Source organism: Cryptomeria japonica, chromosome 2 (genome assembly GCF_030272615.1).
Source record: "Cryptomeria japonica chromosome 2, Sugi_1.0, whole genome shotgun sequence".
NCBI lineage: Eukaryota > Viridiplantae > Streptophyta > Pinopsida > Cupressales > Cupressaceae > Cryptomeria > Cryptomeria japonica.
Window position 1 is genome coordinate 190,155,488 of NC_081406.1, and position 144,179 is coordinate 190,299,666.

At 36.3% G+C, this 144,179-nt stretch overlaps 1 protein-coding gene across 1 annotated transcript; it reads right to left on the bottom strand.

Moving 5' to 3' along the window:
• Window positions 1-51,815: 51,815 nt before the first annotated feature.
• Window positions 51,816-119,828, bottom strand: LOC131049154 (uncharacterized). The gene is made up of 10 exons (XM_057983190.2): window positions 118,356-119,828; window positions 95,574-95,735; window positions 94,993-95,358; window positions 90,624-90,687; window positions 53,551-53,768; window positions 53,293-53,406; window positions 53,076-53,181; window positions 52,785-52,996; window positions 52,348-52,451; window positions 51,816-52,259 (listed from the first exon to the last, which is right to left on the bottom strand). The coding sequence occupies exons 1-10, from the start codon at window positions 119,670-119,672 to the stop codon at window positions 52,106-52,108; spliced, it is 2,817 nt and encodes a 938-aa protein (XP_057839173.2). The 5' UTR covers window positions 119,673-119,828; the 3' UTR covers window positions 51,816-52,105.
• Between the last annotated feature and the right edge of the window lie 24,351 nt (window positions 119,829-144,179).

Consider the following 144,179-nt stretch of genomic DNA (forward strand, 5'->3'; position numbering starts at 1 on the left):
TTAATTCAATTAAACCTTTCAAATTCCAAAATCCAACAAAATACAATTACGTCTATTGCGACTAAATACCAAACTTTCTTTTAACAGCATATACAAAATGCATTTAATATTCCAAATCAGTGAATTAATCGAACTTACTCCCAATTAAAACGAGCAATCCAATATCAACGAAAATCGCATAACGGAAACCAGATTAATTTAGTCCATAAATCCTTAATGCACAAACACATAATTAATCAAGATAATTACTAAGGACTAATTAATCAATTTAACCAAACACACCAAGCACGCAAATCGAGAAGGTCAACCAAACAGACGACTCGCAAACCCAAACAGGAAGGGATTACCGACGACGACTGACGATGCTCACTTGAGCACGACTAAGGTCGACCAGGGTCTTACGACCACCTAATCCAACTCTAAGGGTTAAAAAGGTACACTCAAACCTGCACATCCAGGTGGAGACGAACCTCGCACTCATGCGGCGTTGTACCTGAAATCTCCTGCAACCAAGGATCATACATGCATACATATATAAAATTTAATGAAAACGTTAGCTCAATATTGATACCACGAAATAGGTACACTAACAACTTGCATACAACTAGTGTGAAACCACATCAATAGCTATGTGTTAAATCAAACATCTGCCTATAACATAATATTACGATAAACTAATCAAGATTAAGCCAAGGTTAGAAATAGATTAGGGCAGGGGTACTACACATACTGCTAATATGTGCCAAATTAGAAAAGGTAAGCAACCGAATGTCACTAGGTCTAATGGTTATTGTCACAATTGCAATAAATATGGTCACACATCTAACCAATATAGGACAAAGTCTGCTAGCAATTATCAGAAGGCAAAATTCAAAGGATTTTGTAAAAACTGTAATAGATATGGACATAGGACCAAGAAGTGTTGCTTTAAGCAAAAGAACTATATGTGGTCTACACACCGAGCAAATACTAGAGGCTACCGAACTCACACAGATTCTAACCGACGGTATTATGCAGTACCATGGGACTACAATACAAGGATATGGTGTGAATGTTGTGGAAGATATGGACACATAAGTGCCAACTTCTTTATAAGGTTTGGAATGAACAACTGAAGATCATGGAGAAATCTTGGTATGGCATGTTTTCATTGTCACAAAGTTGGACACTTGGCTAGAGACTACAGAGATCAACCTAGAGGAGACACTGAGGAAATAAAAGGCAAATTACAGATGATTTGGAAAAAGAAGGAAATTGTGTCAAATGAAGAAAGCACCTTACCTACCGAGTTAGGTGCACCTATTCCAAATTAATCGGTGAAGGTATGAAGGGACTGCATTCTTACAAAGGTTAAATCTTAACAGTTCCTATTTTATTATGTACTTAATTCAAAATATGCATAGCTAAGATGCATTAGCAAGTTTGAAATAAAGGAAGCATGTCAAGTCAATAAATACAGGAAGCCTGTCTAGTCGGTAAATACAAGAAGTCTGGCTATTCGGTAAAAGCATAAAAAGGAAGTGGTACCGAGTGCATTTAATGTTTTTGACCTAATTGCATGGAGCCCGATAAGGTATATTGTGTACTTAAATCTTTTGCACGGTCATTTTACACTTCCCAAGTTTTCAAGAGAGCAGAGCAAAGCGATTCAAAGGCGATCAAACCTCCTACGAAGCGTAATTCAAGGTATTTACACATCGATCTCAAGCAGTTTAAGCTAGCTATCGGGAAATACCAGTGTGATTATCTATTTTAGATTTGTTAAGAGAAAGCATTTGTTGTTTAAAAGTCTTCAAACCCTAAGAATCTTTTGTTAAGTGATTATCCAAAATTTGCAATGGCACCTAAGATCCTGAAGCCCGTTGTTGTTGAGAACATTAAAAAGCCCTCACTAAAATACTCTCTAACTCCCAAAGTAGCATCTGAACTAGATGATAAAATTGCTTTTTCACTCATTCCAGATAGAGTTTTATTAGTTGAGGATGTCAGATTCTTCACTAAGTGTCGTGTTGAGGAACTAGGTCATGTTGAGATCAAGGACACATATGATGAATTGTGTACCGATGGGAAATTGGATAGCAAGTATGAACACATCAAAATCAAGGGATTGACCGAAGCCCTAACCTATCCCTGTGTCTTCAAACCCCAATGGGTCAAGTTTGTTCTGAGCAGAGTTCACGATGATTTCATGTGGTTAGCGGAACAACCATTCAAAATCACCAAGGAAATCATTCATTTGATCACCAGTTACCCTATTTTTTATCATGCCCGAGCTCAGAAAATGATATCACAGAACGAATTGATCACTCTAACCGGAGTTGAATCTAACTGCAAAGGACTAAAATTGAACATTGTGACAGATGCAGAGCTGAAGTTTGCCATTAGAGTCATAGGTTATTGTTTCTTCCAATCGGTAAGGGAAAACAGTGTACCCTGTGCAACAGTCGATTTAGCATATAAAATTGTGAAGAAGGGAATGAAAATTGATCTTTGTGAAGTATTGTTGAAAAACCTATTTGAGAATCTAAACACCATAAGCAAGCCGAAGAAGAACAACTCGGCTAATACACTGAAGTTTGGATCACTTTTGGTATGCATGTTTTTCTATCTTGAGAAATTCTTTCCATCAGTTGGTAATGTAGTTTGGGAGCTACATCGACCAATCACCCATCAAATCAATGACTTCATCAAATAGCTAGGTGATAAATTTAATGATATTATGGATGATTACTTTAGCAAGTTTCAGGAAAAGATGCATAACAGGTATAGAATTCCACCCCAGTTAGTAGAGAAATACAAGGATGACATATGCTTTGAAGTAGACACCGACTACTACTATGTTAATGTTGTGGAACCAAGAACTCAATCTTTGCCACCTATGGGTTATGAGATTGATTTCAACATAACACAATAGTAGATAGATGCTTTTCTTACATTACCAAGGCATGTTACCGAGATGAGGTATGGAACATATGAAGAATTTAAAGAGAAAGTAAAGATGAGTATTGTAGTACCCAAGGCTACAAGGAAAGCAACAAAAATGATCAAGGCATTAACGGAGAAATTTGGAGAAGGTTCTTCCTCCACACCTATCAAAGGCACTCCAGTAATCACCGAGGAGGAATCTGAAGCCCAAGAGGCAGCTATTACTTTGAGCACCGAGTTGCCTAAAGGGAAAGTTTTGAAAAGGAAGAAACAGGATACATCAAAGGTATCACCGACTCCTTCAGTAAAGCGCCCAAACACAAGATCATCTGCAGTGTCACCGAGTAAGAAACCAAAGAATGTTGTTGTTCCAAAGGTAACAAAAACTTACAAGAAATCTACTCAGAGACTCATTTGACTAAAGAGTCTAGTGACACCGAATCCGAAGACAAAAACAAATTTCGAATTGTCAAGAGTAAAAAGGTAGATGTACATAGTGTTGATAATTTTTGTGCTAATCTGAAGCAATATGGTGGATTTGGAGCATTCAGATATGTTAAGTATGAATCCAGATCTGATGATGAAAAGAGACAAATTGATGAAGCTGTAATCTGCACACTTCTAAAATTCTAATTGGTCCCATTGGAAGTATCTAAATCTCTTCCAAATGAATTATATTTGCATATTGATAACAGGTGGAAGTATGCCATGGACTTAGAGAAATAGATGAGAGAAAGAAGTTTGGTACATCTCTTTCCAGACATGTCGGTAGATGAGATCAAAGAACATCTGAAAAACTGCCACACAAACTTCCTAGTCAAGCAAAGAGCCTTGAAATTGATGAATGTCCTTTACTTGGATGTAGAGAATGAGACAAAGGAAAAATGGCAGGAAATATTACGAATCAAGAATGCTGGTGAACAAGTTGAAGTTGAAATAGTTGATGTCACTGAGCAAGATCCTGATATCACCAAGCAAAACCCTGCTGGCACTATACAAATTGATGAGGATATCATGGACACTGAGGCACAAGAACAGGAAATGATAGAAGGGAATGCATATGCCAAACTGGTATCCAGTGAGTCCATGTTGGAACAAGTTCAGCCCTATCCTCCGGTCACTCAGCCCACTTCAACTGAGGCCCCTCAAGATACTGAACAAGGAACAGAGGATCACAAGTCTACAAAAGGAGACACTACTTCTCAGGCCACCGGGGAACAGACCTCTCAAGCTCCTTCTAGCACTGAAAATGTTACAACTGAGACCCCAAGCATAGAAGCACCGAAGGACACAACAAAGGCTACATCAGAGGTTCAAGAAATTGAAAAAAGTGTTGCCTCTACCGAGAAACCTACCGAGGGTCAACAAGCCTCCCAAGCCATTGTGTTAGTTCAACCGATGAAGGTAAAGAAAAGAAAATGAAAAAGCATAGTTTCAAATTAGATTTGTCAAAACCAATAGTGTTGCCAAATGTTGACATTTCTAAACTAAAAGGGCAAGCACTCATTGAATTCGGTGAACTATGCAAAGCCAGAGCAGAACAGGAAAAACAAATGGCTATTCAAAAGAAAAACAAAGTACTTCAAAAGGTGAAAGCACTATTAATAGATATCCTACCCGAATCTACAGTGACAAAAGATACAGCCATCCATATTCAACTGGATGAACTCCTAACTAAAATAGAGACATCTGGAGTAGACGCATCTGAATATTTGAGCAAATTGAAGGACAAAGAGCTCACTGCTAAAATGATTGAAGAGGTATAGAAAGCTATTGCCCTTGGCAAAGTAAAACTTGTCAAATTTATTGTTGAGTTGTCCCCTCAACTCAAGCAAATTCTTTATTTATTTCAAAAACTTTGTACATTCTCTTTATTCATTAAAGATATCAAATATAAAATAGAAGTGATTGAGAAAGAGATCACCAATCTCTCAAATAAGTTGACCACTGAACCAAATTCTATTCAGAATTTCTATACAAAGTTACAAAAGCTCATGGCTCAACAATTGGAACTTAGGAATGAGGAGCACAAGATCAGGATGGATATAATGACTCTTCAGACATTATTCATTCCTCATCTTTCCTCCATCCAAGAACAGATCAACAAACCTACCTCCCTATCCACTCAACAAGAGGGAAGCACCTTAGATGGACTAATTTCACTGTTAGCTGACATAACAGCTCAGAATTCACTCAAGGATAGTGTCAAGGATGCCCTCTCTGCTGCACTCACCGATGCAAGGACAAAGTACAAATCCATTTTTGACTAGTTGCCACCACTGAATGGTAACTAAGTTTTGATGTTTGTCAAAAAGGGGGAGTGAGTATAGTATCAAAGTATCAAAGTATCAAAGGGGGAGTGTAGTATACAGGGGGAGTATATTGAACAGAGTATCAAATGCACAGTTAATTTTGACAGTGAACCAGCAGTGAACAGAGCAGTGACAACCAAGCAGTTAATACAGGAGATTGATCACCGAGCATGCAAAATAAGAGTTATGTATAGTATATTGATAAGGGGAGTATATCTTAATATACTATTTTATTGACAATTGTATATACTGTCAATTTAGTCAAATTTTGTAAGTATATAGATTTTTGAGTTATGACTTTGAAAGTAGTTTTGTCAAACATCTCGACTAATGTCAAAAGGGGAGATTGTTACTACTTACTAAGTTGCCATTAGTTTTATATCCAAAGTCATTCTATATACTCTAGTCGGTTACTACTACCGAAATATTCAGTCGGTAAGCAGAGAGCAGTCGATTATAGAAGAAAGTAGTCACAGAGGCTAGTATACACTGAGTTGTCTACTGAGTTACACTCTATGTCTACTGAGCAACAAAAATGATATACCAAGTGAAATGTTTTACCAGATTCATTGAACCTAGACACATGTGTGGAAACGTGTTACAAGATCGAGGAACAAAGAAGCGTTATCTCATTGGAAATTGCACTTAAAGATTTTGTATGATTTTGAGGTCATCTATCCAATGAAATATTTTGTATGGATATTCATTCGATAAATTATGTTTGCTATGAACCAGATCACCGACATAAGAGATCTATTTATATAGCATGGATTAAGGATAAAAATAAAAAAGAAATAAGGTGTATGAAGCAAGACATGTGCAATAGATAAGCAACCATTGAGTATTGTGACTGTCAAAGACACAGAGGTCACCGAGAAGGATTTCAAAGAACAGTCAAGGAACAGAGTAAATAGAAAGGTTTACCGAGTTACTTTATGGGTTACTGAGGTATGCTATAAGCAAGGTAATCTCATTTTGAGCACATATAATCTGCTATAACATTCCAAATGTAAAGTTGCAGATATTTGTAAAGATTTTATTGTAATATTTTGAGTTGTAAGAAAAACCTTTAACAGGGTAAAAGACTCTAACAAAGTCTATAAATTGTAAAGCCTTTAACCAGGTGCAGCATTTAGAATAAGTGTTGTAAAATCTTTTAGCAAGGTAGATCTAACAATCTTGATACTCCTAATAGGGTAAGCTATCAGAAATAGCTAAACATGTAGCTCTAACCAAGCAACCTTTATTATTGCAGTAGTGAAGTTGTGGGTGCCATCCCCACCATAGTTTTTCTCTCTAACCAAGAGTTTCTGCATAACCAAAATATATGTGTTATGGAGTGAATCATGTATGATTGTTATTTATTTGTTTTAGTTGTATGTTATGTTACAGCATTTTTCAGTTTATGCATAACAGTAAAGTTATTGTTAAAGAAAGGATTTGAAGTACTGATTCACCCCTCCCCTCTCAGTACATTAGCTTTCCATATTGGGCCTAATAGTACCCACTCACACTAATAGTCACTTAATTAATCCTAAGCACACTTAATTTAAAATATAGGGAAAAAATTGAAATAGGATGAAAATAAATAACCATTTAGGAAATAAAAACCTACACTAACACCCCCAAGCATAGCTTAGGTAGGTGAAAATATGATGTATCCTAGAAAGTGAGCCCATATTAGGCACTCATGTACAAATAATTACCCCAACCCCCATAAATAGAGAGATAACACCCTCCTAAAGAGATAGATAAAGAGAGATAGAGAGGACTAAGAATCCCCCCCCCATAGAGGACACTTGTTGTACACGTAGCAAATCTCACAAACAAAAGAACTTGCTCTCAATGAAGGGCTTGGTGAAGATGTCTCCAATTTTATCTAATATCGAACAATACCTGGCATAAATGATCTGCTCATGAATTATCTCCCAAATGTAGTACATGTGGATTTCAATGTGCTTGGTCCTCTAACAATGGATTACATTGTGAGACATTTGTTTGGCACACTTACTGTCACAAAAGATGATTGTAGGCTTATAAAAGAAAATGTCAAACTCAATGAGAATATTCTAAATCCAAATAGCCTCAGTAGTAGCATAAACTGTTCCTCAATACTCAACCTCTATAGATGAAAGAGCAATTGTAGACAGCTTCTTGCTTTACCAACAAACTAGACCAAAACCAAGAGAAAAGAAATATGCTAAATTAGACTTGTGATCCTAAGACTTGCCTATCCAATTTGAATCTATGTACTCCACCAGGTTAAAATCCACATCTGCTACATAGTGAATCCCATAATTGTAAGTCCTTGAATATAGTGAAGAATCCTCTTAGCTACTTTCAAGTGTAGCTCATGGTCCTACATGAATCGATATACTATGCCTACAACATATGAAATGCCAGGTGTCGTGTGAGTCAATTATAGGAGACAACCAACAAGTTGTCAATACAAAGTTTCATCCATCAAACATGAATAATACTTAACCTCAAGTTTGATCCCAAACATAAATGGAGTCGGTCCATGCTCTTAATGAGCTATGCAAAATATAGAAATCATATCAAGAGTGTACTTAGGTTGTGAAAAGAATATTCCTAAAGAAGATTGGGTTATCTCAATCCCCAAGAAGTAGTGCAAACGACCTAAGTTTTACATCAAAAAATGATAATGAAAGAAAATTCTCACTACCTGAATGGTAGATGAGTGACTCCTTGTGATCAATATATTATCAACATAGAGAACCAAAAAAGTGAGAGTATAGTCATGATATAGAATATATACATTTGAATCAAAATATAAATGAGTGAACCCAACTATCAAAAGGAAGGAATTCATCTTGGAATACCAAGCCTAAGGGGCATGGCTAAGGCCATAGAGAAACTTTTAAAGATGACAAACACGTGAATGATCCTAAAATACCCCTATGGCTACTCCATGTATGTTTCCTCCTGATAAAACAAATTACTCTTCACATCCATATGATGAACTTTTCATTTATGAGCTATAGCAATAGCAAGGATAAGTCGGATGGAATTCATTTTGGTGACTGGTGCTAAAGTCTTAGAGTAGTCAATCCCAAGAACCTAGCAAAATCCTTTTGCAACCAATAAATTCTTATGTTTATCAACAAACCCATCTAAATTAAAGGAAATTCAATGTATTGACTTGCATCAAACAAGTTTTCTTTCCTAAGGAAGAGGGACAAGATCCCAATTGTGATTCCTCTCTAAGGAACTAAACTCTTCTTGCATAACTACATCTCACCCAAGAGGCTTGCATCTTCTCAAAAGGACTGTGGGTCAAAAGTTGAAGCAATGAAGAGATGTGGAGCCTCCTAAAACTGTGACCTTATTATTCTAGCATCTAAAGGATCACCATCTAATCGCCCATTAACTAATATTTTACAAGTCCAAAGAGGTCTTGAGACTAGAGAAACTAGAGGAGAATCAATATCCTCTTAATGATTATTGTGGGAGGAATGTGAATCCTCATTACTATTGTAGCCATCTAATGTGGAGAAGGAAGACTCCTCTTCAAAATTAGGAGGATTAAGATCCTATGAATAATTATCATCATGATCCAATTCCTCCAAACTAATTTTTCTATTCTACAACTCCAATCTACTGAGGACTATACAGAACTATATATTGCAATTCAATACCGTTCAAGACACAAAACTGCTCAAACTTGTTGTTGACATACTCCACCCATTATATGTACACACATTTTTGATATTTTCCATTTTTTTTCTCTAGAAATGCTTTGAAGTTCAAGAAATAATCAAAGACTTCAAAATTTTGTTTGAGAAAAATATACAAAGATGTATCTAGAAAAATCATGACCAAAAGTCAAAACATATTAAGATCTACTAAAAGATGGATGTGGAAATGGTCCAACCAAATCACTATGTACCAACCCTAAAATTTGTGAAGCCCTCCAATATTTTTCTTTGTCAAATTTCTCCTATAGATGATTTCCGAGAATACATACTTGACAAATAACATGACAAAAGATAACTAAAGGCAATCTTTTAACCATGTCATGTTGACTAAATTGCTACAAGTAGTAGTAATTTAAGTGGCCAAACTGTTGATGCCACAAGTTACTCACTTCATCAGAATGAGTGAGCAAAAAAATAGAGGATCGAGAACAAAATGAGAAAATAGATAAAGTCATGTGATTGATTATCTTCTCTCCCAATTGTAGCTATAGAATCATTAAGCAACTCACGAATTGCTAGTGAACCAAGAGAGAACTCAACCCACTTGCTTGAACCTATGTGAGTGATCTAATATACTGATAAAAGATTAGTTGATAGTGATAGAAGACCAATAACATCATAGAATGTGACATCCACCACACCAACATAACCTCTCCCACGCACCTTAATAGAAGTGTCATCGCCCATCAAAAGAGAAGGCATAGAACATGGCTCTAAAGTTGCAACTTTATCCCTTCATGAATTCATGTTTTGCAAGGCACCCAAACCAATAACCCAAGTTCATGGTGGTGAGTTAAATGCTACAAGGGATTTTCCCTTTCATTTCCCCTTATTGTTTTCTTTAGCCTCGTTACACCCCTCACTGAACCACTATGTTTTACTAATCTAGGAACAATAATATTATTCTTTTCAAGAATATGTGCAAAGGGATCAATTTGTTTCTTCAAATGTTTATGCTCATAATGATAAGGTATTTTACAATACGAAAATTTGACCTTTTCTTTCTTAGTTTTTTCACCATTAAAAGATTAGGTCTCGTTAGCTACTTTTGGAGAAGTTTGTTTCTGATCCTTCCTCTCATTGATATTTTTTATTGTTACTACCTTTTCCTTTATATTATTTTGTGTCTTGGTTGACAACTAGGGCATGTGACTTAAAGGATTTTAGAGTGTCCATTGGATTATCTTATCTTTCTCCTGTGTGAGAGAAACAGAAAAATCACCATGTGATGTTGGGAAACAAGGTTCACTAGCTTGTATGTGCAAACTAGGAAGCTTAAGCCTATTTCCGTTTTAATCATTTTGAGAGGGAGAATGGTCCACTTGGCCCAAGATGTTCTCAATCACAACATGAATTTAGTGGTCCCTCATTGGTGTACTTGAAAGATGACTCTATAATTTAGGAAGAAGGATGCAAAATAGGGTGACAAGATGACTTTTTTGTGTGCACAGGGAGACATTGAATTGGCAAACCGATTTTGGAAGAAGATCCAGCAGAGTAGACTGTACCCAATTTGCAGGACAAATCTTAGGCAAAATTGGAGGGAGAAAGGTGCCTAGCTCAATTTGTTCCCAAGACTAAGGTGCCCTACTCAGCGTACTCTCATCAATTTTAGCTTTGATGAACTGCAAATTGTAGATCTCTACTTGCTCACTCTGTACCTTTTTTGTGGGTCTGTCACCTATTCCTGCACACAAAAAAGAGGAAAATTATTGGTACAAATGGATTTTCCTTATTCAAACCTCAATTTTGGAATTAACCATGAAATTTAATTGAAATTTACTTGAAAGGAAAGTACATTGATATATACCAAAGGCTAGATCTGAGAATGAGAATGTCTTATACCTTGATGATGCAAATGCTTCTTTGAAGGTGGTCACAAATTTTGATGCAATGGCATAACTCCACAAAAGACCTAAGAGGACATCATAAAAGACATGTTTACATGAAGGAACTATTGAAGGTTGGGCCACAATGAAGAATATGGTGGGATGAAATGTCTTGAATTCTCGAATTGAGTTGCCTATAGTTCTCCTCATGTGTTCTATATTCATGAGATCCAACCAACCAGACCTAAAATGAGGGAGGATACCTTGCTTATATACCTCTTCCAAGAATTTTGAGGTGAAAAACTCAAAGCGAGACAACACAGGAAAATATGTCTTGCTTAACTGTAAAGCGGAAAAATCGAACCCTAGTTGTTCTCCCCTCCCCAACTCCAAGGAGAGAGAAGGGAGATTCACTAGGGTTAATGGTTTTCACTTAGGGGAGACTTTACATTCAAAAGAGGGGTTGAAACCCACAAGATCCAATCCCACGCAATGCAAGATTGGATTCTATATGAGTTTCAAGGGTTAAGACAACAAGGCTACCCTCTTTTGTAAAGAATGTAGATAGAATGATTAAGCTAGGAATACATAGAAAGTGAGAAAGATTCGCTTATAAACTGAGATAGGGATATAGGATGAAGCTGCGGACCTGGAATTAGCAGTAAAATGTCGAGACGGCGCTGTCCTGCAAATTTGAGCAAAAGTTGACGGGACGATGGCGCCCGGCGTGCACACGGTCCTCCGAAAAATCCGCGAAACGAAGGGGGATCTGTTCGTCTCTGCACAAGGATTCCAGATCTTCAATTTCAACTGCGTACCTGCAACCTACACACAGAAAAGCGAAGATGATTGGGGGGTTAGGGATTAGGGGTTTTCCCTTAGGTCAAACCTTGGTTTTGGAATTAACCAAGAAATGAGAAATGTTGTAAATGTAAATGACTGTAATGTAAAACAAGTACTAGTACCTTGTTGTAAGGATGTTTGTATCCTTATATGCGAAGGTATAGATGTTGTTGTTTGTTGTATGTTGTATGTTGTAGCATGTGATCTCCTCTTCAATGGTTGAATCCTTGTCTTGAATGCAACACTTAGCCTTGAATGGAGACTTAGAATGATCAATTGCTTGAAGGAATGTTTGAATGCTTGAATGCTTGAATGCTTGAATGTTTGAGTATCGTTTCCACCTTTTTCGCCTCCATCCGAATGAGAGAGGAAAATGTAGTTTATATACTTGCCAATTAGGGTTGATAGACTGATTTTCCCGACCTTAGGCCGACCAGGAAATGTTATTTTCCAATTTGCAAACAAAAAGACCCGAAGTCCCATAGGAGACCGGGCCCAAAATAGGGCCAGGGACCAGGGCGCTGGGCACCATGGTCCTGGGGGACCAGGGCACTGGGCGCCCTAGTCCTGAAGGACTAGGGCATTGGGCACTCTAGTCCCACCTCACGGGACAGCAGGGTGCAAGGAGGGATCAGGCAGGGTGCTGGAAAAATGCAGTTTTTGATGTCATAAACAGGTTTCGGGGTCTCCATTCAGGTTCCGTGTTGCATCGCCATCGTGAAGACCCAAATGCAGTCAAAATTGCAAGTGTCGCAATTTTAGGACACTACATTTAGCCCCCACTTTAGTGGGAGTATAAGCGTACGCTCATACTTCCGGTAAAGTACAAGGAAACAACATTGAAAAACTTTCACCACGTCAAGGAGGCAAGATACACCAAGCCCCCAGTGGACTAAGGATCTTACGACTTCGATTGACAAAGTAAAAGGGAAGATCATGAGGGAGAACCATGACTGTCAGTAGTAAGGTTCCCTCACTATGAGTCATGCAAGAAAGATATCAAAAATTTTCAAGGCAAAGCTAAATTTGTCGAGAAATTTTTAAGTATCTTGAAAAGATATGAACGGGATGTATGCCCCCCTACGTTAAAGCGATCGCACACGCCTCACCGGGGGTGATTTCTTTAAGGTAGTGATACATATAAGAAATGAGAAAGGAGCACGTTATCACAAGGATTTAGCCCCCAAGTGTGAGATAAGCCCAAGGATAATAGACACAAAACACAAAGCACAAGGTGACTTCGCTTTCCTCAGGGTCAGTATGCTGTATGATAATTCATGTATATCATATGTATGTATGCATAATTGTTCTTCATTCCCCAATCAAGGAAGGTCACCTAGAAGAAGGGAACACATGTGTCTTTTGAGTCAACATGAGAGAGACCAAAGAGATCTCAATGCTTTGCATCATCCTCAAGTAGACAACACTAAGGACAACAAATAGAAGAATGAGAATAACATATAGAAGAAGTAACAAAAGAAAGAGAGGAGGAGAGAATCTGCTATGCTAATGAACTAGTCTAGCACGTCATCTACCCCCCGATCTTGCTGATCAACGTTTCGGGAAGGCAGGGAATACGCTAGAGGAGGAACATTCAACACAGCAGATGGAGCTATCACAAGATCCAAACAAGGGCTATGTTCATGTTCCAAGCCACGTTGTTCTTGTCTAGGAGCTAGGATAAGTGCTTTAGAAAATTCATTAGATAAATGGTTATCAATATCAACAAGTTCATATTCACTATCAGAAGCAAGATAAGTAACATTTTCATCATGAATAACATTTTCATCCATATCATCATCAAGATTTATAAAAATAGGGTCTTTAACTCGCACAGGATCAAGACCATCATGCATCTTATGTTTAGGAGATTTTGGCTCAATTTCCGGCTGAGGAGAAAATGGAATAATATTAGTTGAAGGTGTTTTTGGGGATTGCAAAGTTTGAGCTCTAATACGACGCTTTCATCGGCGTTCTCGTGCAGAACGATTTCGTCTAGTCTTAGTAGGAAGTTGAGAAGGTTGAGGAGGAGGAATCTTCTCATCCTTATCACTTGGGTGTTTAGGTTGTGGTCTCTTAGGCTGAAAAATAGGAGAAGAGGAAGGAGGAGGAACTGCTCCATATAAGGGAGGAATATTTGGTTTAGGAAGGAGACCAAGTCCATCATGACGAGAAGTTTATTAGATATAGGCATAGTCACATCCATAGGGATGGGTTGGGAATCTTCTTGAGGAAAGACATTAGTTTTATCTTTCAAAGGAAGAACTTCCTTCTCAAGAATGATAGGAATGTCAAGTTTGGGTGTTCTAGGTTCACTTAGAGATAGGATCATATCTTTTTTCCACCTTTGATAATATTTGAAAAGATGATCACTTCACGGAGGAAGGGATTGGAATTGTTTAGGCCAAAAGTAATCAAGAGGAACGCTAGAAGTTCTTTCGACTGGTTTAAAGAGACTATGATTGACAGTAACAACTTCACCATTATGGGGAAATTTCAAACACTTGTGAATAGGAGAAGCAATAGCTTTCATGGAAGATAGCCAAGGATAGCCTAGCTTCACACGAAATTGTTCGGACGATGGAATAATAGCAAAGTCCACATCAAGGGATTTGTTATGGACCTCAATAGGTAATGTAATAGAACCAATTGCAGGAGAAGAAAATGCATCAAATAGTTTCACAACCACATTTGTTTCGTCATAGATCACTTGATTCAATTGCAAAGTAAAAAGAAATTCTTTAGTAATGATATTAACCATACAAGAAGGATCAATAAGCACTCCATGGCAAGGTGTATTCTTGACTTTTGCAACTATATATAAAGGACCATCAGGTGCCCTGATAGTTTCACTAGAATCAAAGGTGATGGAAGGTTCTTTAGGTATTTTCTGTTGCTCTACAAAGTTAATCACATTCGGAGTCATGGACACAAGATCATCAAGTGAGACAGAGGAATCAGTAGTATCAATCGCATTAGAGGTATGAGAAGGCAATGGATCAGTAAAAATCTAAAGATTTTGGTTAGGAGGAGCTACAGATGTATTGTCTTTATCATTCACTCCAGAAACAGAGATAGTATTATTATCAATCAAATCTTGAATTTTACCCTTTAAAGAAAAACATTTTTCAGTATCATGCCCAGGTTGACGATGAAATTGACAAAAAGATTTGTTATCAAAATAGGGTGAATTAATCTTTGCAGGATCTATTTGCCTTATAGGAGGAAGAGTAAGCACATTTTGTTCCAATAACTTATTCATAATACTATGCAATGATTCATTCAAAGGAGTAAACTTTCTTTCTTTCTTGAAAAACTTAGAAATAGGAGGCACACCTGATGCTGCATTCACATTGTTGTTGATGATGTTTTCATTGAATTTAATGGACTCTCTGTTTGGTTTAAACTTCCCAAATGGTTGTTGACTACTATCACCCTTATCACTCGGAGCCATAGGATGTGATTGTTCCATTTGACTCACAGTCAGTTGATAATTGTGAAGAGTTGCGCACAACTGTTGGAAAGAAGTAAACTCAGAAAACAGGAGTTTTTCTCTAATGTCTTTTTGTAAATTAGAAATAAAGATTCTTTGAATATCATTGTCAGGCACTGGAAAAGAAATTTGAGCATACAAATGCTTATATCTACCAATGAAATCAGTCACTTTTTCTTTAACACCTTGTTTACAATGCATTAAATCAATCAAAGTAACTTTAGGACTTATATTGTTTTGAAATTGTTGAATGAAAGAATTTGCAAGTTGTTCAAAAGAAGTAATAGAATAGGAAGGCAACGAGCAATACCATTGTAGGGCTTTGTCTCTTAATGTTCTAGTAAACAGTTTTGCAAGCAACCTTTGGTCATAAGCAAAATCAGTACATATTGTTTGAAAGGTCTTAACATGTGTTAGAGGATCACCCTTACCATTATAAAGCTCCAAATGTGGAATTTCAACATGTTTAGGGGGGATAGCTCAAACAATGTCAAGAGAAAGTGGGCTCGCAACATCAAATGTGGGCACACTAAACTTAGATTGATTCATAGAGGCAATTTGTTGTTGTAAAGAAGAGACAGTTTGTGCAAGATTGTTAATGGTCGCTTCAGTCGAAGAGTTCATATTAGACGTGTTAGATTGCGATGGAGGTGTCATGTTATTGAAAGAAGGTAGAGAGTAAGGTGTTGGGACACTATGATAGTTAGTCATAGGAGATGATTGAACAGGAGGAACACTACAAGGAGGAATGGAAAACGAATTGCCCCCTTGTGTCATGTTCATTTGTGGTGATATAATAGGAACACTTATTGAAGGAATGAATGAAGAAGTTGGATTGAATGAAGGAAGAGGGTTGATTGAAGAAGAGGGATTGCCCCCATGACTAGTGATCATAGGAGGAAATTCTTGTATTGAAGTAGTCATTATGTTTGATGTAAAAGTAGGTATACTAGCAATAGAAGTCATCAAAGGAATAGAATGATTGTCTTGAGTAGGAGGTTGTGTATAACCTAAGGTTTCGGCACAACTTTTCATAGGCATCACATTTGAATCCACAATGTGTGCAATACCACGCAAAATATCAATTCCATTCTTATCACTTTGAAGCATACGTTTTAGACTCTCAATTAAAGGAAGAGCTTGACTATCAGGGTATTCTTGAGACATCCATTGTCGAAAATCGTCAAATTGTTATCCAATTTTGAAAGTTGTTCTACAGAAACGTCATGGAGAGCTTCTTCATCATTAAGAGGATTAGAGAAATTACCCATGTCCTCGTTAAAAAGGCCATTCAAATTAGGTTCCATCTCCTCAGTAATTAAACCTTGGAAGGACTTAATTCTAAGGCTTCGTCTAACGGGAATAGTGTAAGTAGGACTTATTGTTGTAAAACTCATGCACTAAAGAAAGAGAGAAGATTTTGAATTTTAGAGGTAGCAAATTTCAGTAAAATCAGCCAATCTTCTAGATTTAAGCTGTTAAATACAATCAGGACAATCTCCCGAAATTTCGGAAAAAATGTCCAGGACCGTGGCGCTCGGGGTGCACACGGTCCTCGCAACTTTTTTCGAAATTTGCAGGGATGAAAGTTATGATGATTTTACAGCTAACCTGAAAAAATTGATTGATTTTACGATCTGTAGATAGGCCAAATTAAAGTTTGCAATCTCAAAATTGAACCCTACCCAGATTGTCGAAAAATGCAAAATTTGAATTTTGAAAAAGAGAGGGAAACTGAAATTTTGAATTTTATGATTTTAGAGGGAATGTTAAGAGCAATGCAAGTTTTGAAATTTGAAAATTGACTCAATTTCACGCAAAATTCAATTTTGAAAGCGGAAATCAAAGTTGTTGTAATTAAGCACTTAATTTCAAAAGTCACAAATTGCAAAAATTTGAATAAAACACTGAAATTTCGAATGAATGCTAACACACTTTTCAGATTTAGGACTGTAAGAAACACAATTTTGATAGGAATTTCAATCTCAACAATTTTTGAATGATTAGAAGCCTTTATCCAAGCAATCGCTAGACCAACTTTGACTATAATTTTGAAGGTGTTAAAATTGATAAAATCAGCCAAAATTCTGGATTTTAGCAGAAAAATACAGTAAGATCTAGCTCCCAAAATTTCGGAAAAAATGTCGGGGACGATGGCGCTCGGAGTGCACACGGTCCTCGCAACTTTTTTCCAAATTTTCAGGGATGAAAGATATTATGATTTTATTGCGGAATCCAAAGTTACAACTGATTTGGAGATGTTTTGATCAGTGAAATTGTCGGACAAAGGTTGAATCAAGAGGGTTTCAAAAATTAGGGTTTTGACACTTAACCACTTAATTTTCAAAATTAAAGCACAAATATGAATTGATAATTTGTAATAGAAGGGCAGATCTGAAACAAGCATTAACAATTAAACATTTCACAAGCTCAATTACTAAAAAGAAAATTTAGGGTTTTTATGCAATTAACCTCTAAAATTTTGCAAAAGATCAAACATGGAAATATAATTAGGAAAGCAAAATTTTCAGATCTAACCATGAATAATCAGAAAGGATGTTCACGTCGGGTTCACCAAAATGTAAAGCGGAAAAATCGAACCCTAGTTGTTCTCCCCTCCCCAACTCCAAGGAGAGAGAAGGGAGATTCACTAGGGTTGATGGTTTTCACTTAGGGGAGACTTTACATTCAAAAGAGGGGTTGAAACCCACAAGATCCAATCCCACGCAATGCAAGATTGGATTCTATATGAGTTTCAAGGGTTAAGACAGCAAGGCTACCCTCTTTTGTAAAGAATGTAGATAGAATGATTAAGCTAGGAATACATAGAAAGTGAGAAAGATTCGCTTATAAACTGAGATAGGGATATAGGATGAAGCTGCGGACCTGGAATTAGCAGTAAAATGTCGAGACGGCGTTGTCCTGCAAATTTGAGCAAAAGTTGACGGGACGATGGCGCCCGGCGTGCACACGGTCCTCCGAAAAATCCGCGAAACGAAGGGGGATCTGTTCGTCTCTGCACAAGGATTCCAAATCTTCAATTCCAGCTGCGTACCTGCAACCTACACACAGAAAAGCGAAGACGATTGGGGGGTTAGGGATTAGGGGTTTGCCCTTAGGTCAAACCCCAGTTTTGGAATTAACCAAGAAATGAGAAATGTTGTAAATGTAAATGACTGTAATGTAAAACAAGTACTAGTACCTTGTTGTAAGGATGTTTGTATCCTTATATGCGAAGGTATAGATGTTGTTGTTTGTTGTATGTTGTATGTTGTAGCATGTGATCTCCTCTTCAATGGTTGAATCCTTGTCTTGAATGCAACACTTAGCCTTGAATGGAGACTTAGAATGATCAATTGCTTGAAGGAATGTTTGAATGCTTGAATGCTTGAATGCTTGAATGCTTGAATGTTTGAGTATCGTTTCCACCTTTTTTGCCTCCATCCGAATGAGAGAGGAAAATGTAGTTTATATACTTGCCAATTAGGGTTGATAGACTGATTTTCCCGACCTTAGGCCGACCAGGAAATGTTATTTTCCAATTTGCAAACAAAAAGACCCGAAGTCCCATAGGAGACCGGGCCCAAAATAGGGCCAGGGACCAGGGCGCTGGGCGCCATGGTCCTGGGGGACCAGGGCGCTGGGCGCTCTGGTCCCACCTCAGGGGACAGTAGGGTGCAAGGAGGGATCAGGCAGGGTGCTGGAAAAATGCAGTTTTTGATGTCATAATCAGGTTTCGGGGTCTCCATTCAGGTTCCGTGTTGCATCACCATCGTGAAGACCCAAATGTAGTCAAAATTGCAAGTGTCGCAATTTTAGGACGCTACATTAACCATGATGTTTGTTATGTGGTTTGAATTTAGGCTCAAACATTGGGGAGTAGGGTGCAATGATTAGCCCACTCCCAGAAGTGGGCCACCCTGGGCGCCTTTCTCCCTCCAATGTGGCCCCAAATTCGGACCCGAGGTCCAAAATGGGAGAGAGAAGTTGGAACAAATATGGAATTGAGCTGGGATGAACAAGACCAGATGCAGGAGGCCACACATGCTAAAATAGGGCCTAGTTGAGCAAGAAATTGCACATGGATGCAATTTACGATGCTACACATCCAAGGGGGGTGTGGTAAATTGACTCCCAAGCACACCCTTAGTAGCATAGAAGGTAGAATAAAATACTAAATATTAATAACTTATCTTATAGAAAATATTAAGAATCGGTTGTTTATCTTTCTTTTCAATTTCACATTGCTTTAACTGCAGACTTACTAATTTCAATTTTAACTATTATTTTGTGTCAAAATTGCCTGGACTTAAGCTTATGAGTTCATTTTCCTACATATGACCCCTCATTGAATCTTAAGTTCCAAATAAATTTTCTTACTTTATCCAAATTTCATTAGGAGTACTAAAAGATCAAATATAAAAGAGTAGATCAAGAGAAACAAAAATAAATAAATAAAATTCCATGCACTTCATCACATCTCTTAAACCACTTAGGCTTTTCTACATCTATAGCAGGTTTAGTTTCCACTCCCAATTTTATCCTATGCAAACCAAATTTTCTTAAGTGAATTTTCATGTGCGATTTTCACTCAAAGTAATTGTGAGTTAGAATGGGAATGGTTGTTTGATCCATAATGCAAAAATGCTAAAAGAAGTGGTGAAAGAAACAGAACAGAAGAACGCCAATACACTTGTACCCTTTTTACTAGTCTCAGAATTCACCCCCCTAAAATATTACAATATTAGCACTTTATAGTTTAGTGTGATTACAAATATTTTTCCAAATTGCAACAGTGTCAAGGTCTACAATGGCCAAAAGTACAACACAAAATCTAGAAAAAGTAGCTATGTAGTTGTGCTCAGCACCAAATTCAACATGAAATATTTGAAAAGAATGACATTTTTTTTGATAAATCCTAGCATGGATGGAAATTTCTCATCTTTAGCTTTCTAACAATATCTTGTTCGCTGAAATCAGACACCTAAGGCAAAAGATGTGAATTTTTGAAAAATGGATTTGTCCTCCAAGAATGGCTTTTTTGCAAAAAAAAAGTTTTACTTCTAATTTGATTTTTGTAAATTCGATTAACTGAATCTAAAAGATAATAGAAATCCAAAAATATTTTTGAGCTACTAATAGAACCAAGAAAAAAAAATTAATTTAGTAAGTAGGAGATGGGAAAATAAACTAAATTTAACTTTCAACCAATTGAAAAATTGTTGTGGGATGCTTTTTGGACAACAATTATTTCCTAATAAAATTAATATCTACAAAATATAATAGATACCCAATTGATTTTTGGGAGCTAAGAATAAAACCTAGAACAATTTTTTGATTTGACTTGTAGAAGATAGATATTTGATGCAAAAAATGAAAATGCCTCCAATCTTTCTCTGACTTTTTGTGCTCTAATTTTGGTGAAATGAAAGCTAAATATGACTTTATTGTGCCTTTTGAACACTATAGAACTACTAAAAATCCACAAGAATCACCAAAATGCTAGAAACGGGTATATTTTACAAAATATTTGAACAAAAAATCAACATCTAGATTTTACAAAATATTTGAACAAAAAATCCTAGAGATTAAAATTTTTGCTCAAACTTTTTTGATTCTCAAGTTCATATGAAAATGCAAGAGAAGAGCATACTGAGTTTTATCGAAACTTGCAAAAAAATTATTAGCCCCACTAAATCTCTCAAATAAGGAAATCAAAATCTATTCTTGCTCTAGAATCGCTCTGATACCACATTAGAATCTAAGAAGATAAATAACCCAAAATACCTAATGCAAATGAATGGAAATAGAATTGTTAATGTAAATGATATAAGATCATAATAACAACACAAAGTTAGTATCCAATAGAGAACTACAAATGTTGCAAATGTTAAAAAAAAAATATAGCATTAGGAGAATGCAAGAGCAAAAACTTGTAGAATGCAATTACAATGCAATAGAATGTAATACCAAGACTAACTAGGAGCAAGTTTATATTGGAAATGAGAGAGGGGAGAGGTGGCAAATAGAACCAATAGGAAGAGACCACTATAATAGCCTAAAAAAGGTAAGTGTAACTCCCATGGTAGATGCAGACACCATACACCCACTCACACAAATAGCCACTTAATTAATCCTAAGAAATCTTAATTAAAAGTGTGGGAAAAAACTAGGAATAGGAAAATAAATAACCAACTAGGAAATAAAAACCTACACTAACAAGGATTAGTTTAGAATATGTATACTTAAGGATCTATTTCTCCCTATTGAGATGTATCTTTCATAAATATTTTCTTCCTTGCATAGAATTATATGACCTTCATGAGGATTTCCTTCTTACTCAGAAGTGTGCATCCTTTACTCTGACTTCCTCTTTGCTTGAAAGTGTATATCTTTTATAAATTATCTCTCCTTGGTGTTGAAAGTGTACATCCTTCATCAAGAATCCCTTCTCCCATTTCTTTGGAAAGTGAGTATTCTTGGTAAGGATCGCCTTCCCCCTTTACTCCTGAAAACCCATACTTGTTTGAATATCTCCTTTCTTTATGGATGTAGGTATCGACAAGGATATCTCTCCCTCTTTGTCTTTTAGGTAGTTATGTATCCTTGGTAATAATCCTTTTACCCTTGTTGCAAGATGTTCCACTTACAATAATCTCTTACTTTCTTGAAGATTTTTATACTTTATAAGGATCTTATTCCTAGATTGGATGCATGCATTCTTAAAAAGGATATCTCCTTCATGTTGAAGGTGTTTATCCTTGATATGGATCTCTAGCTTCCTTAATATATCAAAATGAAAATTTGTTGACATCTTAAGAAAGGCATAGATGTCTCCATGTTGTTTATTGTGTTTATTGATGTACCACCTAAGTGGTGGTTTTGTGTTGAATAATTTACATTAAAGCATGGTTATCAAAGTATCTGTAGAAAAATTTATGGCATATAACCTTTATTGGGATCATCTAGTACATTATTGTTGTTTATACTTTTACTCGGTGTTGATTACCTAGTATAGCAAGGCTTGCTAGTGTAGTCATTTTATTGCAACACAAAAATCACACAACATAACACAACTTCTTGTCAAGTAAAAATTTTGCCTTACATGAATCATCCAACATAACACAACTTGTTGGTTGTGCAATTAACGGCTTTTTCATGGACCACTAGCATAACACAATTTTCTAGTTGTTGAACCATGGATTGTCTTTATCAATTGGTGTATGCTCTTATCTCTTTATATAAGTCCACATATAGTTTTGTAATAACATTCTAAGAATGATATTAGTGGTTCAGACAACCTTTATATTAAGGTCTTTTCACCTAATTGACTTGGAGCCTTTTGTTTTCTTTATTTGTTTTCTTTGTACATGTGTATCCTACTTTGAATCTTTTTTTCTGGATTGATAGGATCTTAATCTTAGGGGCTTGACCATCTATTTCTAACAATTTTTAGCTATATTTTTGGTATGCAAGCCTATATGACCTCCTAACTACATTCCTGATCCATTATGTTAGTTTGGACACCCCCAAGACTAGGGCACCTAGCACACAAATCTATCACTTCCAACTCCAAATTTCAGTTCTATAGGTTCCTTTGTATGTCATATTTCCAAATTTGGCCTACTGTGTTGGTTTCCTATTTCGTAACTTCTTATTGTTGAAAGTCATATTTTTTCAATTATATTAACCTAGTTGATTCGCACACATTTCACAATCTCAATTCCATGGTAACAAAGGAAGATAAATCAAAGTGTTCAAATCTCCTATTAAGATTGTAGTTAAACCTATGCATGTTTCCATTGATATGTTATAGATATTTGAGATCTTCTTTTGCATACATAGGCCTAGTATCTCATTTCCATACATATCAAGATCTTTTATCATGTATCATTGAGGTAACACATACCATCTCACTCTCACATGCCTTAAAGTATTTTTATGGTATCAATGAGTATATGAAAGGACTGGTATCTTATATTTATCAATGAGTATATTATAAGGGAAAGTTTATCAAGAAGCTTAGTATATCATTTAATAAAGAATATATAAAGAGAAACTTATTTAGTAAAATAATGAACTCTTGTATTCAAAAAATAGCTTCAATAATTTCAAAAAAAAAATTAGACACTCAATTATTTTCCATAGACACACAAATACACCACACGATAATGGATTCATGACCAATAGGGGAATCTATTATACAGTATTTTACCATAGGCACGCAAATACACCACGCATCAAACAAGACACGGTATAATAGCAAACACATTCCTTCTGATACACTAACATGTATATATTTCTCCTAAAAAATGTAAATCATGGTGTCTACCACTTGTAGGAAGTTAGCAAAAAATTATCTAAACATTATAAATATGTGTAACTCCTAGTGTCATTCACATGCATGCTACTTTTGAAAGTTAGCTAATCCTATGAAAGTGAGCAGATTTTAGCATCTATCACCTACATGCAGTACTAGTGCAAATCAACTAACCCTATGGATGGTTAGTTACCTATGTTGTAAAATTGCACATCCTAGCTTGTAGAGAAGTAAAGTAAGATGCAAAAATAGAAGAATGAAACATTTACATTGCACATAGAATTAAAAAGAAATTTCATTATAATCAATTGCTCATCTATTACATCCAACTGTTCATTCAACTTACTAGAATGAACTTCCTAACCAACTAACTAACCTAGTTTAATTTATTAAATGTAAACTTTATTTCCTAACAACCCCCCTTAAGGTTGACATTATGAAAAAAACTAGGAAAACAATTGTATCGACATTAACCTAAACTTCTTGATTTAGTCAAATGCCCTAATTATACAACTTTGCATCTCATTTACCCAAACTTCTCTTGTCTGGGAAATTATTCTAACTTTGCATCAGTATCAATTTTCTATTTAGGAAAATATCTTAATAAATCAACAATACCTATGAATTGAGACATGCTCCATTATCCACAAACTTACCACTCCTCTGAATTGAAACAAACACTATCATCCACAGTTACACATATGCAAAACTATGAATCGAGACAAATTCAATGATTCATAGGTGTCACTCACCATGTCTGTTGATTGAGACAAACTCAATCATCTACAAACTAAAACAACTGCTATGCAAATCAAGATAAACTCAATTATCTGCAAACTAAAAGAATTACTTTGTAGACCAATACAAACTCAATTATTTGTAAACCAAAACAATTACTATCGTCCCTTTCTCCATGAAGGGATCCAAAAAATTAAACTATTGTTTCTTCTCATGTAATGAATCATTTCTAAGCAAGAAGCTAGCTTGAGATGCTAGATATCTTCCTACCTCATTTCCTCCAACCTCCAATTAGATCCTCCTCTCTATCCATCAAAACTAGCTTGGGTATCTTCAGAATCTTTATAGATGACCTTGATAGTACAATCATTATATGTATCCATGTTCAATATAGAATAATGAGTATCGATTACAATCGATAGTGCACCCAAACTTCCAACACTTACATTATCAAATAAAATATGACAAGATTGATTTTTTTTTAAACAAATAAATTAATTATTTATAAGAAATTTCTTGTGTATCTTAAATCTTATAAAATCCCTCACTTAAGATCTAAATATTGATTTTTCTCTATAATCAGGAAAACCACAGCGTATACTCATGCACAACAACAATAATCAATTTCAACACCATATACTAATGTTGAAATCCCCCTTTTGAATCCCACAACAATGGGGATACTTATTTCAGTCACAACCATAAAAAACAAAACCTTTATTTCTTCCTTTTATCTTAACCACAGCTTTTTATTCTTACACCAAGCAAGAGGATTAAACGCACAAATTTTAAACACATTTGAATAAAATATTTACATTGTACATAAAATATAAAAAGAATTCATTATAATCACATTACGGCATTTAATGTATTGGCAATCTATAAAGTCGTTATTTTCTTGTGCAAAACTATTTTTTTCAAATGAATTTCATAACCAACTAACCTAATTTAATCTATTAAATGTAAATCTTATTTCCCAAGGCTAGCTATTATCATTCTCAAAAGCAAACATTAAGCTTATTTCATATACATATCAATGTATCTCAATCATTTTATACAATTAGCGAAATGTAGGATGAACAATGTTTTAAGAGAACAATTTTCAAATGCATATGCCTTTGTAGTATCCATCTCTCAACCTTGATTGTGATATCATATAAGTCAAATGATATATTTATTTCAATTTTTACATTATAAGATGTTTAAAATGTATACATGATAAATGATCTAACATTTATTGTCCTAAGGTTTCACACACCTAAAACTATGTGCTTTTTATATAATACCACATGGAGTGATCCATTAACATATGCACATGATATTAGAGCTTTTGGAAGTCATTTTACCAACATCCAAATAATGAAGTAATTCCACATGAGATGACTTCTAACTAACCACATATAGGTAATCCAATAAAAACTTGTAAAGAAAATAGTCTCACCAGATATTCACTTCATTCATATACCTACAATTCTACAAGGAAAATAATTCATATAATCATTCCAAGTATCATAGATTATACATTCACATAAAATTTCAAGTTAGCATCCCAAAAAATCATTTATCATTTCCATGGTGGAAAACTAAATTCCCTAACCAAAAAAGTTCAAACAAGGAAAGGTATAAATACCTCATCCATCCATTAATAATTATTGGAAAATGGAAAGTTCAGTTATACAAACCTAAAATTTGTACCCAATAGTTCATAACTCAATATTAACCCCTTTCTATTCAATTAAAAAGTCTGCATGGTCCAATATGATAGGATATGATAAGATAGTAAGTTCACCTTATATTTGACTAACAAAGCTATTGAAAAAGATTTGCAATATGATATGCATATATTATTCTTACTTTTTCTTTTTTTTTCACTATTAATGATTGAAACAATTATATTATATCCCTTGAACACAAATAATAGTTTTTGCATTTTCCACTTGATGTCCCATCTCTCACCCTCAACTATATTGCATTCACTACGCAATGACCTTTGTGTGTCTTGTGTGTTTGAATTTAATTCCCAATCCCACATATTATTATTTAAAACTTTGTTTATATCTACAATCACTCATATATTGTAAGCAATGTTTATTATACCTCTATTATTTTTGTATCTTAATTACCCATAATAATTTGTTATACTTATTTGATGACATGTGCTCAAATCCACAACAATGTTACCTTAATTCTTCCATTCGTGATATTCTAATAACTTTATATCATAGTATGTTATATCATTTCACTATTTCACCTACATATATTAATATGCCCTTATGAAACCCTTCACTTTTTTCATATTATCTCCTACATTTTGATTTTGTACATGATTTATTTATTAGTAAATCCTTTACACAAGTTCAAATGTATTTCTTAAAATATTTAAATTTTATAAAAATTGGGTAGAACAAAGGAATGACACAATTTCATCTATTTTATTTATATACCAATGTAGATGTTTATTATTCAGTTATTTCAAAATAGTTAATCATCTCTAGGTGCCAGAACGTTGATGATAATGACCATATAGTGATAAAGAGTAGGCTTCAGAAAATTGGCATGCCAACAAAGGTGGAACGTTCACTCAATCTATGGTAATTATGAAGGTAACTTATAATTTCTAATATTTATAACATAGTGTTCTTATTGTTCTAAAGATTTACAATCATGGAAACATTGTAATATTTAGCTAATTTTCAATGGTTGATTCCAAGTTAAAACACTACTTCTCATTATGACACACATTGTTGGCTACCTATTTGTGTGTATTGACTATTTTGATGTGGTATGGATAAAATTATTTGTAGGCATAACCCAATCTTCTTGCATTTAATTCATAGCCACATGATAATATTCAAAATAATTACTTTTCAACAAAACATATTCAACCCAACTTTAAATTTATCATTACAATGAACTTTGAAAGGATGAGATGTGAAAGAACTAAGAGAGAAAACTATTGATATAGATCAACATGTTGGCATACTTAACTCAATTTTTATTTTATCTTATGTGTTTAGCATTTAGCCAAATGATTTTATCAATGAGTTCAACCTGAAATTAATTAAATCCCAATTTAATAAGGGAAACATAACAATTACTTTACTATTTACAATTACATCATTTAAAAACGGATTTGATACCAGAGCTATTACAATCTTGATTCATTAGAATATGAAATCATTAAAACAAGTAACTAATATCAATCTCTATAAATAGATGTAAAATAATTACTACACTTTAAAGAAGGATATTAAGCCACTAAGAAAGGGTAGTCACATTATTTTAGGTTAAATACTAACAAGGCTACAACCCAAATTAGTTCACCTTTCCCAATGTACTTGTAGCCTATGCCAAAATAACAATGTTAGAATAAGGTTAGAGTGAATAATCAAGTAAACCCATTATGGACCATGAAGATGTGTTTATAGACACAACTACTAGGTGTAGAAGTAAATAGTAAGGAGTAAAATAACTGAAATTTCCTCATGGAAAATGTTCAATAGGATTGTTCTAGGTTGCATTGAATAATTAAGCAAATTCTTCATGGACCATGAAGATGTGTTTTAGATAGGAAAATAGTAGGCATAAAACTATATTAATAAATGGGTCCAAGAACTTTAGAAAATGTGGTTTTCTTAACACACGAATTAGGGATGTTACTCAAGCATTCAACATGGAAGCTCTTCTACAATTCCACAACATAATCATTATGATAAGAATATTATGCCTTACTAGATGTAACAAAAACTAACCCTCAAGATGGTGTCACCATAGAGATAATGCAAAACAACCATAGTGACTAGTATAATCCTCCAAAAAGATCATGCAAAAGTTTTTTAAAAATACATTGAATTTTAAGTCAATTGTTGTTGTTGAACAATAATTTGAACTTTAACAATGTGTCATTGGTGCAAGATCACACAGCTTGGCAAGATTTTTATGGTATCATTGGACTTCTCCTAATAGTTTATATACAAAAAAATGGTACTCAAGTTTCAGTTCATATGACAATTATAACCTATAGAACTCTAAATTTTTACAAGTCATCATCATTATAAGACCATAAAAGACACTCAAAATGTTTCCACCTTGGAGACAACAAAAACCATATATTTAGTGGATCCATTGTAGTCCTCAAAAAATCATACAAAAATGAAAACTAACAATTCTTAGCATCGGATGACATTATGAGCTTTGTCATTGGTGAAAGACCATAACTAGAGGATTTTGATCATATTGTTGGATTCCTTTTCAATATTTATAAATTTTAAAAAGAATCGCACTTGATTTTGACTCTTTATAAAAAATCCATGGCGTCTACAAGCCTATATTTTTACAAGTACGTAACAACCCAAAGCTAGTTTTTTTTTTTGCAATATAGAAATGCATATGTAATGCATCTACACCTTTTAATAATCTAAATCACCAAATGGGCAAGGTGAGAGCACATAGTACTTCAACCATACACTATCTATGATGTATGTAAGAAGATGAATGGCAACAAGATGACTAGAATATGCAAGCAGCAAAATCATCCTAATCAACACTTTTCAGTGTACTGCAGGCAATGCAAACCACTAGCAAAATTTCTAAGCTTGGCTCGCACCAAAATAGTTTATAATGTCAACTTGTTCAATGTCAAAATGATTGGTATCATAATGTTATAATAATTGGTGATAAATCAACCAATCCTACATATGAAATGTATGCAAATGACAACCCTTCAGTGGTATTACCATCTAAAATTTACGAAGTAGATAGGAAATGCATTACAATATAACAAGGATAAGAAATTATTGTAATCAACTACAATATAAGGTTAGAGCATGAATAAATAATGCTTCAACATATTGAATTACTTCATTAAAATTATATGATAAGGGAATATAAACTCGCGGTGGTCAATGGAACTATGTAGTATTGAACAAAGATGAATATACACTAGTCAAAACACTATTGCCACAAAAATAAAACTAATGCAATACTGATAACACACTAGAAACACCACTCACACAGCTATACCTATTGCTTGGATGCACACCAATACAACCAAATTGGATTACTACTACAAACATTTTTATTTCTCCTTAAAATCAACGTAGATCATACTAATAAGACATAATATTGTACTATAGGATTGAAATAGAGGTTAATGTTACTAGTACAATAGGTACAACCACAAAAACCTCAAACGCCCTCCCAGAACATGGTATAATCTTCAACAAAATTACATCAATAATATTTAGCAATCAAAACTTCCTAAAAATACATCAAATATTTCTATTTTACCTAACATATAGAGAGAACTCATCTTGCAACACCAATATGACATCGAGGTGAAATCACCATAACTAATGAGAAGGGTTTTTGTCCCTCAAACTAGCATTCCAAAATGATTTTTGTCCTCAAGAACTATGAATTCAAAGTATATCTCACAAAACATGAAAATGAAAAATAACTCAACAACCCTTCTTCTCAAGACTGGACCTCTTTTCTAACCTTTTTAAAGCTATTTTAGAAATAAGTATTTTTTATTTATTTGGTAGTTGTTTTATATTCAAAAAAAAAAAAAATTATTTTTATTACTTTTTTCCAAAAAAGCATTTTTTTTTCTTTTTCCGTGTTTTTTTTAAATGTATTTTTTTCTTACTTTTTCAAAAAGATGTTTCCCTTAATAAAATAATATAGTGTCCTTATGATTAATTTTCATCATCTTGAGCCTAGTCAAACTTAATTACACCCTTTTTTAAATAATTAAACGAAGTTGTCAAATAAAATATTGAAAAGTAATTTGGAAAATAAACTAGCTAAATAATTGATCACATGCGAGGAGACATTGCAGTCCTCCCTCCCAAAAAATTGCTTCTACCCAACTAATTGAAAATCAAGATGCTTGAGAATCTACTCTCCTTCCCGTATATCATCCTCAATCGGAAGATTTCCCCATTTCACCAAATACTCTTTGATGCTTATCTTCCTCAATTTGTGTTATATATATTCAATCATTGCTTCAACAATCAAGATGAGCTTCCCTTCTTCATCCAAGAGAGACAACACAGCAAAAGAAACCACATTATGACCAAAAGCCTTCTTAAGGTCAGAAACATGAAATACATTATAAACCTTTCTTCCTTCTAGTAGCTCCAGCTCATAATCCATTTATTCAATTCTCCTTATGGTCTTTGAATGGACTATAAAATTGTGGCCTAATTTTTCCGGCTCCACTCTTTTTAAGACTATACTATCTATAGGGCTACAAATTACAATATCAAATAAATAATATTGTTAACCTCAAAAGTGTGTTCCACTCTATGTTGATCAACATACAACTTCTATTGATTTTCTAGATGTTTGAAGTTATTTTGTAGAGTTTTTAACACATATTGGCTTTGCTACAATAATTATTTGGCTCTCGATACTCTATTGTCGCAAAATAAGATATAAATGAAGCTAGGAGCTTCGTATCTATACAATGTCATGAAAGGTGGCATACGACAAGAAGTATTATAACAATATTATCCAATATGAAATTATTTTATCCAAGCCTTTGACTACCCTAAATCATAATTTTTTAAGCAACCTTCCACCCACTCATTTGCAATTTCAAGTTGCCCATCAATTTGTGAGTGATAACTAGTGCTAGCAATGAACTCAACCCCAACCAACCTAAACTAACATTTTTTAAAAACAAGTTTAGGAACTTCCTGTCCCTATCATTCACAATATTCTTTTGCAAGTCATGCAACCTAAATACTTCTTTGAAAAAAAAAATAGCAACCTGGGAAGCTCTGTAATGTGAAGAAACAACAAAAAAGTGTGCAAATTTGGTGAATATGTCAACAACATATATACAATTTGTGCCTTCTACCTTAGACAATCCGATGATGAAGTCCATAGAAATAATTTCCAATTTTTATTGGCAATAGGCAGAGGTCGCAACAAACCAATACGGAAAGTAGGATCATTTTTATTTTGTTGACATATTTCACATTCTCTAATATGCTTAAGGACATCATCCTAAAGCCTTTTCCATGAAAGTATCTCTTGAATTTACATATATGTCTTGAAATATCCTAAGTGGCTAGCCAAGGGAGTATCATGAAAAGTTGTCAAAACCTTCTCAGTTACCTAGATTCGAGCACCCAAAATATTTCTCCTTATATAAGATCATCTCATTCACCAACATACTTATCATTCTACAAGGTACTCTCCAAATTACTAGTAGTAAATTGATTCTTAGCATCTTCCACAAGAATTTATTCATTCCAATCTATTGTAATTTTCATCAGAGATATCAAGTGTGACCTTCTTGACAATGCAGCAACCACAACATTCTTATAACCCTTAACATACTCTATGTCAAAAGATTTATCCACTTATGTTGTCTCTCATTAAGATCTTTTTGGCTAAGAAAATATTTTATGACGTATTTTACAAACAAATTTACCTACAACCAGGTACTATCTAGTCTCAGTCAAAGAGTGTTTGACGGTTAACATTTCCTTATCATAGATGAAGTAGCTTCTCTCTCTCCTCTTCCCCGCTAGTTCTTTCTCACAAAGGCAATCAGATGCTTATTTTGTATCAATTTAGCACCAATTCCTTCAAGACCCTAGAAGCATCACACACCATCTTAAAAGGCTTTGTGATGTTTCATATTGCCAACACGGGACAAGACCTCATGACTTTTTTGAGTTTCTCAAAAGTTTGTTGCAATTATGGAGACCATGTAAATGCCTCATTTTTGTCAAATCAATGAGGGGGACAGCCAACTATGAATACCCTTCACAAACCTTCTCTAGAATTTGTACAAACCAAAGAAGCCTCTAAAATGAGTGTCTTTGGTGGTGGCCAAGCTTGAATTTACTCTTGATCAAGTCTCGCACCCCTAGAACCAACCACATATCCCAATAGAATTTTGTAGTCATAGAAAATTCGCACTTAGATTCTTTTGTATACAAGGACTAGGCCTCAAGAATTTCCAATACTTCATCGGAGTGCCTTGGGTGGTCTTCCCAAGCCTTACCATATATTAAGATGTCATATAAGATACAAAAAAAAAAAATTGAGCTATCAATTAAAGACTTCATCCATGCATCGTTGGAATGTCAAATGTTTGTTAATCAATCCGAAAGATATGACTAAGAACTTGTATTGCCCAAAGCGACATAGGAATGCAATTTTTGGATGTCTTCTTCTTTGACTTTGATTTGGTGATTTGCAAATCTTAAGTCTATTTTTTAAAAATAGACCACGCCATGCAATTCATCAATGAGTTTATCAAACCTCTATTTTCTATGGTTTTCTTGTTGAGAGCACAATAAATCTATGTGCATGCACATAGTTTCATCCTTTTTAACTAGAACCAAAAAAGATGCCAAGGGACTTTTGCTAAGATGAATGTGTCTAATCTAAAGAAGCCCCTTAATAGTTTTTTCTATCTCTTCCTTATGCCTTTTATGTTGGTGATAACTGTTGGTATTTTGGATATGTTGATATGGTTTTGTCATTGATGTCAACACCTATTAACACTTATCAACTCTGGCACTTTGGAGAACTGGCAATGTTCACCGGCAAGCAAGTGACTTTATGCGCACTCACCGGTATTCGGTTCACCGGCACGATATAATGTTCACCGGCACTTGGAATGACATGGAAAACACTTGGTTATGTTGAAGACATCGTTTGGACACTTTGTCTTGGAGATTTGTTCATTGGTATATTCATGTTTGCATATTTGTTGTTACCAGCAAATAGGTCCAGAATAAGCATCGGCAGGCTTATCTATTCCAGATCAACACGGCACGCTTTGGAGATGATTTATTATTGTTGTAAATGCATTAAGCTGACTTGTTGTATTGGTTATTGCATCGGTTATTGATTTATTTGTAAATTGTTTTTATTATAATATCTTTTAGAGCCGACCTACTAAAATTGGTCTTAGGTTATGGTATATATGTAAAATCTTATTTGTAAGATCGATATGCGATCGAAGGAAGGAATTGTAAGAAGGTATATGAGAAAATAAGCAGAACTATACACGCAGACATCATTTGAAGGTTGAAGGAAGGTTTTTGTGAAGGCATATCAGAACTACACCGATACTGAATCCAGCATATGAAGATGTTATTTTGAGCAGTACATCATTATTGGATTTAACCATCCAATTGTAGTCAGGGTGAGCTCTAGGCGCTTGGCCTTTCTGCATGTGCAGACCCCATTTGTATACACATACTATCTGCAGTAGTATCATCTAATTGTGGGTAAGGTTTCCCACCGAGGTTTTTCCCCTTACAAGGTTTCCACGTACAAATATTCGTGTTATGTGTTGTGGATGTTATTGTCTTTTTGTTTCATGCATTAATCTTTATCGGTACTGCAATTAACTGATAAATTGTCTACTAGCATAAAGTTTGGTTTACTGGTATTAAGCATTAATTTTGGATAAGTTGTTTTTGGTTTGAATTTATTAGACAATTGATTAACCCCCCCCCCCCCCCCCCCCCGCCTCTCAGTTGTCTCCGGGACCTAACAATTGGTATTAGAGCTTAGTCCTCTTTTTGCAGAAGTTTAACAGCTTGAGGAATTCCAATGTCTACTAACTATTTTAGGAAGGACAATCCTAAACTTGATGGAACCAACTATGGCATATGGAAGATTAGGATGGAGACACATCTAAATTGCATTGGGAAGGACATCTGAGAAGTTAAAAAGAATGGCTATATTGCTCCTACTCAGAATCAACCTAATCCACCTACCTTAGGAAAAGATGAGGAAAATGATTGTAAAGCAAGAGAAGCACTTTTGAGCGCATTATCAGATCAGCAAATCATGGGATTATCAGATAGATCTACTGCTAAAGCTATTTGGGACCATTTGGAAACACTAAATGAAGGAGATTCCATAGTCAAAATTGCAAAACTTGAAAGCTTCCGAGTCAAGTATGAAAATCTGAAAATGGAAGAAGATGAAAGGATTTCTGCTTTTATGGAAAGAGTAAATAAAATTGGTTTGGGTATTAAATGTTGTGGAGGAACCTAAAGTGAAGATGAAATTATTTCAAAAGTTTTTAAGAGGATTGCCACCGGCATACAAAATGAAAGTTACTGCTTTAAATGAGTTAAGAACAATGCCTAATACATCAGTCAGTAGGGATACATTGATTGGAAAACTTTCAACTTTTGAAGTTGAGGAATTCGGTCTTGTTGCTACTATAAAGACAGATTTAGCTTTTAAGGCATCAACATCATCTGCACCATCATTTGACAAATCTGATTGGAAAGCCTTTTATGTAAAAGAACTTGAAAAACTTGAAGCACTATTTGCAAGAAAAATGCCTAAAGGTCCAGTTGGAAGTAAGTATGAAGGTAAAGCACCCTTTAAATGTTTTAATTGTAATAAGATTGGTCATATGGCTTCAAGATGCTCTGATAGACATGCTAGATTAAGAGAAGAAGCAAGAAGAACATACAAGCCTAACCCTAAATATCAAAGATACAGGTTTAAGAAGAATAAAGATAAATCTTGTTATCCTGCTGATGAAGGAGTCATTGATGATTCTGATGAGGATCTGGCAGACAATGGATGGGTTTTTGTTTCTATAACAGAAGATCAACCGGCACCTACTATTCAACCGGTAGTGCAGGCCCTGGCAGCTGAAGTTGAAGTTAAGGATGAATGGATCATTGATTCAGGATGTTCACATCATATGACTGGTGATAAAGGTAAATTCTTGAACTTTCAAGAATATAATGGAGGTCTAGTAAGATTTGGAGATGATAAAGCTTGTTTGATAAAAGGAAAAGGTACTATATCTCTTGATGGTAAGCATAATACCGACAATGTTTACTATGTAGAAGGTTTAAAGTATAATCTTTTAAGTGTTGGTCAATTAGTTGAAAAAGGATTTCAGTTACAATTCAAGAATGGAAAATGCAAAATTATGAACAAAACTGGTTTGGAAATTGCGACCTAATCAGACTAGAGGTAACATCTTTCATTTCAATAACAGTGAAAATACATGCTTGATTGCACATATTGATGAAAGTTGGCTATGGCATAAGAGACTCTGCCATGTAAATTTTGATTGCATTGTGAAAATCAGTACAACTAAGGTAGTTAGAGATTCACCTAAGATTGTTAAACCTCACAATCCGGTCTGTAAGGAATGTCAACTTGGAAAATAAGTTAGAGCATCTTTTAAAAGTATTCCAGAAAAATCCAATAATGCTCTTGACTTAATTCACACTAATTTATGTGGTCCAGCTAGAACTAAAAGCTTACAAGGTGATAGATATTTCATGCTAATCATTGATGACTATTCTAGAATATGTTGGGTTACTTTTCTCGGAGAAAAATCAGAAGCACTTGGGAAATTCAAACTATTCAAAGCAATGGTAGAGAATGAAACCGATAAGAAAATCAAATGTCTGAGATCATATCAAGGAGGTGAATTTACATCTAAGGAATTTAATACATTATGTGAAGTAAATGGAATCGAAAGACAGTTATCAACACCCCTGACACCACAACAGAATGGAATTGTAGAAAGGAAAAATAGAACTATCTTGGATGCAGCTAGAAGTATGTTATCTGAAGCAAATCTACCACATGTAAATTGAGAGAGGTAGGAAGTACAGCGGTCTATACATTCAACAAAGTTCACATCAAAGATGAAACCAGCAAGACCCCTCATGAACTATGGTTTGGTATTACTCCTACTCTTAAATATTTCAGAATATTTGGAAGTAAATGCTATATTAGAAGAGATGAGTATACTGGCAAATTTGATCCTAGAAGTGATGAAGGAATATTTCTTGGTTATTCATCTAAGAGAAAAGCATATAGATGTTTTAACAAAAGATTGCAGAAAATTGTTGAGAGTACAAATGTGAAAATTGATGAACAGTTTAGAGGAACTTCAAGGTATATAGACTCTGAACTGACAACAGAGATACTGACAAATGAACCTACATTGAACCCACCAGTACAAAATGAAGATCCAGTTACACCGGTATCATCTGAAAATTCCACTGTAACTGAGGAATTGCAGCAAATGAAGACACCCCGGTATGTAAGATTGAACCACTCTGAAAATCAGATAATTGGGAACAAGTATCGAGGAGTTATGACAAGAGGAAGACTGGCAAATGAAGAGGTACATCTTATTTCTCAAATTGAACCATCGTCAATTAATGAGGCATTTGAAGATAAACACTGGATTAAATCTATGAAAGAAGAATTAGAACAAATTGAAAAGAATAACACATGGACATTAGTTCCCCGTCCTAAAGACAAAAATGTAATTGGAATAAAATGGGTATTCAGAAACAAACTTAATGAAGATGGTAAGGTAATCAGAAATAAAGCAAGACTAGTGTGTAAGGGATATTCTCAGAAAAAATGAATTGATTATAATGAAACCTTTGCACCGATAGCTAGAATTGAGGCAGTTAGATTATTCTTGGCTTTTGCAGCACACAAGAACTACAAAGTATATCAAATGGATATTAAATGTGCATTTCTGAATGGAGATCTTGAATCTAAGAAGTTTACATTGAGCAACCTGATGGATTTTCTTTTACATATAATAAAGATATGGTTTGCAGGTTAAGGAAAGCTTTGTATGGACTGAAGCAAGCTCTAAGAGCTTGGTATGCTAGATTGGATAAATATCTTTTGAAGATTGATTTTTCTAAAGGTAATGCTGACAGTAACTTATACTATAAAGTAACTAATGATGACATCTTGTTTATAGAAGTTTTTGTTGATGATATAATCTTTGGAGGAGAAGATGGTTTATGTAAAGACTTTTCTATTGAAATGCGGCAAGAATTTGAAATGTCTATGATTGGAGAGATAAAATTCTTTTTAGGATTACAGATTTCACAGACTGATAAAGGTATATTCTTGAGTCAATCTAAGTACTTGAAGGAGTTACTAAAGAAATTTGGGATGGAAAACTCTAAACCGGTAAGCACACCTATGACTACAAATGACAAATTTTCAGTAAGGGATGAATCTACACCTGTTAATCCGACGGTACAAATCTATGATAGGAGGTTTACTGTATTTGACACAAACAAGACCTGATATTATGAATGCAGTATGTATTGTTTCAATATTTCAGAGTACTCCTAGATAAAATCATGAATCAGATGTAAAAAGGATTTTCCAGTACTTACAAGGCACTACAAATCTTGGCTTATGGTGTCCTCGAGATGAAAAATTTGAATTATGTGCATACACAAATGCAAATTGGGCAGGAGATGTGGATGACAGAAAAAGCACCACCGGAGGAGCATTTTTTCTTCGAAGCAGACTAATTTCTTGGTTGAGTAAGAAACAAAGTTGCACATCTTTATCAACAGCAGAATCAAAATATGTTGCAGCAGCAACTAACTGTACACAGGTATTATGGCTTAAGCAAATGTTGAAGGACAGTAAGGGAAAATGCAAGGAACCTATAACTATCTATTGTGATAACACTGCAGCAATTGATATATCTAAGAATCCGGTACTACATTCTAAAACCAAACATGTTTCTATCAAACTGAATTTTCTAAAGGAGAATGTTGAAGCAAAAGAAGTAAAACTGGTTTATGTGAATACTAAAGAGCAGATTGTAAATATTTTCACTAAGCCTTTGCCTAAAGAAACTTTTGAATATCTCAGAGTTCAACTTGGGGTCATACCCCCGCCAGTAGAGACTTAGACAATTGATGTTTGTCATCAACCGGCAAAATTAACAGAGAAATCTTTTACTCCGGCTTTGATGAGGAGAGCTACTTCTCAGGGGGAGTAGTTGGTATACTGAATTGGTTGGTATTTTGTATTTGAACCTGGTTTTTGTATTAGCTTTGGCATTTGATGTCAAAGGGAGAGAGATTGATATGGAAAAACACAAGGATAACACATGGAGGAGAGACTTGGGGAGTGATTGTTACTTTGGGGAGAGAGATTGATTACTCTTTGTATCTAAATTTTGATTTCTGGTTATGATCTCTTTTGGGAGATTGTTGGTTTTGGGTATTTGGCATTTTTGTTTTGGCACTTTGATGGTTTTTCCATCTTGTGTTGTCATCAATATCAAAGGGGGAGATTGTTAGTATTTTGGATATGTTGATATGGTTTTTTCATTGATGTCAACACCTATTAACACTTATCAACTCTGGCACTTTGGAGAACTGGCAATGTTCACCGACAAGCAAGTGACTTTATGCACAGTCACCGGTATCTGGTTCACTGGCAAGATATAATGTTTACCGGCACTTGGAATGACATGGAAAACACTTGGTTATGTTGAAGACATAATTTGGACACTTTGTCTTGGAGATTTGTTCATTGGTATATTCATGTTTGCATATTTGTTGTTACCGGCAAATAGGTCCAGAATAAGCACCGGCAGGCTTATCTATTCCAGATCAGCACAGCACGCTTTGGAGATGATTTATTATTGTTGTAAATGCATTAAGCCGACTTGTTGTATCGGTTATTGCATCGGTTATTGATTTATTTGTAAATTGTTTTTATTGTAATATCTTTTAGAGTCGACCTACTAAAATTGGTCTTAGGTTATGGTATATATGTAAGATCTTATTTGTAAGATCGATATGCGATTGAAGGAAGGAATTGTAAGAAGGTATATGCGAAAATAAGTAGAACTATACACACAGACATCATTTGAAGGTTGAAGGAAAGTTTTTGTGAAGGCATATCAGAACTACACCGGTATTAAATCCAGCATATGAAGATGCTATTTTGAGCAGTACATCATTATTGGATTTAACCATCCAATGTAGTTAGTGTGACTCTTATTTGTGTTTAAGCAGTGAGCTCTAGGCGCTTGGCCTTTCTGCATGTGCAGACCTCATTTGTATACACATACTATCTGCAGTAGTATCATCTAATAGTGGGTAAGGTTTCCCACCATGGTTTTTCCCCTTACAGGGTTTCCGTGTACAAATATTGGTGTTATGTGTTGTGGATGTTATTGTCTTTCTATTTCATGCAGTAATCTTTACCGGTACTGCAATTAACTGATAAACTGTCTACCGGCATAAAGTTTGGTTTACCAATATTAAGCATTTGGTTTGGATAAGTTTTTTTGGTTTAAATTTATTTGACAACTGATTCACCCCTCCACCCCCCCCCCCTCTCAGTTGTCTCCAGGACCTAACAATAACAAGTGGTAATTATGGTATTTTATCCTTCTAACACAATTGCATGCCATATACCTCTATGTAGTGCTCTTCTTGGAAGTATTTTACTGAAAATTTTGTTGTTATTGTCAAACAAAGAATGAACACCTGTGTGATACTCTTACTTTTGGGACAATGTTTAGGCATAATCAATCATTGGATTGCCCACTCTACTTGGTCAAGTTGAATTAATCTATCCATTCTTTCGGCTATAAGAATACGAGTACCACTAGACATTCCCCTCAACACCACCTTTTTACCATAAACATGGAACTTAATTTGAGTAATCTCACCTAATGAATGGAGCCATTGGACACCCAAAATAGTATCAGTGACTCCTATGCTCACCACATAAAAATCATCTTTCACTTCATAATTTCCAAATAAGCTACTCACATAGGTATCCTTCTAGCCCATTGAAGAGTAAAGACATCAACAACCTTGATGTTAAATCCTTCAATTTCATCTATTTTTCTCTCCCTTATAGCAACAATTCCTTCATTAATAAAATTATGTTGATCTATAGTCAATTAGCACAATGATTCTTTGGCCATACAAAACCCCACAAATTCTTTTAAAAAATAATACTTTTGTGTACTCAAACGTTGAGCAAATATACCTTCAATAGTGTTCTCTTCATCAAGCCTTTTTTGTACATTTTCCTCGTGATTCTCTTCAAAAACAGTTTGTTTTGAATTTTCTAGTTTTAATACATCATCAAAAACTCCTTCTTTGTAGCAAACTTTGCCTCTCTCGAGGAACCTATGACCAATAAACCAAGTCTCCTTACATGTGAAACATAATTTCATCCTCAATTCGTTTTTGGCTCCCTCATCTAACTCAGGGGGTGTACTCTTTGGTTGGTTGTAAATTTTTTGGAATGGTTTAGGATGAAAAGCTCTTTTCTAGAACTCTCTCTAGTAGTATTTGTTTTGTCTCACTAGGATGCATGATATGACACTCTGCATGACGAGTTTGACACTAAAGTCATGAGTTGGCAGGACAACCAACTCTAATATCACTATAACAACCCACCTTACTTTTTTTTTAGAATATAGAAATGCATATGTAATTCCTCCATACATTTTAATCACCCAAACATCAAAGTTGGTATTAGAGCATACAACGTTTCAACCACACACTATTTATGATATATACAAGAAGATGAATCGCAGCAAGCCAGCCAAAATATGCAAGCAACTAAACCAACCTAATCAAAGAATCTTTTAGAAACAGTGTAAATGCAATGCAAGCCACTCACAAAATGTCTAAGCTTCTCTCAGATAAAAATGATTGATAATATCAACTTGTTTAATGTCAAAACAATTTGTATGATAATGGTATAATAATTGGTTGTAAACGAGACAATCCTACAAATATGAAATACATGCAAATGATAACTCTTAAACAATATTACCACATGAAGTTTACAAAGTAGTTAGGAAATGCCATTGACTAGATTTCTACTTTATTGTGATGTGAAACAGTTGATAAAAATTACTCAAGGATTACCTTTGTCAAAGTCTCCTCTTTATTATTTTTTTTGTGTTGAAGATTGATGAGGTCAAAGGCCAAATCTAATACAAATATAGCAGGCCTAGCATTTCACCTCCTACAACCTCGATCATGCCAACGCCAAAGTAGGACAGTACATCGGGAGTCTATATCGACTATGGTGCATTGAAGAAGATTGTTGTAAAGATTTAGAATTCAATTTCTTCAAAACCCACAATGCATCTATTATAGATCACCAACAATTTCTCCAAGCTAAATTTCAAAGCATGGTATCACCACATACTTACCAACCCATCTAATGTTTGAAAATTATTTTCATGGCAAAAGGCAATTTATTTAATGGTTAGTTGTAATGTCCCCTCTTTCCTAGTTTATCACTCAGATACAAAGATTCACCTGGTATCCATCTCTGGAAGTGAATTTAGTGATTAGGAGATGGCAGTGTTGGCATGTGGGGTCCTATACTTGACACTTGGGCACTAGGAAGTGTTATTGTTTGACAATATAATGTTATTTTATTATAGTCACTTTTTTCTAAAAATAGAAAAAAGTTAATTATAGTGACTTTATTGGGTCAAGTTATAAAGTAATAATAAAACATAAAAGCACCCCATGGCACGACCCCCCTAGGCATAAGTTGTTTTTAAAAAGTGGCCAATCTCAATGAATAATAAGACCCTCTAGTTGGGTGTGTTACCCCTATATTTTTGCTCATGCCTAAAGTCTCATAATCAACTAAAAATCAGATATTGTTAATATTTTAATGCTGAAGTTTTTGTGGCCAAACTCCGTGTCAACTGAGAGATTTTAATTGTTTTATTTTTAGCTTACCCATATACCCAAACGATTAAATCTCAAGTCTTTTGTCTCTTATGCAAAAATGATTTCTGGGTTATGCTCTACTCAGCTTATTTATTCTATAGTTAAAACTTCATAAGAAACAGAGCTCCCAATAAAAAGTTATACAGGTTTTTCTATGGCAGCCCAAAAGAACAATTGTCATTGAACTTGAACCTTGAACCTTTTCAAAAAGTTCAAAGTTCGAGTTCAAGTTCAAAGTTCGAATTCAGCTAGAGTGCGCTTTGTAATTTTTGTTCATTGAACTTGAACTATTTTGGTTCAAGCCCGCAGGTTCAAAAACTTCATAGTTCAAATTTTGGGCTTTGTGATTTTCGGTTATTGAACTTGAACTATTGAACTTCGCAGGTTCAAGGTTCAAGGTTCACAGTTCACCAGGTTTGGTGAGGTTCACCAGGTTCAAATAGTTCAATCAGGTACGAAGATGCAGGTTCAGCAGTCCAGTTCAAAAGTGTGGCAGTGCATTTTAGATTTTGCATCAAAAATTTCAACCAGATTCAAAAAAGGTTCAGGTTGGTTCAATGGTTCAAGAAGGTTCAACTATTTTTAGAACTTTAATAAATTTTAATGATCAATGTTTTGAAGGCACGGGTTCAATTTTAGAGTTTCAAAGTTGTAAACTCAGCCTCTCAGTTCACAGGCTTTCAAAGGGATCAAAAGATTGGGCCTAACTTGAAATTCTCAAACTCCAAACATTAGTGACTCCCTGCATTTGCAAGATACATTGAGAATGAAATCGTTTGTAGTTTCCAAGTAACTTGTTCTCTGATTAGATTTGGTTGGTGACTTAATGTTTACCACCATTGGTTGTGTGCTGCCTGTGAGAGAAGTTACTGTCGAGCTCATGAAGGATAAGATTGTTGAGTTTTCCAAATCTGCATGGAAATAATTGCTTCCCTGTATGTCAACCATATGAATGGATTCAACAATATCCATTAGATGTTCATATCCACATGATCTAATATGAGGCCATTGTTAAAGAAAGCTATGGTGCAGAGTGTTTGAGAGCAAAAGATGTGAAAGTCACTGAGAACATTATTTTGGCAAGTCTGATTTTATGACAGACATATAGACCCTCACACAGTAGCAAATATCTTTCGTCTGGGACATTACTTTTGAAATCGCTCCGGTCAGAATGTAGAAAACTAGGTTTCGGTCAACATATCCAAAATTGAGAAAGATCCAACGGTGGAAAACAACGTTATGGCCCCTGCACCGAGACATACTTTGACTGTCATAAAAAAAAATTTAGTTCGCCCAACATAAAGAGTTTTTCATTTTGGGTTGATATAGAGTGTTATGACAAAGTGCCACGTGTCTAGATATTGTTACACATGTTATTTATTTTCTAATCTACATCATTGTAAACTTTTAAACCAAAGTTTATAAAGATTGGGAATGCAAAAAAAAAAAAACCATTGGAAATGAATGAAGAATTACAAATATTTTCAAGAATCAGTTATCTTCAAAACTGAAAAAGTTATGCTAACCAAAAGCAGCGGGGCACAAAACATTATTTATGGGAAGATTTTCAAAGGAAAAGGGTTCCAATATTTGTTGGGAAGTCTGTGTGTTGTTGACAGAGAAGAGGTTATTTCTGAGTTTTTAATTGTAGCAGGGAGCATCTTTTCTTTTCCTACAGTTGTAATGTACAGAACTTGAGTCTTTGAACTCATTTTGATATTGAAGGAATGGAGAAGGCATTCAAGAGTCTTTGAATTCTTTATTGCTGTCTTCAGATTTTATTGAGCTTTGTCTCATTAATATTATTTTTCAGTACCATTCTTGTCATGACAAGCTGTAGATGTGATTAATTCTGAAATTTTGTTTTCAGATTGAGTTACCTCTTGGGAAGGATATGTGCTCCTACCTCTTTAGTTATTTTCTAAGGGTGTTGGGATTATGAACTATGTTTTCTTTTTCTTGCATTCACTTTATTTAGTATTCAGTCATCTTCACATTTACTTCATGGTTATGAGTAGGTGTTCGTGCCTTTAGTTGCTTTCCGGTTAAAAGCAAATGTGTGGTTTAAAACCAATTAATTTATTGAATATCTGACCAGGGAGCTGTACCCTGTAAAATTCAGAGCAAGATTATCAATCTCATGATAATCGATCCAACTGTTAGTGCTTTTTGTTTTTCATTCTGGGCATTGGGAGTTAATTTGCATATTCATTGTTGAAGGACAAATCTATTTACTAACAGGGTGAACTTGCTAGGGGAATAATTATTAAATAAATTGCATTTTAAATAAGGCACGAGAACCCTAAAAGGTACGTTTAAGGCTAAGAGGCTCTAAAGAAACAAGAGGAGCATTCATTTGGGCATCTGTGAATTCATTTTTAAATCACAAGTTGAGATTTTCAGCAGCATTTAAGTCTTCTGGGAACAAAAACTCTTTGAAGGCAAGTGTATTGGACAAAACCCCATTTCATGGGAGAGAGGAATTCACTTAGAATTCATATTGGTGCTTCAAAGAACACTTAATGCAGTGAATTGCAGATCTTATTGTAGACTTCGGAGGGTTTGTGATCTCCATAAGGCACCCATTGCACTTCCTAAGCCATTCGTACAACCATCATAGGCAATTGTACCACTTGCAGGACCCTTAGAATGTCAATCTTGTTCGATTCAACCAATTGAGGGCATAAATACCATGCCAATCTTATTAGCAGCACTTCACAACAGTATTTTGATATTTTCATCAGGCTACAGGAATAAACTTCTCAGTCGGACTATTATTTTTCCAATAAATTGAATAATCTAGCTTGGGAGCCAAGCATCGGAGTCAGTAGTTTTCCTGTATTTGTTTTTGGTAATTGTTGTAGTAGTGAATAAACCATTTGGAGCTATATTTGCTAGTTGGGAGTCCATAGTTCATGTTATACTGATATTCTTCAATAAAAACACCCTTCTTGGCTAGACGTTGCACTCCTGGTACGCTAATTATTGTTTTGGTGAAATAAATTTCTTCAATCTAAAAAGTATTCTATTGTTGTTCCTAAATCATAATTCTGAAATTAATTATCAATCACTTTCTTTCTACATTTTGAATTCCACAATTGTGATTCATTGGTTCTATTTATGATTAAACTCAATACAATACATTGGCATCAAAACCCCAAGCACAAAACTCAAAAAACACCATTAAAACCTTCAATTCAACAGCCTACAAATCAGAAAAATTTCATTACACATTGGATGGGGATCTTTTACTGGTATCAAAGCAATGATCCTGCCAACCTGAGGGTCCTCTAATTAATTCTATGTATCTGGGAAGAACTGGACCTTACAGATACTATACACAGAGAAGGGCACGGGGATACTTAGATTTTGACATGGGTGATTAACTTGAGGGTAATAGGAGTCCTCGACGGGAGGAAAGACAAAACAGTCATAATCCTAATGAGTTGTTGATAACTTTGGCTAATTAGCATCCTAGGATTGTGCAGGCTCTAGACAAACTTGAAAATACACTAGACAGATTGGACATGAATCATCACAGGAAAAAGCATGGCAAACATGACAGGTGTGTTTTAGTAGAAGGGAGTCATAGCAGCTGCAGGGTTCCTTCATCATTACGCAGTGCATCTATTTCTCCTAGACGTGACGGGGCTCATACATGGATAGTTGACAGGCCCATGTAGCCTCATTTTCCTTCAAGAGATGAGCCACCACCAGCAAACCCACAGGAGGGCATTGAGTTTCAGGATATGGTTATGGTATCCAGTGATGAGTGGGCTCGTCTCCCATAGCATGTTAGAGATGCCTTCCCTTTACACCAATATTGTATGTAGCGCGAGGACAATATGAGGAATTGTAATGACAGATGGCCTAGAGAGCAACAGAATGGTGATCTCAAGCGGGCTACCAGTAAGATTACTTTATCTTCCTTTGACGACAATGGGAAGATCAGTGCACGAGCCTGGGTGCACAAACTAGATATTTGCGTAAGTCGATGCCTAAAGACAATACCATACAGTTTGCAATGTTACATTTGGAGGGTATGGCATACGACTGGTGGCATCATGGTTTGGTCACCCAAAACCATGGACTTATACATTCTTACACTAAGTTTACTGAGTGGTTGATTGCTAGATTCGATTGTAAGGATGTTGAGTTGTATTACAGAGATCTTGCACTATTGCAACAGAATGGACATGTTGAAACTTACATTAATGAGTTTCAACGTAAAGTTGTTATGGTTCTCAATATTTATTGAGGTTTTACATGACAGGTTACGAGGATTGGTCAAGGCTCTTAATCCTAGGACCCTACATGAAGCTATTCAGACTACCCTGGACATTGAGACTACACCACCACCCACTTCTTATCAATCGGATTAGAAGTTTTCCAGAGGCTCTAAACCTTTTCAGAGGTCTTCTACACAGCACAAGAGTGCACCACCTCCTCCTAAGATGGATCAGGAGACTCGTAATGAGTTGAGCAGGAAGAAGCTCTCCTTCTCATGTAAGGAACCTTGGGAGCCTGGTCACATATGCCTTGGAAAAGGAAAAGCACGTCTCATTGAGGTCTTTTCAAATGTGGATGATGAGCACATACACGATACAGTTTCTGAGGGCAATCGTGGTGATGATGAGCAGGAGACTCTACAAGTGGAGCTTGGTGAGACTGAGACTTTGGGTACACCCAAGGTCACCATTGCTACGCTCTCAGGAGTCCCTAAGATCCATCCCTTTCTGTTGAAGCGAGTGATTAAGGGACGCAGTGTGACTTGCCTGGTGGACAGTGGTGCTATGCACAATTTTATTGATGAGGGACTAGTTGCTAGGTGTGGATTGTAGGCTAAGGACTTTGTTGGTTTCAGTGTAAGAGTGGCAGACGGTTTTTCTATGAGGTGCACTAGGAGGGTCCCACAACTCAGTATATAGATGGGTGAATACACTCTGACCGATGACTTCTATGTTGTTGGTCTGGGTGAGATTGACGTAGTGCTTGGCATACAATGGCTACAGTCACTTGGTAGATATGTTCAGGACTACAAGAGGATGGAGTTGGATTTTATGGCAGATGGCAAGAAGGTGGTTCTGAAGGCTCTTTCTGATGGTGGGCATGTGGTAGTTTTAGCACGTAGGATGGAGTCTCTTTTTAGACATGGTGATGTTGCTTGGGCAGCACAATGTTTCATCTTGTCCAAGACTCCTTCTTCTCCTGATGAGCAACCATTTCATATTGATGTCCAAACTGTTATGGACAAGCATGGCAATGTTTTTGGCGATATTCCTCCTGGAAGACCTCCTAACACTGGCTTTCAGCATGTGATAGAGCTAGATGAGGTGATAAGCCCGTCATCATTGTTTTGTATCATCATCCTAAGGCATTTAAGGATGAAATAGAGAAGACCATCCAGGAGCTAATGGGCATGGGATTTATCACCTAGTTCTAGCCCCTTTGCTTCTTTTGTGGTGTTCATGAAGAAGGATGGCATTGTGTGCATGTGCATTGACTATCGTGCACTGAATAAGAAAACAATCGAGAACGGGTATTTGATTCCGCTCATAGATGAGTTAATAAATGAGCTTCATGGTGCAGTGTATTTTTCAAAGATGGATCTCCAATCAAGATACCATCAGATTCTTGTTCGTGAGGAGGACATCCATAAGACAACATTCAGATGTCACTACGGGCATTATGTTTTTGGTGATGTCATTTGGTCTTTCTAGCACACCTGCTACAATCCAGTCATGTATGAATCATATATTTAATAAGCATTTGCGTAAGTATGTGTTGGTGTTCTTCGATGAGATTTCGATATACAACAAGACTTGGGAGGAGCACTTGAGGCATTTGGATGAGGTTCTTGGTATTATGGAGGCTCAGTCTATGTTTCCCAAGATGTCCAAATGTGAGTTTGGACTTACAAAGATATTATACTTTGGGCATGTGATTTGTGCTAATGGAGTGAAGGTTCACCAAGAGAAGATACAGGCAATACTTGATTGGTCACCACCTAGGAATGTTTCAGAGTTATAGGGTTTCCTAGGCTTATGTGCATATTACAGAAGGTTTGTGAATGGTTACTCACAACTTGCAACTCCATTGACGGATCTCACACGGAAGGGTGCTTTTAGATGGACAGATGAGGCGCAGGTTGTATTTGATAGGCTCAAGGAGGTCATAAGCATGTGTCCAGTTTTAGCTCTTCCAAATTTCTCTCAACCCTTTGTTTTGGAGTGTGATGCATCGGGAGAGGGCATAGGAGCGGTCCTTATGCAAAACCATCATCTCATTGCCTATGAGAGCGGGAAATTGAGGGATAATGAGAGATTGTACTCCACCTATGATAAGGAGATACTCGCCATTATGCATGCTTTGGCGAAGTTAAGACAGTATCTAGTTGGTGGGAAGTTTGATGTGAGGACTGACCACAATAGTCTGAAATACTTCTTGGAGTAGAAAGAACTTAGTGAGTGCCAACAAAAATGGGTCAACAAAATACAAGCATATGATTTTGACATTGAGTATGTCAAAGGGAAGAAAAACATTGTTGCTAATGCACTTTCCAGGAGGCCTTCAGTTGCTACCGTACGCTCCTTGAGTGAGACTTCAGCTGATTGGAAGTATCAACTTTTAGTTGAGTATTCCAAAAATCAATTTGCATAAGTTTATGGATGGACAGATTTAGGATGACAGGTACACTATGATTGATGATGTGATCTATTATAAGAACAAGATTTATTTAGTTCCTGGATTGAAATTGAAGGAAAAGATTGTACATGCTATCCATGACACACCACTAACAAGACATCCTGGTTACTTCAAGACATACGGGTAGGTACGAGAGAGATTCTCATGGAAGGGTCTGAACAATGATGGCTTGCATTATGTTCATGAGTGTGTGACTTATCAGCAAAACAAGTCAGAGCATACTTTCCCAGCTAGTCTTCCGTAGCCATTGCCTATTCCAGAGCATAAGTAGGAGGGTATTTCGATGGACTTTATCACTGGTCTACCGAGAGTCCAAGGGAAGGTTTGCATCTATGTGGTTGTGGATAGATTGAAAAAATTTGCACACTTCTTTCCTATTGCAGTCGACTACACAGCTTCACAAGTAGCAATGTTATTCTTTTGTGAGGTGTTCCGACTCCATGAACTTCCCAGGACCATTATTAGTGACAAGGATAGCAAATTCATGAGTATATTTTGGTAGGAGCTATTCTGACTTGCAGGGTGAGAGTTGACTCCTAGCACCAATTACCACCCTCAAACGGATGGCCAAACCAAGATAGTCAAGTGGGCAAAGGGATATTTGTGTAACTACGTTTTGGGTTAGCAGAGAGCATGGGTGTGTTGGTTGTACATGGGAGAGTATTGCTATAATACTACGCACCACATGTTTATTGGTATGACTCCCTTCCGAGCATTGTATGGTTACAAGGCCTTATCATTTGTTGATTTTGCATTGAGTGATAGCAAAGCACCTAGAGATCGAGATTGGCATAAGGACAGTCGGGAATCCTTAAGGCACTTTAACATACACCATGGACGGAATCAACAGAAGGTGTATACATATTGGCATTATATTGAGAGGACTTTTGAGGTTGGTGATATGGTATTCTTGTGTCTACAATCCTATAGGCAGAGTACACTCAAGAGTGGGGTAGAGAAACTCAAGCCTCAATTTTGTGGCCCATACAGAGTTTTGAAGAGGATTGAAGAGGTAGCATACGAGCTTGAGTTACCTTCATAGAGTAAGATGCATAATATTTTTCACGTGTCTTGCCTGAAGAAGGCTTTGGGACAGCATGTGACTCCATCACCTGATTTGCCTCCATTAGATGAGGAGGGTCAATTGATTCTGATTCCTGCAAAGATTCTTGATATGAGGGAAAGGAGGTTGAGGAGCAGAGTGATTAGGGAATATCTGGTACATTGGAAGACTTGCTTATAGAGGATGCCACGTGGGAAGAAGAGATGATACTTCAGCATCCAACTTTGCAGTTGCTTGAGGGCAAGCAATCCCGAGAAGGGAGGACTGTAATGTCCCCTCTTTCCTAGTTGATCACTCAGATATAGAGATTCGTCGGTTATCCATCTCCGCAAGTGAATTCAATGATTAGGAGATGACAATACTGGCATGTGGGGTCCTATACTTGACACTTGGGCCCTAGGAAATGTTATTGTTTGAGATTATAATGTTATTTTATTATAAAGCCACTTTTTTCTAAAAATAGAAAAAAGTTAATTAAAATGACTTTATGGGGTCAAGTTATAAAGTAATAATAAAACATAAAAGCACCCCATGGCACACCCCCTAAGCATAAGAGGTTTTCAAAAAGTGGCCAATCTCAATGAATAATAAAAGCATCAAGTTGGGCAAACGTGCTAGGGGAATAATTATTAAATAAATTGTATTTTAAATAAGACATGAAAACCCTAAAAGGTACGTTTAAGGCTAAGAGGCTATAAAGCAACAAGAGAAGCATTCATTTGGGCATCTATGAATTCAATTTTACATCTTAGATTGAATTGAGCTCTGAAGAAGATTTTCAGCAACATTGAGTCTTTTGGGAATGAAAACTCCTTGAAGGCAAGTGTATTGAACGAAACCCCAATCCATAGGAGAGAGGGATTCGCTTAGAATTCCTATTGATGCTTCAAAGAACACTTAATTCAATGAATTGCAGATCTGAATGCAGACTTGGGAGGGTTTGTGATCTTCATAAGGCAGCCATTGCACTTCCTAAGCCAACCTTACAACCATCATAGGCAGCTGTACCACTTGCAAGACCCTGGATTGCCAATCTTGTTTGATTCAGCCTATTGAGGGCATAAATCTCATGCCAATCTTATCAGCAGCACTTCACAACAATATTTTGATATTTTCAGCAGGCTATAGGAATAAACTTCTCAGTCAGACGGTTATTTTTCCAATAAATTGAATAATCGAGTCTGGGAGCTAGGCGTTAGAGTGAATAGTTTTCCTGTATTTGTTTTTGGTAATTGTTGTAGTAGTGAATAAAACCATTTGGAGCAATCTTTGCGAGTTGGGAGTCCATAGTTCGTGCTCTACTGATATTCTTCAATAAAAACACCCTTCCTAGCTAAACGTTGGACACCTGCTATGCTAATTGTGGTTTTGGTAAAATAAATTTCTTGAATCTGAAAATTATTCTACTGCTGTTCTTAAATCAGAATTCTGAAATTAATTATCAGTCACTTTATTTCTACATTTTGAATTCCAAAATTGTGATTCATTGATTCTATTTATAATACAATAAAATACATTGGCATCAAAACCCCGAGCACAAAACTCAGAAAACAACATTAAAACCTTCAATTCAGCAACATACAAATCAGAAAAACTTCATTACACATTGGCTGGGGATCTTTCATTAGCCGTGTCCAATGATTTGCTCGATGAAACTCCAACCATTATGAGATTGATGAATGATATTCCATATGGCTTTGCATAATCTTTCATTAATGTATCCTTAGATTATATAGTAATTTTCAGCAAGACGTACCAAGAACACCTAAACATGTCAAACCAGTTCTATAACCATTACACCAGCATAAACTTTTTATGCCAACTTAGAGAAGCATTGCTTAGCCATGATATAGATTAAGTATCTGGGCTACATTGTCTATTAATATCGTATTCATGTCAACCTACCAAAGATTTGAGTGGTTCAATGCCTAGGACCCTCACAGAGCTTTGTCAGACTGTCCAGTTGTATTGTTGTCAGTTCTTTGTCAAAGATAACAAAGAGAACAAGTAGAGTGTTCCAATCAACAGGTCAAATCAATTTCCTAACAGTCTGATTTGACTGCTCTCCAAAAACCTTCTGATAGAGTCACTAGAGCTTTCCTAATTTGTGAACTTATTGGGGAAAAAAATCCTATGAACGTGCTTATGAGATACAAGAATTACACTCAACGTTTTTTCTCTTCTACCGTTATTTATTCACCTCCTAAACTAATATGTTAAATGAAATGAAATCACTTTCATGGACAAACCGGTTCTTTGAGAAATTTAAATTGTTTAATTAGTATGAAACTCAAATTGCATTCCATTTCTAAAATCAAGGAATAAGCTTGATAGACTGAACCTGCTCTGCTTATAAGCTCAAGCTTGCATTTATCATTATAACCATTGCAAATATTTACAAGTATAATAAATTTGCATTCCAAATTTCTGGAAATGAGGATCCCAATAAGTGTGGGAGCCCAAGCTTATATTATGTTACATCGATTTGCTTGACCAACTTCCATCTTTTGCTGTAAGTATTTAAGGACAAAGGATCCACATAAGATGGAATCACAACCAATGCAGAGAAGCTGCAGTGTGACTGGTCTCATGCATCCTTAAGCTGAATAGAATGAAAACATTCAGGAATCATCATTGAGGAGAGTCGCCACCATTTTATCAGCAGCCTGAGGACTATTATTATTGACACTGGGTATGATGTTATCTGGTGCAACAAACTTGACAAACTCTCTCAACTCTGTGAAGCTGCAGTGTTCGCTGTAGGGGACCTCATAACTATACAACAAAAAAAACAGATGATAAGCAATCTCTAATTAGCACTTTTATGCCAAAAATATGTTTTTCTAAGACTATTTTATTGTACCGGATGATAGTTCCCTGCTGCCATCTTTTTCCTGGAGACTTCTTCTTTCCTTTCCCAAAACTCCATCCTGTTGGAGAGAATGAAACTACAGAATTGTAACGCCCCTGCAATAAAATGAGTTGGAATTAAACCTATTTTCAGCTAGATGATAGAGGGTGCAAAAGTACAGCAGTATGAATTACTCTGTTTCTGGGATTTTAAACTACAATCCTTGGCTGGTGAATTGATTCTCACTGAACAGTCCAGAAATCTACTTGGTCCATTTTAGGGCACAAAATGGAGAAAAACTTTGAATAATGTGAAAGAAAAAAGTAGTATATTATCGTGGTAAATCATTATAGATTTTTTAAATAAGAAATATTATAATTATTTATTAATGTTCGAAAATAATGGCCCAACTTTTCCCTGATTGTCCATTGAAAAACAAAAAATATTACTTGATAATGCTTTGAGATGAAATTCATCCTCTTGAAGTTGGCTATGGACCACAGGGGCACAACATGAATATGGCTTTCTTGTTCATTTGATGTTAACCACTGCATATCTTCTGCAGGTAGTCCCAAGCAGCCAAGCAACCGAAGCTTGGCTGCCCCAACATAAACTTTCTTCCGAAGGACCCTTGCAACTTCCAAGAATATTCTCTCCTTTCCTGCCATTCAAACAATTATAAGTGGGCAAGAAATTAAAATAGCAAAGAAATGTTCAAAAGTGAAAGAATTAAATAATACCAATGGTATAAGTGCCAATCAAAAAGAGAGTTTTTGTGTTGAAGGCTTCTGCTTGGATAGCATCTAGCACAAACTGAATAATTGTCTCTTGCTTTGGAAAGTCATACTGCATGAAAGCACAAAAACTGTTAAGAGGCCTCATCTTTGCAAAGTCTTGATTCAATTAGTAAGAGATATTTCTCCTACAAAACAAGAATCTTTCCAATCAATTATATACCTGAGGATCACAATATGTTGTATCAAGAATAAGTGTATGAACATTACAGGATTGAAGAATTGGATTCATAACCATTTCTTGACAAAACCGAAAGTCCCCTGTGTGAAGAACAGGCTGCAAGATTTTGATACTGTCAAAAACAGAAATCTGACATGACTTTGTTTGGCTTGTAAGAAAAATGATTACTATGCCAAAGATAATACGAAAATAATTCCAATCACATCACTGAATATAATAAGAAATATAGACAGCCCTCACCTTACCATTGGGTGGTTCAAAGAGAATGATAACTGAGCCAGGGCAGTGATTGGCATCAACAAAAGTCACATACACTCCATCAATGTTGATTCTCTCATTTAAAGGTATCACATGCAATTTATCCCATGGAACTCCAACTCTCAAGTTGACAAGACGTGCTGTTATTAATGAGCAGTACACTTTGCCATAACGGAAGGACCTGGTAAGCCCTTGATAGTCTGCAAATGCATGCCAAGCATTTAGAACATATGGGACCTTGAAACATAGTTTTATTGTATCAATGCAAGCAGAGAATATTTATGCCCATGTTTTTGAGCATACCTTGACAATTTGGACCAAACTAACTTGATCAAATTAAAATTAAAGATGGAACTTACCTAATGCTAGAGAAAGAAAATTAAATTTTACTGCTACATATAATGGCAAAACACTCTGTCCTTTCTAATGTAATTTTACTGATACGACATTATCCATTCCCTTAACATAGTCAAAGTCAAAATCATAGGCTTGTTGTTAACTTACCCATTTTTGTTGTCTATCATTCAAATCTTTTTGATTGAGGAGGAATTTCAAGCTATTATGATCCATTTTCACCACAGACCAAGTCTTTCCTAAATTTGGTCAATGCGTGCATGATAACTAACATCTCCTTATCATAAATAGAGAATCTCTTCTCTTTCTCTTTGAGCTTCCTACTCTTCAATGCTATTGGATGGTTATTTTGCATCAAAAATACTCCAATTCCCTCTCTTGAAGCATCATACTCCAGAACAAAAGGAAGTGAAAAATTAAGAATAGCCAAAACAAGACATGAACACATTACCTCCTTGAGCTTGTCAAAAGCTCACTGAGTTGTAGTGCCCCAAGTGAAAGCCCCTTTCTTCATCAAATCTGCCAATGGGGCTCCAAGCTGTGAAAACTCCTCCAAAAACCTCTTATTATAGCTGCAAAGTCCCACAAATCCCCACAAATGTGGCAACTTCCTTGGTCTAGGCCAATCCTATATTGCCTTAATCTTTTCCTCATCCATGCTAACCCCTTGGGCACTAATCTTATGTCCCAAATATAATATATTAGTCATACAAAACTCGCATTTGGATGCATTGGTGTAGAATGATGTTGCTCAAGTATGCCAACTACTTCATCTGTGTGTGTCAAATGATCCTCCCATGCCTTATTGAAAATTCCATCAAAGAAAATTTCCTCAACTACAAGATAAATACCCGATTAATGCATGACTAAAAGGTGGCACGTGCATTGGTCAACCCAAATGGCATGACCAAGAACTAATAGTGCCCATAGTGACATCCGAATGTTATTTTGTGCACATCCTCGAACCCTTATTTGGTGATATCACGATTGTAAGTCAATCTTGGAGAAGTCCAATACACCATGAAACTCATCTATCAACTCATCAATCCTAAGTATGGGGTAGCGATTCTTGATTGTCTTTTTGTTGAGGGCTCTATAGTCAATGCACATCCTCATTGTCCCATCCTTTTTCTTCACCATCAATACGAACGAAGTAAATGGGTTGGAAGTAGGTCGTAAGTGCCCCATGTTCAATAGCTCCTTAATTGCCTTCTTAATCTTTGTTGTAGCTCCTTAGATGTCAATAAGGAGTAGTGATGACGAGTTTTGCCCCTTCCTCAAGCTCAATCACATTTTGAAAGATATCACTTCTTTCTTTCGTATTAGGGGAGTCCTACAAGGACAAAGGGTAACAATTTTGATCGATAGTGGAGCCACCCTTAATTTCATTGATGAGGAACTAGTGGCTAACCTTCTCCCTAACCTTCTCTTCGTGCTCAACCTCATCTACAATAGCCTTGAGCTTGACTTTTCCCACCGTTGAATCCTCATCATAAACTACCTCTATATAGTGGATTTTTCCTTTTCCCAAACACTTGTAACCTAGTATCTAAGGCTCTCTACAAGTGAAACTTTTTTTTTTCATTTGTAGCCCATTTCTAGATTAGTCCACCCTATTAGGCTTTGGAGGCAAGATCTGAGGTTGGGGAACATTCATATGAAATGGCTTCCTCTACTACCCTGCTAGTTCACTCTTGGAAAAAAACTTTTTCTTCATCGCGGAGTCCTCTAAACATAAGGACCTTTGGATGGCATTATCCAACATCATTGGCTCAAATGCTCTCACCAACCCATGAAATGCCTTTGATAATCTCTCAATGAATATGAACATGAGTCTCTTATCTGCAGAGTTTATTTGCTGCAATAAATCTATATATTTCTATACCCTTATGCACTTTTGTCTGATGGTATAATGAAAGAATAAGTATCCGGTCAGTAAATAGAAAAACTGATACAAACTTTCCCAATCTCAATTTCAATCACACAAAGTAAACTTGTCAATGAAATACCACTGTCAAGATAAAACTCATAAGATAAACCGGTTGACTGTTACAGCAACTTAACAGTAAACAACATCAAACTTATAAACATCCAAATGCTTTATCATATGTCAACAGACATCATTTCTCAATACTTCCGGTTATCATGACTTATCAGAATAGTTAGGTAGTTAATCAAATCAACCATAAGATCATAACCACAAAAACATTCACCACATGACACAAGTATTTTTGACGTGGAAACCCAAATAGGTAAAAACCACGGTGAGATGAGACTCACAAGATAACTCTCTGAACTCTTCTGAAGTTCGCCCTGTTAGGAGTCAAGCCTGTTAAAGCTTTACAAAAATCTTGTTAAGAACTGATCCTGTTAGGAATCACTTGGTTAAGGGATTGACTACAAATGCCTTGTTTGAAGCAATTACCCTGTTAGGAGTAACCTCAGTAGAGGATTTGAAAATCCAAGCTAATGGATCACCTTGTTAGAGAATTTGAAAAGTAACAAAGCTTGTTAGAGCTTACCCAGTTAGGGGATTTCAATTCTGCTGTAATTGTTAGAAAACAACAGGGGTTTGCTTGATCTGTCTGAATAGCACTACACTTGCTTGATCAGATCCTTTTTAAGCTCCTATCTGCCTTTACTCAAACTGCAGGCACATCATCCGGTTCGGCAACCACACACTCAACTGATCTTTGCCAACAACTTCAACAAGACGACTTCATCGACCTTATAAACAAATCAATTAGGTAGGTAACACAACAAAAAAGTTCATAGAGATTACAAACAAGTCAGTTCAAGTATGACCGTTGGATTACATAGCAATCTCTGCACATTAATCAAGAAAGCCTTGACCGCTCTTTGATCACCTCTTTGATCTTTGTAACTCATCACACGTTTTGCATTAGATGCAATACACTTTGCTCATTCCCTAGAAAGGATCAAGAGCCGGATTTGAATTGATAAGTCCCTCTGGGGAAACTTATTTGGCCTCCCATAGATTGCAGTTTCCATGTACGAACAATGTTGCTAAGTATGAATCCTTAGTTCATGGATTGCTGTTAGCCATTCAAAAGAAAGTGAAGATTTTACATGTGTTTGGAGATTCAGAGATTGTAGTAAGACAAGTGCGGAAGCAGTATGTCTGCCACGACAAAAGATTGACAAAGTACCGCAACAGGATATGGGATCTCATCGAGAACTTTGATGCTTTCAATATCAAGTCAATATACAAATCACAGAATCAAGTGGCAAATGCGCTTGCACAGGCTGCTAGTTCCTTGGCACCCATCGCCATGGAAGGATTGAAGAAGTTTACAGTGGAACTCGCATCAGTTCCATCCGTACCAGATAATGTCACCAATTTCCAAGTTTTTGAAGATGATAAGCATATATTGGATTTTCTGACAAATACAGATATTTTCCTGAGTCAGGTTATTAATGAAGAGGAAGCCGAAGAAACAGAATATGATTCAAATGGTATCCTAGATTTGAAGACAAACTTCATTCCTAAGGGAATGATAGAGCTAGAAAGAATATTTGATAGAGATAAAATGAAGATTGAAAGATTGCATGACTCAAGTGGAAGTGCTTGTGAAACGATGAATTTGGGAAATGACCATGAAGTAAGAATGTATTCATAGGGAAAACATGCACACCCAGTAAAAGGGAAGGCATATTAAAGAATATGAGAGATTTTCCCGATGTGATTGCATGGGGATATGATGATTTGAAGACATGATACATCAATCATTACACATACTATTCCCTTGAAACCAGACACTAAGCCATTTAGGCAGAGACAGAGGTCAGTGAACCCTTTGCTAGAGCCTCTTATATATCAAGAAGTGAAGAAATTGTTATCAGCAAGGATTATCTTTCCTGTGCAACACTCGACGTGGGTCGCCAATCTGGTCCCAATTAGAAAGAAGAGTGGAGAGATAAGGCTTTGTGTTGATTTCAGAAATTTGAATAAAGCATCAGAAAAGGATAACTACCCACTTCCATCATTGGATGAGGTTTTACAGATTGTGAATGGATCGCAGATGATGTCCTTTTTGGACGGATATTCAGCATACAATCAAGTGATGGTAGAATATGAAGATAGATTAAAGACAGCCTTCACTACAAAGTGGGGTACGTTTGCATACAAAAGGATGCCATTTGGCTTAATCAATGCTGGAGCCACATTCCAGAGAGCTATGGACATTGCATTTCAAGATTTAATTGGAAAATGCATCATTATTTACATGGATGACATTACAATTTTCTCAAGGAAAAGAGAAGATCATATTGAAGATTTGAGGAAAGTATTTCAAAGATGCAAAAAATACGGGATATCTCTTAATCCCAAGAAATGCATATTCGGGGTTACAAAAGGTAAATTGTTAGGACATATTATCTCGGAGAAAGGAATCTCCATTGATCCAGAAAGAGTTGAGGCTATATCTAAGATAAACCTCCCGAACAGTAAGAAAGAATTGAAGTCCTTCTTTGGTAAAATTAATTTTGTGAGGAAACTTATCTCTGGATTTGCTGAGATAATACGACCACTGAATGAAATGTTGAAGAAAGATGCCAAGATGGATTGGACAACAGAAGCGAAGAAAGCATTTGAAGAAATCAAGTCCACCATCGTTGAGGCTCCTATTTTGGTCAGTCCTGATTATGCAAGACCTTTTTATGTGTATTCATTCTCCTCAGAACATACTTGTGCTGCAGTCCTTACACAAAAGAACGAAGATAAAGATGAACATCCCATAGCATTTATGAGCGCACCGTTGAAAGATGCGGAGCTGAGATATCCAAACGTAGAGAAACAAGCTTATGCTTTGGTGAAAGCGATAAAGAAATTTAGACATTACATTTTGAGGACAAAAGTTCATGCCATTGTCCTAGATGCAGCAGTTAAGATGCTAGATTATGCAGAATGAATTAGGAGAAAGAAGAGGAAAGTGGGTCGCCACTATCCAGGAGTACGACATTGAGATACAACCAATGAGACTTGTTCGAGGTCAAGCCTTAGCACAGACTCTAGCAGTTGATGGACCCGGATTAGTCCAACAAGTCTATGCAATTGAAGATGTCACTCCAGATGAATGGTATAAAGACATTGTTTGCTATTTATTGAACCATAGATGCCCCGCGCATATGAGTCCTTCTCAGAAGAGAGCATTAAGATTGAAGTGTCAACATTTTATGTTACAAGGCTCGGTTTTATACCGAAGAAATCATGAAGGAATGTATTTGAGATGTGTTGGAAACAATGAAGCTAAACAGATTGTGGAACATTTTCACAACAGATTTGGGACAGGTCATGGTGCAAGCTTGGCTACTGCGCACCAAATTTTAAGAGCAAGCTATTACTGACCTACCTTGTTCCGAGATACTCATGAACATGTGAAGACGTGTCACACATGCCAAGTTGCTGCCATTCGAGAGAAGAATCCAGCCATGCCGCTACAACCCATGATCGAGTCCAGACCTTTCGCTATGTGGGGTATTGACTTCATTGGTATGATCAATCCACCTTCCTCTGCGCAACACAGTACTGTACTCGGTGGTCAGAAGCTCAAGCTTTAAAGTTATGTACAACTGATGTCGTGATTAAATTTTTAGAGGAGAACATCATTGCTAGGTTTGGTTGTCCACATGCTATTGTTTGTGATAATGGTTCTTCCTTTACATCATTAAAATTTTCAAATTGGGCTTTTGAATATGGTATAACCCTTAAGTTTTCATCGAATTATTATCCTCAGGGTAATGGGTTAGCCGAATCTACGAATAAGAATTTGCTGAGTGTGATTAAGAAATTGTTAGAGAAAAATCCAAAGGATTGGCACACACAATTGAGATTCGCCCTTTGGGCAGATAGAACGAGAGTTAAGAATTCATTGGGGACATCCCCATATTTTCTGGTATATGGCCAAGAGCATGTCTTCCCTGTACAACTAAGAATTCCTACATTGAGATTCATACAAGATTATATGGAGGGCGAAGACAGAGTGCAAACAAGACTGACACAATTGATGAATTTAGAAGAAAAAAGAGATAAAGCATTAGAGAATTTCACCAAACATCAGGGCGTAGTTAAGAGATGGTTTGACAGACAAGCACGAGTAAAAGCCTTTAGGATTTCTGACCTAGTGCTATATTGGGATAAAGCCCATGAAAGAAGGGAAGATCACGACAAATTTGACAAACTATGGAAAGGCCCCTATCAGATTGTTGAGATATTGGGAGAGAATGCATTCAAGCTGAGAACCTTAACTGGTGAGGATGTTCCGTTGCCCGTCAATGGACAATTCCTCAAGCATTACTTCCAACCTTAGGTTTTTTTTGAAGCCTACCCCTTGTATCATAGTTAGAATAGGTGTACTTTGGTTTGCCTTAGTTTAGTTTCACTTCCGGTTCTGCTTTAGGTTTTAGTTCGGCTTTGCTTAGGTGCTGGTTCCGAGGGATATTCGCCTGTGATGTGGGAGTTGTTGTCAAGACACACTCTGCGTTTCACGTGGTTTTGTTTAGTCCATTTCTTGAGCGATACCTCATGAAGTTCTTTGAATTAGAGATTGTTTTTGTATAGTGTATCATAGGTAGGATCCGTATTTGACAGGATTGGAATACTTTTATTGTATTTTGACGCTAACATCATCTGATTATTATATTCTACACATTAATTTTATCCGAGTTATTATAAATTCTCAGGTGAAGCTGCTACTAGTGAAAAATCTATATATCCTACTTCAGTGCCATTGTAATTCTCGAACCCAAGTAAGTTTATTACTTACAAGCCAAATGAATTGACGGAATTTGAAAGTACGCAAAAAGAGAAATATCAAAAGAAAAGAAAGAAATGCAAAGAAATGAAATATCTAAATTGGCTAGTGGGAATATGCAAGTAACTCCACCAAGGCTATAGACGCCTGGCCGACAGTGGAGCAATGTTCGTGAGGTTATAATTGGCCGCTGGCGAAGTATGGACATCTTACGTAGCTAGTCTCACTGGATCCTTTGACTTTACAATATTCTCGTGAAGGTAATGAACGCAATTGCACACACCTGGATAATCAATGACTAAGTAACTTGATACAATTCTTGGATTCCATCTTTTCAAATGAGTTTTCTAACCTTTTGCTATGTTATGCAAGGATTAATTGAAGATTCTAAGTGTCGGATTGAGCTTTGTTCTTGAAATGTTCTGGAACATTTCCTCAGTGGAGTCGCCAGATGTTGTGACCTTTTCACACATCGCCCCATTGCTAACGAGGACCCCCTCTTTGCTAGCTTCTTGCGTTGTTAGGTTAGGGTTTTGGCTGCTTAGTGAGCAATTTTGTGTTTCACGTGCTCGAGTCTCAGAGTTTTGATCATGCCTAGTGTCGTCTAGGGTTTTTGAAGTGTTAGGATCAAGTTGCAAAAGATGATATTTTTAATGATCCTAAGTTTTGCTAAGTGTTTGACCATTTGAACGTTAACGTGTTTTTAAACACGCGCATCAGTGATTCTAAAGTGCCAAGATATTCACAGACCTTTTGGAGTTGTTTTCTCGCTCCTAAGGTATTATTTAAGTTGGTTTCACACTTTATTCCAATATTTTCCTAGCGCTTCGCTCATATTTTTGGAAAATTAGTCTAAGTCCAGTCAAATTTAAAGTCGCTGAGTGATTTTGAGTGGTTAAAATGATAAAATCCTAAGGGAAATCCTTATTCCAAGGGTTAAAGGGTCAAAATCCATGCTAGAGGTGCTTTTCCCCTCACATTCCAAACTACCCAACCCATTCCCCCACTCAAAATCCATACTACACATGGGTTTCCTCTGGAATCCATACTGGCTACTAATTTCCCCCACTGATTATCCACACCTGGGTTGAATTTCCCCTGGAAGTGCTAAAATTTGGCTAAGTGTCAAGATTTATCCAAACTGCCATCGATTTTCCACCAAGAGTGCGGACTGGAGGAAGGACTGGAGTGCAAGGATAATTTCATGCCTAGGTCGATTTTCCACCAAGATTTTTGTGACAACTAAGTGAGGATTTTTGTCCGGATTTTTATCCAGACAGAAGTCAATTTTCCCCCCCTAAGCATTTTTGTAAGGACTTTTATCCAGATTTTTATCCAAACAGGGATCGATTTTCCACTAGGAACATTATGAAGAGTTTTGAGTCCGGATTTTCATCCAAACTGAGGTCAAATTTCCACCTGGAAGGGTTTTTTCCATGTTAAGTAAGTTTTGAGTGTGGATTTTTGTCCAAACACATCGAATTTCCCCTGGGGGGTGATTTTTTCGCAAATTGAGTGCATTTTTGTCTGGATTTTTGTCCAAACTCATCGATTTTCCCCTGGGAGGGTTTTTATGTGCATTTTGATGAAATTGAGCATGGATTTTTGTCCAAGCGTGGGTCGAATTTCCCTTATGGGGCAAATTTTGACACTTAAGTGATTTTTAAAAGGGATTTTTCAATCCCAACTGATAGAGATTTTCCCCTGGAGGCTTTATTTTGGATTTAAATTGTAATATTTTAATAAATAAGCCCCATTTTAATTGCTTTTAAATAATTATTAAATGATTATTTAAAATTTAAAAGCAAATTTAATAACTTGCAATAATTATTAAATGTTTGAACCTTCTAGAAGCAAGTTAGGGTTTCACCAAGCAAGTATTTATACAAGTGTTTTATCCCACATTGCTTGTGTGATGAAAGTGAAAGATGAAAGCAAGTATATGAAAGGAACTTCGGCATTATTTTATTATTATTTATGCCAGGTGTCTCCATGAAAGCGATTTTTCTCCAAGTTGGGCAAATTTTTAGCAAGGCGTTTTTGTGAAATGTGGGATTGAGGATTTGTTTTCCTCCATTTTCTCCAGCTTGCTGATTTATTCCTCTTGGTTGCCATTAAAGACCAGTTTCAGATTTTCGAATTTGCTAAGTTTGGCGATTTTTTTCAAATTTAGCATTTTTTGGTGAAAGTTGGCAATTTCATGATTGGAGACTTCGGCGATTTTTTCCTCCACCATTTGTGCTTGCTGTTCAGACCTTCATTGCTGCAAATTGCTGCCATTAACAACATTTTTCAGAATTCTGAAAATTTCGATTTTTTGCTAAGGCAAATTTTTGTGTTTGGGGTATCCAACCCCAACTTGGGCGATTTTTTCCAGATTGCTGCCATCCTTCATTGCTGCAGATCTAAGCTACCATTGACATCAATTTTCATAATTCCATTTTGGCGCTAGACTTGGGAAATTTTCGATTTTGCTTGGGAGGTGATTTGGTGCCACATTTTGATGATTTTCATGCATGTTTTGTGGCTGCCATCATTTCCAGCCTGCTGATTTGCTTCAGATCTGAGGTTTGCTTCAAATTTTGACCTCCATTAATGGCTGCCATTAATTTTCAGACTTAATTTTTTATTGCCCAGCCAATTCCAACTTAAACATTTAGCATTTGGAGGTGTTTTATGGAGTTTTCTGTGCATTTTTTAGACCATTTTATCGCTGTTGCAGGTCTGAAACTCCATTGTTAGGCAGTTGTCCTCAGAAATTTTCATTTCCAGCCACCTAACCAATTTTGGCGACTTTGCTTGGGGTTGTTTCTTTAGCAATTTTTCATCATTTTCAGGGATTTAAACCACTTTGCAAAGTGCTGGTAAGTCTGAAGTATCCGATTTTCAGACTTGTCCTTAGAAAACTAATTTTTACCAGCCATACTTACATTCCAAAAAATGATTGTTTTAATCATTAAAACTGATTTTTATCAATTTTATGCACATTTCTGAAGATTACAACATGTTTCAAAAGTCTGATTTTCAAGTTGTCTTCAAATTTTGACCTCCATTGTTGACTGCGGAAGGTGTCCTCAGACATTCATTGTGTGAAAACACAATCTTTCACACCTTTTCCTTAGTCATCATCAATCCGGTGCGATGTCAAAGTCAGGATACAAGGAAAGAAAAGAACTGCTGAAGACGCTGGAGACTGGATTTTATCCAGAGTTTAAGATTTCATCCAGATGGAAGGAGATCGCTGATACAAACATGCATTTCCTAGACTTCGACCAGATGCAGCGTCGGATGTTCGGATCCAGAGATCAAGTTCCTTCCCCAGCATATGCGAATATTATGAAGTGGCATTTTCCATGCCGTTGGGTTTCCACAATCCATACAGTGCAATGAGCTGATCCTGGAATGTGCACGATGTTACGATCCGCTCACGAGAATGATTAAGAGTCCTAAAGGCGTAGTCATCGCCTACCTTGCTGAGGATGCCATTGCTAAGGTGTTCGGAATTCCACGTGGAACAGACATGAAGGATGTGACCAAGGAGGATTATGCAGACAGATACACGAAGAAGATGGGTGTATGTAAGAATTTAATTAACAAAGAGTGGATGATTGAGCCTAGGTCTCATCATTCCAAGGCTCCCAAGACACTTATGTGCATAGATTTTAAGGAGGAATATAGTGATTTGATATTCCTACTCAACAGAGTGCTGGGGATGCCGCAGGGAGCAATATTTCATGGATGGATGTTCTACCTCATCCAGGATTGTCTTAGAGGAACACTAGTGAATTGGTCCAAAATTATAAGTGACAATCTGGATTTCCAGCTGAGAAATGTAGAGCGGTCCAAGTCATTCGCCATGACTTCCTACCTGGTGTACCTGCTTGCACGATTTGTTTCATACAGAGGATTAATATGCAAAGGTGAAGTCAGGAATGGGCAAGGACAATTTAAGAGTTATGAATGCTACCCCCAGCTGAGCATGCATAGAATTGAAGACTATAAGAGAGTGAATGATGAGTTCACTATGTACATCACACGGATGCTGCAGGGCAGAATCCACAGAAGATTGTCCAAGGAGGCAACAGAGTTAATAGAAAAATATGGATCGTGGTATATACAGTTTCCCACTTTCACAGACCTCATGATTCATGGGTTTCAATCTGAACCCTACAGACTTCCTAGGTATCCAACTGACAGAATGATATTGTTGGAAGTGGTGAGACAACTTCTAGAGTTCGATGTTATCCAGAGAGAGAAGCACAAGACAAGAATGAAGTTCCCTATTTCAGTTGGGAAGACGTCAGAGGTTTGCCAATCCGCCATAGCCGCCAGCACTGCAGGTGAGGAGATTGCATTCTACAGATTTGCAACATATAAGAAGAGAGAAAGATTCGATTCAGACAAGAAGGTCGGAAGGATCAGGGGAGAGAAGTTCACTCATAAGGTTGACATAGAGGATTATTGGGCTAACTTGATGCACAAACAAGCAGTGAAGAGAAGAATGTGGTCCAGAATGTCAGTGGATTTCATGAAGAAGTGTGGACTTTTCCTCATCCCTGATCAAGTATTAGATGATAGAGATCATACACACCCACATTATGAGAATGAAATGAAGAAGGCAATCCTATTGCCAAATTGGTCAGAGTCAGAAGAGATTAACCTGAATGTATTGATGAGAGAGGTCTTGAATTTCTCCCGCACATGGGTGTTCCCTTCACTTATGAAAGGATGAAGCCAAAAGAGTCTACTTCTGAGGACTGTCGGTGATGTCAGGATTCATGCATACGAAGAGAGTCAAGCTCCCAAGAGAAGGAAGAACATGCCTGGAGAAGTCAAGGCCAGAGGGAAGAAGATTGAGGAGGTGAAGAAGAAACAGAAGACTATCACTCCACTTATCATTCCTTCACTCCACAAAATAAGGAGACTCAACAGTGTTCCAACACAGTGATACTACCAGAGAATATTCAGGAATTCCATGCCACAACGACATCTGCACCTCCTGATGAGAATAATAATCAACTGGAATCCCCTACTATCCTTTTGGAAGTTAGCTTGGGAAATGAAGTATATGATTGGACCAGGAGTAATCCTGATGATAATGATGATGTTATTTCGGCATTGAAAGGACTTGATCGAGAAGTATGTCTTGATGATGGTATGGAAATGGCCGCTATTCCTGAATGGCTGAGGAGAAGTATGGAGAAAAGTAAACAAATGATAAAGGTACAGCCTATTGATGATATTGATGACTACCTAGCTAGGAATGCTAAGAAGGAGCCCAAGAGAGCGGAGATTTTGTTGCACATAGCTAGAGATGAGACAGGAATGCGGATTGCACAGAATGTTGTTCCTATGGCAGGCGTGACAACGAACATTGCTACTCCTATGGATTTCCAGATCACTTCAGTCGCCCTTGGTCGTACATCTCTAGACCAAGAATTTCAGGAGATTGGTGACAACCTCCAGGCAATCAATGCAAGGTTAGGCAAAGCGATTGCGGAAAATGATAGGTACAGAGAAGAAAATATTAGACTCAGAGTATATTGCAGGGACAAGGCGTGGAGATCCCACCCTTATTTCCCCTATTGCAGTTGACCATGGAATACATTCACACTGCGAGGTAGCGAGAGGTACACACTCAGAGGTGGAAAAGTGGATTGAAAGCACAAGAAAGCAGGCAGATGATTTCCTTACTCAGTTTGTCCATGCATATGATAAGACAACAACGCTCGTATTCAGAATCCAGTATTTGGAGGGAGTTTGGGAAGAATTCCGACCTATTCAGGACAAGACTATTCCACGCCTCCTAGCATTGAAGAAGGTTCCTAATTCCACCTTGGTCAGCAAGAACATTGTGCACAATGGAGACATATATGATTTCCATGGCTGGTATTGTGCATTAGCCTTGAAGAAATCAGCTTATGAGAACACCCAATTGAGTTGTATGGAGATGGAAGGATTAATTCAGGACATTCAGATGAAGATCCTTGCCTCGATTGAGGAATTATTGGGTGTTGATGTTAGTGATGCTAGTGGTTTACACTTAAATGAATTAAGAGACAAGATAAAATTTATGTATTTTTGCCAGTTGGACTCTTTGAAGAAGAGTCAGATAGATGACTTGGTCTCTTTGTTGATTCATGTTCATAATTCTCAAAAGCTCATGCCAGAATGGGAGAACACTTTGAATGCTTGCTCGGATTCATTGGATGTGATTGATTTACAGCAGGATACCTTGCCTAGCATTTCCATGGAGGAGTTAGATTCAGTATTGGCTAGATTCTTGGAGTATGCTAGGAGAGAGAGAGAGAGAGAGATGCAGGGAGGAATCTTCTAGAAGATTCTCTATATAATGACTAGGTATCTTTTCATTGGGCCATATGTTGGTGGTGCCATTTTTTATGTAGCCCTAATTAGGGCAATTCTAGGGTTTTGTTTGCATGATCTCGACCGTTGATCTTAGATCAATCTAAGCCATCCATTCTGTAAGAGACTCTATATATGCCTCCTTGTCTCTCATTTGTAGGAGAGTTTTTGTAGAATTGTTGGTATATGCTGCAGCTATTTGAATCCTAATCATTGTTCAATTGTTGGTGATTTTGCTCTTCAAGTGTTGTATTTGCATTCATGGTTCTCAATTCCTCCAAGTTAGATTAGAATTTAGATTAGAATTTATTTTCATGTATTGAGTGAAAGATTTGTTGAATTCATTTGTGTGGAATCCTTAATCCATACCACTAGCCTCTTGCCGCTGGTAAGTGCGCCTTGTGTGGTCAACTGGAATTTAAGTAAGCATAACTTCAACTATTACTCGTCCGTTGACAAGCATCAACTTGGATGGTGTCAACGTTTGATGGTGATAGCCTGAAAATCTTTAAGCATACCTTAGACGATTGCACTAAGCTTGTGTCAATACCTAATTGTGAGACCTTGCCTAGTTTGATTCCACTAAATCTATTCATCATTTCCTACATTCCTAGTTTTAGAATAGATCTCCTGAACCCTACTCTTTTTCCCTCTTTTTTAGTAAGAAGTAAATCCAGAGCCATATTGATAAATCTTAAGTTGTCAGCACACCTATTCCGCATCATTCATGATAATCCAAACATTTGCGTAAGCCCCCAAGTGAAACACAGCAATTCACATCAACCACTAAACTTACCCACTCATCAAGACCTGACATGTAGAAACCTTGGAATCACATTAGTTGATCTCATTCTTAGCATCTGAGGTGATTTTGTTCAAAAGAGGGTAAATTACCTTGGTACTTTATTCTGAAATGTTTTGTGCATAAAAAACACATCAACACTACCCAAGTCTAGCCTCACAAGATAATAAGAAACTTACAATATTTTGTAGGCACCAACCCACAATAACTACAACCCAAGATGGAGACACCAATTATCAATTAGATTTGTAGGAAACAACCTACAGTAAACACCAATTTCCTAATCCAATAACTGAGCACCAACTTAGATGATGTGGCACCACCCTCAATTACAACAAAGTATATGAAAGATATGTCATGAAGAGCTTCAAGACTGAACCTATTAATCTGATCAACTTCAGAACACTCCTAGAATGTGCATAAGATCTGCAACTTGATTTGCACACTTCAAATCATCTCTATATTATAACGAGTAAACAACTTGCACAACTTTTAACACTTCCATCAACCACACTCACTAGGAATTAATCCAATTACAATTATATATGCATCCCTACATTAATTACAATCATAAGTCAGCCTAGAACTTATTTTCAACATCCACAAGTCTAGCACATGCATACTTAAATCCAAGCATGCAATAGGCCCAGTCCAAAAGCCAACACTTTACTCCAAGATAATGATACAAGACTCTATTGATATATTGATCGACTTCTTCAATCTATGACAGTAGCTCTCGATCAGCAATGATAGAAGTTTTGCTAATATTTAAAAAGACAAGAAACAAGTAATCCGAAGGAAGTGCTTCTTATATATTAATTAACATTAAGTAAAAGAGTAATCCTTGACTAAGAAAGTAGACGCATCTTGCTATAGAAGTGTGATTTTATTCTTAACTCAAGTGGGTGCTATTTGTTAACTTAATTGATTTGTTATGGGCAGCGGATAAGTAAGAGAAGGGTGGCGTTTTGATTTCATAATTATGTGTTTAAAAACTTTTGTGGCTAAAGGATAAAGGGAGTACTTTGTCTATTCTCAAAAAGATACGATTATGATTTAAGGGTAGCGACTCATTATAAACAAAGCATAATTTGTTAATATCCAATAGGTGCGATTTAGAGAAAAGAAAAGTGAGAAATTGCAATAAGTTGTGTCTTCTTAATATTCAAAGGGTATGACCTGTTGATGTAAAGGTATATGTATGAAGAGTGCAAATAGAGTTTGGAAGATAGAGTGTGTGAGAATAATTCTGAGATTATAACTTAGAAAATAAAGAGTTCTCATAAGTGTGAGTGAAATAAAAGAATATGAGTGGCGAGTAATAAAGAAATATATAATTCAGATATATTACTGCAGAAGAAAAAGGAAGATTGTTGATGTATATGCTGATATAAAAGAGGAATATACACACATGTCAAAGAGGAATTTATACAAGTATAAAGGAGGATATTATACAGATATAGTGAAGGATATGATGCAGATTTAAAGATAAATTTCTAGACTTTTGGTAGTCTTATGGAAAATGAAGAAACGTTCTCAAAATGTTTCTTGGAAAATGATCCCGCAAAAAAGAATTCATGCAACTAGTTCCTCAGGAAGTTCACAATTACTCCACCATCATTCAGTTTTCTCGCAAATAATGCCTCAATCGCGCTGATAATTTCTTCACGTACCCTTCTGATTGAGTCTTTCAAAGTCAAAGACTCCATGTTGAACCTTTCAAAGATATCCTTTCCGGAGCAAACGGCGCAAAACCACTGTGGGAAGTCATAAATTTCATTCTCCTGAATCACCTTCCCATCAATCAACTTCTGCTTTGGAACTTTCATTAGGGCTTTGAGTCGCAGAATGGTCAGGTCTTGATAAATGTGAACATCCTCCCATAGAACATCCACCACATCTAGCCTGTTCAAAATGGCAACAACTCTGGAGTGAAGATGAGCCAAGTCTTCAATGAATTTCCCAACTGCAGCGAAAACATCTTCCACCCATTTTTTGGAATCTTGGGCTATTTTCCTGATTGTTTCAACGTCATCAATGACCTCTTTAGGAAGAGAGGGAGGAGGAACAAAGAACAGATTTGCCTCCCTAAGCGGATGCTTGAAGCTTTTAACATATTCGCACAAGGCCTTGATTTCATTTTTTAGCCTTCTACACGTTTCTTTCATCTTCTGCATCTTCTCTTTCATGGCCAAGGAAGAATCCTCAAAGTCTTCCACTACTTAAACCGTGGAAGCACGCCCCAGATCAATTTCTCTGATCACATAATCACTTGGTGTGATATCATTTCTACCTTTGTCTATCACGGGCTCAACTAAATGTAGAGTCCTGGATCCAGACTCATCTCTCGTGATTTTGGAAAATTTCCAAGCAGCTTTCTTTTTTGTTGGCTGATCCATTCTCTTCAAAAGTTCTTCCAATTCCCATGTTGTATCAATTTCATTTTTTGGTTCCTTCCTCAATCTATCTTTCAACCAATCAAGAGCGGGAATTGATCGATCCTGAATCTCCATACGCTCCTGTGACACTTCCTTTATTTCTTCAAGGACCGTCTCTACGAAACTATCCTGGCGTAGCTCTTCTAAATGAGAGGAAAGTTCTTGCCTTTACACCCTTGGCTGATTGGGCCTATGTGAAGCGTTGATGCTAAGAATATCTTGTGCTGGAACACTGTCGAGAAGATTGCCCTGTGGCAAATTTGTTGGATTTTCTTGTGCAAACATTTCCACCTCCCACACACTCGAAGAGCTAGCCGGCGATTGAACTTCTTCCACTCTTGCTCTCTTCTATTGTGATTCTTCCGAGTTGACCTCCTACTGAGCAGTTGACTGAATTTCTGGTTGGACATTTGGCTAGGCTTCCTTCCTTTTCCTTGTCCTAGGCTTCATTGGAGCACTTTTTCCTTCACTAGGTCCAGCCTTTCCTTGCTGAATTTCCCCTTCTTCAGCTTGGGCCTATGAAGATCCTTTTGTGGCCTCATTGTGGGAATCCAGACTTCCCATTAACTAGTAGCTCAGGTGGACATTTTTCTCCTTCAACGCCTTCATATGTCGGTCAACCCACTGCCTAGTGAACTTCAAAACCGACCTGGCTAAAATGTCTAAGTCATCTACCTCAAGTTCTGACCAATTTGGCAACTGGATGGGCTAGTCCTTGACCTTTCCAAACTCTGGTTGCACTACGTTTGTATCCTCTTTCACCTGATTCGGGACTTGTACTATTTCACCAATCCTGATCATGTTGAGGGGCAATCTACAAAACATTTTCTTTCTGACCTCAAGTTCGTCCTTGGAACCTGCCCAATAATCTTCCAGGTAAAACTTGTGGACAAATTTTAATCCAGCAACCTTCCTGATTTTACAATATGGATCATAGTGAGATCTGGATGTGTAGAATGCCAAGCGATAGAATGCCAATTCCTCTATTACTTTTTCAGCTGCTAACAGGTTTTGGCACACTTCCACATAATCACCAAGGACAACATGGAATTCAATAGACAGCTTTCTTTTCTTCTTCTGAATTTGGTCGTAGGTCGTCAATTGCCTCATAAGCTCCAGCAGCACCAGTTTATTGGATGGATACCTCAGTAATTTATATGGCTAGTACAAGAATCCTTGCATCCTGATATAAGTGAACTTTGGAAATTGTAGGAACATGGCCCCAAATTTTTGTACCAAAGCCCTTGGCTTTTAGCGACACTCTTGTGAAGCTCATTCTGCATAAATCCGGTTAGGTACATAGTAAAAGTGTCATTTACCAGTTTGAAAGAACTGGTGTTGTGTAGGTTTAGCTGAGGAAAGCATTCACATACTTTCAACTATGTTAGCCCACATCCCGTGGGCCCCTTTCCTGGCAAGCCATCAAAGCCACCCATCCTTGCAAGTGAATTAATCACATAAGAACTCATATAGAAGGATTGGGTCTTCTTCTCCTTCAAATCTTTTAGCTGCTCATGCACATAATGGCTGATTAGTCTAGCCCAATCCACTATTCCATTGGCATTCATGACTTCGCCAATGTAGAAAAACATCCATGTTTCAAAATTTATGGCATGTGGACACCCCATAATTCTGCTCAACATCATCATCAAGTCCACATACTCTTGCTTGAATTAGAAAATGGTGAGCGTCTTAGGCACTTTAGAAATGTGTGGTCTAGGCTTTTGCATCCAATTCTTGTTGATAACTTCAATGCATCTGTCAAGACCTGCATCATATACTATCGTAGCTCCATTCCTAGTCCTATGGGCCATGGAATGATGTGATGGAATCCCAAAGGTTTCACCAATAACCTCTAGAGTCAAGTTGGCCAAAAGCTTACCACTTGTTAAAATAGCTCCATCTCCGGATTGTAGTGTTTTGCGCATTCCAAGATCTACTCTAGACACTGGATAGAAGGGGGGAAACCAGCTGCTGAAACAATTCCGCTTTTAACAATTCTGGCAGCGATAGGTGATGGAGTGTGTCATGTTGTCCCAAACATCCTGATTCGGAAAGCAACCAAATTGAATGTCCCCCAATTTGTGTCGTTGATTTCCTTCCATGTGGACACCATCTTGGACTCCGGAAGGAATCCCTTCATCTCAACTTTTATCTGTGAATGCCTGGTAATAGTTGCCACTTTACTTGATTCAGCCATTTTCTCCTGCGAACAAAGCTTCTTGAAAGGACAAAATATTCTCCAAGTCTAACTTTTTGCACTTTCTCTCCAACTTTTCTTTCTCCAAATTCGCAAGTGAGAAATGAATTGTACTTGCACGTTTATATAGGATTTCTCCAACATGTTGCTAAGTTGGCAAGGATCAAACTTGGCAGTTGTTTTACTGATGCGTCATACTATACCCTCTCCAAGATGCCATGCAAACAGGTCATGCCTTCATAGTTGAGTTCCAAAATGGAATTTTCCTTTAATGCCTTAAGTTGTGCATCATAATTTGGAATATTCTTTCTTCTTGTGTCACTATTGTCATTTTATGACACCCTTGGTCAATCAATGAGAACCGATCAGAGATACGATCCATGGACCGGCACTCCCCCAATTGATCAAAGAGAAAAGCAATGGAATTATGAAGTGTGAAGGGTTGTCTTGTCTGGAGGAAGTTCCTTTTGTAAGCATTTGTCTCTTCCCTTTTCCTCTGCAAGCTGTTAGGATAGGCTTAGAAGTAAAATTTGAAGTGTTGAGTTGGTTCAACACCTACACCTGGTTGAGAAGGAAGTCGGCCTTCTCCGGAGACTCAACCCCCTTGCACAAGGTCCCACACTTCGGAGTTGTTTCCATGTTTCACAAGGTTGCTGAGTTGATAGCTCAGCAAGGGTGCAAGCTTTTGTGATAACAGTTGCCAACTTGCCAACTTTCCATTTTTTTTAATTTTGGAGGTATTTTTTGAAAGATTGACCTAAGATTCTTATTATCCAGCCACTTGGGGGAAAACCCTAGGGGAGAGAAAACTTCCGAAGAGAAACTTTTGATTTATGAAGAATTTTCTTGAAATTTTGACTTTTCCATGCTGCAAAGGAAATTTTTTATCAATTTCGCACATGTCCTATTTTTTAGGAACTTTCCAAAATTAGGGTTCCAAGGTCTAGGAGAGAGAAAATTCTCTCAAGATTCCAAATCTAGAAAAAATTTGAAATTTGAATGAATTTTGATGCCCAAAAATGGATTTTTCAAAATTATTCCCTAGGGGATTTTCTTTATTGACTTCATCCAATCAACCCTTGACTTCCATTTTCTTGCCTTGGAATTGTTTTTCTTTTCAATCTTGGGTGTGGATTCCACTAAGTGAAGGAATTTTCATTTTTCTTTGTTTTTCCTTAACACCCCTTGTTTAGCGCCCTTTCTTCTCCTCGCTAAATCAACTTGAGTGAGGAATTTTGCAATTTTCAAGTTTTCCCTAGCATCTTCATTTTGGCGCCCTGCCCAAGACTTGTGTGCTAGATCACCCTAATGAGGGAATTCAACCTTGGCACACTTTTCCATGCCCCCCTTCATTTGGCACCATGACTCTGACTTGACCACTATTTTCCATGGCACCCCTCATTCAGTGCCTTTCTCTTATCTTGGGCACCATTTCATCTTGGCCAAGGAATTTTGGTGTTTTAAGTTTTCCATGACACACCCAATTTGATGTTAGGTTAACCGGTGAACAACTGAGGGGGGGGTGAATCAGTTGTTAACAGATTATAACATTTAATCCACAATACAACCTTAAACCGGAGCAAATAAATATTCAAATACCGATAAAGCAGAAATAGATGTCGGTAGACACAAATACCGGTAAACAATGTAACTCGGCAATTAAACAGATAATCAATGCAAAGCAACCATACCACATAACACCATGATTTGTACGTAGAAAACCCGGAAAGGGAAAAAACACAGTGGGAAGCCTACCCACAGTCAGATGATACTCCTGCAAATAGTATGTGTTACAATGAGGGGCCTGCACATGCAGGAAGGCACACTGCCTAAAGCGTACTGCTCATTACAAAAGAGTCCCACTGACTACAGAGGTTAAAGCCACCTCAAGATAAATGGACAACAATCTAGTAGAGTGAACTGTCAGAGATAGCATCTACCATGCTTGATTACAGTCCCGGTTAAGCTCAATACCGGAGGCCTTTGACCTCTTCCTTAATCCCAATTCAATCACCTATGATCGACCTGACCCTTCGCATATGATATTACAACTCATGACCACGATACCCGATCTACAATGAGCTCTTACAATCATTTATACCAACCCTAAGACCTAAACCAATTAGGTCGGCCACCTAAAAGATATTACAATAAGATCATTACATAAATCCATTTTACAATGCTATGCCATGTCGGCTTAAGACCAAAACAACAATTACAAATCCATAAATTATCTTGAAACATCCCGATAACGTGTGGAGTGCACGTTAACATGATACCGGTCCATAACCTAGAAAGGCACTGGACCTATTCTCAGTCCACCACACTAAAGCAATGTCTTCAAGCAATTGAAGCACGATCAAAGAACATCTTCAACATCCTGAAATTCATCTAGGAGCCGCATCAAATCCACTTATGCATCCTGTCATGATTCTTCAATGAAAGCTTTGCCAGTTAAACCTTAAACCAATGTCGGTAACGGTTTGCAAGAGTGTATGATAGCATCTGATTACCAAGTCAATACCAACTGACCAAAACATGCTCCAAAAGCACTATCACATGTAACCAAACATACTCCATAGATCCAAACATGTCAAAAATATCCAACAGATAATCTTCTGCCGGTAACACTAGATCTTCTACCGATAACCAAAACCTGTCTGTCGGTAACCATCCATAACAGCTAGTGTCAGTAACCAACCATAACAGCTAGTGTTGACATCAATGACAAAACATCAATGCAACACATAATCAATTCATCCATAATGGCAACATTTGACGCCCTGTCTTGGACTTGGGCACCATTTTACCTTGCTAAAGGAATTTCAACGTTTTTTTATTTTCCATGGCCACTTGATTTTGGCGCTCTTCTCCTAGCTAGGGCACTAAAACTCTTTGAGGGAGGAATTTTGGATTTTTCAAGTTTTCCATGGTGCCTTGAATTTGGCGCCTCCCTATCTTGGACTTGGGCACCATTTTACCTATGTCAAAGAATTTGACTTCCTCCTCTCCAGACTTAGCCAACTTTGAACGTTTCCAGATTAAAATGCCATTTTGGGAATTGAAGTGATTTCCATGTGCCAAGCTTAGAAGATTTTCCACGTTTTCCACTTGTGGAAAGTAAACCCATACAGCCAATTTTGATCCATTTAGCCTGCTTTTTCTAGTTTTCCAGATTTAGAAATGATCATGAATGCTCAATCTTCAATGTCTACATGTGGGGAACATGCCAAAAATAGAAAGTGTTTCAAATGTTAGGATTAGGGAAAAATGGGACATAGGGACACTTACTAAAAATAGGAACTTACTAAAAATGAAAACTGCTAAAAATAGTAAGTTTGTTTTTCGGCGAAATTAGACCAATTCGAGAGGCAACGAAATCCCTAAAAAATAGGAACTTTCTAAAAATAGAAAATTACTCAGAATTCGCTCAAATTTCATGTGTAGGTTCCTTAAAGGGACCTGATTTCAATGCAACACTCAGTTTTTTCAAAACCCTAAAGTAAAGGCCTCAAATTCAAGTCTGAAGGTCAAAACCCTAAAACAGACAAAACATGTTTCAGACTTAGCCAAATTCGCTCAAACAAGCCACAGACTTGATCAAACTGACCCCCAAACATTTGCAAACTCCAAGGACTGACGAGACTACCACGAAAAGACCCAAAAACCAAAACCAAAAGACAAAGAGGGCCTAAAAAGTAGGGGGTCCCTATTGACGTGTTTTTTATGATCGCGTTCAACACAGAATAAAGTCACCAACGGTCACCTTATCCTCTCTTGATCAAGATTAGTCTGTATGTTAGGATTGCTTAAAGTTCAAACGGTTAATTCCAAGGTTCCTCCAGTGTGTGGACGTACTCAGATGTTTGATGGGTTTGCTGATAACCCAAGGGGCCTTACGTGTGTTCAATTGAGGAAAACTTATGCAAGCTCAAGGATTTCTGCCAAGGATGATTTATAATGAAAACTCTAGTTTTGGATCTTTTGGATTTTTTGAAATATGCGAAAAGTAAATGAGAGTAGGGTAGAGAAGACTATGCTAAAGCTAATCTAATCCTAAGAACAGGAGACGGGATCACTCATGCAAAATCAAACCACGCTTCGTTTCACCAGCAGAGCACAACTACACGAAGGCGGTGCAGTCTTCAAAGGGTGCGTGGAGGTTTTTCAGATCATCAATATGGACCATCGGATCGAACAATCTCTACTGATGATCGAAGTTAAGCATATACACATCAAAAGGGCTCAGGCTAACTTCGCACGGTGTACAACAATCAACTGCACCCCAAAAGTATGAGCTTGGATTCTGCAACAAGCACTCCTATCAAATCTAGTTCTTCTAACAACATATAAGCAAATCTAATCTAATTGAAGAGAGCAAGACCATCCAAATTGCCAAAGTAGAACAAGAATACACCATCAAAATTGAACAATGCATTAAGTTGGCTACTTCACAATCCTGATGCAACAATCTCAGATAATAATCTCTCCTCCTTACAAATGAGGTGGGTCACCCCTTTATATAGGCCTCAGGCCATGCAAACCCTAATTAGGGTTTCACCCCAGAAGATTCTCCACTCAAGGTGCAACAAGGTGGGAATCGGCAATTAATGAACCATTATGCCCATATACAATTAATTTAAAAGCCTAAAATAGCGCCCACTAGTGCATTAAATGTGCCCCATGATGCTGATTATGCCCAGAATATAATAAATACTCCATACAAGCAATAAATGTCCATTCTCCTGGTGACGACGACACGCACGGAGAATCTGTCATAAAACAATAAATGAGGAGGCTGCATGCAAGAAGATTCCTCATCCGACGGCAACATGCATTGACCGGACCCACACTTAGTCAAAATACCTCCAACAGTAAATCCGCCACTACTATTCAACCAAAAGATTCTCGTCCAAGAATGGACGACCATTATCCCGCTCGTTTATGTCTGCTAACGACGACTTCCAGCTCTTTGATGGAGACACTTGGCACATTCTCAATGTCAAATTCCATCAAGGCAATTTCTTCCTCACTCTTGGAAAAGAAGCTCTCCCACTCCATTATGACTTCCCGTGTCTTCCTCATTATACCGGAGAATGAAGAAACATTTGCAAAATGCTCCTTGGGGAATGAACCTAAGAAGAAGAAATCGTGCAACTAAGATTTCAGGGAGTTCGCTGTTATTCGACCGTCATTGAGTTTCCTCACGAACAATGCCTCAATTGCACTAATGATTTCCTTCTGCACCCCTCTAATGGACTCTTTCAAAGTAAAGGAGTCTACACTGAATTTATCAAAGGTGTTCTTTCCTGAGCAGATGGCGTAGAACCATCGGGGAAAGTCATAAGCTTCATTTTCCTGAATCACTTTCCCGTCCACCAGAATTTGCCTTGGAACCTTCGTCAGAGCCCTGAGTCGTGGAATGGTTAAGTCTTGGTAAATGTGCACATCCTCTCATAATCCTTCTATTGTCTCTAATCTGCTCAGGAGGGCCACGAACTTTGAATGAAGCTGAGCTAGATCCTCAATGAATTTCCCTGCTTCGGTATAAACATCCTCTATCCATTCCCGGGAATTTTGCGCCATCACTCTAATAAGTTATGCATCATCAACCACTTCCTTAGGGAGGGAGGAAGGAGGAGTGAATGAAGAACCCGCCTCTCTGAGGGGTCTTTTGAAACTCTTGACGTACTCGCATAGGACTCTATTTTCTTCCCTCAGTCGCTTACATTTCGCCTTTGATTTCAGCAGTTTCTCCTTCATGGCCAGGGAAGATTCTTCAAAGTCTCTCATTACTTGACCTGTGGAGGCATGGCCAAGATCAATCTGTCTGATAACATAATCCTCCTGCCTGATCTCGTTTCTGTCTTTATCCACTACAGGCTCAACAATGTGCAAGGTTCGGGATCCAGATTCTTCCCTAACTACCTTGGAAAATTTTCGGGGAGTCTTCCTTTCTACTAGCTGATCCATCTGTTTCAACAATTCTTCCAACTCCTGAGCAAGATCAGTTTCTCCTTCTGATTCCCTTCTCAGCCTTCCTACCAGCCAATTCGGAGATAGGATGGAGTGACTGTGATCCTTTATGTGCTCCTGTTCTTGTGACTCTTCCTCCATTTCACCAAAGATAGCTTCGTGGAAGCTATCCTGGCGAGCCTCTTCCTGGTGAGGGGACTTTCTTGCCTTTGACTTCTTAGCCGATGGTGTCCCTGTGAAGTGTTGATGCTAAGTATATCTGGTGTCGGAATGCTCTCTGGAAGTGGACCTGTGGTATGTGGAAACATCTCTACCTCCTACACACTCGAGGAACTTGTTGGTGAGTGCTCTCTTTTTGTCCTTGCTTTCTTTTGTGGAGGTTCTTCCTGTTGGACTTCCTGTTGAACCTCCTGAGGGATTTCCTGTTGGATATCCTTCTTCTTTGCTGTCCTTGGTCTCTTTTGGGCATTTTTTCCTTTATCCATCTGAACTTCCCTTCCTGTCCGAACCTACAAAGAGCCTTCGGTTGCCTCACTGTGGGAATCTAGACTTCCCATTAGCTCATATGTTCAATGAACATTCCCTTCCGCCAACTTCCTTATCTGCCTATCAATCTAGTGCTTAGTGAATTTCAACACTGATCTAACTAAGATACTCAAATCATCCATCTCGGGCTCTAACCAATCTGGCAACTGAATAGGCTGATCCTTTACTTTCTCGAATTCAGGTTGTATCAAATCTACATCTTCCTTTACCTAATTTGGCACCTAATAAATTTCAGTTATCCTGATGGTGTCGAGGGGCAATCTGGAATGCATTCTCTTCCGGACCTAAAGGTTGTCCTCGGCACCTGCCCAACATTCTCTTCCGAACCTAAAGGTTGTCCTCGGCACCTGCCCAATAATCTTCTAAGTGAAACTTGTGTATGAATTTGACGTCGGCGACCTTTCTGATTTGGCAATAAGGATCATACTAGGCCCTGGATGTATAAAATGGCAGACGATAGAATGCCAATTCCCCTGTTGCACTTTCAACGGCTTCCAAGCCTGGGCATATTTCCATGAAGTCACCCAAGACAACTGGAAATTCAATTGATTGCTTTTTCTTCTTCTTCTGCAACTGATCATAGGTGGTTAACTTTCTAATGAGCTCCAGCAATACAAGCTTGTCTGATAGATATCTTGGCAACTTGTATGACTAGAATGAGAATCCTTGCATCCTGATGTAGGTGAATTTAGGAAATTGCAAGAACGCAGCTCCATACTTCTAGACCAAGGCATTTGCTTGCGGTGACACCCTTACGTGCAACTTCTTTTGCATAAGCTGTGTCAAGTACATGGTGAAGGTGTCATTCGCCAACCTGTAAGAATTGACATTGTGAAGATGCAGTTGAGGATAACACTTGTGTACTTTGAGCTGAGTTGGTCCGCAACCCATAATTCCTTTTGCTGGCAATCCATCAAATCCTCCCCTTCGCACAAGCATATAGAACAGGTAGGAGCTCATGAAAAAGGACTGGGACCTTTTTTCTTTTAAGTTTTTCAACTGCTCGTGCAAGTAGTGACTGATCAATCTGGCCCAGTCGATTAGCGCATTTGAATTCACGATCTTGCCTATGTAGAAGAACATCCAAGTCTCATAGTTCACAAAATGTGGACACCCCATTACTCTACTCAGCATCTTTATCAGGTCCACATACTCCTACTTGAACTCGAAGATGGTGAGAGTTTTTGGCATTTTGGAGGCATGCACCCTAGGCTTCAGCAACCACTGCTTATTAATGAAATCAGCACACCTGGCAGGACCTGCTTCATACACTGCTTGAGCTCCACTGTTGGTCCTGTATGTCATGGAATAGTGCGAAGGAATTCCAAAAGCCTCACCAATTGACTCTAGAGACGATGTTGCCATCAGGCGTTGAGATTGTCTTTCACTCCAATTTATAATGTGTTGCACACTCCTGGACCAAGTCCGAGCATTGAATAGCAGGAGGAAAACCAGCTATTGCAACAATTCCGCTTTTGACAATTTTGACAGCTGTTGGTGATGGACCGTGCCCTGCTGTCCCGAACATTCTGATCTTGAATGCAACCAAATTGAATGTGCCTAAATTAGTTTCGCTGATTTCTTCCCATCTAGAATTCAGTCGGGAATGGGGAAGAAAACCTTTCATTTCTGCCTTGATCAATGCCTTCCTGGAGAGGGTAGTTGCCTTGCTTGATTCCGCCATCCGGGACACACTTTGGAGATGATGAAAATAGAGGCTAAGTATGACCACCCTTCACTTCTCCAGCTTTCCTTTCTTGAATTTTGCACGTGAGAAATGAAATGCCTTTCCAAACTTATATAGAATTCTTCAAAAGGTCTTGCTAAGTTAGGAGGCATTTAAATTAGCAATTCCGTTCATGATGCGTCATACTTTCACCAATCACTGCGCCATGCAAAAGAAACTTCCCATGCGAGTGAGTTTGAATTTAGAAGTTTCCTTAAATGCACCAAGTCATGCGTCATACTTGGAAGATTCCCTTCGCCAACTCATTGATTTCCATTATTTCCAACTTTGGAAGGAAATTGAAGGATTTCCTCAAAATTTGCTTGATTTCAACTTAACTTGTTGTCTTCCGCTTTTAAAGGAATTTCCACGTCTCTTTTCAACATCCCTATTTTTTAGGGATCCCCCTAAAATTTAGGAGCCAAGTTCATTAGATAGAGAATTTCACCATGATTCCAAATCTATAAAATTTTCTATATTCCGGCGAGATTCGGTGTCTAAAAATAGCAAATTCAAAAATTTGCCCGAGGGGATTTTTACTTTTTTTATTTCTCCTTGACCTCTTGGTTTTCATGCCTTAGGCAAATTTTCAATTTTTTCAAGCTTGAGCATGGGTTTTCACTAGTGGGAACTGTTTGGCTAATTGATCAGCCATTGCTTTTGCTCCTTTCTTCCTCTAATATGTGATCATAAACAAGGAACGTTTCCCACAGGATGGCAGGATTATGCTCTGATACCACTGTAATGTCCCTACTAGTTAGAGATCATTAACCTGCAAAACAGATTGTTAGAACACAACAACATATATATATAGCAGAGTTCCGTGACTCGCGGCGAGTCACGCGAGTCAGCGGGCCGGGTGACCCCTGCCGGGTCACGGTGACCCTGACCCGGGCTCGGACGGGTCAGGGGGAGTGACTCGCTGAGTCAGCGAGTCACTCCCTGACTCGCCAAGTCCGAGGGTCGTGACCCGGCAGGTATAAATTAATATGATTAATATAATAATATTATTAATACAATTAATGTCAATACTTCGCTATGATGAAGATGATGTGAGCTTTCTCAAAACTTCTAGTTCCATGATAGGATTAAATTAATTTCTTGGTTGTCGATGTTATATGCATATAGTTGAAATATGTAAGAATGACTTTCATTATAAAAGGCTTAACATTTAACATGACTGTTGGAGATCTTTCTACAACGTCTGATTGTAATCATGCTTCTTTACTAGCATATTTAGTTTTAGCAGAAGCAATGGATTATTAATCTATTACCTTAACGTGAATGGTGCCTTTTTTTCTATTGATCATATAGTTTCTCTTAATGGTTCATCAGCTATGTACCAAAAACATCCCCCTTTAAATGTTTATGAAGTACACACATTTATGGTTCTGTTTCAGAGTTCTATTTTACTGGAATGAAGTAAGAGTCAACATTGGAGATGGTTATACTTGACAGTGAAATGGGTGCCAATATATTATTATCATCATTTAGACATTTTGAACTTTCCTGGTGAGTAAAGCTGAAGGTAAGTTTTAGTCAAAGGAAACACCATCCAAATCAAGTAACTTGATCTGATATGTAGATTTTGCTCAGGGATGATAAGGCTTTTCACTTATGGGGTCTACTGTTTCTAGTTCTGAGAGGTTATTCAGGGATCAAGAATATATTATTTTTCATTATCAGTCCATTTTGTGTTATTTTACCATCAGATATGGAGTTAAAAGTTCAGTGATTGCTATGAGTTTCCAGTCATATTTTATGCTGCAGAATGTTGGTGTGCTAGCAGTACTAGTTGGTTTAGTGCAGGGTGGAATAGAATTTTTAACATAGATATATTGAAACTGTAATTAGTTAGCATGGCCCCACCCTTGTTGGTTGGAGGGAATTGTAGCTACTCTGCAAGAATATAGTAGGTATTAAATGAGGGCACTTGAACTTCCATGCACAAAGCATGCTTATGCCCGATTCATGCAACTTAGGCTTAAGAATTTCTTGGCTTTGTTGGAACACTTGCTTTATTTTGTTGTTTCTAATAGCTAGTATGTGATGATTGAAATTTTTATTATAAAAACCAAAAATTAAGGTCTTGTTCTGGGTGGAGTCAAGAAACCTTCAACTACAATTTACATTTCTACGCATGTGATGGATGTATGTTTATGTATGTGATCAAATTAGCTTCTATTTGATGATGTTATAGTGTCTTTAAGCTTAATTCAATAATAGGTGTATGAAACAATTTTAAATCGTTAAAAATCTCTAAATTTCAAGGGTTTTCTTATTTTGCCGAGTCCGAGCCGAGTCAGCCTTGCCGAGTCAGAGCCGAGTCCAAGTCTGGGAACTTTGATATATAGATACATAAGTAATCTAACTTGCAATCTAACATAGATACTTAATTAACAGAATCATAATTTTCATCTAATAAAAAGGATACGAATGCCATACGAAAGTATGTCTTGAGGCGGCTGTGAAGCTCGCCTTCTTGGAACCCCTTGGTCCCAAGCCCTCCAGGAAATCGAAGATGAATTCAAATCCTGTCTTAGGTGTAACCTCTTACACCCAAGCCCTCCAAGGAAGACCCCTTTCCTTGCCTTGGGTGATGCCTTCAACATCCAAGTCCTCAGAGGGGATCGGTCCGACCCTTGAGTCATGTCTTGGGTATAACCTCTTACACCCAAGCCAACCAAGGAAGACCCTTGCCTTTCCTTGGCTTGGATGATGCCTCCATCATCCAAGTCCTCAAAGGGGATTGACCAGATCCTTCTCTTCCTGGTTGAACTTAATCAACCAAGCCATATATCTATGCATATAGATATTCAGTATATACTACCCTAGGGATTATCATAGTCCCCCCTTAGACTAAGAGAGTTTCCTCCCTATAGCCTCCCTCATGTGATTTCATTCATAATATATTCCTCATGTCATGTCCCCTCCTGGATCGTTATACATAGAAAGAGAGCAAGACCCCAAATGAATTAATAATTACCAACGAAGGAATATTTGAAAGTTATTTATTTATTAAATACTATTAAATATTATTATAACTAATATTCCTTAAAGGATAAGGATGGGAAAAAGAATACGTACAACGTAATCCTATGCTTGTTCTCCAACGAACAAGAAAAGTATTTAGACTAACTGACATTAATTGGACATACATCGCTAGTGGTCCGCAATTGTGTGGGGTCTCTAAAAGAGACAAAATTGCAAATGTAATCAGAAGACCATTATGATAGATGGGTTCAAGAGTGGTGTTTAGCATGAACCACCATTTAAGAACACTAATCGTATAGTCAACGATCATGATTAAGGACATATCATGCACTCTAAGAGAATTTGCACCGAATGTAAAAATACTTAATAATGTTAATGCATGGATTAATTGAATTAGGTTAAGGTAAATAAATAATTAAAATAATAATATAAATAAATGAAAAATATATTTAAGTTATTGCTATTTACTAATTAATATATTTAAATGGAATGGCACTTGACATTTAATATATTTAAAATGAAATGATATTTAATAATTAATATATTTAAAATGAAATGTAATTAATATTTAATATATCATATGAAATGCAATTAATATTTAATATATTAAAAAGAAATAATATATTATATGAAATGCAATTAATATTTAAAAAGAAATACTATATTATATGAAATGCAATTAATATTTAAATATATTAAAAAGAAATAATTATATTTTATATATTAATATTTAATAACTTGGAAAGAGGAAACGAGGTATCCCAAACGGGCTGGGTTACCTCCGCACGCAGTGGTGCGTAGGTAACCGCAGCCTAGGCTACGGTTACCTCTGCACCCCTTCATGCGGAAGGGGGCCCATAGGGGGACACAACCCCTCACGGGTTATAAAGGAAGGCAGCGTTCAAAGGAGGGGGGGAAAAAAGGGGGTGCGGATTGCAGGGTAAAGGAAGGAGGACATCGGACTGCAAGGTAAGAATCCCCACCTATATTAAATAAAAGGTATAGTATATGAAAGATTTTTATTATTATTAATATTAATAAGTAGGATTAAGGGTGAAGGCTCAATAATATTAATTAGTATGAATTAATGAACAATGGGAAATGGGTAAGTCCATTGATAAGTCATGTTCATAATTGTCTAGTAAGAATGTATACACATTGTAGGGTGTAGCATTCACTAGATATAAATAGGAAAAAGGTAATCTTGTAAATAATATACACATAAGTTGCATATCAAGAGGGACTTAGGAATACAAGGTATTTTAAGAAACATATTGCAAATATGAAAGATGAAAAGTAATGTTGATATATATATCCATAAGTTAATTATATAATGCATTAAGAGTTCATGTTAACATAAAGGAATATTTATGAACAAAAATGTTATGTAAATACAAGGCTTGGTTGGGTCAAACTTAACCAAGAAGGGAAGGATCGAGTCAATCCCCTTTGAGGACTTGGATGATGAAGGCATCGTCCAGGGCAAGGAAAGGCAAGGGTCTTCCTTGGCTGGCTTGGGTATAAGAGGTTATACTCAAGACAGGACTCAAAGGTCGAGCCGATCCCTTCTGAGGACTTGGATGATGAAGGCATCATCCAAGGCAAGGAAAGGCAAGGGTCTTCCTTGGAGGGCTTGGGTGTAAGAGGTTACACCCAAGATAGGATTCGAATTCATCTTCGATTTCCTGGAGGGCTTGGAACCAAGGGGTTCCAAGAAGGCGAGCCTCATAGCCGCCTAAGGACATACATTCGTATGGCATTCGTATCCTTTTTATTAGATTAAAATTATGATTATGTTAATTGAGCATTGAAGTTAGATTACAATTTAAATTACTTATAAATACATATATGTTTGTCATGTTCTAACAATCTGTTTTGCAGGTTAATGATCCCTAAATTGTAGGGACATTACAAGGGGGAATTCCATCAAATTTGTGAATCTTCCATGGATGTTTGATTTTGGCGCCCAGTTGGAGAGTAGGGCGGAATTTTGACTTGGTGGATGGTATTCATTCATTTCATACTCTCCATGAACATCCTGGTTTGGCACCCTCACCCAGTACTTGGGTGTTATTCCTGCCTGAAGGAGGAATTCATCATTTTGTGCACTATCCATGAGAGGACCATTTTGGCGCCTTCCTCCTTGTTAGGGCACAAATTTGCCTATGGGAAGAAATTCTCAACTTCTTCAATTCTCCTTGCACACCTCAATTCATACCCTTTCCACCTATCCATGCATACTCTCTTTGGGCGCCCTATGCAAGGCTGGGGCGGAATTTCACCTAGGAGAAGGAATTCTTAGTTTTCAATATTCTCCATGCTCTACCCATTTTGGCGCCCTCCATCATTCCTAGGCGCTATTTCTTCGAGGAGGAATTTTGAACTTTTCCATCCTTCCTTGACTCTTGCTATTTGGCGCCCTCCCAGGTGCTAGGGCGGAATTTCACATGAGGCATGGATTTTATACCTTTCCCACCTTTCCTTGGAAAGTCCATTTTGGCGCCTTCCATCAGGCTAGGGCGCATTTGACACTTGGAAGGGAATTTCAACTCTTTCATAAATTTCTTGCACCTCCCATTTTGGCGCCCTCCATAAGGCTAGGGTGCATTTCACACTTGGCCAAGGATTCTTGCAATTTGTCCATTGTCCATGCACATTGCATTTTGGCGCCCTTGCTTGGCCTTGGCGGAAATTCCTCCTGAGGAAGGAATTCATTAATTTGCTCGTTGTCCATGAGTACACCATTTTAGTGCCCTCCCTCATGTCCAGCTGCATTTTTGACTTGGCCAAGGATTCTTGCAATTGTCTTTTTCTCTTTGAGCATGCCATTTTGGCACCCAATTACTTCCTTGGGCGTGATTTTGCCTTGGTCATGGATTCTTGGAATTTCCATGGTATCCCTGGACAGTTAGATTTAGCGCCCAACTGCATACCTGGGCGGAATTTTCACCCTGGCATGGATTCATGGAATTCATCATTCAATCTTCCAAAATTAGAACATTTTGATCTCCTTGTGATTTTGGAGTGCCTTCCCAGACTTGGGTGAATTTTTGAGCTTTCTATTTCAGGCATGGGCTTCCAGCACCTAACCATTTTTTGGCTTTCTCTGTCTGCTTTCTGACTTTCCGAAATTAGAGATATCTGCAAATGTCTGATCTTTGTCGCCTTGTTCGAATGATCCTGTCGACATTGACTTTCCAAAAATAGAAACCTTCAAAGTGTCAGCGTTAGACCCCTAGACAGGGTGCAAGAATGACTTACTATAAATAGAAACTTACTAAAAATAGAAATTACTAAAACTAGTAAGTTTGATTTTTGGCAAAATGACGACATTCTGAGACTAAGAAAAATCCCTTAAAAATAGGAACTTTCTAAAAATAGAAAGTTGCTCCGTTTTGGCTCAAATTTTACTGGGAGGGTCCTTGAAAGGTCTTGATTCCAATCGTATGCTTAGTTTTCCAAAACCTGACAAAAAATCCCTAAAATCAAGGACAAAAGGTAGAAACCCTAAAAAAAGGACAGAACAAGCCCTAGACTTCACCAAACTTGCTCAAACGAAAAGCAGATCAACTCCAAATGACCCCCGAACATCCGCAACTGCAAAGCGGAGAGACTAATGAAACTGCTGCGAAAAGACCCCAAAAACGCAAGCCAGAAGACTGGGAGGGCCTAAAAAGTTGGGGGTCCCTATCTAGGATGGGGTGATGGGTGATTAGGTCACAACAGTCCCCATTTGCAATGGGCTGATGTGTGACTAGGTCACAACAATCTTAATAGCAAATTTAAGGAAGAATTTATAGCTGATGCGGGAAAGACTTTACAGCAGATTTTTGAAGGAGAATTGAGACAATTGTATATGTAGATTTGTGAAGAAGAGTATACAATTGAGAAAGGAAGATAGGCAGATTTGAAAAGATCAAATTATCCATCATCTGGTGTACTACCAACATTCAGAAGGTGGAAACAAAATTCAAAAGTGGGAGTTGGTGCTTCCAATGGGTTGGTACTCACAAATTCAGATTTGGGAGTTGGTGCTTGTAGTGGGTTGGTGCTTCCAGTAGATTGGTGCCTACAAATTGCGGGAGTTGGTGCTTCCAGTGGGTTGGTGCTCACAAACAAACTTAGGGGTTGGTGCCTCTAGTAGGTTAGTGCCTACATAAATTGCAAAAGAAAAACAATATAAAAGCATTAATTTGTCGTGGTTTTCTCCCATAAGGGTTTCCACATATATATCTTGTGTTCTATTTATGTTCACAGTAGTTAGATCACATATAAATGTTGGTATGCAATGAATATGTTTATAAGACAAGTTATATGCTTGTGATTAAAATTCAAAAAGTAAAAGTTTGTTAATATGCTGAGCCACCCCCCACCCCCCTTCTCAGTATATTCTTGTGCTCTTCAGGAATGTCTAGTTTATAAGCTCTCACTTGGGGTTTTCTGTTTTAGGCACATAGGGTTTTGTTTGGAGGGGACCTAAAGGACCCCACTTGCCTTCTCTTTCAAAGATGTTGTAGCCTCTAAACCCACAACATCTAATCATGCAAATATCATCAATTTCTTGTTGTAGACCACAAGTGATTTTAAATTGGACCAAAGGAGTAATAATTCTCCTTCGTCAAATTGTTGATTATGGAAGAGTGAAATCAGCCTATTTTGGCCATCAATTTCAACTTAATTGTGGATGATATGCCATATTTGTCCAAGCATGCCTTAATCTACAAGTCTATTGGCATCAAAGTTTCATTGCACTTTTTCAAGAAGAGTTTGTTGAACTTGGTAATTAGAGGGGTACATGGAAGTAATTTTGGCCACAAATGGTTTTTTTTTGTTTTCTCCGAAATGGTGAAGTGGAACATGGACTTTGCAAAAGGCTCTTATTTTCACAATCGAGCAAGCTTATTCATAAAACACTAGCATGTGGGATTTGATTCTATGTAATAACTCCCATCTCAAATTCCTATATGAATTCATCTACTTCAATTGCCCATGGACTTTCGAAGATCCATCATTCTACAATCTGTTATTGCGATGCATGGGTTCCTTGTTTCTCACAATGGAAAGGAAGTTAACTACATTTGCTCATATTTATGCGGAAATCAATCTTAATAATCCTCTCCCTGATTCTCCTAAAAATTGGGAAATATGCAATGAATTCAATAAATAGATTACAAGCTCTTCCCTTTCATTGTTGAATTTTCCACATTTCAGTGAAGTCATAGCTAGTGAAAAATCTAAAATCCTCCTTCAGCGCCACTGTAATTATCAAACCCAAGTGAGCTTCATTGCTTATGAGCCAAAGTGTCAAAAATATATGAAAAGAAAAACAGTATCCAAAGAAAAGAAAAGAAAAATCTAGAAGAAAAGAAAAAATGAATGAAAGGAAATATCAAAAAACTTGGCTTTGAGTGTGCGGACATCTCTACAGGTACAAAAAGAAAAATTACCGGAAGTAGAGCAATCTTCGTGAGATTATAGCAATAACCATAGCCTCGTGCAATAACCTCACCAAGGCTATGGACACTCGCTGGCAATGAGGCTCTATCCAAGATGCTTATGAAGTTTGGATAAACCACGTAGCTAATCACAACGGATTCTAAGGGTTACAATGTTTGTTGATGTTTTTCTTTTAGTTTTGCTCAAATCCATGTTCGTGGCTCAATCTCGTGACTATAGCTTATTGTTTATGCATTTCTACTTCAATTTCCAACACTTTTATCCTAATTTCAGCAATTCCACTCACAAAAGAGGGTTCATTAATCCAAATCATCAAAACTCCCAATCCAATCAGAATTCTCAGTCCTAATCCTTGCTGGTTTGTGACTAGATCTATTGGATTGGAACCCTCTTTTGAATGTAATGGTCTCTAAGTCACAAAATTAGTGTTTTCTTCCTTCTATGGTGGAAACCCTAATTTTTCACCATTACAACACGTATTATGAGGACCTATCTCCATTTGCTCAACACGTTTCAAAGGTTTTAAGGATTTAAATCAGCCCAATTTGCATCTAGTCACATGTTTTTGCACTCCAAGCTGATTTTGCAAATAATCATTCAAGGTGAAGCGCCCAATAAACATTCCACGTTTTCCTCGCTTTTGTTTTAATTGTGGTCCAAACTTTGTTGTTTTACATGGAGGATCACTTAAGACAATTTTTAAAATTTCCTTGTTTTTTTAAGGGAAGATTGCACAAGGTTTAGAGTTCCATGTTTTTTGAGGAAGACTTCCATGTTTTTGGAGGATGATGTGTACCCCTTCCTTGTTTGTGAAGGTCGATTTGCACCTCCTTCCTTGTTTACCGTTGCACTTTGTTTCAACTTCCTTATTCTCTGAGGAAGGTCGATTTAAGTTACTTTTTTTTTTGAGGAAGGCAAACTTAGGTTCCTTATTTTCAGAGGTAAATTTGCTTCCCTTCAATGTTTGTGGAGGTAAACTTGCATCCCTTCATGCATCATCCTAGTTGACTTTTCCTTAGAACAAACATTTTGGTAGTGTTTTGGAGATTTGGAGGAACTCATAAAAATTGCCTAAGTTCATTTTATGCCTTGCCATGGAGTTGGAAATGTTTTTGAGCAATCCGTTCATTTTATGCCTTGCCATGGAGTTGGAAATGTTTTTGAGCAATCCTTTCTTGTCTTTGAAAGCTATTTTCAGGTCTGATTATGTTATAGCAGATTTATAATAATTCGAAACGAACATTGAAGTAAATTGTAAGTAGGAATCTATCATTTCATGTTTTAAAGAAAGGAATTGCTAGTTATGTTTTTATGCACAAATTGACTATCCTTTTCTGAAAGTTAACTAACATGATTTCCATGTATATACCAATGCCTTCTTTGAATCATACTTTATAAAGAACACAAGATAAAGCAAACTTACGATCTGTATGAAAATGAGTAAGGAACCAATGACAGCAATCTCCACTTAGATGACGAAAAGCATCCTGAAATGAATAAAACAAACGACCAATCAACCATTAAAGTATACATACACTACCTAATATTGTAAACTGTAACCATCAATGTTTATATCTAAGGTAATAAACCACATCATTACAGAAAATTATTTACTAGAAAGCAAAAAATTAATGGACAGCATGAATACTAGAACAAGAACCAGAAAAAAAACTTTATGTTACATTGTTAAAAGTAAATCCACAAATGAAAGCAATAGGAGGAATCTTACTACGAATGGGAGTTTGAGTCAGCCCATGATTATCATTGAATGCAACTCTTATGGATAGAAACCAATTTTTCATAAAGATAGTAACCTTTATCATTGAATGCAAGTCTTCCAAATGGAATCGCAGGTATTTGTTAATTTTTAAAGAAAATGAAAAATTGCAAAACTCATAAAGATGGTAGTCAAAATTTCAAAAAAACAGTGGTCAAAATGGAAAGAATCATATGTGACAATTTTTAACTTTTCTGCCTAATATCACATAGTTTTCAACAAAAAAATTGGAGGGTGAAGTCCAAGACCTTATGATCTATTACAACTTTGTTGGAAGATTTGTGCCTTTGTCCCCTGGGTTGTTCAACTCCGCCCTTGGGATTCACGACATGGCTTAACCGCCTCCTGTGGTTTGATTATCTCTAGTGTTTGTATCGAGCATTAACAAGTCGATCTTTTGGTGTAAGAGCTCAGGTCACAGGTTCGAATCCCTCGGTCACTCTTGGGGGCGGAGGGGATTGTTGAAAGGTTGTTGCCTCCATCCCCTTGGTTGTTCAACGCCACCCTCAAGATTCGTGACATGGCTTAACCGCCTCTTGTGGTTTGTTTATTTTTGGTGTTTGTATGGAACATTAACAAGTCAATCTTTTGGTGCAACAGCAAACCTTGGGCCAACAAACTCTTATGGATAAAACCAATTTTTCATAAAGATAGTAACTTTTATCATTGAATGCAACTCTTATAAATGGAACCATTGGTATTTGTTGATTTTTAAAGAAAAATGAAATATTGCAAAACTCATAAAGATGGCAATCAAAATTTCAAGAAAACAGTGGTCAAAAAGTAAAGAATCATACGTGACAATTTTTAACATTTTTGCCTAATATCACATGGTTTTCAACAATAAATTTGGAAAGGAGGGTGAATTCCAAGACCTTGTGATCTATCACAAGATTTACCCACAATCTACTTCTATGGTTGGACATCTAAGTGTTGGTTTTGGCCAGCAATGTTTTCTTGCTTGTATGTACCATCCATTCCTTTAAACTAGAAAACTTTTCAAAGATGTGCCTATTGCATCATATCCACATGTAACAAATTGCAAAAGCTTGCAACCATATAGTGGATGACTTTTTGAATGGGCATTCAATGCCACTTCATTCACAAATGTTGCATTATTTAGCCCTATGAGGAACTAACCACAAAAGGCCTTCAATATATCTATAACAAAAGTGCACTAGAAAAGGAAACTTGTGGCTGCTTCTTCCTTGATAAGGTAGTTAGGATAGGTATTGGGACCTACGTATCCTCCTCTTTTCCTTGGTCTTGTTGTGGGCTTCCAAGCATAGAAAGTGTTTAAGGAAAATCGCATAGGAAGAGGCAATTGTACATTTGCTAAGGTTTGACCATTTCCATTTAAGATGGTTAAAAGTGGGTGATTTAAAAACAAGGATGTGCTAAAGACTATCCTTTAACATACATACTTCCTGATAAATTAGTATCCTGCATTTCACATTTTGGAATCTGTAATATTTATAGTGGTTTTGTTTAGCCTATGCATGATATATGGTATTCTAAACTTAATTCCGTTTTTAGGCTACAAATACTGTATACTGTATTTCGTCAAACAGATCATGAACTTGCATGAATCCACTAGTGACATGGCACTTCTAAACAATTTATGTAACACTTTGTTTGCATTAATTTTGATGGATATTGTTGACTTATTGACCATAGAAAACCCTAAACATGAATGTTCCCTTTTTTCAATTTGTTTTACACATTGATTTCACTAGTTTTACATAACAAGAAAAGGAACAAAATACAAATGCAAATACAAACGACATAACACAAACGCAAATACAAACAACAAACTCCAAGAACAGAGACATAAATGCCCTATGTTGCTTGCATACCCTATGTAACTTGGCCAACATAGCAAGCTCAAACTAAGATTTTGCAATTCAAACCAGCCTCCATAAGGCACATACAAGTATTTTTCATTTTAATATTGCTCCGACTCTTTAATTTTACAGATTGAACAAAAACTCCACTCCTGCTTTAGCTATGTTTATTTATTTTTTATTTCATTAGATCAACAAGATTTCAAACCTAATGTATAAGACTCTAAAGCTTCTCACCTTTAGTAAAAATTGAGATTACGATGAACCTTTAAATCAAAAAATTCAAAACTACATCTAAAGAATAAGATAACTTTACCACCTCAACCATTTCAAGATAGACAAAATATTCACTAAAATGTCCACTAAGGAACGTAATTCTTTTCCCTTTCAATTTTCAATTTATAAGTTATTTTTTTCAAAGAAGTTGCAGTAAGCAATTCAAGCTAAATGGTATACATTTCAGCAACTCCAAACCTAATTTCAACATTTGGCAACCCACAGAAATGATCAAGGCACACTCATATTGGATTGATTCACAACCTCAAATGAGACCCTTACAAGATTTCTAAGATAAAATTACTATTGTTTCATAGATTGCAATGCTTGTAAGTAACTCTAGGAAGTAAATGTCAACTTCTTGGGTTCCCACATGCATGAGAAGATAAAGCCTTAATAGTGATAGCACATATGTTTTCAATAACTGACCAGATGATGCCTCATCTTACAATGCAAGAATTGGTCAAGGCAACTGAAGATTTATAGCTCTAACCTTCTCGATATCCATCCAATGCACCATTGTACAGATTTCATCTTTGGTATTACATTATCAACACCATACAATCCAAATCTGGATTCAGCCCACCGGAATACACAGTTTTGGTTTCTAAGTCAAACAACTGTATACATTTACATGTTATTCAGTTCACATAAATTGGAAGAGTTGTATTTGCTATCCTCTGTGCTCTCGGAATATGTAACAGTGCTTCTGCATTTGTCTTTCATAATTCCATTGCAAGTTCAATATAACTAACAAGTTAATTAGATAGATTCAATGTAACAGTACTTCTGCATTTGTCTTTCATAATTCCATTGCAAGTTCTGGGATCAGCACGGATCAAGCTAGATATGTTCGGTGAAGAGATGTGATGTCATATTTCCTAATTTTATGTCTTGTGGGGTTCAACAATCTGGTTTGCTGCAAGATTAAATAATTACTCTCAGGATCAAAATTACATGTTGAGTTGTTCACATTCACCTCTGTTCCCATACCTCAGAGTTTCACTTGAGATCCAAGACTTCCTTGAATGACAACTATGGAGTATCTAACAGATTTTCAAACAATCATTTTCTGATTTTACCCTCTGTTGCAAAACCTCCTTATTCCTACATTTGGTAAAAAAGTTAAACATAAAATCCCTGATACAATGACAAAACTACTAGTCACTTGTAACGATTACCTAGTGGCTAGTTTTCAACAACAATTGTGACCTACAGAAAAGTATTGAATAATTGAGAGCTTAGCATCTGAATTCTACTCAAACTTGTTATCAGATTTCTTTCTATTACTCATTCTATCAAGTCTATGAAAGAACTTTGTATTACTACACCCCATTAGCTACCACAAACAATCTGCAATAGTAAACCTAAGACTATTGTAGGTAAAACCATTTTTGTACTTCGTGGTAGCATTGTTACCTTCTCCACATATGCAGCAGCATTGAACCTAGAATTCTTTTACACAAATAAAAAAGAAATGAAGGATTCCCAATTCACCTCTTGCATTTTGTATTACATCCATCAGCAAGGAAGAAAGACCTGTTCTTAAGAAAATTCATTTTAGCAATCTTTGAATTGTTTAAAACAGACAGTAGACTAATTTTTATTAAAACCATTATTGTCCATTTAACAGAAGGCAATCATACAAGGATGCAAACAAAAACAAATTGAGTCAATGGACATCAACACCCTGATTCTAGCCCATTTGTTAAAAGAACTTAAACTAAACCCATTTAATGCACTTATTGTTAACACCAAATGGCTAAGTTGCTTCTTATGAGGAGTCAACAACTCCACACAGGTGTTTGTAGGAGTCCTTCCTGCATGATAATTGCAAGGGAAAAACAACTGTCAATGTAGACGGGTTCAAGAAAACAAGAGGATGAGATCTGTACCACTCGAAACGGTGTTCCTGGAACAGACAGCCATTCAGGAATGCCTGTGAGTGTGGTAGCCATGGAGCGATTTTTATTTCTATCTCTTTTCCGGCCAGATACCGTTGTGGCTCTGTCTGCTTGTTGATAGTTATTAACATGGGAATCAACTTGCCTCCGTGTAACAGATGAAGGACCTTGAAAAAATGCTGTAATCAACTTGTTGCCTGATTCTCTCGACTTGGACTTGTCATTCATATTTACCACTTCTTTGACAGCATTGGTATTGAGCTCCATTGAACAAGTAGTTACTTTTCTTAGTTCATGAAGTGCATGTGCTATCTTCTTCCTTGGACCAAGCGTCAGAATACCAAGATTACTAAGGTCCTGTGATAATAAGAAACATACAAGGTAATTTGTTCAGCAAAATTATTGATATCTTGGTAACATGGTGGAAAACCTGATGGTCTAAACTGTCTTATATAAGATAAACAGATTCCTTTACATGCAGATGAGATAGGTTTTTGTGTGAAAAGTTATTAAGATTAGTAAAACACAACCCAATAAGTAAACCATTTCCATTTCAAGGAAGCACAGCATACCTCTTCGGTAAGCAACTGAAGAGTATCCCAGTCAATCTCCTCCTTAATAAAAAGGTCAGCATATCTAGAGAGGCCTAAAGTGTCCAGCCATTTAACAACTCGAGTGACATCAACAACAGTCTTGGGGATATCTTCCTGTGGAATATCAGTTATACTAGCCACCTGCAGGATTCAAATAAAAGTTGTATACTCAATAATTAATAAAACACAAAATTTAGTGATTTACACGATAACAAAACCTAAGATTTGTATAGTAACAAACTAAGAGCTTTCCCAGCAGAAATAAAGTTGATCATATTGTTGCTTCAAAGATTATTGTATAAAGGGAATTAAGGTTTATTTGCAAACTACATCATGAAGAAACAAGCACAAAGCACAACACAAAGAAAAAGACAAGCACCTCCAAGATTATGTTGAGACCATTATATCCAAACTCCAGGAACCCTTAAAGAGTGTCTAGGTATGTATGAAGTTACTTGTTATATCTGGGCTCAGTAATTATAGGACTCAGAATTCAAATTCAACTTTGAGTAGAAAATATTCAGCATGCCTAGGAATTTGTGTGGAACAATCCATGCTAAATTCCATTGTGATAAATTCTAAACAGCAGAGAAACAATATCTACCAATGATAAGGTCCAACTCAAAATTTGAAATCTGTCAATTAGTTTCAAAAGAACGTATTTGTCAAAATAAATCATTAAGATGAGAATGCAAAGCCTTTGTTTGCATTTCTGACCACAAGGTGGAAATTTGTCAAATTGATGAAATGTCCATTGGAAAAGAAAGAAAGAGTGTTTTAAATTTAAACTATCTAAAAGCAATTGCAAATGCTATGTCTTCAAGATTTCCACTGACTACTACAAAATAATTGTAATTGCCAAAATGTGTATGCAGTTACTATCTTCTGCATATCTGACTGACCACTACTGTGTGTGAGCCATCAAAGGCAGACACACTCACCGTTCATGTTGATTGGATAAAACTGACTACTGTTGTTTGTGAGGCAACAGCAGGTGTAACAGTGGAGAATTAGACAAGCTACCCTCTTCACAAGGAAGGTGTACTGTATAAAGGACAGAGATGTTTGGTCATGAAGTTATCATTGCATTCTGGATGATTAGGGTTGTTTGTGAGATGGTGATTTCTGTTAATATGGCAGTAAGTTCTTAATGAACATTTGAAGGAAGATATTGAGATGAAGAGCCTCTATCTCAAATGTAGCTACCAAATGTAATGATTCAGTGGCCAATCGCCAATCATAGAGAGAAGAGAACTCATTTGAAGAGGGGAGAATTTGGAAATGAGAAATGCACATCTGAATTAAATAAGTGCAGACCTGATTATGAAAGGTTATGTCCCTTTCAAAGGGCAGAAATAATGAAGAGTTGCACTCCTTCAATAGGTGCTATGCTAATCCTAGGACACATGAGCATGATAGGCTAAATATAACCAAGAGAGAAAAGATATGAATACAGATATCCTCAATGCTGGTTCGGATAATTTTGATTGATTGGGATCTATTGATAATTGGGTTTGTTTGTGTTTTGTCAGTGTTTGACCACTTGATTTTTGTTGGGTGTTTGCTTGTTGAATGTTGATTCTGTATTTGGGAGTACTCAGCTCAAATGAAAAGGTCCCAAGTTGTGATTTCTGTTCATATGGCAGTAAGCTCTTAATGAGAATTTGAAGGAAGATATTGAGACGAAGAGCCTCTATCTCAAATGTAGCTGACAAATGCACTGATTCAGTGGCCAATCGCCAATCATTTTGTTGTCAAGCTTGTTGTATGGCTTGGGCTTGTTCTTCAATGAGCACGAGAGGAAATGAGTTTTCCCTTAACTTACTCAAGGTGACCCCTATCCAATCTTTTCTAATCCTAGGACACAAGCATGATAAGCTAAACATGACCAAGAGAGAGAAGAGATGAATACAGATCTCCTCAAGTGCTGGTTTTCAATAATTTTGATTATTGTGATCTATTGACAATTGGGTTTGTTTGTGTTTTGTCGGTGTTTGACCACTTGATTATTGTTGGGTGTTTGCTTGTTGAATGTTGAATCTGTATTTGGGGGTACTCAGCTCAAATGAAAAGGTCCCAAGTTGTGATTTATATTCATATGGCAGTAAGTTCTTAATGAGCATTTGAAGAAAGATATTGAGATGAAGAGCCTCTATCTCAAATGTAGCTGCCAAATGCACTGATTCAATGGTCAATCGCCAATGATTTTGTTGTCAAGCTTGTTGTATGGCTTGGGCTTGTTCTTCAATGAGCTCAAGAGGAGATAAGTTTTCCCTTGACTCACTCAAGGTAACCCCTATCCAATCCTTTCTAATCCTAGGACACGAGCATGATATGCTAAATATGACCAAGAGAGAGAAGAGATGAATACAGATTTCCTCAAGTGCTGGTATGGATAATTTTGATTGATTGCGATCTATTGACAATTGGGTTTGTTTGTGTTTTGCTAGTGTTTAACCACTTGATTTTTGTTGGATGTTTGCTTGTTGAATGTTGAATCTGTATTTGGGAGTACTCGGCTCAAATGAAAAGGTCCCAAGTTGTGATTTATGTTCATATGGCAATAAGTTCTTAATGAGAATTCAAACAAAGATATTGAGATGAAGAGTCTCTATCTCAATGACTGCACGGTTCCTGCACTCAACAACACCGTTCTGCTGAGGGGTGTAAGGTGTGGTAAGCTGATGCTTAATGCCATGTGATGCACAAAAGTTGGTGAAATTTGTAGAACAAAATTCCCCTCCATTGTCAGACCGAAGAGTGATTATTTAACAGCCAGATTCTTTTTCCACTAAGGCCTTAAACTTTTGAAACATGTTGAACACCTCTGATTTCTACTTAAGAAAATTCACCCACATGCGTCTGCTGAAATCATCAACAAACAATAGAAAATACCTGCATCCAATGACTGGTGGAGTGTTCATGGGACCACAAATATCTGCATGAACTAGTTGCAAGACCTTGGATGCTCTCCAAGCATCTCCATCGGAAAACGAAGTCCTATGCTGCTTTCCAACCTGACAAGCTCCGCAAACTCCATGATTTTGAGTCTAAATCTCAAGTAATCCAACAACTAGATCCTCCTGAACCAACTGAGAGAGAGTGAATATTCAAGTGCCCATATTGCTGATGCCAAAAAGTATTGATGGAAGTACTCCTAGCTGCCATGGCGTGCTTTTGAGAATCACCAGAATCAACAAGTCTATAAAGACCATGATCCTCAACGCCAACAACAACTGTCGTGCGAGTCTCCCCGTCAACAATGCTACACTTGAACAAACCAAAGACGACATCCAATTGTGGAGAATGATGCATAATCTGACTAACTGACAGTAGATTGAGCTTCATACTTGGTACAAAATATACATCGAGAAATATCAAATCTCTCCCACCAGGTGAAATCTGAACGTTGCCCTTGCCGACAACAATATACTCTTCATCTCCTCCAAAGATCACTAAACCAATGAAAGGTGTGTACTCAGTAAACCAACCCAAACAATGTGTGAAATGTCAAGAGGCGCCAAAGTCAATGTACCAAGCTGATGATGTGATATCATCAGATGGGCATTGGGCCATGAACGCATAGAAGGCAAATTCCTTTTGGTCAAAATGCATGGCAAAATTGGCCTTCTGCTTAGACCCTCCTTGTTTAGATTACGTGGATGCTATCGACTTCCTGCAATCTTTCACCAAATGGCCAAACTGGTGACAGTAGCACTCTTCTTCTTCGAAGACTACTGAGGTTGACCTTGTCCTTTCTCCTGGAAAGACTGAGCTTTACCCTTGTTCTTATCTGAAGTTGTGGTTGTGAAGGCTTGTTTAGCGGACGAACTAGCGCTACTTCCAAACTGTTGCTTCCATCAATCCTATTGGAGAAGCTTGTTGCAGAGATCAAGAAACTTCAAATCAACACTAGTAGAAGAGATATTGAGTGTCTCAATGAAATGCTCGTAGGATCGGGGTAGGCTTTTCAACATGATCACTACCATATTCTCTTCCTCCATGGTTCGGCCTATAGCCTCCAACTGGTCATGGATGTCAATGATCTTTGTAAGATGTGCTTGGATAGATGTCTTTTCATCCATCATGATAGAAAACAGCATATTCTTCAAAAAAGAAAGCTCGACTCTTGTCGGATGTTTCATGAAGACCCTTCTAGAGATCCCAGATCTCTTTAGTTGTTTTTCCTAAAGGCACCTAACGGAGTTGATCATCTAGGACGAATAACTTGATAAGCATGACAACCTCTCGATTGCGCTCATCAAATTTATTCTATTCTGAATCTATTGCACACTAAATATGCACACTTTATTGGCTATATCAGCAGATTTCAAAGCTCCCCAAGTGGCTCAAATATTCTTTAAGGAGGGTATCAAACTACATGGCCTTCCCCAGAATATTGTTAGTGATCAGGACAGCCACTTCCTTAGCATCTTTTGGCAAGAATTATTTAAATTGACAAGGACAAAATTAACCCTGAGTACCAGTTATCATCCTCAAACAGACAAGCAAACTGAGATCGTGAACAAATGGCTGGAGGGATATTTGTGAAATTATGTCATAGGGCAGCACAATGGTTGGGTTAAATGGTTACACATGAGAGAATATTGCTATAATACTACCCACCATATGTCTATAGGGATGAGCCCTTTTCGAGCACTATACGGGTATGAGGCTACATCTTTTGGAGATTTGATTCGAACAGAGAGTCGTGCCCCAAGAGCCAAGGACTTCATACAACAAAATACGGACATCATAAACTCACTCAAGGACAACCTTCTTCAAGCCCAGAATCAGCAGAAGGTATACGCTGACAGGAAAAGGACTAAGTGTACATTTGAGATTGGAGATATGGTCTTTTTGAGGTTATAGCCATATAAGCAATCATCCATCAAGGTCAGTGGAGCTGAAAAACTTAAACCCTGATTTTATGGGCCATACAAGATATTGAGGAAGATAGGAGAAATGGCTTATGAATTGGAACTTCCCCCCAATAGCAGAATTCACAATGTATTTCATGTGTCCTTCTGCAAAAGGGTGTTGGGGCAGCACACCATCCCATGCCTAGAATTACCACCCTTGGACGATGAGGGGAAATTGATCTTGGAACCGGAGACTATCCTCAATGTACAAGAGAAAAAGCTGAGAAACAAGACTATCAAAGAATACTTAGTCAAATGGAAAGGTCTGCCAATAGAGGATGCTATTTGGGAAGGACCTGAGATATTTGACCATCCTAATTTGAAATTGCTTGAGGACAAGCAATCTCGGGTAGCGAGGACTGTCATGTTTCCCCATTTATAGTAAATAATTAATAAAATTTTTGCCATATAATATGTTAAAATCATATCAAAATTATATTATATTACATTAATATTAAAATGATATTATACTATATTATCAATTTACATTTTATATATATTGAATGAATGATGTTATTATGTTAGCAATGTACATTATATTAAAAATGATGCATTAACAATATACATTAATTATATACATTAATAATATTGAATGATGCTTTTGTATTAAAACATATATATTATTGGTTTGACCTATTAAAAACACCAAGGCCAATAACCATTCATTAAATGGTCGCTTGAATAGTCTCTAAATCAAGTCACTATATGAAGCGGTGCTCTTTGAGAAAGGAGTCGTAAGAGTTTAAAGGTCAGCAACCATTCAAAAGTGGGCAATGCCCATTAAGGGGAAACATCGTGGCTTTTCACCACGATATGGGGGAAGGATAAATACCCTCTGTTTCAATGTTGACATAGAAGAAGATCATCCAGACAGCTGGAAAGATAGGAAGGGAAAGTAAGAACAAGACAGGTATGTATTCTGAATTAGTATTAAATATAACAGTCAGTATTTTATATATATATTAAAATTCTATATGTACATTTCTGAATATAAACCATTGTAGATAATCTTAATCAGATTGATGACATTAATTAGATATAAAGTTAAAAAGGCAAATGACATACAACCATTCAAACAGCATTAAAATTACACTACTGTTAGACATAACATATATACATATCGGTACATGAATCTAAGGATACATAAGGCAATCAAATTCAGTCTGCACAAATTATTGTAATACTGTAAATTCATACAATGCTAAAATAATATAAGGAATAATGTAATGATTGTAATAATAAATGATTAATACTGATACAAAGTAGTACTAACAGAAAGCATTAATGACAATCTAAAAGAAGGCACTAATATAATAAAATGTGATAATTATATCTGTTAATGTTAGAACCAGAAACATAAGACACAGAAATCTGAAACTTAGAAAATCTCACAAGAACAAGATACACAGAATTTATCCTAAGAAAACCCTCCACCTGAGGATGAAAAACCCAACCACACAAAAAATATTTTATTGAATGCACAAATTGTGCACAGAACTTAAGAGATCAAATCCTCACACACAGATGATCTCAGTTGAACATAATAATTATATCAGAAGACTAAAGATGATGCAGGGTCATAGCAGCAAAGTCCTGAGCTTTTCATCGATAATCGTCAAATACATCAAAATATTGATCACACTAAACTTCACATCCCTCGGCATATATATAACACATAACACGACCCGATATAGCTCACAAAGAAGAAAGATGGAAGGCCAAACACCAAAAGAAGATGTCAGTTACATAACCGACATACACAAAGAGCCAAAGAACTTCAACGGATGAAATCCATGATGGAATAAACGCTGCCAGCACATACACAATACAGAGACAGAATACTTCTAGGCTTCCAGCTAATTGCCGAACAAGAAATAAGGAACAGCAAAACAGAAAGACAACCATCGGAGAAATAAATAAAATCTCCCGAAGCGTACACAAACATTAACACTCCCTCTTAGCAAAGGAGATATTATTTTCTGTTTTCAAGTCATGGAATCTCTCAACATGACAAACACAATGGTTACACCCATATGTGTAAAAAGCAACATTTTTATCACGAATTCTCTCAACGTGATAGCATCATGGATTCACTCAACATGATGTTCACCATGGCTACACCCATGAGTGAAATAAACACAAGCTCTCATCACCGAATCACTCAACGTGATGTTGTCATGGAGTCTCTCAACATGACATCCACCATGGTAAACACAAGCTCTCATCACGGAATCACTCAACGTGATGTTGTCATGGAGTCTCTCAACATGACATCCACCATGGCTACTCCCAGAGGGTGGAACAAGGGCTTTCACCTCAAACTTCTCTAGCAGAGAAGAATACATTAACAAGGGCTTGCACCTCAAATTTCTCCATCACAAAGAAAAATGCATTACAAGGGCTTCCACCTCAAATTTCTCCATCACAAAGAAAAATGCATTACAAGGGCTTTCACCTCAAATTTCTCCATCACAGAGAAAATGCATTAAAAAAATCTTCATGATGATGTGGCTCCCTGATATCAACCTTTTGACCTCCTCGTCCAAGGTTGCCTCTAATGAAATGACAAGCTCCTTCCGAAGTTGGATGTCAAGCTCCCTTTGAAGCTGAAATGTCAAACTCCCTCTGAAGCTGAAAAGACCACAATTCTGGGACCTAGAACATGTGTAACTTTCATCTCTTTATTGTCGATTCCCATTGAATTAGTCCTATACCTAAGTCTTATCTTCTCATAAGACTCCTCCAGCACTGTTCTTTATATCAAGAATCTTTTGGTATGCATTAAGGTCTACTCAAATACACCACATACTGAGTGTTCTCTGCTTTGAACAAGACAGAGATTGCAAACAATAGCAATGACAACAATGTGATATGTGATCAAAGCAAATACAAGCTGATAGGATGTAGATGCCAGATAAGAGCAATGACACAGAGAAGCCGTGATCTTGTCCTTCCAAAACAATAAAGTGGACCTCACACGATGCGATACCCTCAGATCAGTCGCATTACAAAGATCCCGTCGTGTTTTGTAGGGCTGCTCAAGAAATCCGAAATAGGCAGAAATGAAGTCATAGCTTAGAGAATGGCATTGTCTTCAAAAAACATAGATCGAATAACACCAAACAATAAACAAGCAACCCTCCTAGAATCTTGAGGCCTCCTGTGAAGGAGACGGCCTCAGACTCACTTTGATTCCATGTTAATGTTAAAACCAGAAACATAAGACAGAGAAATCTGAAACTTAGAAAATCTCACAAGAACAAGACACACAAAATTTATCCTAGGAAAACCCTCCACCTGAGGGTGAAAAACCCAGCTACAACAAATATTTTATTGAATGCACAAATTGTGCACAGAACTTAAGAGATCAAATCCTCACACACAGATTATCTCAGCTGAACATAATAATTATATCAGAAGACTGAAGATGATGCAAGGTCACAGCAGCAAAGTCTTGAGATTTTCATCGATAATCATCAAATACATCAGAATATCGATCACACTAAACTTCACATCCCTCGGCATAAATATAACACATAATACGACCCAATATAGGTCACGAAAAAGAAAGACGGAAGGGCAAACACCAAAAGAAGATGTCACTTACACAACCGACATACACAAAGAGCCAAAGAACTTCAACGGATGAAATCCACGATGGAATAAACGCTGCCAGCAAATACACAATACGGAGAATACTTCCAGGCTTCCAGCTAATCGCCGAACAAGAAATAAGGAACAGCAAAACGGAAAGACAACCATCGGAGAAATAAATAAAATCTCTTGAAGCGTACGCAAACATTAACAATATCAAGTATAATTGATTGTCATAATGAGATGAATTGAACAACAATATCACAATTGGTTCATGGTATATGAGGGACTCTCTCTTAAGTACGTCACTCCATAGTGGATGCCTAACAGCTGCCACGTGGAGCCAAGAGGGGTGTAGCATCTGCTCTTGGGCTTAAGAGGGAAGGTGGTTGTGATGAGGGGGAACGGCAATAGGATACCTCACTGGGTATGCCACTCCATGATGGATGCTTAACACCTGCCATATGGAGCCAAGAGGGTTGTAGCATCTACTCTTGGGCCTAGGATGGAGGATCGCGTGGACACCCTATCCAACTAGCCTTCCCTAATGCACTAAGAAATTAGATAATGAAGAATGGCAGCTAACCTACAATCTGATTTTATCCAACAAACATAACAATCTGATTTTATCTAACAAATATAATAATCTGATTTTATCTAACAAATATAGTACTAATGGTAATTAATACATCAAAAATTGATATCATTCAATATAATTGATTAGCATATGTTTCAGTTGATAAGAATTACTTCATATCTGTTTTCTAATTTTGTGTTGCAGGAAAACAGTATACAAAGGTACTCCCATAAAACTTAATTACCTATTCTAAATTTGGGCAAATTTAAGATAATTTAGAGTATAACTAATTAGGGGACATTACACCTTTCCAACTTTGAGTACTCTGAGTACTCCTCTTGATGGTAGGAAGACAAGGAAGCCAAACTAAGACTAAGGGACTATAAAATTGACAAAAAAACTGTGGTACTGGCAAGTTGTGAAGCTTTGAAGCTGTCAAGTAATGGATTGTAAAGCCTGGGCACTTTCAATGATGTGTACTGTAGGGAAATCCATGCAGATAGTTGCAATTTTAATATGACTCAATTAGCCTCTAAGACATGTTGCACGTGTATGAGGAGGAAAAAGCAAGAACATTCAACAAAGAGTAATCAAAAGACCTATATATAACCTTTTGGATATCTATTAATAAGATAAAATTGATAGTTAGCTGATGTAACTGAGAGTTTACTACACTGAGTGTGCTCAAAGGGGTAGTTCCAAAGACAAATTTAGTGCAAGAATGGCACACAATAAAAATCATCCAAGCAAAAATTGTGTGCAAGTGCACCAGTTTTACCAATAAAAGCTCGTCAAGGTGAAAGAAAAACCACCAAGGTGAACCGAAATAAAAGGCCTGATTATGTTCCTTAATAGTCAAAAAGCAAATTTTCCAGAAGCAATGAAGCATGGGAGTTTCACAAATAATCAATAAGCATAAAATAAGTCAATGGAGGTCCTTCGGGCCAATTTAACACTTCAATCAAGTTTGGATTAGCTGAGAGAGAGTTATTCACACCATGTGGATCATGTGTTTGGCCATCAAGTCATCATTGGGCTTGCCATGGATGCCTCTTCATGTGCTTACACTTCCAAAACCAAAGAAGAGATGAACCATGGAATAGAGGTATCTAGGAGCTCTCATTTGACCACTACAGGAGTGGCCCATGTATTGTCATCAGAAGAGAACAAACCCAAGGCCAGATCCAGCACACGGCAGGTCCAAACCTAGATTAGAACCAAGCCTGAAAGGAGAGGACACTTATGGAACTGCTAGAAGCACAAGACTCTACAGTGACCTAATCCACACGAAATCTCTTCTGTTTGACAAACTAAGTTTTTGCTTCTCAGATATAAAGAAAAAACAGGACAGTTATAAAGGATTCATCATGGATGAAATTCAGAGAGGAACTTGATTCCCCTGCCCTTCTAGCAGAACAAGAACAACAAACAACAATTTGTTCTCCAGACCCAGCCCCCAACTCTCTCTTCATCCAAAGTGGAAATACAATAGCCTAGGCTTTAAACTCTGCTTTTGCATCTTGTTTATGCTTTCTAATCTGATTGATAAGAGACTTTTTCATTTCTGAAAGCTACCCCTTCAAGTATGCAGACCACATTACCACCCTCCAAGAGGATAATGTGAAGCTTTCTCTAACTCCAGTTGTAGCATCATTAATTTCATTCTGTTTTAGAATGATGGAAATCGCCAACATATAGTATAATGAAAGGATATAACAAAAATATTTCAATGTGAGATAGTTTACATAAGATGAGCAAAAATTTCAAGCACCGTAGGATAGCTTGGCCAACCCAGTCTGCAAGTTGCCACCATTCACCTTGGAATTTCTGGTCACATTTTGGAATTCTTACAAAATTGACACAAGTTCCTGGGACCAATCAACAGAGAGAATTTGAGGATTTTACAGATATTCGAGGTCATAGCATGCATCTGGAAGCATCTGCAGATATTTCAACCTTCAAGGGAAATACATCAATGTCATTACAGTGTTACACTCTATGTCACAGGGTTCGCCGAATTTCGGCCATGAGGTTCAAAATTTGGCGAACTTAAAAAGATTACTAAAAAATCATTTAAATTCGCCTAACATTCGTACGGCTTAAGGCATTGTCTTTCAAACAATCGTTTTTAGGATTTTTTCCACGTTTTTCCGTTCCCAGAACGAAGAAGTTTTTTCCGCATATTTTTTTGTGTGAAATGTGTTTTTTATCTCACAGACGAGCGGGACTACCCATGGATAAATGGATCAGAAGATTAGGCGGAAAATGATCCATCAAGCAAATGATTCGCGAGTGCCATGCCGTCGAACAAAGAATTCGCATTGTCGTGCCTAGAGAGAACAAGGATTCGTTTCAAACTAGGGTTTATCTATTCAACGAACGTGTATTTCTGTTTTGTTATTTAATATGTTGTTAATATTATTTATTTATATTGTGTTTTAATATATTTAGATAATATTATTTTATATGTTATATATTATTTTTATTTATATATAGTAGATATTAGTTTATTATAAAAACATATTTATATTGTTAAAAATATGTTATTTATATAATTTTAATATTTATTTCTATATATATATATTGGTAACTGTATTTGAGGGAAATAAAAAATAAATTGTATCAATTTACCTAAAGTTAGCTATTTAAAAAAAAATCAAATTTATATAAATCAAATTTAATCACAAATTTTTTTCCGAACTTTTTGCCCTTGCCGAACTTCATCTGAATTTTATTGTTGCCGAACACGAACACGAACTTGAACCTTGTGACTTAGGACTTACACTTACGAGAAATGTGGCAAATTGATGCATGGGCATCTGTACAGCTGTCAAGCTGAGCAAATTTACGAATTTGTTTTTTTTTTGTTCTGAGCAAATTTAAGAGTTGTTTTCTTTTATTTTGGAGACTGTTATAACTGCCCAGTAGGCAGTTCCAGTTTAATTAATGTTTTTCCCTTTTCATTGTTATAACTGCCCAGTAGGCAGTTCCAATTTTATTTAAAAGCATGCTATTTGGAAGGGGGGAACTGAACAGCCATATAAAAGGAGAAAGTAGGAAGTCTGAGAAAAGCAGTGATATTAGAAAAATGACTAATAATTTCAAAGCTGTCTATTCTTTTTTTTTTTTTTGCTAGAGAAATAATGAATGAAGTAACAGTTTTCTGAATTCTCTGTTTGGCATATGATTAGCATAGAATATTGCTGTCTTTTTTATATAACAAGTGGCAGGTTACAGATTGGACGGTGTACCAATTTTTTTTATTTTGTTGAACTTTAAAAGTGTAGAAGAAGCCTATCATTGTGCATTGAAGGCAGCAGAGAAGTTGTCACAAAAACAACAAAAGAACTCTAGAGAGAGAGGGAGGTTTTCCAGAGTAAGGGGACAAAACTTTGGTTGTAGAGGACAGCAAATCAATGATGGAGAGGCAAGTAATTCACAGGCCCAGAACTTTAATGCAAGAGGAAGAGGAGGTTATATGTCCAGAGGAAGAGGATTTTATGAAAAAGGAAGATGACTTATGGGAGAATGTTTTAAGTGCAATAGGTACACTGGTCATAGATCCTCTGAGTTCCCAGCAGAAATTCAGAACAGTAGTACTGAAGGGACAACACATATAGCCCATTGGGATGAGGAAAGTGTTAGGTCTCCAACACACATAGAGGAACCAGAACAAGAAGTCTTTTTGATGAGAAGGATACTCTTGAAATCAGCAAAGGAGACAAATGAACCATTGCAAAGGAAGAATCTCTTCAGGACAATTTGCAAATCTGGAGATAAATGTTGTAAGTTTATCATTGATGGTGGTAGCACAGATAATCTAGTGTCTAAAGAAATGGTAGAGAAGTTAGCACTAAAAAGGTCAATGCACCCAACTCCTTATAAGGTTTCTAGGTTGCTCAATGGATACCAAGTGTTAGTTTATGAACAATGTACAGTAAAGTTTCAGATTGGAGCCTATAAAGATGAAGTTGTATGTGATGTGATGCCCATGTATGTGTGTCACATACTATTGGGCAGGCCTTGCCAAATTGATAGGAGAGCAATACATGATGGTAGGGCAAACACATACTCTTATAAAGGATAGAAAGAGATTCACGTTGAGTCCATTGAAAGTCAAGGGAGAAGAGGTGGACAGCAGAGCAAAAGTGATGTTAGTGTTTGGAAAAGAATTCCTAACAGAGACAAAGAAGGAAGAAGCATATTTTTCCCTCATTTCCAAACCCGTACAAGTGGAGACAAACAACAAATCGAGTAACTTATCGATTGAACTTCAGAATTTGTTGGAAGAATATGTTGATATAGTGCCCAATGATTTGCCTAAGGGGTTGCCACCAAGAAGCATGAGTCATCACATAGACTTAATGCCAGGAGCAAGTTTGCCAAACAAGGCAGCTCATAGGTTGACACCACGAGAGAATTAACTGATAAAACAACAAGTCCAAGTGTTGTTACAAAAGGGACTGATTCGTGAAATTTTAAGCCCAAGTGCAGTTCCAGCTGCATTAGCACCAAAGAAAAGCGGAGAATGGAGAATGTGCACAAAGTCAAGGGCAATAATTAAGGTAACAAAAAAGTATAGGTTCCCATTGCCAAGGATGGATGATTTAATGGACAGCTAAGTGAAGCCAAATACTTCAAGAAGATAGGTTTAAAGAGTGAGTAACACCAAATCCGGATAAGAGAAGGTGATGAGGGGAAAACAGCATTTAAAACTAATGATGGCTCATTATGCCATTTGGTTTGTCTAATGCCCCAAGTACATTTATGAGGCTCATGAATGAGGTGTTGAGACCATAGAAACAGCAATCGCGAAAAAAACGCGATTATACCCGATTAATCGGGGATCGGCAAAACTACCGATTTATTCCAAAAAATCGTTGACTTTTTCAACACGATTTTGAACAATTTATTCATTTCAAATTGTGGATTAATTGCGCGATTAATCAGATTAAAATCGCAAACCCGCCAAAAACCCTAAAATTGCAAAAAAAGGCGTGAAATAAACGAAAAAAATGTTTTATAACTGCGCAACGTGGTAGGGTTTCATGCCATATCACACGAGATTTCAAGGGGTGCCAGATTTCACGGGTGTCTACGTTGGTGTCCACGAGATTTCACGGGTGTCTACGTTGGTGTCCACGGGATTTCACTGGTGTCTACGTGGGTGTCTACAAGATTTCACGAGTGGGTGACTGCGGGATTTCACGGCAGTGGCTTTCCTTGTTTCCTTCTCATTCTTCCTTCAGGTATTTTCTATATCTTTTGCAATTTTAAAATTTTATTTTTTTATTATGTTTTAAGAGTGTCATTAAGCATACATATTTAAATACTGTAAATATTTAATGACTGTAAATATTTATATACTGTGTTATGCGAGTATCTTTTATTTTTTATTTGTTCATTGCATGATCTTCATCATACATATCAACTAGATTATCTAACTGCTATAAATTTACAGTCAGATAGTCTAGTGGATATGTATGATGAAAATTACAGTCAGATATTACTGTTAAAATTTTATGTTTATATTTATATTTACTGTTATTAAATACAAATTTTAATATTTATTATTAACAGTAAATGTTTACAGTCATATTAAATATTTATGCTTATTTACTGTCTGTAAATAAACATAAATATTTAATGATTGTAAATAATTATTGTTAATAATAAATATTTACTGTTAATAATAAATATTCGTAATTGCTAAAATGTAAATATTTACTGTTAATAATAAATATTTACTGTTAACAATAAATATTAGTAATTGCTAAAATGTAAACATTTATAGTCATAATATTTACAATCATATTTAATTATGATTGTAATTATTTAATATTTAATATGACTGTAAATATTATGATTGTAAATAATTGATATGACTGTAAATATTTACATTTTAGAAATTACTAATAATTACAGTCATATTAATTATTTAACATGACTGTAAATATTATCAGTAAAATGTAAATATTAAATATTACTAATTTTACTGATAATATTTACAGTCATTACTAAAAATCTAAAAATTTAGATTTTTAGTAATGACTGTAAATATTATCAGTAAAATTAGTAATATTTAATATTTACATTTTACTGATAATATTTACAATCATATTAAATAATTAATATGACTAATTTTAGATTTTTAGTAATGACTGTAAATATTATCAGTAAAATTAGTAATATTTAATATTTACAGTCATATTAAATAATTAATATGACTGTAATTATTAGTAATTGCTAAAATGTAAATATTTACAGTGATATTAATTATTTACAGTCATAATATTTACAGTCATATTAAATATTATGACAGTAAATATTATATATGTAGATATTACTAATAATAATGTTTGTAAATATTATCAGTAAAATGTAAATAAGCATAAATACAATTATTAGTAATTTTAGATTTTTAGATTTTTAGTAATAAGCGTAAATATTTTGTTTGTAATTATTAGTAATTTTAGATTTTTTTTTAATTAAACAGTTAAATATTTACTAATTTTTGTTTAGTATTTACTGTTAAATATGTAATCTAATTGTGTGCTACTGTTAATTATTAGTAAAATTTGTATTTCATTTTCATTTACAGTAACATTAAATTCATTTTTTGTTCAATATTCTTAGCTTTTAATATATGAAAATGTCATTTTCATTTAATATATACAGCCTATCATAGATTCAAAATGTCATTTTCTTTGAAGTTATTAACATTTAATATACAAAAAAATGAAAATTTTAATATAAATGTTCAGTTTTCATGATGAATGTCCAGCGTTAATATACACAAACCCAACCTTAGATCCCTCAAAATTTAAAAACTAAGTGTAATGCTTTTGCAGAACTGATTCTTGATCACAATGCCACGCCAAAAAGACTTTGCATGGACACATTGCACAGCAATTCCTGGTAGCACAAAGGTCAAGTGCAATTGGTGTCAAGATGAGATCAGTGGTGGAATTTATCGTTTCAAATGGCATTTGTCAAAAGAACGAGGAAATAACACCGAGATATGCAAAAAATGCCCTGCAAATGTCTCGTATCAGGCAAAAAAATCTCTTGAAGGGATTGCTGAGAATAAGGCCAAAAAGGCAAGAATTGGGGTTGAACTAGGTTCTACTTCTACAAATCCTAGGATGCACGATTTGGGTGAGGATGGTGAAGAGGGAGTTTCAAGGAATCTGGGTCGACACATAATTCTATAGCACGTGGACCAAACACAAGTGGAGGAAACACTAATGCTTTCTTCCAACCTCGTACCACACCAAGATCACAAACCACTTTGGAGAGTACAAGATGGAGGAAAACTGTCACTGAACAAGCAAAGAAGGCAATTGCTAATTATTGGTACTCCTCTCACACGGCATTCCATGCTTCCAGAAATCCATATTGGCAACCTATGGTAGATGCTATTGCAGCTGTAGGTCCTGGGTTTCAAACCCCATCTTGTGAATCATTGAGGGTTGGTATGCTGAAAGATGCAGTAGAGGATGTTCAAGATGTTGTTAAACAACATCGATTGCAGTGGGCTAGAACTGGTTGCAACATCATGTCAGATGGTTGGACAGATAGAAGGAACTGAACTCTCATTAACTTCCTTGTCTCTTGTGAGATTGGCACTGTTTTTTTTAAATCTGTGGATGCATCTAATATGATGAAATCCACAAATGCATTGTTTGAGATGTATGACGTGGTAGTTACGAATGTAGGGCCACAAAATGTGGTTCAATTTATCACAGACAATGTTGATGCTTGTGTTGCTGCAGGGAGACTTCTAACAGATAAATATCCTTCCAAGTTTTTTAAACCATGTGCAACACATTGCCTGGATCTAACCCTAGAGGACATTGGAAAAATTGAATGGGTTAAGGCGGCATTTCAGAAAGCTCACAAGGTTACCAAATTTGTTTACAATCACACAAGGGTTTTGGCTATAATGCGCTCTTTCACAGGAGGCAAGGAGCTAGTTCGACCAGGAGTGACAAGATTTGCAACATATTTCCTTGCATTACAAACATTATGTGAACAAAAAGGTAATTTGAGGCGAATGTTTGTTTCAGCTGAGTGGATGGAGTCTGGTTTCACAACTCAAGCAAATGGCATAGCAGTGGCAAAGTATATGTATTCTACCACATTTTGGGAATCTATTGAACAGATTGTAGAATTTTCAGAGCCTTTAGTAAAAGTCTTGAGACTAGTGGATGGAGATAAACCCCCCATAGGATATGTGTATGAGGCCATGGATAGGGCCAAGGAGGTGATAAGGAGTAAGCTGGAAAATAACAGGGATAGATATATGCCGTTGTGGGACATAATTGATAGGAGATGGGATGGACAAATGCACACTCTTCTCCATGTTGCAGGATGCTTTCTCAATCCTCTGTTATTCTATAAGACTGACTTCCTAGAAATTGATGCTGAGATCAAACAAGGCTTCTTCAAGTGCATGGAAAAAATGTTTCCTGACTTGGAAAAATTTGATGCGGCTACGATAGAGCTGGAAATGTACAAGCATGCTAAGGGCTTTCTCTCTTCTAGGGCTGCTATACAAAGCAGAAAGACAATTCAACCAAGTAGACTCCATAAACTTTTGACAATCTCTTTATTTTGCCAACCATTAAGTTTGTTAAGATTATAAGATATTCTTAGTCTTACAATATCATCTCCATATAATGTGTTTTTCAGCTGCATGGTGGGCTTCTTTTGGAGATGAAATACCAAATTTAAGGTGGATGGCGGTGCGTATTTTGAGCCAACCATGTAGCTCATCAGCTTGTGAGCGTAATTGGACTGTGTTTGAACACATACATTCTAAGAAACGCAACCGCCTATCACAACAACGACTGAATGACTTGGTATTTGTTCATCACAACCTCCGCTTGAAGATAAGGAAAGCTCAAGGTGAGAATATTAATATATAGTTGTAGGTTTTTTAATTGTATTCACTATTTATTGGTTTTTCATTTGTAAGGGAAACACTAATTTCTACATGGGCAAAATCAAGAACTATTGAGGAATGCTTGCCAATTGACCTCGATGAGATATATCCAGAGTGCGAGTTGATTGCTGCTAATGATGCTGATGATGATGATGATGCTAATGATGATTATGTTGTTGTTGATCGTCTGCTTGTGTCTGAAGATTTTGATATCATGAGGCAAGCCAACTTTCGTCCTGAATGGGTTGAAGGAATTAGGACAGGCTCTTACCCACGAGCTTCATCATCAGGGCCTCCTGCCCTCTAGCATATCATTGCCTACATTTGAGATTTTGGAATTTTGTACTTAGTTTACAGGTTGACTTTGTGACTTAAAGTCACAAACTATATTGTAATTGACATTTTGACATCTATCACCATCTAGATATTATTTATGGTGTAGTATATTTTGTGGAACGTAATCAGTGATATGAATATAAACAACGAAAATCTATTTCCTGCAATTCATGTTTTCAAGTGTCTATTTTATTTGCCTACAATATCTCTATGCTATGGAAATACCCTAAAATATATTAAAAAAAGTAGTTTTTGATTGTTTTTCTGCAATTTTTTATGTTTTTTTGTATATCCGATTTTTTCCCCATTTTTTGAAAAAATCTTATTCTTTTGTTTTGCCGATTAATTCCCCAAACGATTATTGTTTCCTTGGTTGAGACCATTCAAGGGTAAGTTTGTCATTTTAGTTTTTAGCCATTCTATAGAGGAGTGTTTGAGACATGTAAGGCTTGTGTTGAGTAAGCTGAAAGAGGAAAAATTGTTGGTAAACATGAAAAAGTGCAGCTTCGTGAAAGAAGAGCTCATTTATTTGGGATTTGTGGTTTAAAGAGATGGATTAAAAATGGACCCAAAGAATGTAAAAGCAATAATTGAATGGCTTTCACCAAAGACTATGTTTGCAGAAAGGAGATTTCATGGGTTGGCTAGTTTTTACAAGAAATTTTATCAAGAATTTCAGTGATATTTGTGCCATCACAGAGACAATGAAAGGTGACAAGAAAAAGTTTCAATGTACTGCTGCAGCAAAAGAAAGCTTTCAATTATTGAAAAGAAAAGTTACAGATCAGCCCATTCTAGCATTGCCTAATCTTGGCAAAGTGTTCCAGGTAGACTGTGACCTAACTGGGACAATTATTGGTGTCATACACAGTCAAGAAAGCCTACTGCTTGTTTTAGTGAAAAATTAAATGAAGCAAGAAGGAAATATTTTGTTTATGACCAAGAGTTTTATGCAATTGTTCAAGCTCTTAAGAAGTGGCAACATTATTTGATACCCAAAAAATTTGTTTTGTTCACTGATCATCAAGCATTGCAATACATAAACAGCCAAAATAAATTGAACCCAGAGGCACACTAAATGGATAGAATTTCTTCGAATTTACATTTTTGTTTTAAAACATAAGAGTGGCAAATCTAAAAAAGTGGCAAATGCCTTGAGTAGGTGAATTCTTATATTGGCTGAGCTTCAAGTAGAAGTCATTGGATTTGAATCAATGAAAGAGTTGTACGTGTTGATGTTATAGCAACAGGAGATATCTTTCTCCTGACTGCTGTCGCAACCTCTATTAACATTTTAATTATTTCTTATGATTGCTGTCAGCGATTTCATATCTTTTCTAACTATTATGTTTTGTTAGTATCACTTTGTTTACCTAATCACTGTCTTACTAAATACATTTTCTTCATATCTTAACCGATTGTTAAGCATTATTAATTTTATGCGATTAAGTTAATTTTCTTATTGGGTTGCTAAGCGAATCGCAACCTTCAGTCTATGGTCGTGTTCCTTCCTAACTGAAAGTCATGTCATTTCATTGACAGTGACTTGTATTTATATATCCCTTGATCGGGAATATTGAAAGCTATGGAGAGTGGTGCATAGATAATAGCGATACACACAAAATATATCTGTGCGAATTCTAGACAGCCATGCATGAAGATCTCTGCACTTACATGCTGTGATATACGTAATCGGTCTGCTAAGTGTGTTCGAAGAAAAAAGGCTGCAATATATATTGCTGTGTGAATATTAACTACTGTGTGCGATATATATCCTGCAATATATATATACTGAATACAATATATACATACTGCGATATTTATACTGTGAGCAAACATAAATAATCAATTTATTTGTTGAAGGTCATACTGCTTATACCCATATAATACTTATCAAGATTCTGGTGTACAGATATACATTGACTGTGTAGATATTGCTGTGCACACTTGCTTCATCTGTGAGGAGTTAACATACTCAGGTATATTGATTATCATAATCGATATCTTCAGCGACAGGAGATATACTCTGATATAATTTTTGAATTAGAACAGTAATATCACAAGTATTGCTCTGTATCTCTGCAATTTCAATTCTGATCCAAAATTTACCAGTATGGAAGGGATTCAGATTTTCAAGAAGCATGGGTGGCATGTAAAAACCCAACAACTATTGATAGAACTCCATGGCTGGAATACATAATCCAAGAGGGTTTGATGTTCAAAGAGAAGAGGTTGTGCATACCTCAAGGTTCAAAGTGAGACAATATTTTGAAGGAGAAACATAGTGGTGGCCTTGCTGGTCATTTTGGTTATGACAAGATATTAGCACAGCTGAAGGAACAATATTATTGGCCAAAGATGAGTGTAAATGTACAAAACATTGTGGAGAGATGCAGAATATGCCAGCATGCAAAGGGCAGAAGTCAAAATACTGGACTTTATCAACCACTTCCAATTGCCAACAAACCATGAGATACAGCAAGTATGGATTTTGTGCTTAGTCTATCTCGAAATCAGCAAGGTAGACTCAATTTTTGTTGTTGTAGATAGATTTTCCATAATGGCACATTTTATAGCATGTAAGAAGACAAATGATGCCACGCATTTTGCAAATTTTCAATTCAAAGAAGTTGTAAATTTACATGGATTGCCTAAAGGAAGAAGTTGTAAAGTTACATAGATGTCCCTAATTGCAAAAAATGTCCCATCTGTGTTTCCACACATCTTTCTTTAAAATAAAAGTTAAAAAACAAAAAAATACAACCTGCAAAATGTCACGTGAGGGTTCTGATGCATTTCCACTACGCAAGGGTTTTTTAACACACTAGACTCAAAGTTTGAAACAGAAGCAAGAATTGGTCAAATATGAATTGAAGGTGGTTTGATATAACATGTTGAAATCATGGGTTATAACTGCCTGGTAGGCAGTTCCAGATTAACTAATGTTTGCCGGTTTCCTTGTTATATCTACCCAGTAGGCAGTTTTGGTTTTAATTAAGAGCATGCTATTTGGAAGGGGGGAACCGAACTGCCGTAGAAAAGGAGAAAGTAGGAAGTGTGGGAAAAGCAGTGATATTAGAAAAAAGATTAATAATTTCGGTGCTGTGTATTCTGCTTTTTTTGCTAAAAGAAAATGAATGAAGTAACAGTTTTCTGAATTCTCTGTTTTGCATATGATCAACCTAGAATTGTGTTGTTGTTTTCTATAAAACTAAGTGAAAGGTTACAGATTGAAATCTGTAACACAAATTTATGAATCTTGAAGCACATTGATTTTATGTATATTCCTCATTCTGAAAGATTGTGAAGCAAACAAGAAACAGAGATTTGTTACATTGCATGTTATATGAAGAAAGTAATTGCTATTAAGGCTTAAATTTTAATCCAACTAAAGAAATTAGCAAACGAGAAACAGAGATTTGTTGCATTACATGTTGTATGAAGAAAGCAATTCCTGTTAAGGATTAATCCAACTAATGAAATTTGATCCATGGATTAAGAAACACAGTTGTATGCATTAAAAAAAAGTTGAAGACATGGTCCATAAATATAACCTTACAAGGCAGCGCATTTTCATAATAAACAATAGACTCTCTGCTTTTTTGTATGCCAAATTAGACGACTATTCAAAGGAACCATAGAGAAGTTGCTAGCTGTAGTTCATGAAGATGAGAAGCAACTTTTCAATATTAATGGAAGATAAATTTAGCCAGAAAAGAACTAAACAATGTCAGTCCCATTGACAAGCAAATTCGATATGAATAAACCTGTCAAATTTATCTCTGAGACTACAGCCCTTTCCGCATTACACCTCCCACTGTACAAATAATGATGCAGGCTGTATCTTTCAACACGAGATTGAATTTTTTTCGAAAATATGGATACCATAATCTATCAAACAACTTTGAGAACTAGAATATGAATTTAATAATATAAACATCGCACAATGAAAATGACTGGAGAACTGATGTTTGATTTAGCCCATGAATGACAGGTTGAAAGCAAGAGAAGAACTGTATAACCTGATCGTGAAATGCAATCCCTGGTAGTGTGGTGCATCACTATAAGTTACGTGCCCAGAGAGGAAGATAATTTAAAAACCATTACACAGGCAACCTAGACAGAAATAAGCATCCTCGCTACAGCTTCTGAAATTGAATCTCACAAGTGGCATAAAAATCAAATCTTAAAAACCAAATTATATCCAGGTATCTTTCCAGATATTTTGGTAATACGTGTGCATTTGTTTTAAAATAAGCAGGTATTGAAGAACCTTTGCACTAATATCAAGGCAAGATACATTGTACAGATTCCAAAAGCAAACATTATGCAGCATAAGCCAGAGAACCTATGAAACCGTCTAAAGCATTTATACTAAAACTTACAGTCTCTATTTCATTCTTGTCAAGGCAATCATTGGTGTGAGTCTCGCGTTCTCGATCACTCAGATGACTGATTTCAATTCCACAAACAGGGCATAGCACCAGCTGGTCTTCCTCATCCGAAAAACCTTCAACACCCACGTCGTCTTTTGTAATCCCACGCGAACTTGTAGCATGATCCATATTTTGGTGATTCTCATTGTTTGGTATTCTACAGGGATCACTGGCCTGGGCTAAATCATTATCCGGGAGTCCACATGAACTAACGCCATTAATAAAACAGCCTTCATCACCTGGATGAGCATTACTTATTTTAAATTGAATAATGTCTTCGTGCAAAGCACTGGTAGCGAATCCAGAAGAAGTAATGGCCCGATTCAAAACATTACTAGGGTTTCTACAGGGACCATTATCATGACAAATATTAGAGAATTTTAAAGGACTACATGCCTGGTCTCGATTATCTTTATAAATCGAATCCTTATCTAAAGAACTCTGACTAACCAAAACCCTCGTAGTTTTTCTACACGGACTACAGACCTGAGTCATAAGACTTATAATCTGTTCTTCCTCTAATTCACTGCAGGACCCATCGGCCTCAAAATTTTCAAAATTATCATTGTCCCTGTCACCTATTGTTTGCCCTCCATCGGAAGAGCAACAAAGCTGCATTAAAGCATTCAGTTGGGTCCCGGGTTCAAAACTCAGGGAATCTAAGCCACCTTCTTCGGCCAAAACACCAAAATGGGCCTCCGGTTTAGGGCTTGGGAGATCCACCTCCTCTTCAGCCGAGGGCATTAATGCTTCAATTTCTGGATTACGGTATTTTCCCCTGCTCAGCAACCTGCTTTCAATTGACATCCCCTTGCCAACCCCTTTTTTGATGAAATCTCCATCACAATCAAACCCCTTTTTAACCACAGCAGACATATTGATTTTTGCGGGTGACCCAGTGGAGCAGGACTCACCAAAGACAATGGAATTGAGTTTTAGTGGGGCAGGCTCGTTTGTATTCTCCTTTCCTTCTGCGAATTTCTTCTTGGTTTTCTTCTTTGTGTATTGATGGGTTTTCACAGGTTTTAAAGGTTTTGAAATTGAATGTTTTAGCTCTTTCTTTGATTTGGCCTTTTTGGATATTTGGCATGATTTGAGGATGAGGTCCTGATTGATTGAAACGGCGGGAGTAGGACACTGAAAATCGTCATCGTCTTGCGGTGTGGATGCCATTGCCAAGGCCATAGCAATAGCTAGATCAGAGTTTTGCTGTGGATATTGGGAAGAAGCCATTGGCGGTGTAAATTGAAAACTACTCTCCTTCATTCAAAAAGCCACTAATCGGTGAGAGTGCATTTAAAGAGCAAATTGGCCGCCACTCTTCAAAAATTTGAATTTGAAATACGAGGCAACGGATTAGATGCAAATCCATTTGTGGGAAACTTGAAAAAAAAGGAAAAGTTGAGGAGAAGCCTCCAAAGAATGTGCTGGGCCTGAAAATTGTAGTCTACATTCTAGACTCTATTAAGCTAGGGTCTTTCAACATTAGGAAGCGATATTATGGAAAAGGTTTTAATTATTAGAGAAAAATTTAATGATATAAATTAAAATCTTATTTTAGAAAATAGCTTTTATTTTTAAATTTTAGATCTTTAACACTCGTTTTTAAGGTGAGATTGGAAGGTTTTCTTATCAATTTTTTAATATTTTAAAAAATTTAAATTCAGATTTTAATTATATCTATTATTATATATCTATGAGACTATCTAATAGTTAAAAGCAAAAAATGGGTTCAATGCATAGTGCAATGGTTAAGTGATGGCATTATTGTTGTGATCACTAGAGTTCAAACTTCATTGGGTTTTTTGTGATTGTAAGTTTCTACCTTCATTGATCCAACGTGTTCGTAGGTTTGAACCACAATGTTGATGTGTGCTTGTGAGTTTTGTGCCCCTACTAGACTATTGTGCTCACAATTTTGGATTGTTGTATTCATGTCGAGGATGAAGTCACCTATTGTGGCATCACCGGTTCATAGATCCAAGTCAAAAGCGTTGTGTCCAATAGATAGAGTGATCACCAAAAACATAATAACTACTTATTTCTTATAAAAAGTTATCTAGAGGTTGGTATCTATTATGATGAGGCTTGTTATAACCTTAGCCCGTGTTAAGCTTCGTTATGCAAAGGAATTTGAAGGCATGAGAAATGTCAAACTCTACTTCATCTAAATGGACGACCATTTCAAAAGGGGAATTTGTTTAACACGAGTGCAGTAAATAAATGTTTACATCTAATAGGTTACTTGTTAAAGTTTTACCATTCAAAACCATATGTTTATGTCCATTAAATTTTGATTATCATCGAAAACCTTGTTACCAAATGTTCTTCTCCATTAAAGTTTGATTACCATCAAAAACCTTATTACTTTTAAGGAGTTTATGTGTGAGTAAAATCTCCAACAAAACAAAATATTTTTTTGGTTTTGATTTGTCCACAATACAAGTCATTCAAGAGCTTATGCTAGATGTGATGTTGTACTTAAATCAAGTTTTTCTTTTCCAAATCAATGAAAGATTTTTTATTGAATGTTTAATCTTCACCAAGAGTCAACTTTTGATGATCGTATCATGAAAAAAACTTGGAAAATAGGATACAACTAAAAAGGTGATAGGATGCAATAAGTAAATAACCAAAATGTAGATTCCATCAATGTCATGTCCAAAACTTATTTCTGATAAACATGTGATAGAGAGAAATTAAGGATGACGAAATTAACCCAAGGTTTAGCAACAATATATAATAGAAACAAACCTATATTTTGGAAGAGAGTGAACCAATTGTGCACAGTTGTAGGAGAATAAAATAACCCTTGCATAAATATATAGGGTAAATAAATAAAAGTAAACATAATAAACAAAATGCCCTAGACAAAGAGGTGGGATTGGAAAAGTTTACCTCACCAAAATTTAAAATGGAATTAAATAACAAAACATGTGCACCTCAAGGTTGGAAATAAAAAATAATGTGACAATCTTTGATATTTAGAATATGATACCAAAATTGAGATTAAAAAATAAGATAACTAAATTCAAAAATTCATGGGACCATCTATAGTCTTGGATTGCATCTACACCTACAAAAGCGATCTATATGGATGTAGATCATGAATTTGCATGTTTTGTGCCACAAAATCTTCTATATGTAGATGTTATGTCATTATTCTTTGTGTAAGGTAAAAAGTTGTCTACTCTACATCTTTCACCTTGTAATTCTACACTCATTTTGGTGTATATTCCCCAAATCATATTTAAGAACCATTCATCTTATTTTCTATCCTCTGTGTCGATTCTATATGTGTATGTCCCTTGTCAACTCTAAAAAATTGAATAAATTAGTCCATCAATACACCAACACCCTCGTATGCTCATAATCAGACACTAGCAACCATAGATGCTTATGTAACTATCCCAATTCTGGTTGTCAACTCTCACATCCATTGTAACCCTAAAACATGATATATTATCAATGATTATCTCAAAAAGTATTTCTTATAAACCTAGTTTCAGTCTCATTTGTTAGGTTTATACTTGTTTATATACTCACAATTAGCTCTATTCTCAATCAATCTCTTCCAAGTGCTTAAGAGATTATATCCTAATGTAAGGCAGCAACCAAGTTATCTAAATAAATCTTGTTTAAAACTCCCACCATACCAAATCCTTAAATCTCAATAGAATTATTTCCTAGTCTCCATTCTTCCCTTTGTAGATCCTCTTATCTCTCCCCTTTGGCCATAGTTTCCTCCATTTACTCTCTTAATTATCTAGCTTCAAACCTTTCCCACGACCTTCATTAGATAGATTTAGATCTCTTTTTTCCTACCTTCCCCCTTTTTCATAGCTTGTGATCTTAATTACTCTCATCTGCTCCATCACACTCACACACATAATAGCATAAAATACCTAATAGGATTTATGTTTGAGGCACTTATTCTTTTGCATACAACACCACTAACTCCTATACCAAATCTCACATACTCCAAGTTTTTATATGTCCTATTGTTAAGGTCATCAAGTTATGTGAATTTAAGTAAGTAATTCTCCCATTCAATACACCCAAAAAATATCCCTATCTTGAATTGGTTGGATCTTTGTTTTAGATCATAATGATTATATAACAAGCAAGTGAGCATCGAGGATTTTGCAAGAATTTCTATAATTTTTTAGATCTTTCAAATACATAGGTACCAAAATCTAGGTAAACAACACATTAGTGTATAAAGCATCACTAAAGATAGAAACAAATGCATCCCCTAATGTAGGTTTCAATGTTCCTATTGACAAGAAAGTAGAACAACGCAAATATAATCGAATAAATACTACCCATTCCACCACAAGTTGCTCACAAAGTATGAGATTCAAGAGACATCATCCAAGATAGGGATAGAATAGATGGGTCACATCCCGTAAACTAGATGTATGTACAAGGAAAGATATATGTAACAATGTATGACTATGTATGTTATTATGTATGAGAGTATAGAGGAAGATATATGATTATGTTTGAATGGATGTAGATGATGTAAAAGGAGATATAAGGGTAAATGAATTTACTTGATTGATATTAATTATACAAATATATCAAAATTTTACATATGATGTATTGTGTGATATTCTTTTATGTCCAGTTAACTAGTTAGTGTTTTGTTTGAATCAAATCCTTACTCCCTTTATATAATTGAGTCTGGGGTATAAACTACAACACTCAAGAAGTATTTGGCGCTTAGAACTTTAGTTTGTGTTTCCCATTTTTCTTGCTAACATCGGTTCCATTGTCAATACCTTGGTTAGGTTATAGTACAAAGGACAATAGGGAAGTACGTTCAATTTTTTAAATTTTAAATTAGATAAAAAAGAAGAAAGGAGGAGTAAAGTTATGATAATATATGACACTGTCCTCTTGGTGTATTCCTTGCGAGAGGGGGTTAGGCACCAAGGGAGTGAGGAATAGAAATGGGGATGAATTCCTAAAGGAATCCTTGAAAATATATGACTAATAGAAAAGATACTAAATAACTACCATGGGAAATAATAAAGGAGTAATGCAATCCCAAACTAAACACACCCATGGCTAGAGGAGATAACAAGAATTCAAGAGATAGTAGAGAACAAATTGATTAGCGAAGAAAGTGAACATGGCAAGCCCAAAGGAAGAAGAAAGGAGATAGAGAAATAATACTAAGAGAGAGAAAAGACATCGTAGAAGAATGGAGAATGTGAAGAAGATTAGAATTGAGTGTGTCAATGAGAGTTCTATTAAGGGCGTCGAGATGGGTATTGTTGAAGATAAAGGAAAATAAAGCATAGAAGAAGAAAGGAAGACCTCAAAGAAATCAAGTTCAAGGTATGACAACGTAGGACAACTATTAACAAAAACATGATTGCCCTAAGGCTTAAGGAGCGAAAGCAACAACATTACAAGTGGAGCTTAAAACAGTTTTGGTCAAAACAAATTCATTTTATTGTGAAACTTGTCAACAACGGGACAAACACCTTTCAAATAATTGTCTAGCAAATCAATTTCAAGTTCAAAAAAATGCAAAACATCCTAATATAAGATGTCCATCAAACCACAATTGTGATGCAAAGATTAACTTGAATATGACTTATGTCAAAGGCCTTGTGGAACAACCCTCATATATACAATGATACAAGAGATAGGTAACCACCCTAGAGAAATGAAAAACCTCTATGAAGATACATAGAAGATAACAACCAATCCAATTTTATAGAAGGGGAAGATAACATAGTAGAAATAAGTGTTGAAGGAATTATGCAGCATGTTGTAACTACGGGAAGGTAGGACATTATGCCATCGAATATTGGGAAGAAAAGAAGAAGAATTGTGCAATTTATGGAGTTGATTCCCATGATATATTCAAATATGATAAAGCACAATAGTATTTCCAAAATGTGGCACCAAAATCAATAAGTGGCAACTCATAAGAGCATAGAGACACGAGGGTAATCATAAGAATTCTACTGCAAGGAGTAAGAAGCTACCAAAGGATGTATCAATGGTCATATGATAATCAAATGGGGAGTGTTTTGATGAAAATAACAACTATAGACAACTAAGAAGAAGAAATTCATAAATAAGAGAAAAAAAGCTACAATTTTAACTAGGCAAAGGACTAATATTGGCAAGAATAAGCAAAAAAAAAAAAGTTACAGACAAGTCAAGTCCAAAAGAAGAGGAATATGATTACTTTCAGCTGAGTAAGTAAAAACGTGATAAACTTGTGGAAAGCATAAAGCAACAGATTATCCAACAACAAAATGATAATTTGTCCCTTTTTTGAAAGAAGAGGTAATGATGTTGAAAATTTTGGTCTCTTTGGATCAACAAAATGACCTTCTAGTGAAGTTAAAATAGCTAGGTAAGTATTAGAACAAACATAAATAACAAGTTCATCAAATCATAGAGAACCAAAACAAGAAGAATGAACCTTTATTGATTATTGTACACCGTAATGATACTAAAGTTAAACATATGGTGGTATATTTAGGTGCAAACCTGAATATTAATCTTTCAACCACTTGGAAATGATTAGACTAGCCCAAGTTGGTTAAAACACCAATGAATATTGGTTTGGTAGATGGATCTAACATGTAAACTTTGGGAATTTGGAGAAATGAGAAAGTATCTACATAAAAGGACTCAAACAATTAGTATAATTTGAGGTGGTTGAAATGAAGGAGCCTTTTAATACTTTTAGAGATTTGTTAGGCACAAAGTGGTTTGTGAATTCTAATAAAATTTTAGATTCAAGAAATGAAGAAATATCTTTCATGGATGACAGTAGAATAGTGCACATCCCACTGAGTGAAATTTAGAAGACAGGTCTATGCAAAGATAATAAAAGATAAGTATCCACAACCAATCTACTTGGTTTCAAATAGCTTTGATACTAAACAACCTTCAGAACACAAAATGTATGGATTTAGAAGGGTTTTTATGATAAAAAAGATATTTAGCAAATATACCATAACAAAATCAATTTGTGGATATAGAAAATACAAAACAAATTAATCACTTTTAAAGGGGTATATCACACTTCAAATTACCAAGGTTTTTAAGAGTGGGAGATGTAAAGAAGAATATCTTGACATAGAAAAAATGTTTCAAGATGAATCTATGTGGATTATGTTGTGCATATGTTGTTATTGATGTTTAGAAAACTTGTAGAGCATGTCAAATGATGAATGGTGTCAAGGAAGCATATGCAAGTTGTAGGATACATTTTGTTGGACAAATGCAGTCTTGATATCATGGTGGAATTCTCTCTTATAAAATGTTAAAGCTATTATTTTAGAAGTAATATTGGGAGTATGGACCAAGATCAGTTGTTTCTGAATATCTAGCACATTTTTTGTAAGGACCACCATAATATCAAAATAGCATAAACCACAAAATACACATAGTCAACCTCAAATCAATGCCATGTGTTCAAATATATAACGTTAGAGACACGAAATTACATTTTGACATAAATATTGAGCATATAAGTTTACAAGGCTAAAAATAACTTGGTAACATATACCTTTACAATAGACCACATGGCCAAATACATTGAAAACATAATGAACAAATCATAAAGACTCTCGTGACATGAACTTTCAATATTTGTCTCCCTCCAACACATCACATGTGAGAACATTGTTGGAGTGTATTTTCACCCTGCCACAAAGTAGTTATACTTCTCCATAATTCTTGTTGACACGAAGAATACCCAACCCAACACGAGGAAGAGTAGCAATGTGATACTGGAAAGAGTAATGGAATTTGTGCAACATGATATATCCATATTTTAATGCTAATATAATGGTATCGTGGACACACAAGATGCATATAAAAAACACATGAAGATAGAAGTAAGAATCATTGATTAACTATCTAAAATCATTTGGGATCCCAATTCCATCTCAATCACATTTATTTCAAGGGTAAACATAACATGAATTTATCTCAAACATGAAGAAAAGATTGTAAATCCCTTAGTAGAGCACATAACACATTTTGTCAATATTTGAAGTCTTCCAAATCAAATACATAGAATGATAACAGATTTAAAAAGAATCAAATTGTAATGTCCCTCCCTTGACCAGACCCGATTTAGCCTAGTATGACTAAGGATGACCTTTGGTGCAATTTATGTGGCTATTTATGGTATATGCTTAATGGATAGATGATTTACATGTTGATGTGATTCTATGTTGTTATTTATGCTCTAATAGTTAGATGATATATGTGATGTTAGGATTTAGTCATTATATTTATCGATGTTTAAATGTCTAGTTATACATTGTGCTTTATTCTTGATGTGCTTGGGTGAAAGGGAAAAGCATTGCACTGCTCTTTATGGGCAAGCTACGTCGCTTCCATTTACTTTTCATGATATGATATTATATGGTTGTATGTGCATGTGCAACAGTTTATTTATGCAGTTGCAGGTACCGAGCATCGACTCCACTCGAATCTTCGAGTCTGAGCATGCTTCATTACCCAATGGTAAAGTGAAAAATTGGAGTTATCAGCCAGGCCCTTTTGACGTGCCATCGTTCCTATGGAACAAGATCTTTGTCAGGTATCTTTGTGGTTGTTGTTAGTCTTGTGCATTTTTGTTCAGTCATGTCAGTAGTCGTCGGATTGGTCCTTCGTGTTTGGCTTTTTGCAGTTGGTTACCTTATATATAGTTTAATATTTATTTTATATCAATGGCAATTAAATATTAATGATTAGTTAATTTATATAATTGAAAGATTGCGCATTAGTATATTTAGTTAACTACCTCAGTCAAGTGTTTTAATCTAATCTATTGTTCAAAAATAATTTATTGAAAGGTAATTAAATATTAATTATGGATTTTATGGTGTTAATAGAAAATTAATTTTAAAGGGGGGAATTAATAATAAATTGTTTTCTAATTTTAAAATTTGCATGTGTGGGAGTTACAAAAAGTAAATAAAGCCTTTAATTAATAAAATTAAATGTGGAGTTCTCGCCTGCAATTTATGGGAGTTACATTTGGGAAGTTATTATAATCTTCTTTTTGGGGGAAATATGGGGGCTCTTGCCATGAAAAAATGGGCGGGGGGTGCATGAGAGAATTCTCTGGTTTTTTGGGAAAAATCTAGTTTTGAAAGATGATATTGGAGAATAATGGAATTTTGGTTTGGGGGACTTGTTGGGGAATTAGTGAAGAGATTGATAGATTTTGGTTGAAGTTTTCTGGATCTTTGTGCCTTGCGTGACTTCCTTGGTAATTATTGCTTCCACCTCTGAGATGTTACCAGCTAATGGAAAGAGGTAGGTTTCTGATTCTTTTCTTCTTTGCATGTTAAAATTTCTTCTTAATTTGAATAAAAATCAGTTTCATTGTTTATTTCATTGGAATTTTATGAAAATGGGAGAATTTGGGGAATTATTAGGCAATTCAAAATTAGTAGTGAATCTTGTGATTCTGGAGATTATGGGTTTACAGTTTTGAAAGTTTTAAGTGTTGGGCATTGTTGCTACTAGGATATGTTGTTGTCATTGATGTCAACATATTCTTGCTCTAGTGATTGCAGATTGGTTTATTTGGATCATGGTCTGGTGTATGGAGTATCTCTAGTATCATTATATTCTTTTATATTGGTTTTGGTGATCCATAAATCCTAATTGATCGTATCATATGATCTAGTTTTGTAGTTTGTTTTTTCTGATCGGTGCTTTGCAGAGTTTGGTATTTTCTCCAGTATATTCCAGTGTGATCAAATCTTGAGCTAATTTTTTGGGAGATTGTTTGGGATGGTATTGTGTATCTTCATTTCATATGGTTCATGATTTGGTGCTCCACAAGTTATCTTTCTTTGTGACAGTTGTTGTTGTCTGAGTGTTCTTGAGTCTCAAATGATAGATGAAGATTTGATAAGTGGTGTTGGTATAGTTGTTACTGATGATTCTAACATGCTTGTTGGTGTTTCCTAGTTGTGTCCTACTTGGTTTGATGATCCGCATTGATCTTTGTGCGTGTTCTTGGTGATTTTGTTGATCCGGTGATGTTCTTCGTGTTATGCGGTTTTCCTAGTGGTGTAGCGTGTTGCGGTTGATCTTGGGGTGATTTCCGGTGGTGTTGCGTATTTGAAGATTTGGTTTAGGACCATGTTATATTATGTATATCATTATATTGGTCTGGTGGTTGATCTTTGTATCGTGTGATGTAATTTTGTAATCGTGAGTTGAGGGTTTAGCCGACCTTGTTATCAAGGTTGATGAATTATATAAATAGGTGATATAGTCATGTAATTTGGGTATCGAAGTTGTGTCTGCATTATCATAGAGTGGTGTATGTGTGAACAAGTGATTCATCCTTCGGTATTGTGATTGAGCAAAGATTGGTTTTGTAGAGCAGACAAATGTGCTTAACTGGAACTGTCATCAGGCATTTGCAGATTTTGTTATTGCAGTTCATTTGATTCTGGATTGTTGTCTGAACATTTTGTAAGTCAATGAGACTCCCTTGCAAGGTAGTAAACCTTCCCTAAGGATTGTAGCCTTTCAGGTCATTGTATCTTGAGTTGTAAGCTCTAGGCAGTGTGTCTGAATGCTGGTGCATTCCCCATTGTAATATTTTCAGATACTACTATAAAGTATCATCTTATTGTGGGTAGGTTCCCACCGTGGTTTTTCCCTTTATTGATTTTTCCATGTCAAAATCTTGGTGTTGTGTGTTGTGTTGTTTATCTGCATATCTTTGTTGTTGTTGCAGTTTATCAGATTTGTATTCGTGGTTGAGTTTGTAGATCCGGTGAAAACTGATTCAGCCCCCCCCCCCCCTCAATTTTCTCTCATTGTCATTGCCAACATTAAGATCCCTCCTGTAGAAATATGTTTGTGAAATCATGTATGTATGTGTTTATATATACATATTTATATTTCTATATTAATTCATGTCAAATATGTTTTGAGTGTAAATTATTTTTTTTGTGCATTAGATGCAATCTCTACACATTATATTTCAGTCTGTGTATTTTGGTGGGTGTCGTGGATAAGCCACAGAGGTGGGAAAACCCACCCCACTGTGGGTTTACCCACAGCGGTGGGGAACCACCCACCATGGTGGTGGGATCTCCACTACCATCGTGGGGGTCCAGGGTGGGATATCCCCCCCCCTTCTCGACATTACATATATTGTCAATATGTATATATATACATACATATATACATACATACATATACATACATACATATATATATATATATATATATATATATATATGTATATGTATATACATATACATATATGTATATACATATATGTATATGTATACATATATGTATATGTATACATATATATATACATATACATATATGTATACATATACATATATGTATATGTATACATATGTATATATGTATACATATATGTATATGTATATACATATATGTATATGTATATACATATACATATGTATACATATACATATATGTATATGTATACATATATGTATATGTATATACATATGTATACATAGACATATATGTATACATATACATATATGTATATGTATACATATATGTATATGTATATATATGTGTATACATAGACATATATGTATATGTATGCATATATGTATATGTATATACATATACATATGTATACATATACATATATGTATATGTATATACATACATATACACATAGATATATACATACATGTATGTATACACACACACACACACACACACACACACACACACACACACACACACACACACACACACACACACACACACACACACACACACACACACACACACACACACACACACACATTTATGTATAAATATATATACAACGTGTGTGTGTGTGTGTGTGTGTGTGTGTGTGTGTGTGTGTGTGCATATATATGTATACACACACATATGTTATGTATATGTGTGTACATATACGTATGTATCTATATGTGTGTGTACACACACACACACACACACACACACACACACACACATATATATATATATATATTCTCTCAGTTCAATTCAGTATTTCATAAAGGTAAATACATTTGTTTATATTTATTGATGTTAGTCAAATAATTGGATTCATAAATATAAATATCCATTATTTGGAAGAAGTAGTTCATTTTGATAAGATAGTATAATGGATTAAATTAGTTATATTTTGGATAATTATAGCTAGGTTTTGATAATGATAGAATAAAGGATTGAATTAGATATTTTAGATTAAAAGATTTAAGTATAGAGTTATAGTTTGCAAAATATGCACATGCATGTCTTTTGTTAAATATAGACTTAATTGGAAATTATAGATATTCTTGAGAAAGTAAATGTATTTAGGTTTATACATATGTTATTTCTCAATATTTGGTTAAGTTTTTCCTGGGATTTCTATACGCATATGTTTTTCATATGAACTTGGGTGATCTTCATTTAATTTAATGAAAACAATTTGTAGGAATGGATTACAATGTGTGTGAAATAATGTGATGTCAATAAATCAAGCTAATGGATTAATAGAATCGTTGTTTATTTGGAACTATTTAATGTATAAGTGTTATTATGGTCTCTTTGGAAGATTTGAATGAACTCTTTTGTATTTGGCATAATGAGACCTTGCTTTTGCTTTTTGATCTTGTCTTTCATTGTGGGGATACTCAGATGTGTGGTTTTATGTGTTTGATTTCTAGAGGCTTAGAAAGGGGGTTTAAGTATTCTTTATTGTATAGCCATGCTTCTCTTTTGATGAAATTTGTTCAAGTCTTGCATGTTTTGGAAGCTAGATGGTGTTTCCTAGCCTACCTTGGATTCTCTATGTATGTTATCTTATTCTAGCAAGAGAGTCAAGCCTTGCTATGGTATTTTGGTGATTTACTATCTTGAGATTTTTGGTTTGATCTGTGGTGTTGCTTGGATTCCTAGGTGCAATCTTGGGGGAGTGGCTTTCATTGGGGGTTGGGACCCAAAGTGGTCACCAGGGCAACTCAATGAGAGTTTTGTAATCAAGTCAAAACATAATATAATGAATTGGGAGGGGTAATTAGCTCACATTAATAAAGATTAAATTTTGATGTCTCTCTTGTGCTCAGGTACTTGTTTAGGGCCGAGGTAAGTAGAGAAGGGTTTGGAATGGCTTCCACCAATCTTGTCCTTTTGAAAGGTTGGTGTGGTCCACTAGTGTTTGTATGGGGGTCGGGGGTCGAAAGAGGTCATTAGGGTAACCTAGGATGGGGGTCAGGACCTAGTGAAGACGTACCAGGGTAACTCATGACAACCTAGTGATGACACTCTTCCCTATTACATACCTAGTGGTAAATTATGCTTTTCTTTTATCCTTTTATGGATTGCTCGGGCCTCTGGAAGTTGGTTGTTTTATTATTGAGTTTTTGTGATTATGGTCTTGTGAGTCTCTTGTAATCATAGCCTTGTGAGTCTCTTGTGACAGTAGACTTGTGAGCCTCGTGTGAGTCATTTGTATCCTTTTGTATTTACTTCTGTCTCTTAGGTGTGGCTAATACCTCTTAGCACTGGAGGTGGAATTGATGGTACCACATGGTTGGGTGGAGTGCTTTTCACACCCATTGGGTTTTTGTTCGTCTTGCAGCATGTTTGTGTTGACTCGTGGGAAGATTGAAGACTATCCGTATGTATCAGATTCATGTATTCACTCCATTATTGTCACTCCATTTTTGTACTCATGGAGATTATATCCTTATGGATACCCTATGATGTAACCAATTATCTTATGTATATTCTCATGGCTATGTAATTTGAATCATGTCCTTGTAAAGGACAGTGTTATCTTATTTGTAAAAGTTTCATTTATTCATATATGATTGGTTGAATTATATCGGTATGGGGCCTTGAGGACTCTTGTTGATATTATATGTTTAGTTTATCCTTATCGTGTATCTATTAGGATTCCCAAAGATACTGAGAGGGGGGGGGAGTGAATCAATATCTAACCGGTATATAAATTTACTTGACTTAAAACATAAAAAGCATATCAAAACTGTGTACCGGTAAACCAGAAAGAATGCACTAACTAAAAATAATAACAACAACATGAGAAGCACACCATAACACAGTATTTTAACGAGGAAACCCGGTGTGGGAAAAAACTCGGTGGGATTTGTGACCCACAATATTCGCTTACTGGCCAATAAGAGAATATTATTTTTACAATAGGGGCCTGCACATGCAGGAAGGCCAAGTGCCTAGAGCTCACTGGTCAATTACAAAAGAAGTCACACTGACTTACAAAAGGATTATAAAAATCCAATGTCTTGTACTGCTTCAGATTAGCATATGCTATGCCAGGTTCAGTACTGGTTTAAGCTTTGCTACATACATAAACCCTTAACCAATAATTCGCATATTAGGTGTGCATAATTTCCCTATCTCCTTATTACAAAATGATCTACAATGATCTCATACATATATGAGTCATATTACAACTCGCCATGTCAGCTTACAATGATTTTACAATTAATTACAAAATACATTTTAAACAAAATTGAAGTTGGCCAAGGTGTCGGTATCCTTCCTTTCACTGTCGGTGTTCTGTATGCCGGTGTCGGTATCTTTGTCTTGCCGATGTCATAATATTGCAAGGTTGCCATCAATGACAAAACCTTCAATCACCTACAATTTCTCATTGGAGTGTGCATTTGCCAACAATCTCCCCCTTTGGCATTGATGGTAACACTCATGAGAAAAATCAAAAGTGTCCAAAATAATATCCAAAAATAGTCTGCCAAAATTGTCTTACCAAAACTGTGTGCCAAAAAAATGTATGCTCCCCCTAAGCTGATGATGTCCTTTCTTCTTACCATTTTTCTCATCCCACTACTCCCCCTTTGACATCAATGACAAAGGTTGTCATTCGGTGTCAGTGGAGTCCTCCCTGGATTCTTGTAACCGGTGGGTTACAATTTGAAAGATATATGTCAAAATCAAATTTATACCATTACTGAATGTTTTGTTGTCTTTTATTGCCTCTTGAGTTCTCTGCACTGTACCAATGAGTATGTGCATTTTCTCTTCCGGTGTCTTCAGTCCAGGAACCAGAGCCTCAAATATTTCTTTTCTCAAAGAAATAAGGTATTCTAGTCTTGGACTAAGTTTGCATTTCAAGTCCTTTGCTTTATCCTCTATTCCTTGTTTGTCATTTTCTAGTTTCTTGATTTTCTCTTCTTGCTCTGCAATCTTCTTTTCTAACTCTAGAAATGAATCCGATGCACCTATCAGATTGTCAGCAATATTGTTTATCTTATCTTGTGCTTTGTTGATCTCCTTGTCAAGATCCTCTGTCAAAATATTTGTTTTACAAGTGTCTTTGTACAATTTCTTGAGGTCAAAAATTATTTCTCCAAGTTCCGGTAATAGAGTATCCATTTCTTCCTTGTTCTTCTTCACAATATCCTCAAAGAATTTCTCTTTTTCTTTTATCATTCTTTCCTTGAATGTATCCTCATTTATTTGATCAATAGTCAATAAGTTGTCGGTGATGAACTTAGACAATGTGTCTAGTTGTCCTAAAGAATCCTTATCATCAACTGTGCACTTTGGTGTAATCAATTTAAGAATTGGTATTGCATCATCAATAGCCTTAAAGGCTTGTGCATTGCATTCAGTGATCTTCTTTATTGAATCTAATAGGACCTCTGTTACACTTGTAGGTCGGAATTCTGCCATAGTTGTCCCAGATGTTTGTCCAACAGTCTTTACAATAGCCATGCTACTGGTTGTGGTAATTACCTTGCTTGATTCAACCTTTGGTAGGTCAGTCTGTGTTTGCATTTCTACAAACAAAGGTTTATGCTTTTCAGTTTGGGTTGGTGGCACTGTCTCTGTCTAAACTTGAGCTTCAACCTGTACCGGTTTTGGTTTGTCTATCTGTATCTCAGAGGTTTTCTCTGAGATTTTAAATGTCGGTTTCTCAAATGTAATCTCTATTTGTACCTCAGAACTCTCTTTTGCCAGTTCTTCAGATGGTTTATATGTTGTATCTACCGGTTCCTTAGTGGTATCCTCTGTCGGTTGCTCTGTCTATAAAGGTTTTTCTATGTTCAACTAAACCTCTGCAATCGGTGACTTAGTAGTCATATTCTTCTCCTTAACCTCAATGGTTTCTCTGTCAACCATGACATTAACTTCCTATGTGTCTACATTCACCATATACAAAATTTCAGATTCAAGATTTGTATCCTCTACCGGAGTCTTCATACTCTCTGTGGCTGGTTGTCTGTCAGTAGTGTCTACCGGTGGAGTATCTGAAAAAGGTGGGGGCATATTGTCAGTTATTTTTTAGGCTTGGTGGTCCACCTACCTTACCTTTCCCCTTATCTCTGTCCTTTTGATATACTTTGATAGTTTTAGGCCTAAGTAATTCTTCCTCTTTTTCTTTTTCCACAAAGAATATATCCCATCCATCTGTTGTTTCCTTAGATACTTCATTTACTCTACCTGCCATCAGTGCTACATGCCGGTGAGAAGTGGAGAATACTGTTCAGTTAGCCTCACTGATTAATTTGTCTATTTCATTAGGTGAGTTAACTGGATGCACTGCCAGTAATTTTTCAATCTTAATCTTCTTATCCAGCTCAACAATGGCTAATCTTCTAGCTTCAAGTCTCCTATACAGATCATTTGGAATTTCATCAACAACTTCCATTAAAAATTTCTTGTATATATCTAAGTGTAAAATTACATTGTTCTCTATGCTTTCCTTGTCATCAATTGATAGTGTGTCGTATACTTTGTTGATGTTTTTCAACTTACCATCCTCTGTTATTTCGCTAAGAAGTTTGTCTAGAGGAGTAATAGTCTGTTTCACCTTCTTCTTCTTAGGAGTCATTTTCTTCACCGGAGGCCTTACTGCCTGTTGCTTTTGTCTTGTCCTTTTTGGTGTAGGAGAGGGTGCCGGTGAGGGTTTTCTTTTTCTTTCAACCCTTTTAAATATTGTCGGTATGTCACTCTTAGAAGAAGTTCCAACCGATGAAAGATGAGTTTCCAGTTGAGGTGCTTCCAACTCACTTTCACTTATACCATTTTGTCTCAGAACATCTTCCTTGATTGCCTTTGCCTGCTGGGTTCCTTTCCTTACGGTTGTTTCAACCTTCTTAACCCTTTTCCTTGATTGAATTCCACTTTCTATTGTTTTAGCATTTCCAAAAACTTCCTCTTTCGGTCCCTTTGGAGCTTCAAGGAGGGATTTTGCATAAGTTTCAATGATGTTGTCATCTATTTCATAGCCCATTTTAGTTACCCAAATAGTTATAGGGACAACTGCTTCCATCCAAATTTCATCTTTCTTGATCACAAAATAGATTTCTTTCTGATACTTATCCACAATAGCTTGTGACAGTCTTACTCTGGTTTTCATTCGAGCCTTCAATGCTTGAAAATACTCATTTAGGTTTTTCTCCCTGTTCTCTCCCATCTTGTTTAGTAAATCTAACAATTGTTTTCCTACCGGTATGTCAAAACCAAAATCTCTAGCACCAATACCGAGCACTTGTTTGGTTATATACAGCATCAAACAAACAAGTAAGTTTCCAAATCTGAATGTTCCTTTCTTATCTCTTTTAATCTTTCCCAAATTGTCTATCAACTCATCTTTAAGACATTCACATATGTCTATCCTTGCATTATCATTGATCATATCATAGGCACTCTTGATACACATGCTAGAAACTGAGTTCAACCTATTTGCATGTGTAGCCTTATAACCTAAGATCATACTGATAAATTTGACATTTATATCTTTTACATTGTTTACCCTTAGAGATCTTTTATCAAATGTTGCACCAGTTAGATTTATCACTGTGTCATTTGAGACCTTCTTTGTTTTGTCCAGTCTGTTACTGGTGGAGGGTAACCCTGTTACAGTTCTTACTGCTTCTTTTGTGATTTTATGAATTGAGTCCAACCAAAAAAATTCACCATGTACTCTGCTTAACACAATCCTTATGATATCCTTGAAAAAATTCGGGATACTAAGAATTTCAGTGAAACCTAGGGTTTCCACTATCGTATGTTCAGGCTTGACATTTCCAGATTCATCACAAATCATAGTTTTAAACATGTTCTTAATCTCATCATCACCTAATTCCTCAATATGACAGTGTGTATACATCCTAGGGTCTTTAGCATATACTACTCCTTTAGGGATTTGAGAGAATGCACCTATGCTATCATCTTTCTTCGCAATTTCGGGAACTAGCTGGAATACGGGTCTAGGGCGCTTAACAACTTAAAAAACAGTAGGGTTTGCAATAAATTCAGGAGTGGATGAAGATGCCATAGCTATAAATACCCCAATCTTCTTTAAGGATAAATGATTTGATGGATTGCTTCACTTCTTCGCTTAGAATTTTTGCGCTCTCGAAGATTTGAATGCTCGGTGAATGAAAAAGGAGCAAAAACACTTGCTTTATAATGTTATTTTCTCCAACTACCACATTTAATGCTTGTCGGTTAAGTCACAACTTAACTCATCACTTAGTATAGAAGTAATTTCAACTTCTTACCATCAACCGAGGGACTAATAGCATGTTTTTCATTTTGTTGCTAAACCCCCAAAAGATTTTGCTTCAGTTAGATGAAGATTCTCTTGCCGGTGGAGTGTTACTCTGTTTTGCCGGTGGAAGAGTATTCCCATCAATATTCTGATCTGACTTTATGATCCATTGTTTTGAGAATTCTTGCTTTACCTCTTCAACTTTTTCTTTACCTTTCAAACTCGGACGTTTATTATTTGTTGGTGAGGACTTGCTTCTACAAAATTTAGCAATATGTCCAATTTTGTTATAGGCATAACAAGTCACATTGTTTTTCTGAATAGATTTCCCATATCCTATGTCGGTATGTGTTTTACATTGATTAGATAAGTGTCCAAATCTTCCACAAACATAACATCTTACATTCATTCTGCAATTTTCTGAATTATGACCAATTTTGTTGCATTTAGAACATTGACCAGTGGGTGTATTAGTGTTCTGATAATTTCTAGATCTGCATTGATTTTCTCTATGACGATACTTGTTACAGTTAAAGCATTTGCCATTGAATTTTTAAGTATTAGGTTGCCTTACCGGTTTGTTGTGATCATGATGGTTTGCAGTACTGGAGCTTTCACCAATTTCAAAGCCAAGGCCATTTGTATCACTATTAGGTTTCTGATTCTTCAGCATGTCACCAAGTTCTTCTGAAATTTTCTTGAATTTCTCCTTGTGTTGATTTGCAGCAGTCAGTTCATTCTCCAAGATTCCTTTCTGTCTCATGAGTTCAGTTTTGTCATTTTGTGTGTGCATTAGATCTGTCTTCAACATATCATTTTCATGGTTGAGTCTTGTGTTTTCATTTCCAACATCATTTAGTCTTCTAACCAAGTCTTCTTCATTTTTCTTTCAGTCTTCAATTTCTTTACAGAATCTCATAGTCATATCCTTCATCTCATTCTTTGTTGTACTGATTTCTTGTCTTAGCTTGTTTACCAGATCATTAAGAGTTTCCTTTTCATTTTCCTCATTTTGCATCTTTTCACAAAGTTCTCTCCTCTTGTTCCTTGCAATAGTAAAATTTTCTTGAAGTGCTTGAATAATATCCTGAGCAGCCTTTAGATCATCTTCTAGTTTAATATTCTTCACCTTTTCTGCATCATAGTCTGAAAGAGTTATTTCCAATTGCTTTCTCAAGTATCCATCTCTACCAATGACAAGATCTTCCTCAAGATGTTAGGCTTTTGAAAATAGAGGACCAGGCTCTGATACCAATTGTTAGGATTCCCAAAGATACTGAGAGGGGGTGGGGGTGAATCGGTATCTAATCAGTATATAAATTTACTTGACTTAAAACATGAAAAGCATATCAAAACTGTGTACTGGTAAACCAGAAATAATGCAGTAACTAAGAATAATAACAACAACATGAGAAGCACACCATAACACAATATTTTAACGAGGAAACCTAGTGTGGGAAAAACCTCGGTGGGATTTGTGACCCACAATATTTGCTTACTGGCCAATAAGAGAATATTACTTTTACAATAGGGGCCTGCACATGCAAGAAGGCCAAGTGCCTAGATCTCACTACTCAATTACAAAATAAGTCACACTGACTTACAAAAGGTTTATAAAAATCCAATGTCTTGTACTACTTCAGATTAGCATCTGCTATGCTAGGTTCAGTACCAGTTTAAGCTCTGCTACATACATAAACCCTTAACCAATAATTCGCATATTAGGTCTGCATAATTTCCCTATCTCCTTATTACAAAATGATCTACAATGATCTCATACATATATGAGTCATATTACAACTCGCCATGTCGGCTTACAATGATTTTATAATTAATTACAAAATACATTTTAAACAAAATTGAAGTCAGCCAAGGTGCTGGTATCCTTCCTTTCACTGTCGGTGTTCTGTATGCTGGTGCCGGTATCTTTGTCTTGCTGGTGTCATAATATTGCAAGGTTGCTATCAATGACAAAACCTTCAATCACCTACAATTGGAGTGTGCATTTGCCAATAGTATCATCATGATGCTCATTGCATTTGTATGGTTTATTTCTTTTATAAAAAAAAAGAAATTATTCGCATTCTTTGGTTATTTGTTTTAAGTCCTCTGGGCCTCATAGCGGGGCGTTACATAAATAATATAATTATAATACAATACCCAAGTGAGATGAAAACTATTTTGCTTCTCCAAAAGAGTAAAATAGAGTTATAATAATAATAACCAGTTAAGAGACCTAGAGTTATAGAGTCTATAATTAGATAATGCACTTAGTAAGGTAATAATAAATGATGACATTGAAATCATTTTATTCTCCATAGAACTATTTTAACAATGTTCAAAAACCTATTTATTTTATTCATAGTAATTACAATTTAATTATTCTTCTTGGAAAAATACATTTCCAATAATTAAGAAACGTCTCCAAAGAAAACTAGAATTTGGTACTATTTATTTAAAATTGCATGTTTGAAAAACTATATGACACATAAAAAGATTTTCAAAAGGATAAATCTTATACTATCCTATGTGAATATTTTGTTATGGAGATGTTATCTTATCACTCTCATATATGTCAAGGAGTGAAATAAAAGAATATGAGGCAATTTATTGAAGGTTGAGTTAAAACTTGTAATGTAATGATGAGTTAGAAATATAAGATTTTAAGCAAGATTTCAAAACCATTTTCTTAATCAACAACACACGGTTCTTCATGTAGAGCTAACTTATTTTATTTATGTCAAACTCATGGTTATTGCTACAAAATGGGCATCCATGATTTACACATTTTGTGTTTATCATGCACACAACTACTTGACTCCACCCAAATATATATATATATATATATATATATATATATATATATATATATATATATATATATATATATATATATATATATATATATATATATATATGTGTGTGTGTGTGTGTGTGTGTGTGTGGTGACAATGGATAAAACAATATTGAAAGGTTAAACGAATTCAACCACAAAACCCTAGCCTAACAACAACAAAGATCCACCATAACATATGAAGATTACCTAAGACAATGCAAATCAAATGAAATCACAAAGATTATACCATCACATGTCCAATAGGGTTTGAATCTCCATTCTTCCTATCTCCATTGATCTTGCTTGATATATTTTCTCTCAGAATTTATGTGTGCACAAGAGTTCAACAAAGAACGGAAATATGGTTGCAAGTAGGATCACATATGAAAGTGTAGTCGGGAAGTCAACTCATCAGGGTTAATAATGAAGAAAGCATCTCCTTATATAGAAGACACCATAAGAAATGGAGGGATAAGATTGAGAGGTGTAAAAGATAAATGGTCGGCTATGATTAAAGGGTAGGTAGAGAAAATAAGAAAATAATGAGAGGGTAGGTAGTGTAGGAATTAAGAGATGAATGACATGTGTCATAGGTAGAAAAGGTTAATGAATTAATTAAATAAATAAAGATTTATTTAATTAATAGAGGAAGAGGAATCAATTAAATAAATAAAATATTTATTTAATTTAAGAAAAGGATAATTTAAATAAATAAAGGTATTTATTTAAATGAGAAAAGGCAAGCTAGAAGAGGATTAATGAATTAATTAAATAAATAAAGATTTATTTAATTAATAAAAGAATTAGGCTAAAGTAATTAAATAAATAAAGATATTTATTTAATTAGACATGACAATTTTAGGTGTCTACATTTTCCCCCTCTTTGAGACAATGCAGCTTGTCGCGTTGTTTCAAAGAAGATAATATGAACTGATACAAAGCTTCCCCAAGATGGGAATGCTATGCCCCCTCGAGAGATTGGATGAAAATGTCTGGAAAGATCACAAACAATCTCTCGATAAGAAAGAAAGGCTAGAATGGACTGATCGGATAGAGTGACAGAGTCACGAGATAAAGAAGACTGACTCAGAAAATGAGGGCTAGGGCTAGGGCTAGGGATAGGGATAGGGTAGTCTATAAGATAGACCGTGAAGGAAAACATCCTCATTGTCATCTACACATCCAAGAGATCAAAGTGCAGAGAGAGACTAGAGCAGCAATAGTCAATAGCGATGGCATTGGTTCACAGATTCGATTGCGTTCACCGATTTCAGAGGCCAGCAGATGTAAGAGAGCCGGTAAGTACTGCAAAACCTCCTTGTACTTTTTTGCATGAAATGTTGTCATAAATGCATGCTAGGTAGGGTAATGAATGCACATTTAGGAAATGTCAAATGGGGTAAAAATATTAAGGCGCACCTGCGAATGAAAAGGCGTTTGTGCCAAATGCGAGCGCATTTGTGTCTTCTAGGTCAAATTGACAGTTCTGTAATGAACATACGCTGTCGATTGGATAAGGTGCTGAGAGGATACACTCAAGCAAGTCCTCTAGGGAAGACTAGGATAGCAAATAGGACTAGGATTGACAATTTTGTGATAGAACATACGTTACCAATTAAGAAACTACTTAAGAGGATACACTCTAGTATAGCCCTAGGATAGGATAGATCGAGACACTTTGTGATGAACAATGAGTACCAAGACATAGTACTTTGTGATGAATAGGGAGTACTAATATGAGCAACACTTTGTGATGAACAAGGAGCGCAAAAACATAGTACTTTGTGATGAACAAGGAGTACCACTGGGATAAAAAGCAACACTTTGTGATGAATAGGGAGTGCCACTAGTATAGAGTACCATAAGCACTGGGATAAAAAAATAGTATTTTGTGATGAACAAGGAATGCCACTATGATTGACACAGTTGATTTGCTTGACTGCAGGCTTACCTATCTATGCTGGAGTCATGGGAGAGATTCCCATCGACTCAGAGTTTACGACTGGAGCTGACATTTGAGGATAGAGAAGCTATTGAGGTTATGGGCTTGCAACATATTCTATATGTGCCTGAGTTTCGGGTGAACATGGGATTATTGACTGCGCTGGCTGAGAGATGGCACTCAGAGACTTGTAGTTTTCATTTGCCAATGGGTGAGATGATAGTCACCTTGGAGGATGTGTATAGGATACTGAGGATATCGATCAATGGGGAGTTAGTTCTCTATGATCGAGACAGAGACAAGGATGCACTGAGACGAGTGTTCCAGAATCCGGGATTGGAGATGAGGGTTGGACACGTGGCTTGGGATACCATGACACAGACAGGATTAACACTACCAACAGTGTTGGCAGAAGTGATCAGTGGGTTCCTCTATCCGGATAGGGCGACACGAGGATTGGTTGTGGGATTGGGGAGGAGATAGGCTACTGGAGAGACCTATACTATGGAGTGGTGCCACCAGAGCAGTGGGCTAGGAGCTTCCGTAGACCATCGCAGACAACGACGACCACTAAAGGGAGGGACAAGAGACAAACATCGAGCGGTCGGGACAGAGGGGACAAGAGAGATGATCCTGGGGTGGGTCCTTCTAGGGCTCAGACTCTATCGAGGCCAGGCAGCTCCAAGGGAGGGAGTTCATCGTAGCCTTAGAGGGCTCCCTATGTATCAGTTTTGTATAATTTTGTATGATGACACCTTCGGGTGATTGTAGCCATATGATTTTGACATCATTGTATCATGACACTTATGATTTTGATATATATATATGAGATTCATCCTCGTGGTAGCTATATGCATGTGCACCTATGCGATGCTTATGGTATGTTTTATGATGATGTTTCTATGTCAGGCTTATGATATGGATGCAAAATATGTACATGAGGAAATGCAATATTTTTGTTCTTTTATGTTTTTAATATGTTATGTATATGCAATTGTGAATGTATGAAATGCAGATGAATATGATAATGCAGATAACTATTTATATGATGAGAATGTAAGATGTGCTAACATGTGTTGTGTGCAGGATGTTATGCAATTGTGATATCTATATGTATGTATGAAATGCTTAACATGTGGTAATGCAGGTGCAACTACATGAAATGCAAATATTTTTGGCATGTCATTATACTCAGTCATGTGATAGCAGGCTACACGGACTCAAGAAGGATGATGGAAATCAATCAAGAAAGGGGGATGGAAGATAGAAGATATGAAAGTGAAAGAGCTTCTTGTGCGTTATCATCATTGAGCTTTATTATGGCAAAATAGGTTATGACAATCGAGGCATATGTTCGACCCAAAAAGTCATTGTACCTGTTTGCATGGAGATCAGACAGTCGCAAACAAGGAATACCCAAGTTCACACTAGACTCACAGTGTCCTCATATCCTTGGACAAGTCATAGCATTACTAAAAGATAATCCACAGACATCAAAGAAAATAAAATAGGCGACGATACCCCATCCTCGCCTTTCCAGTCAAAGACATCCTGGAGATAAAATCTCTAGTCAAAGACATCCTAGAGAAGCTAAAAGACATGTCACCAAAAGATAAAATCAAAAGAAAACCAAGACTCGACACCAACATCCACTGTAGTCCTCAGGTTTAATGTCTCTTGTCACTTGTATAAGTCTTATTTGATTGTGGTCACAATGTTTACTTTCACAAAAAGGATAGATAGCACTGAACCATATGTTGTCTGAGTTTGTTGAAATATTTGATTTGTTGAAGCCCATTGTTGTTGTTGTGTCTCATCTGAAATTGACTGAATCCATGAAACTGATACTTTATTGCAGAGAAGATGAAACTTTATTGCGGATATGTGATGCAAATGCTGCTTTATTGTGTATTGTGTGCGGATAGACTGAAGAAAAGTGGAAGAAATTGTACTCCTTGAAACATGTGATGCTCTCAGTTCCACACCCATTACTAGACGTAGGATTTTCCTTAGCCACAGATAGGAGCTGATTTATTATGGACGGAAAGGGGTGAAAAGAAATGTTATTATGAATGGCGAACTAATCTTGGGTAGATCAATAACAAGCCATGATGGGAATGGGTATGTTTATTATGGATGAATAGGTTGTGAGTGTGTGCAAAGTGATGGGATGAAATGGAATCCTGAAGGAGGGAGGAGCAATGTCTCTACGCATGGCGCCGGTGACCCAGTTTTCACCGTTGGACGAAATGTTTTCTCTTCAATTTTTTGATTTTTCAATTTTTTTTGTGTCACAAGGTGCCTGTTTGCCAGGTTTTCGCCAAGTAACGATTTTTATGTTTATGATTTATTTTTTTTGTGTCACAAGGCGCCTGTTTGCCAGGTTTTCACCAAGTAACGATTTTTTATTTTTTATGATTTTTTTTTTTGTATTTTTGAATTAGGATACTTGGAAGAGCTATG

Coding starts and splice junctions, on each gene's coding strand:
- LOC131049154 (XM_057983190.2), bottom strand. CDS start 119,672: ATGAAGGAGAGTAGTTTTCAATTTACACCGCCAATGGCTTCTTCCCAA. Junction 95,736..118,355: donor ACAAGAATGAAATAGAGACT/GTAAGTTTTAGT, acceptor TGAATCCTGCAG/GTGGCTAGTATAACTGATAT. Junction 53,769..90,623: donor TACTCATTTTCATACAGATC/GTAAGTTTGCTT, acceptor ATGCATTTGCAG/ACTATCAAGGGCTTACCAGG.